The 143,412-nt window shown below is 42.6% G+C and overlaps 3 protein-coding genes, 1 long non-coding RNA gene, 2 other non-coding genes and 2 pseudogenes across 15 annotated transcripts; 2 read left to right on the top strand and 6 right to left on the bottom strand.

The window, feature by feature from the left end:
* Positions 1–245: 245 nt before the first annotated feature.
* TMEM230 (transmembrane protein 230) lies at positions 246–32,121 on the bottom strand. 9 transcript variants are annotated; one of them, XM_055544229.1, is made up of 6 exons: positions 31,875–32,121; positions 29,733–29,846; positions 29,289–29,367; positions 28,290–28,412; positions 28,089–28,156; positions 246–545 (listed from the first exon to the last, which is right to left on the bottom strand). In XM_055544229.1, the coding sequence occupies exons 2-6, from the start codon at positions 29,753–29,755 to the stop codon at positions 506–508; spliced, it is 333 nt and encodes a 110-aa protein (XP_055400204.1). In that variant the 5' UTR covers positions 29,756–29,846; positions 31,875–32,121; the 3' UTR covers positions 246–505. The 9 variants fall into 9 exon arrangements, with proteins under 9 accessions (XP_055400204.1, XP_055400198.1, XP_055400199.1 ...); XM_055544223.1 differs by lacking the exon at positions 246–545 and adding an exon at positions 23,865–24,951 and having other exon boundaries at positions 28,076–28,156; positions 31,875–32,079; XM_055544224.1 differs by lacking the exons at positions 246–545; positions 31,875–32,121 and adding exons at positions 23,865–24,951; positions 31,700–31,868 and having other exon boundaries at positions 28,076–28,156.
* On the bottom strand, positions 3,259–3,331 carry TRNAE-UUC (transfer RNA glutamic acid (anticodon UUC)). The gene has a single exon. It is a non-coding gene; the product is annotated as a tRNA-Glu (tRNA).
* Positions 32,122–33,556: 1,435 nt separating the features above from the next.
* On the bottom strand, positions 33,557–38,533 carry PCNA (proliferating cell nuclear antigen). Its single transcript, XM_055544222.1, has 6 exons — positions 38,113–38,533; positions 36,909–37,006; positions 36,703–36,770; positions 35,768–35,962; positions 34,052–34,175; positions 33,557–33,961 (listed from the first exon to the last, which is right to left on the bottom strand). The coding sequence occupies exons 1-6, from the start codon at positions 38,331–38,333 to the stop codon at positions 33,882–33,884; spliced, it is 786 nt and encodes a 261-aa protein (XP_055400197.1). The 5' UTR covers positions 38,334–38,533; the 3' UTR covers positions 33,557–33,881.
* Positions 38,534–43,823: 5,290 nt separating this feature from the next.
* CDS2 (CDP-diacylglycerol synthase 2) lies at positions 43,824–100,721 on the top strand. 2 transcript variants are annotated; one of them, XM_055544232.1, is made up of 13 exons: positions 43,824–44,053; positions 83,971–84,107; positions 85,376–85,472; positions 86,229–86,326; positions 88,299–88,438; positions 90,238–90,296; positions 90,920–91,002; positions 94,120–94,207; positions 94,711–94,779; positions 95,643–95,795; positions 97,296–97,415; positions 97,850–97,953; positions 98,194–100,721. In XM_055544232.1, the coding sequence occupies exons 1-13, from the start codon at positions 43,997–43,999 to the stop codon at positions 98,324–98,326; spliced, it is 1,338 nt and encodes a 445-aa protein (XP_055400207.1). In that variant the 5' UTR covers positions 43,824–43,996; the 3' UTR covers positions 98,327–100,721. The 2 variants fall into 2 exon arrangements, with proteins under 2 accessions (XP_055400207.1, XP_055400209.1); XM_055544234.1 differs by lacking the exons at positions 43,824–44,053; positions 83,971–84,107 and adding an exon at positions 84,912–85,243.
* LOC129625639 (uncharacterized) lies at positions 79,943–81,904 on the bottom strand. The gene is made up of 2 exons (XR_008701565.1): positions 81,767–81,904; positions 79,943–80,124 (listed from the first exon to the last, which is right to left on the bottom strand). It is a non-coding gene; the product is annotated as an uncharacterized LOC129625639 (long non-coding RNA).
* On the top strand, positions 89,823–89,924 carry LOC129626272 (small nucleolar RNA U6-53/MBII-28). Its single transcript, XR_008701886.1, has one exon. It is a non-coding gene; the product is annotated as a small nucleolar RNA U6-53/MBII-28 (small nucleolar RNA).
* Positions 100,722–108,885: 8,164 nt separating the features above from the next.
* LOC129625180 (ferritin light chain-like) lies at positions 108,886–115,772 on the bottom strand (annotated as a pseudogene).
* Positions 115,773–133,265: 17,493 nt separating this feature from the next.
* On the bottom strand, positions 133,266–134,028 carry LOC129625181 (homeobox protein OTX2-like; annotated as a pseudogene).
* Between the last annotated feature and the right edge of the window lie 9,384 nt (positions 134,029–143,412).

The following is a 143,412-nucleotide window of genomic DNA, read 5'->3' on the forward strand; positions in this document are numbered from 1 at the left end:
AGCTACTAAGCCAGTGCTCTAGAGCCCGTGCTCCGCAGCGAGAGAAGCCGGAGCACCACAATGAAGAGCTCTACTTGCGGCAACTAGAGAAAAGCCCCCATGCAGCAACGAAGCCCCACCACAGCCGAAAAATAAATAAAGTAAAAAATAAATCTAAAAGAAAAAGTTATTCTAATTATATGGGAGAACTAAGACAGTGAAGCATTGTGTTAGTTGCCTGTTTCTATGTAAAAATCACCATAAACTTACCAGCTTGAAACACACCTCTTTATTATCTTACACTTCTCTATAGTTCAGGTTATCTGGGCAGGTTTGGCTTGTTTTTCTGCTCAGGGTCTCACAAGGTTGAAATCGAGGTGGGAGTAGGGCTACATTCTTCTCCGGAGTTTCTACTGTGGTTCTTCCAAACTCCTTCTGATGTGGGCAGAATTCAGTTCCTTGAAGTTTAGAGAACTGAGGGCTCTTTCTTCACTGGCTGATGACCAGGGACTTCTCTCTCAGTTCCTTAATGCCAATCACATTCCTTTTCATGTGATCCCTGCAGTCTTCAAACCAGAAATGATATGTAAAGTCATTCTTATTCTGTGAATCATTTTTTACTTCTGCCTTCTACTGCTTTTTAAAAGGCTCGCATAAGTTGATCATGACTACCCAGATAACCTCTGTATTTTAAAGTTCCTCTGGATTGGGAACCTTAATTAGTAATTGCAACATCACCTTCCAGCAGTACCTAGGTTAGTGTTTTTTTTGTTTTGTTTTTTTTTTTTTTTTTAGGTTAGTGTTTGTTGGCTATCCAGGGGATGAGAATCTGGGGTGAAGGGAATCCATCTTTAGAATTCTGCCAGGCATGAAACATTCAACTTGAGATGAACCAAATGCCCTACTTGAAAAAATAACTCAAAGTGCTATTTTCAGCACATACAGAAATTATTAAAATAGTGTTAAGTAATATTAAAGTTCTGAATAATTAATATAATTTTAAGTAATGTGTTTGTTTGCTATTAGTTCAGCAGATGAATTTCTTTTTTAAAAAAAGAACTTAAGAAAGAGCTGAATATGGATAAATGAGTGAGTGAAAGTCACTCAGTCATGTCCAGCTCTTTGCTCATGGACTATAGAGTCCGTAGAATTCTCCAGGCCAGAATACTGGAGTGGGTAGCCTTTCCCTTCTCCAGGGAATCTTTCCAACCCAGGGATCGAGCCCAGGTTTCCCACATTGCAGACGGATTCTTCACTAGCTGGGCTACAGGGAAGCCCATGGATAAAAAAAATGTGTTACACACGTACAGTGGATATTACTCAGCCTTAAAAAGAAAGGAAATTCTGACACATGCTACAACTGATAAACCTTGAAGACATTATACTAAGTGAAATAAACAATTCACAAAAGGACAAATATTGTATGATTCCACTTACATGAGGTACCTAGGGTAGTCAGATTAAAAGAAACAGAAATTAGAATGGTGGTTGCCAGTGCTGGGGAGAGGGAAAATGAGGAGTTAGTGCACCCAGTAAAGGCACAGAATTTGTTTTGCAAAAAGAAAATAATTCTTGAGATGGATGGTACTGAAGGTTGCACAAGAATGTGAAGGTACTTAACGCTACTAAGTGAAGTCACTCAGTCATGTCGGACTCTGCGACCCTATGGACTGCAGCCTGCCAGGCTCTTCCATCCATGGTATCTCCAGGCAAGAGTACCACAGTAGGTTGCCATGCCCTCCTCCAGGGGATCTTCTTGACCCAGGGATTGAATCTGTGTCTGTTGCGTCTACCTGCATTGGTAGGCATGTTCTTTACCACTAGTGCCACCTGGGAAGCCCAAAAATGGTTAAGATGGCAAATTTTATGTTATGTGTACTTTACCACAATTTTTTAAAAGAAGAGTTGTATAAAATAAATAACGATGAACAATGAAACTTAATAAAACTTTGAACTAAGTCTAAGTTATTCTTGTTTATGTTGCTATTAAAAACATTACTGATATAAAAATAGTTATTAAAAGAATTAAAAATTTTTTCACTATGAATAATAAAAGTTTAAATAGAAACTAGGAGGCAAGAGAAGAGGAAAGAAGAAAAATTGTGCTTAAATTACCTTACCAAATGAAAGCAATAGATTCCGTTTCATTGATGACATCTGACTAAAAAATACAAATTCAGATGTCTTTAAATTTCAAAGGTAATCACATAAAATAAAGATGAGATATATGGTTTCCAAATCATTTGATGGAAAAAAAAAATCAAGAGTAGGACAGCAGGATTTGAAGTGCTTAGCTTCAGATCCGAACTCCACCACTTCTAAATAGTAATTCTGAAAACTGCAGTAACAGAAATTAGTTACAATACAATTTCAATGGGAAACTAACAAGTATTTCATAACTGCAACTCTACAGAAATATGTGTGTATAGTAAAATCAAAGAAAAGGAACTCAGATATCTTGAAAGCTTACCATGACCAAAAATGTGCCAGATAGTTCATGTACATTCTCTTATTTACTCCTCACTATAGCCATAGTGAAAGTGAAAGTCATATAGTCATGTCCGACTCTTTGCAACACCATGGACTATATAGTCCATGGAATTCTCCAGGCCAGAATACTGGAGTGGGTAGGCTTTCCCTTCTCCAGGGGATCTTTCCAACTCAGGGATCAAACCCAGGTCTCCTGCATTTTAGGTGGATTCTTTACCAGCTGAGCCACAAGGGAAGCCCAAGAATATGGGAGTGGGTAGCCTATCCCTTCTCCAGCGTATCTTCCTGACCCAGGAATCAAACCGGAATCTCCTGCATTGCAGGCGATTCTTTACCAACTGAGCTCTCATAACTTTATGTCAACTTTACATCTGATGTCAAGTAATTTCTGTAACCTTACACAAAGTATTAAGTGGTAGCCCCAGAATTTGAGCCCCAAATTAACTGACTCCAGAAAATAAATTCTTGACACAAGACTGGGATAGAAAGTTAAGAGGGCTGGTAATACTAAGAGTATTTCTAATTTTGATTTGTTTACTACTATTAGGTTATCTTATCTTTAAAAACTATGGTTATATTTTCAAACAACCTAGGAATTAATCAATGGCAAGTTTAAAAATTGTTACACAATAGCGTGTGTGCTATGAATACAATTACATACAAAAATATCTTCAAATGACAAAAACTGAAATCAAACATTAAATATGTGGGATTGTGTTAAGGGAGAGGGCTGAGGGTAAATTTTTTTTTTTTTTTTTTGGCCACACCACAAGGCTTGTGGAATCTTATTTCCCTAGCCAGGGATCGAACCCAGGTCATCATCAGTGAAAGTTCTGAGTCCTAACCACTGGACTACCAGGGAATTTCCTGAGGGTAATTATTTTTATGTACAATTTTTAAATGTTGCATTATTTTCAATAACAACAATTAAAAAGTAAAGGAGAAAAAGGAGAGAGGAAGTTAAACACTGAAATTTAAAATTCTGGCTCACCCAAGCAGGAGGAGTGGTCTGCTTTGCTGTGTCTCAAGACCCAGAATTCACTTAGTTTGGCCTCTAAGGTCACTGGAGCAACTTCAGCATGGTGATGGGCAGATGTTGGCCACATTGAGTTTTTCTGAGTCCTTCTATAGTCAACCAGGTCAAAAAATAAACACAAGAATGCATTGACTCATTTCTGCTCTTGTTCCCTCATTTTAGGGGGCTTGACAAGTAAATATTTGGGCTGCACAAAGTCAGCAGGCTTTGGCCCTCTGTGGTCTGTATTGGGACCATCTATATGCTCAGAATAGCCTTTGGACAACCTAAACTCGTGGACCTTTGTGATACTCTTGAGGGCAACGTAACCTCTCCCAAGGTCCAGGAATCAGGGCGAGGGATATTAATAATCTAGGGATATCCACAGAGACAAAGCTCTGAATGGAGCTGAGGCTAAGAAACAGTGGAAGAACAAATTCCAAGATGGGTCAAACTGCAGCCCTGGGGTCCACCTTAATTCCAGAAAAATAGAAGCTTATTGTCTGAGGACATTCCTAGAGGGCTGTGGCTCTGCCTGCTGAGTTGCACTGCCCTGTCTTCAAGGTCCCTCCTAATCTGCCCAAACTGGTAGATGGAACAGAGAAATGTTTCGGCCTGGTACCACATGAACTTGGATGGTTCCAAAAGTGACTTTCATTGACTTTGTAGGTCCTCTTCTCATCCCCAGCTTGTCACAGTTACTTGTTGTTCAGTCATGAAGTCGTGTCCAGATCTTTGCAAACCCATGCGCTGCAGTACGCCAGGCCTCCCCATCCCTCACTGTATCCTGGAGTTTGCCCAAGTTCATGTTCATTGAATTGGTAATGCCATCCAAGAAATAACCCTGCTGCTGCTGCTAAGTGACTTCACTCGTGTCTGACTCTGTGCAACCCCATAGACAGCAGCCCACCAGGCTTCCCTGTCCCTGGGATTCTCCCAGCAAGAACACTGGAGTGGGTTGCCATTTCCTTCTCCAATGCATGAAAGTGAAAAGTGAAAGTGAAGTCGCTCAGTCGTGTCTGACTCTGTGTGACCCCATGGACTGCTGCCTACCAGCTCCTCTGTCCATGGGATTTTCCAGGCAAGAGTACTGGAGTGGGGTGCCATTGCTTTCTTCTGCTAAAATACAAATTTAAGTGTATTGCTTCCCTCATAAAAAAAAAAAAAAAAAAAAAAGCCCTTCAAGGACTCCTCAGTGCCTGCTGGATAGTCACATTATTTTCCTAGTCTGTCATCATCTGACATTAATCAACTTTGCAGATACTTGAAAGACAGTGAAAGTGTTAGTCACTCAGTCATGTCCGACTCTTTAAGATCCCATGGACTGTAGCCCTCCAGGCTCCTCTGTCCATGGGATTCTCCAGGCAAGAATGCTGGAGTGAGTTTCCATTCCCTTCTCCAGGGGATCTTCCTGACCCAGGGATTGAACCCAGGTCTTTTGCATTGCAGGTAGATTCTTCACTGGCTGAGCCCCTACAGGTACTTGACTTCAGTCAAATCAACCTAGTCAGCACTCCATTGAGATACTTGCTTGTTCCTCCCTACCTTTGGGACTGTGTGTGCACAGGTCTCTCCACCTCTCCAAACTGAACCAGCTTGGGGCATAAAACAAAAGTTTCAGTAGAAATGAACTGAAAAATGACCAGGAGTATGGTAGTTATCTTTGTGAATGTAGGAGTTACAGTGGAAAAATGACAATGAGAGAGTTGGAGGAGAAGATGACCCTTTTTGAAGAAAATATTCTCCAAACAGTTTCCTAAAAACACTCCTCCTGGAGATATCAGTACATGTCATTGCAATCTGTGTCCTCCTGGGAGTGTCATAGTGTCCATGAGGGCATGACAGAAGTCATGTGATTAAAGAAAAAAAACCCTAGCATTTAGCCCAGAATTTCCCAAATGTATTTGATTATGGAACTCTGATTTATTGTTACACCTATTAGAATCCCTTAGAAGAAGCATTTTATAGGATATGACTGAGAAATATTACTTTAAGTCGGTCCTTTTTCACTGGGATTCAAAAATCCCAGTAGTCTTTTCCCTAAATGCCCATAAATATAAATATCTGGAAAGAGTCTTGGGACACCAGGTGTCTCCCAATATTTCTTCTCCCCTTTTTCCAGAACAACAAATTTTAGCTGGGCACATGGCCGCCAAGAATAAAGTCAGCTCTGCCTGGCTTCTCTTGAAGCTAGATGTGGCCATAGGTCTCAGTGCTGGATTGCATTCATAAAAAAAAAGGAGTATGCTCTCCCTTGTTTTTCCCCCTTTCTCTACTACAGTGATGGAAGGCAGAGGGTTGGGGAGCTATATTGAATCATGTGGTCAAAAGCAAGACAGAGCAGGAAAGATAGAACAAGAAGAAAGAAGATGCCAGAGCTTCTGGCAACATGATAGAGCTGAGATGCTATACCACCTTGGACTTTTTTGTGAGAGAAAAAACTATTTCTATCTGTTTGTGCTCAGTCATGTCCAACTTTTTGCAGCCCCATGAAATTTAGCCTTCCAGGCTTCTTTGTCCATGGAATTTTTCAGTCAAGAATACTGGTGTGGAATACCATTTCATACTCTAGGAGATCTTCCTGACCCAGGGATCGAAACCATGTCTCTTGCATCTTCTGCATTGACAGGCGGATTCCTTACCACTTCAGTTCAGTTCAGTCGCTCAGTCGTGTCCTACTCTTTGCGACCCCAAGAATCGCAGCGCGCCAGGCCTCCCTGTCCATCACCAACTCCCAGAGTTCACTCAGACTCACGTCCATCGAGTCAGTGATGCCATCCAGCCATCTCATCCTCTGTCGTCCCCTTCTCCTCCTGCCCCCAATCCCTCCCAGCATCACCTTACCACTAGTGCACTTGAAAAGCCCATTTCTATCTTCTTCAGGTGGTATTATTTTTTATCTCTGTCACTTGCAGCCAAGCCTGTATTCTCACAAATGCAGTTACCATTTATTCCTCTGTCTAACCAGAACAGTGTCCCTATCACTTAGGGAATGCTTTCCTACTTTCTAACAATGTAATTCTTAGGGAGTCTGCAGAGTCCCATTTTCCTGTCCATTGTAATGGTTGCAGGAATGGATACTGGATCCACTCTGGCCAAACAGAATTCTTTCTGGGATTTTTCTACCTGAAGCTGGTAGGGAAGAGACTTTTCCTTACCAGTTATGAGACTATCAGAGCATGAACTGAAGCTTCCTAAGGATCTAGTTCTGAAATAGGAGGGAAGGGGACAGGGCACAAACTTTAAAAGACTGCCATAGCCATAGGTCATGACATAAATGGTTAGAAACAACTAGGCCCAAGATGGAAGATAAGATTTCCACTAGACTTTGAGCCTCAGCATACACTAATTGTAACACATCAGTATGCTAAATGACACGCCCCTAGGCACCATGACAGTTCCAAGGCCAACCATAAAAGGTCAAAAGTGGGTCATAGCCTGATTCTTCGAACTCCCCACCCCTTCCCCTAAATAGCTGAAATACTCCTCCCACTTATTAGCCTGTGAAATTAGCCACCCCTATAAAAACTGACAGCCCTGTACTCTAGTGCCACTCTCACCTTCTGAGGTAGCCCACACTCTGTGGACTGTGTTCCTCTAAATAAATCCACTTCTTACCCAATACTTTGTCTCTCACTGAATTCTTTCTGAAATGAGATATCAAGAACCTGAGTTTCAAGGAGTCCTGAGACCACATGTGTGATCTCAATTAAAAGACCATGGGTTCAAGTCCCAATCCAAGTTGCACAGTTTCAGTTCCAGCCTTCTTATGGAGACTGATGGCCCAAGTAACTGGAGCCAACCAGCATAGTGACTTAGGTCTTATTCCCTGGAAACAGACTTTGAGAAGAGTTATGTGCAACAGATTCCTGAGGAAGGGCTTCTTAGGGGAAATGAGATGGAAGAAGATGGGGAAGAAACCTGATTTAGGGCAGCCTTTCAGGTGCAGTCCAGCCTCACCTGAGCTCTTGAGTTACCTTGCCCTCAGGCAAGAGAACTGGACTTTTCCTTCTCCTATACTATCACTCATTGATTAAGGGCTGTCCCAGGAAATGTATGGAGAAGGCGATGGCATTCCACTCCAGTACTCTTGCCTGGAAAATCCCATGGGCGGAGGAGCCTGGAAGGCTGCAGTCCATGGGGTCACTAAGAGTCGGACACAACTGAGTGACTTCACTTTTCACTTTCATGCATTGGAGAAGGAAATAGCAACCCACTCCAGTATTCTTGCCTGGAGAATCTCATGGACAAAGGAGCCTGGTTGGCTATAGTCCATAGAGTCACAAAGATTCAGACACAACTGAGATGCTTAGCACACAGGGAATGTAGAATCCTAGAACTTACAGAAGAGCTCCAAGAACTCCAGAACAGTCCTCCCATGAAAGTCACAGACTTGAAAAAGAACAGAAACCCCAGGACTGGGCACACATAACCAGTGAAAGGACCGCCAGAAGATCTGGATGCCACACTGATGGTAACTGCTGCACAGCCAAAGTTACTATCTGGAAAGTTAACTGCTGGAGCCGGCTTGGAGGGCTTGGGTGTTGTCAGGGCACTGCGGGAGGGATAGAGCTGAGGATTGAGACTGAGGCCTTGCACCAGTGACAGCACTGGGAGAGCATCTCTGGAGCCCAGGTGAAGAGCAGTTTGCCAAGCCCAGACATGCTCTGGGATGGGTGAGCCCAAGGCCAATCTGAGGCTTGGGTTGGTGAGTGTTGATGGTGCAAGGTGAGAAAATAGGAAAAGAGCTATCTTGTCCTTTTCACTTTTTTGTTATGTTGTTAGGAAGTAGGAAAAATTTTTTGAAAGATTTATTTGCTTAATTTATTTATTTATAGTTATCTATTTGGCTCAGCTGGATCTTCGTTGCTGAATGTGGGCTTTCTCTAGCTGCAGTGAGTGGAGGCTACTCTTCATTGTGGTGTATGGTCTTCTCATTGAGGGGGTTTCTCTTCTTGCCTGGAAAATCCCATGGACAGAGGAGCCTGGCAGGCTACAGTCCACAGGGTTGCAAAGAGTCAGACACAACAGAGCGACTAACACTTTCACTTTTCACTTTTTTCTTCTCTTACTGTGGCTCCCAGGCTCTAGAGCACAGGCTCAGTAGTTGTGGCACACAGGCTTAGTTGCTTCAAGGTATGTGGAAGCTTGTGCAAGCTTCCTGATGGGAGGGACTGGCCATGAGGAAAACTGGATCTTGTTCTGGTAGGCAAGGCCATGCTCAGTAAATCTTTAATCCAATTTTCTGCTAATGGGTGGGGCTGTGTTCCCGCCCTGTAATTTGACCTGAGGCAATGGTAGGGGCAATGGTGACCTCCTTCCTGACCCTGTGGTAGGCCAAGTTGACCCACACCTCCACCAGACTCCCAAGCACAAACAGCCAAGTCTGGCTCAGTCTTTTGTGAGGTTACTGCTACTTTCTTCTGGGTCCTGGTGTGCACAAGGTTTTGCTTGTACCTTCCAAGAGTCTCTGTTTCCCCAGTCTTGTAGAAGTTCTGTAATTAAATCCTGCTGACCTTCAAAGTTGGACTCTCAGATGTAAGAGCTGGAAAATAAAAAATGGCTGAGCATTGAAGAACTGATGCTTTTGAACTGTGGTGCTGGAAAAGATGCTTGAGAGTCCCTTGGACAGCAAGGAGATCAAACCAGTCAATCCTAAAGGAAGTCAACCCTGAATATTCATTGGAAGGGCTGATGCTGAAGATAAAGGTCCAATACTTTGGCCATCTGATGCAAAGAGGTGACTCACTGGAAAAGACCCTGATGCTGGGAAAGATTGAAGGTGGGAGGAGAAGGGGGTGACAGAGGATGAGATGGTTGGATGATATTACTGACTCAATGTACATGAATTTGAGCAAACTCTGGGAGATGGTAAAGGACAGGGAAGCCTGGCATGCTGCAGTTCATGGGGCTGCAAAGAATCACACGCAACTGAGTGACTGAACAACAACAAATGTGGAATCTTCCCAGATCTGGGATCAAAACTGTGCCCCTTGAATTGGCAGGTGGATTCTTAACCTTTAGACCCCTAGGGAAGCTCCCCACCCACTCTTGACTGTCCCTCTTGACACCTGCATTTCACTCTTCTCTGTTCCACAACTACATTCTTCTAGGCCCATGGTGGCTGTTCCCAGTGCCATCCTTGCACCTTACTCCTTTGTGTGGCACTTTTGGTAACAACTCCTCTCAAGGTAGGATGCTTGACCTCTGCCCTGATGTTGTGCCCCTGAGCCTGCTCATCTGGCACCAGCTTTCACAGAAAATCATGGTCACATCTGTTCTGCAGTGGTTTCTGTTGAAAGCCCACCTTTGACCAGTTCTGTGCACCTATCTCCAGTCAGTTTCATTGTGAATGGCTACCACTAGAAACCTTCAGAAGAGTGCCCTTGGGTATAGGTGCCTCCGTGATTACCTGGAGGGCTGGAAGTACCTGGGAATTTCCCCCCTTCTCCATGGCCAGTAGACAAACATTGGTGTGGGAGTACAATAGCCCAGTTCCTTTGCCTGGGTGTGTAATTTACTCTTGGCTCTGGAATGATCAGGCCAGGGCTGACATTCTTGCTGGGCTTCCTCTCCTTCCCTCCCTGTCCTGCTTCCCCCACCTCACCACCTTACAGGTTTGTCCTGGAAACACTTCTTTCAGAAACCCTAAATGAAAATTCAGGTACAACCTGATCCACAACTCCAAAGTTCATCAAGGTGGTCATTTTGTAACTGGAACTCACTGAATACTAAGTGATTGACTGATATAATTGTATAAAGTACATAGCAATGATGACATTCTGATGTTGCCCCAGCAGCCATTCCCCCTTATCACCTGCACTCAATTTTCTTAATTAAAATCATCACTCTCACATTCTCAGCCAGTCAGTGCATGGAAGGTAGACTCCTACCCAAGCTCCCACATGGATCCTAATTGGTTTAAGACTATCAATAGACTCCATTCCTCTGCCCACAGAGATTAGTTCCATCTTGGGCAGGAAACCAGACTGATCTAATGGGAAGTCATCTTACCATTGGACTGAGGAGTCATCTGTTTGGATTGCCGGGAAGGAAGAGCCTCCTCACAAGGCCCAGGAAGAAAAGGTTGGCTGCTCCCACCACCATGGGAAGGGATATAACACCTAGAGACAGAACTGAAATGCAAAGAGAAGCTAGTCCTGGTCCCATCATTTGAGCCCCAGATAGAAGACTATTATTTACAGGAGCCTCTAAATTCTTTTTATTAATTTAGTAGTTGATTTGAGTTGGATAGTTTTTCTTTTATTTGTACACTTAAGAGTAGTAAATGATTCCTTGACTCTTTCTGGAAGTAGTCCGATTTTGAGATTACTTTAAGGAGTTCTTTATGCATTCTGAATGCTTCATTATAAGGATGAATTAAAAGGAAACTTTTCCCCTGGGGAGGAGGATTTCATGTTCAGTGGGTATACAGTTTCAATTTTTTAAGATAAAAATATTCTAGAGAATCTTTGTTGTACAATGCGAATATACTTAACATTACTGAACTGTACACTTAAATAGTTATTATGGTAAACTTAATTTTGTGTATTTTTACCAAATAAAACAACATAGAATGTAAGTATATACATATATCTAAGTGCATCAAGCCATACCATTCAAATGAGTGCATTTTATGGTAAATTACAACCTAGTAAAATTATTTTTTAAAAAAAGACTCTTTCCCTGTAGCAGCAGTCCCTAACTTTTTTGGCACCAGGAACCAATTTCATGGAAGATGATTTTTTTCCATGGACTGGGGATAAGGGCAGGGGTGGGGTTGGTTTCAGGATGATTCTCGTGAGGAGCACACAATGTATATCCCTGGAATGTGCAGTTCACAGTAGGGTTTGTCCTTTTAAAAGAATCTAATGTTGCTGACTTGATGGACGTGAGTCTGAGTAAACTCCGGGAGTTGGTGATGGACAGGGAGGCCTGGAATGCTGCGATTCATGGGGTCGCAAAGAGTCGGACACGACTGAGCGACTGATCTGATCTGATCTCTGAATGCTGCTGCTGATCTGACAGGAGGCAGAGCTCAGAAGGTGATAGAAAGCAGCTGTAAATACAGATGAAGCTTTGCTCGCTTGCCACTGCTCACCTCCTTCTGTGCAGCCCAATTCCTAACAGGTGTGGATGGCGGGGACCCTCTGGATGTCATGAGTCCCAACCTCATGACATCCTGTGTCATGAGCAATTTCACAATTACCGTCAGGATTTCCAGCAATGGGCCAAGGACCCAATTTTGTTATTGGACAGGGAATGCTGTGGTGCAGTTGTTACCTTATTCAGAGGGGATAACATGATACTGTGACTTGAAACAAAATCATTAACTATTGTTGAGCAGGTGAACCAATAATGTGTGGATGCCTGTTAGATATTCATATTGATATTCTTTAAATTCATTTATTCACTCTTTTGATAGATATTTACTGAGTAATCACTATATGATAGGCACTGTCCTAGGTGTTGAGGATATAATAATGACCAAAACAGACAAAAATATGTGCCCTCATGGATTACATTCTAGTAGGGGAGATACACATAAATAAGATAAATGTGTAAATGTATACCATGATGGATAGTGAAAAGTATTACAGGAGAAAAATAAATAAGGAGTATGGAGGACAGAGGTTAGCCTAAATGAGAAGGCAACATTGGAGTAAAGACTTCATGAATGAAACACAAACATCAACCTCACTGCCTTGTGGAAGTATAATCTGAGGCAGCATAGTCAGGAAATTGTGTCAACTCTTCGCGTGAGGTGGCCAAAGTACTAGCGTTTCAGCTTTAGCATCATTCCTTCCAAAGAAATCCCAGGGCTGATCTCCCACAGTTTATGCATAAACTATGCCCCAATGCATAGTTTATGCTCTGTGGTCACCATCTTGAAATTATATAAATTTTAAAACAAGGGACCCTGCATTTTCATTCTGTGCTTTATTATGTAGCTGGCCCTGCATATAGCACTTTATCTTGGGGGTTCCGCAATGCCTTTGAAGCTGAAACTCCAATAATTTGGCCACCTGATGTGAAGAACCGACTCATTAGAAAAGACCCTGATGTTGGGAAAGATGGAGGGCAGGAGGAGAAGGGGACAACAGAGGATGAGATGGCTAGATGGCATCACTGGCTCAATGGGCATGAGTTTGAGTAAACTCCAGGAGTTGGTGATGGACAGGGAGGCCTGGTGTGCTGCAGTCCATGGGGTCGCAAAGTCTCAGACACGACTGAGCGACAGAACTGAACTGAACTGAACTGAATTGAATGCCATCTCCCTAACACTCCCCTCAAAACCACAAATACTCCAAAACATTAATACTCTGAATATTAATGATTTGCATCTCTAAAATATTGGTGTGAATTGTTTTTCTTCTAACTGATCTTGGGTGGCCTGCAATGGTTTGGAGCAGGGCTTGGATTCCCAACCAGTGATTAAGGCTAGGTTGCAGTGGTGAAAACACCAAATCCTAGCCACTAGACCAGTGGTCAGTGACAAGGGCCCTGGCTCTTTGACTTTGCAGAAAAGAATTTCCACAAAGTCGGAAAGTAGTGAAGAAGGTAAAGTATTTAGTAGGAGGGAAAAGAGTATAGTATGTGTGGAGAGACACACAGGCAGAAGGAGAGTGCTTAAGTTGCACCCACATGGCATTTAAAATCACTTATATGAGGCATTTCTTCTGGGTTTCCTTTGGCCAATCATTATGATTCCTTTGGCCAATCATGATTCACTGATTTTGGTATACCAAATCATATACCAAATCATATCATTATGGTTCACTTTCCATATTTGGTATATCTCAGGATCCCTCCTTGTGTGTGCACACATCTCTTAGCTAAGATGGAGCCTACTGAAAAGTCAGCTGGGTAGAATATCCCTTGACATGACTCCCCTTTGGCCTCCTAGGAGCCTTTTCTGTGTTTGTGTGGTCAGGGAGATCTCCAGACTTTGGGAATGAGAAATATGTGGTCTGTGCAGGATCTAGCCTCCTCCCTAATTGTCCTGCTATTCTTGTCTTGGAATTTCTGTCAATAGAGATGAATCTCCATCAATATAGAATGAATTTCCAATTGCTTTACCCTGGGGGCGGGGGGGGGGCTCATTTGCCTCCTGCCTCAGGACAAGTTTAAAGTGTGAGATAGAAATTATATCAGTCAGGGTAGGCTGGGTTATGATGCATAATAGAAACTCTAAATTCCAGTGGCTTTAAACAAAGGTTTATTTCTCTCTCACACTACACATTTATTATGCATCACTTAGGAGCTCTTCTGTGCATCATCCTTACTCAGGACTCACTAGAGGAAGTAGAAACAAGGGAAACTGTGCACTGGCTCTTACAGCTTATCAGAAGTGACACGCATCACTCGAACTCACATTTCATTGGCCAATACAAGTCACATGAGGACACCCAGCCCAAAGGAACAAGGAAATACAAAGAGGAGCCCAAGAATGGGCACATTTGTTGACCAGTTGTTCTAACACCATTTTTTAAACAACTCATCCTTCCTCTCATGATTTTAATTGTGCATTTGTCATATACTAAATTTTTTATTGACATTTAGGCCTCTTTTTGAATAATGTTTCTGTTCCACTTACTTCTCTTTTCATGTGTGTGCAGAACTATTCTATTTTAATTTCTGTAGCTTTACAATGTCATACAATATCAAAAAGGATAATAAGTACTCCCTCAAGTTTCTCTGTTGAAATCTTTTTCTGGTTAGGATCATCCCTTTAATTTTTAGATAGATTTGAGAATCACTTTGTCAAGTCCTCCTTACCCCTTCTACATGATTTTGACTAGGATGGAATTATATTTGTAGACAAATGTATAACTCTTTACAATATAAACTTACTAATTTGGACATGAGCTTGGGCAAACTCTGAGAGATGGTGAAAGACAGGGAAGCCTGGCGTGCTGCAGTCCATGGGGTTGCAAAGAGTTGGACACAACTTGGTGAGTAAACTAATCTCTCAAGTATCTCAGTAAGCTTTCATTATTTTCTTCAAATACATTCAGTGACTTCCTATTAATTTGATTTCTAGGTGTTTTGTTTCACAGTTAGTGTGAGTGGAACCCTTATTATGGTTTCTAATCATTAGTCTAGTATAGTAGAAGGGTTCTTGATTTTGCTACTGTTTGTAATAATCCATCCTGCTGTTGCTGCTGCTAAGTCACTTCAGTCGTGTCCGACTCTGTGCGACCCCATAGACGGCAGCCCACCAGGCTCCCCCATCCCTGGAATTCTCCAGGCAAGAACACTGGAGTGGGTTGCCATTTCCTTCTTCAATGCATGAAAGTGAAGTTGCTCAGTCGTGTCTGACTCTTAGTGATCCCATGGACTGCAGCCCACCAGGCTCCTCCATCCATGGGATTTTCCAGGCAAGAGTACTGGAGTGGGGTGCCATTGCCTTCTCCGAATAACTCATCCTACTATTAAAAAAAACTATTAAAAAAAAAAACCTTTTTTTTCTGTAGGTTGTCATTAATTTACAAATTATGATTAGTCTCTTGTTTTCTTTTTTAAAAACCAATTTTATACTTCTCATTTCTGCATCAAGAGTGAAACTTGGAGAGTTAACCAATGCAGTTTTATTTCCACTGTTTTCTGTGACCTAATTGCTACTTCTTCCAATATTTCTCTCCAGCAGTTAATATGTTCTACACTTATGGGCCTAGGGAATGGATGACACAGCAGAATACATAGAAAAAGGAAGTCAAATTCTTGGAGCTTGCAATTTGAAATGTCTACCAGATTTAGAAGAGCAGAAGTGGAAGTGATGAAGCCTTTGTACTGAGTAATCAAGATGGCCTCTGGACCACAGCTGATCCATGAGTTGTTTGTCACTGGTCCATGGTGGTAGAAAACTACAGGCCAAAAAAAAAAAAAAAAAGAAAGAAAACTACAGGCCAATATCACTGATGAACATAGATGCAAAAATCCTCAACAAAATTTTAGCAAACAGAATTCAGCAACACATCAAAAAGCTCATACACCATGATCAAGTTGGGTTTATTTGAGGGATAGAAGGATTCTTCAATATACAGAAATCAGTCAATGTGATACACTATATTAACAAATTGAAAGATTAAAACCATATGATCATCTCAATAGATGCAAAAAAAGCCTTTGACAAAATTCAGCACCTATTTATGATTAAAACTTTTCAAAATATGGGCATAGAAGCAACCTACCTCAACATAGTAAAGGGCATATATGATAAGCCTACAGCAAATATTATTCTCAATGGTGGAAAACTGAAAGCATCCCCCCTAAGATCAGGAACAAGACAAGGGTGTCCACTTTCACCATTATTATTCACTATAGTTCTGGAAGTCCTAGCGACAGCAATCAGAGAAGAAAAAGAAATAAAAGGAAAGGAAGAAGTAAAGCTCTCACTGTTTGCAGATGACGTGATACTGTACATAGAAAACCCTAAAGATAGTATCAGAAAATAACTAGAGCTAATCAGTGAATTTAGCAAAGTTGTAGGATACAAAATTAAAACACAGAAATCACTTGCATTTCAATATACTAATAATAAAAAATCAGAAAGCAATTAAGGAATCAATCCTATTCACCACTGCAACAAAAAGAATTAAATATCTAGGAATAAACTTACCTAAGGAGACAAAAGAATTGTACACAAAAAATCATAAGACACTAATGAAAGAAATCAAGGATGACATAAACAGATGGAAAGATATTCCATGTTCCTGGGTAGGAAGAATCAATATTGTGAAAATGACTATACTACCAAAGGCAATCTACAGATTCAATGCTGCTGCTGCTGCTAAGTCACTTCAGTCGTGTCAGACTCTGTGTGACCCCATAGATGGCAGCCCACCAGGCTCCCCTGTCCCTGGGATTCTCCAGGCAAGAACACTGGAGTGGGTTGCCATTTCCTTCTCCAATGCATAAAAGTGAAAAGTGACAGTGAAATTGCTCTTAGCGACCCCATGGACTACAGCCTACCAGGCTCCTCTGTCCATGGGATTTTCCAGGCAAGAGTACTGGAGTGGGGTGCCATTAGATTTAATGCAATCCCTATCAAATTACCAATGGTATTTTTCACAGAACTAGAACAAAAAATTTCACAATTCATATGGAAACAAAAAAGACCCTGAATAGCCAAAGCAGTTTTGAGAAAGAAGAATGGAACTGGAGGAATCAAGCTTCGTGACTTCAGATTACATTACAAAGCTACAGTCATCAAGACAGTATGGTACTGGCACAAAAACAGAACTATAGACCAATGGAACAAGATAGAAAGCCCAGAAATAAACCCATGCACCTATGGGTACCTTATTTTTGATAAAGGAGGAAAGAATATACAATGGGGCAAGGACAGCCTCTTCAATAAATGGTGCTGGGAAACTGGACATCTACATGTAAAAGAGTGAAATTAGAACACTTCCTAACACCATACAAAGATAAACTCAAAATGGATTAAAGACCTAAATGTAACACCAGAGACTATAAAACTCTTAGAGGAAAACATAGGCAGAACACTTGATACAAATCAAAGCAAGATCCTGAATGACCAACCTCCTAGAGTAATGGAAATAAAAACAAAAATAAACAAGTGGGACCTGATTGAACTTAAAAGCTTTTGCACAGCAAAGGGAAGTATAAGCAAGGTGAAAAGACAACCCTCAGAATGAGAGAAAATAATATCAAATGAAAAAACTGACAAAGGATTAATTTTCAAAATATAAAAGCAGCACATACAACTCAATGCCAGAAAAACAAACAACCCAATCAAAAAGTGGGAAAAAGACCTAAACAGACATTTCTCCAAAGAAGACATACAGAAGGCTAACAAACACATGAAAAGATGCTCAACATCACTCATTAATAGAGCAATGCAAATCAAAACTACAATGAGATATCACCTCACACCAGTCAGAATGGCCCTCATGAAAAAGTCTACAAACAATAAATGCTGGAAAGGGTATGGAGAAAAAGGAACACTCTTGCACTGTTGGTGGGAATGTAAATTGATATAGCCACTATGGAAGATGGTATGGGGATTCATTAAAACACTAGGAATAAAACCACCATATGACCCAGCAATCCCACTCCTAGGCATATATCCAGAGGACACCAAAATTGAAAGAGACACATGCATCCCATTGTTCATTGCAGCACTATTTACAATAGCTAGAACATGGAAGCAACCTAGATGTCCATCGACAGATGAATGGATAAAGAAGTGTGGTATATATACATGATGGAATATTACCCAGCCATTAAAAGGAACGCATTTGAGTCAGTTTTGATGAGGTGGATGAACCTAGAACCTATTATACAGAGTGAAGTGAGTCAGAAAGAGAAAGATAAATACCGTATTCTAACACATATATATGGAATCTAGAAAAATGGTACTGAAGAATTTATTTAGAGGGCAGCATGGAGAAGCAGACATAGAGAATAGACTTATGGACATGGGGAGAGGGGAGGACAGGATGAAATATATGAAAGAATAACATGGAAATTTATACTACCATATGTAAAATAGATAGGCAATGGGAATTTGCCATATGGCTCAAGAAACTCAAACGGGGGCTCTGTATCAACCTAGAGGGCTGGGATGGGGAGGGAGATGGGAGGGAGTTTCAAAAGGGAGGGGATATATGTATACCTATGGCTGATTCATGTGGAGGTTTGACAGAAAACAGCAAAATTCTATAAAGCAATTATCCTCCAATAAAAAATTAATTAATTAAAAAAAAAAAGAAGCAACAGTTAGAACTGGACATGGAACAACAGACTGGTTCCAAATCGGGAAAGGAGTACGTCAAGGCTGTACATTGTCACCCTGCTTGTTTAATTTATATGCAGAATACATCATGAGAAAAGCTGGGTTGGATGAAGCAGAAGCTGGAATCAAGATTGCAGTGAGAAATATCAATAACCTCAGATATGCAGATGACACCACTGTTATGGCAGAAAGCGAAGAAAAACTAAAGAGCCTCTTGATGAAGGTAAAAGAGGAGAGTGAAAAAGTTGGCTTAAAGCTCAACATTCAGAAGACTAAGATTATGGCATCTGGTTCTATCACTTCACGGCAAATAGATGGAGAAACAATGGAAACCGTGAGAGACTTTATTTTTCAGGGCTCCAAAATCACTGCAGATGGTGACTGCAGCCATGAAATTAAAAGATGCTTGCTCCTTGGAAGAAAAGTTATGACTAACCTAGAGTACATATTTAAAAGCAGAGACATTACTCTGCCAACAAAGGTCCATCTAGTCAGTTATGGTTTTTCCAGTAGTCATGTATAGATGTGAGAGTTGGACTATAAAGAAAGCTGAGCACCCAAGAATTGATGTTTTTGAACCATGGTATTGGAGAAGACTCTTGAGAGTCCCTTGGACTGCAAGGAACTCCAACCAGTCAATCCTAAAGGAAATCAGTCCTGAATATTCATTGGAAGAATGGATTCTCAAGCTGAAACTCCGATACTTTGGCCACTTGATGCAAAGAGCTGACTCACTGGAAAAGACTCTGATGCTGGGAAAGATTGAAGGCAGGAAGAGAAGGGGACGACAGAGGATGAGATGGTTGGATGATATCACCATGGATATCACAATGGACATGAGTTTGAGTAAGCTCCGGGAGTTGGTGATGGACAGGGAAGCCTGGAGTACTGCAGTCCATGGGGTTGTAAAGAGTTGGACACGATTGAGCAGCTGAACTGAACCTAACTGATATGGAAAATTATGCAAACAAACAAAACAAGATTGTTAATTCCAGGAAAAACTCAAGTTGTTTCTTTTTAAAGGCAAAGTCATAAATATCTGTCCTGGCTTATCTGTAAAATAGGGCTTATATATTCTTGGTAAGAATTGCAGAAGGAAATGGCAACCCGCTCCAGTATTCTTGCCTAGAGAATCCCAGGGATCGGGGAGCCTGGTGGGCTGCTGTCTATGGGGTCACACAGGGTCGGACACGACTGAAGCGACTTAGCAGCAGCATTCTTGGTAATGTCAACATTTAATATTGATCCAATCACAGTGACACAATTTTATGGAGAAAATGGAGGGCCTGGAAGTATGTATCACAGGGGATGATAAGGGAACAGAGCAAAATCTCCATCTTCCACTGGAGAAAATCAATTGACTCGGCCTGATACTGAAACACTGTTAAATGGTAATATAAATATTTCATGTGGTGATATAGAAGTCAGTACAAAAGGTTTCAGCTGGAAGAATTGAAGGTGAGTGTTTCTGGGGCAGCAAGGGAAAAGGGCTCCTCTTCCTTTGCAGAAGACTACTGATTTTCATGACCAGCCTGATGGGACCACATGACTTTGTCAGATATATGCACTGATAATTTTGAGAAAAAGAAAACAAAATTTAAAAAGAAAATTATCAAAGTTCCTCATTCCTTAGCTGGTCACAACCTAGTTCTGTGTCACTCTGGCAACCTTAATCCCCAGCTCTCCCAGTGCCCATCCTGGGCACCCAGACCATAGTACTCATCATCAGTTTGGGACCAGCCCAAATTTCCCTTCCACCTGCCCTTGAGCCTTGTCTCAGCCAGATGTTCTTCAGAGACGGTTGAGCCTCCTTTCTTCTCTGATCTACTTAGAAGAGCAAAATTTTCTAAATTACTCATAAATAGTACTTATTGCATTTAGCCAGTTCAGGTATGGATCTCTTTCTCTCTCAGTAAGCCGAAAACTTCTGGAGGAAGTGGACATTCCTATTTGATGTCTGCTGCTGCTGCTAAGTCGCGTCAGTCGTGTCCGACTCGGTGCGACCCCATAGAAGGCAGCCCAACAGGCTCCTCTGTCCCTGGGATTCTCCAGGCAAGAACACTGGAGTGGGTTGCCATTTCCTTCTCTAATGCAGTACCGGAGTGGGGTGCCATTGCCTTCTCCGATTTGATGTCTAGGCAAATGTTAATAGTAGATGTCCCCAAATATTTCATGGATGAACTTAAAATTAGAATCCATGGTCCTTCCCTTCCTCTTGTGTTCAACCAGAGCAGGACTAGAGCAACTATATGCTGGAGAAGGGTGGGGGCTGGAGACCTCCTCACCCCCTCCCACAGGCAGCTGTCAGGGAAGAGGGCAGGACTGCCATGCTGGCTCTGCCCCCTGGCTCTGGGTTCACTCCACCATGGAACAGTTTTCCCAGGTTGGCCTCAGGGATAACAGATAGGCTCTCTCCTCTCCCTGTTTTATTCCCAGCACTACTCCCTGTAGCCAAAGGAGTGAACGTCTTCACTCTCAAACAGCAGCTTCCACTTACTGGGTGCCAGGCTCTGTGTGAAACACCGTCCCACATTGTTTTATTTAACCCCCACAATTACCCTGGGCTTCCCTGGTGGTTTAGTGACAAAGAATCCACCTGCCAATGCAGGAGACACGGGTTTGATCCCCGGGTTGGGAACATCCCATGGAGTAGGAAATGGCAACCCACTCCAGTATTGTCTGGGAAATCCCATGGACAGAGGAGCCTGGCAGGTACACGGGGTCACAAGAGGTGGACAGGACCTAGCAACTAAATGGCAACACAATTACCCTATGGGGTAGGAACCCTATAGAACAGGTTTATCCCCACGTTATAAGGAAACTGAGGGTCCAGAAGAAATTTGTGCAATACCTTGTGGCAAATGAGACACAGTCTGTACACACCCCATGCTGGCATTAAACCATAATTGAACTACACACTGTGAGGCTAGGAGCCTGTGGGACTGAATCCAGGAAAGAAGCCTTAGGATAGGAATTTAGATGACAGAGCAAACCAAATAAGGTGGCCCTCTGAAGGTCAGCAGAGTCAAGCTGTTCTTGTCCCTTTACCTGCCTCCCTCACTGGACACAGTAACGAGGCTCCTCTGTGCACAGCCTGGAGGAGGGGACTTGGAGGTGGTTGTGAACTGGGCTCACTGGCCTGAGCAGAGGGTGTCACGCAGACTTACTCACCAGGTAGTATCAACTCTGTCTACAGAGTAGCCAGCCTCCCCAGCAGCTGAAGAGGGTCATTTAGGAAATTGAATGACACAATACCAGCCCATCTGTTTGTACCTTAAAACACTGCATCCTGGCGCAGAAACGTGTTGGCTCTTCATTCAATAACCTAAATGCCCATAAAGCACTGTATTAGACTTTGTGGAACTGTAAGATACACTCTTTGCCCTTAATGAAGAAAACTAACAGGTCTGATACAAAAGAAACCAAGCAATGGTGGGGACTGCAGTGAATTGGACAATTCTGCTCAAAGCTGCTTCACTTACTATTTTGCTCCAATTGGTTGCCTCTGAGCAAGAAAAATCTATTGATTTTTTTTTTCAAGAAAAACCCCAATATCAAGTTCAGCTGAACTTTTCCATTTTTAAAACAATTTTGGCCAACCTCTGCTCCTCATTGACCAAGCCTTATCTTTCCCTATAATACTCAGCACCTAAAAATTCTTGGCAGGAAGGAAGCAACCCATATGCTTCTGGCACACTGACCAGGTAAGGCTTATCCAGAGAGAATGGGCCTAAGACTGCCATCATGTGTGTTAACGGAACAGCTGATCCAATGGGGAGGATTTGTAGCCTTGGAAATGACTAATGAGAGGCATAACTGCTGTTGCAAATAAGAAAATCCTTATAAATCTAGGGCACACTTTGCTTAAATGTGAGTCTTAAATATTAACTTTTTATCTAAGAATCTTTCTCAATTCAGGGTTTTCCTAAATATTAAAATAAAGTAGAAACATGTAATGAAATTGCCTGGCACAACATCTGGCAAAGTGTTCAAGAAACACTGACCATTATTATGGAGGTTTATACATTTTCTATAAAGCACAAGACTATACCATTACTGTCATTGCATAGTTACATAAAGTCTGATTTTGGCTTAATAGAAAATACTTCTGTAACAATTCCAACTACAGTATGAGATTATGAACCTGAATGTTCAAATACAATAGCAAAGATCACTCCTCAGGGGATTGAAGATATGACTACCACTCCAGGAATCTGACTTTTATGGTCTCTGTTCTTAGGACCCTAGGACTACATGCACAACTTGGAAAAATATACATACGATGTGCATTAAAAAGAAATGTGGCTCATCTCTGGGATATAGAAAGAGACACAAAACTGAGTATGTAGGGAAAAAAATTATAGAACTATAGAATGGGAGTAAGTTTTTTTTGAAAAACAGATACAGATAGTGCTTAGAACATTTCTAGAAAGGGATACAAGAAACTTACCTAGACAACCTTGGGAACTGGCTGTTTACTCCCCCTACCATTCCATTTTTATTTCCTCCCCTTATTAGCACTATCATTACCCTTAAAAAATAGCCAAATAATTTACTTTGGCCAAAACCTTCTGGTTCTTAGCTTTGCAAACACTGCCAAGGATAGTAAGCTTTATATATCTCCTCACATTTTCACTGTCAGCCCAAGAATTTTAGACGACTATACTCCCCAGCCTACTCTCCCATTACCAAACGCACCTAACCTTGGTGGCTGCTTCAGGTCACCCTCTCACTGTCCCTCATTTCCTGAGTCTCATACTAGATTTTTTTCCCCATTTGTGCCCACTGTGAGGGTGTAACACCTCTTAGATACCACCCCAACACTGACTCCCAAATTTCTAACTATAGTTTTGACTCCCTTCCCAAACTCCAAATTTCAATTGCCTACTCAGTATTTCCACTTGGATGTCAAATAGACATCTAAATTTAATACATCCAAAGCTGAACTCATCTTCCCCATTAACACCACTCCACCTACAGCCCTTCAAATCTCAGCCAATGGCACTTCCAGCCTTATAATCATCCAAATCCATTCATTCAGTTCAGTTGCTCAGTCATGTCCAACTCTTTGCGACCCCATGGACTGCAGCATGCCAGGCCACCTTGTCCATCACCAACTCCTGGAGCCTAATCAAACTCATGTCCATCGCATCAGTGATGCCATCCAACCAACTCATCCTCTGTCAGCCCCTTCTCCTCCCACCTTCAATCTTTCCCAGCATCAGGTTCTTTTCCAATGAGTTGGTTCTTCGCATCAGGTGGCCAAAGTATTGGAGTTTCAGCTTCAGCATCAGTTCTTCCAATGAATATTCAGGACTGATTTCCTTTAAGATTGACTGGTTGGATCTCCTTGCAGTCCAAGGGACTCTCAAGAGTCTTCTCCAACACCACAGTTCAAAAGCATCAATTCTTCGGCACTCAGCTTTCTTTACAGTTCAACTCTCACATGCATACATGACTACTGGAAAAACCACAGCTCAAAACAATGACTAGAAAGCAGTCTAAGCACAATGCTAGTTAACTAAAACTGAAGGCTATCCTGGGGATTGGGATCAAAGACATATAATCATTAAACTGTTTTCTAAAATAGGTTAAAATTAATTTTTAAGTCTAGGATTTAGATTTTGACATTTTAATTTCTTTTGAATACAAGTCACTTTTTGCAAGCTAGGAGGCAGATCAAGCTAAGGCAGTCCAGTTCTCTAGAGATCCAGGCCAATTCTTAAAATCTTCAGCAGAATGACATTAATACAAGGTGTCAACAATGGGATTATAAACTCTAAATAATAACCATTCGTCTACATTTTTTCCTTAGGAAGCAGCCAAAAGTCTAGTCCATAAAGGTATGATATAAGAACATTTTGATCTACACAGGACAGAATGATCCAAATTTTATGCTGGCCAACCTATCAGTAGGCCAGATCAGAGCTGGCCAAGGATTGGTGTACAGAGAAGAGTGTTTACATTTTGAAAATTTGCTTTGAGGTTTAAAAAATTCCTAGTTGTTGTTAATAAGAAAGGAAGTAAAAAATATTATAGATGCACCACACTGATATTTGATTGTGCCAAGGTCTTCCACTGGAACACAAAGTTAAAGAGTATGGGGAGAAGACACTTATTTTCAAAATAAATTACTTAGTAATAAGAAATCTGACATATCGCATTCTTCCATTTGCCATAAGAACATTCTGACCATGAGGACTATTTAAAAGAATGCTCAACTCTAAAAAGGGTGGTGGCAGAACACTTTCCACTACAGAATAACCTCCCACTTTCCCATACAATTAACTGCTCCTCTCCCATGATGCATATTCATTCAGAAAAACTTTGTCAGGAGCTTTTTGCCAGGGCCAGAAAATGAAAAATAAGAGAATGCCCGAATGACAGTTACTTGTGAGCTTAGTTAACATCTTTCAGGATGGACCCATAAAATCTGGCCACTGTTTTGTTAAACATCTGCAAACTGCAGAACTCCTTAGCCCTTAGTCATAGTTTCTGCTCAATGTCTTAAAGCTGGGCTCATTTCCATCTGTGACTTTTTTCTTCAGTGCTGGGGTGGGTGCTAGTCATCAAAGTCTGGAATGTCATCATAGGAGTATCCCCGGTAGCCTTTGGATGCATAGTAGGCGATGCGCAGGTGGTAAAATCCTGGCAGGAACACCAGGATGCCAATGATCAGGACAGGAACAGCCCGGTCTGCCCCCTGGTGGCAGAAGGAAGCAAACATTACTACCACGCAAGTTATTACATTTTAAAATAAAGTCATGGGTCCAATTCATAAATCAGTTATCATATACTTTTCAGAGCTTTGGGAACTATACTACCAAGAGAAAATGTTTATATCTTTTTGTCTCTTTAACAATTGCTGAAAAATTGCAAAGTACTAAAATTATAAAGAAATTATTCATGTTCATCCACAGATACTTTGGCTAACTTTTACTCCTTTAAAGTTTTTAGTTGTGAATATACCAAACTCTGTGCCTTGTTTTTCGTGCCTTATTATAACACAGTCTGGGTTTCCCTCATAGCTCAGTTGGTAAAGAATCTGCCTGCAATGCAGGAGACCTGGGTTTGATTCCTGGGTTGGGAACATCCCCTGGAGAAGGAAATGGCAACCCACTCCAGTATTCTTGCCTGGAGAATCCCATGGATTCTGGCAGGCTACTGTCCATGGGGTCACAATAGTCGGACACGACTGAGCAACTAAACCACCACAACACAATCTACAAAGATCTGCTATTAACAGATACTGACAGGCTGCTTCATTCAAAACTGAAAGAGGATTATTTACCTCATATGGTTACAGTGGAAATTAAATGAAGTGATTGATACATGTAAAGGAAGTAGCCCCAGCTGGCACACAATGACAATAAATGCAAGCTTAAAACCAAAGGAAGAGAACTTTTAAAGGGGATTATTTGAACATTAAAAATGATGGTCTACAACTTTCAGTTGACATAGTTGGTGCTATTTCTATTATCTTATTTTACATTTTCTCTGGAGAAGGAAATGGCGACCCACTCCAGTACTCTTGCCTGGAAAATCCCATGGACGGAGGAGCATGGTAGGCTACGGTCCATGGGGTTGCAAAGAGTCGGACACGACTGAGCGACTTCACTTTCACTCTTACATTTTCTACTTTTCTGTTTCTTTTTTTCAGGATTTCGACTGTACATCCCTAAGGAGATATATCCTAAGGATTAAAAGAGTTGCTAAGAAAACTTACAGTGAGTTCAGCCTTCTTTTACTTAGCATTAATATTGCTGTTACTCTTAAACTGCTGTTGCTGCTACTAAGTTGCATCAGTCATGTCTGACTCTGTGAGACCCCACAGACGGCAGCCCACCAGGCTCCTCTGTCCCTGGGATTCTCTAGGCAAGAATACTGGAGTGGGTTGCCATTTCCTTCTCCTATTACTTTTAAACTATTTAATGTCAAATAAGGCATGAAGAAATTATTTCAATATCATTGGGATAGACATACATACCTAAAAGCAAAGAAATTAACTTCAAACTGTAACCTTAAACTTGCATGGGAAATATCTAATACTATAGCTATTATGACATATTAGATTGGCCAAAAAGTTCATTTAGGTTTTTTTGTAAGATGTTTTGGAAAAACCCAGAACTTTTTGGTCTGGTCAATGTCTATACAATATTTCCCTGTTTTCTAAAGGACACCTATTTCCTAATTCTGTCTCTGAAAAAGCCTAGAAAAAATGAAAACCAATAGTAATGGCATCATTAATGCCCAGTTTGTGAGCTCTAAATCTACTTCCCATAAAGAAACCAGAGCTCCTTAGTGAAATGGCTGTTTAAAAGTTGGGGGACAGGAAATACACAGATGGGCCTGGGCCTGGGATAACATGCTGAGCCAGAAAGCAAGAAAACTATTAAAGGCTTTGAGAACCCATGTGTAATAGCAAACACACAGCATCCCTATGAAATATTCTTTCTAAAAGAAAACCAAAGTAGATCTAAATCTAAGCAAGTTCCTAGATCTATCAGTGCGCAAAAAAAGGGGAATAGAAAAACAAGGTAAATTGTATTAAGACAATACCCCTAGATCTATGTAAAAACTGTTAGAGAGGCATACTGAAGACGTACACTTAATAATTTACCAGCAAAATGTAAATCTGGTATTTGCTTTAGTATATATAGAAAAAAAAGTTGGGGGTATAGATGAAACAAAAGGTCACTAACTGTTGATGTTCAACTGCGGATATATACTGGGGGTTCATTATGTTATTTCATCTACTTCTGTTTTGTTTGAAATGTCTGCAATAAGAAGTGAAAAAACCCCAAACCAAACCAAAAACCAAAACAATCTAATAAGTGATTTTCTTAGTTAACACCTTTACCCTTACTTATAGTCTTTTATAAATCACACAAGGTGAAGTGCTATTTGTGATCTCACCTCCACTCTCAATTTTTACATCATTAATAAAGTTAACTGAAGGCACAGTCCTGAAGTTCAATGTTCAAATTCAGACAGCACTAAGGAAGCCTCTGGTAGTCACATGATACTTTTAAAATAGCTAAAGACAAATTGCGACACAGCTAAAGCAAATTTATATACATCTCAAAAGCCATGTGCAGCCATTTTATTGGGACAGTCTACTATTCCTAATTCCAAGGATAATGCCCAGAGTTTTAGCTCTTTGCTGTGTTCCCTATACAAAGCAATGTGACCATCATCCCCTGGTCTGGTGTGTGTTGAAGATCAGATGTGAACTATGGTTAATATTAGTTTAGATGCTGTGTATAAGCATCTGTATTGGGCTTCCCTAGTGGTTCAGATGGTAGAGAATCTGCCTACAATGAAGAAGACCCCAGTTCAATCTCTGGGTTGGGAAAATCACCTGGAGAAGAATATCCTCCAGTATTCTTGCCTGGAGAAATCCACAGACAGAACAGCCTGGTGGGCTACAGTCCATGGGGTCACAAAGAGTTGGACATGACTGAGAGACTAACACTGCCAGTACTATACAATCCAAGAGAAAGAACCACCAAAAACCACTTTAGGTTTCTAAGGTATTATACTGAAGCTCAACAGGAACTTCAACCAAATCCAATTTAAGAAAGATCTGGTCCATGAGCCAAAAGTCTTGGCTTGGTCAGTGGCCCCAGACCTATACAATCCTCACTGCTTCTGCCCAAACACTAACTACGGTTGTATGTCTGCGGCACTGCAAAGTTACAATAATAGCATCCCACTCCAGTTATAAACTTTATCACTCAGGAATCCTCAGTACTAGACTCAGCTGTGCTGTTCCAAACTATGATGGTAGGAAAATTGCCCACATCTCAGAGGGAAAATTTGCCCACCTGCCATACCCACCTCATAGGATCTGAGAGAAGTTTGTTGAGGCTCAAAGGAAGAAGCATCTTGTTATCTGAGAACAAAATCTTAAAAAAAAAAAAACAAAAACAAAAACCACCTTTTCTTCTTTCTGCTGAAATATGCTGTACTAGATAGAAGACAACAGAGTGGCTGACATTTTAAACATCTTCTGGAAATCCCACAAGCCCCTCAGCTTACCCCTTTGCTGATATAGCCTGCCAGCAGGAGGGAGCCTATGATAATGAGAAAGGCGCCAATCAAAAACAGCACTGTAGCGAGCGCAATGGCCTTATATGGGATCTTAGGAGGGCTTTTCTTAAACTGGAAGAGAAACAAACAAAAAAAGACAAAGAAGAACATTATGAATATACAGGACTCAGATACTTGAAAGCAGGGAGGATAAGAAAATCAATCTTGGTGTGTCTTGAAGTAAGTCCTACCACCCACTGCAGCTCTGGGAGAGAAAGGAAAATGACTGCAGGAGAGGAAGCTCCAGTTATTGCTCTAACAATAACTCGAGTAAGGAAATCTCAGCAGAATGTTATTTTTTCTAGTTCTAGTCTCATTCCACAGACCACTCACTGTACTGTTAAAAAAATCATTTTCTTACAAAAACAAGACACTTCATGTTACACATGTTTTTAATAAACATGCCTTTGCACATGGAAGAATGTACTAATCTATAGGGATTAAAAGTGAACATCAAGCTCTGGAAAAGTAAGAAGAAAAAAATGATTTCTGGAATTCAAAGTTAAGCTGGGATCTGGTCAAAGGTTTTAAAAACAACCTTTTCTGAAGCATTAGTTGCCTGACCCACCGAGCAAGTAACCTGCCTTACTAACAAGTTCAATTCAAGGTTAAAACATTCAAAGACAAATTTCTAAGGTTTGGCTCATGTTTGTGCGTGACCAAATTGACTGGAAGCTTTTCCAACCTGCTTTAAAAAAAAACAACTCTCTCCTTCAAATGTGGGTCCCAAAAGTACAAAGAATAATTGATTTCTTTATACTGATACTTATTTAAAGGATGGGGTTCCTGCTACTTCTTTGATCTTAGTTCCACCTAAAATAGTCTAGTGTAAAGGGAAGCGGCCAAAAGGAGATGCTACACCCTTAAGTACTTTATAAACCATGATCAGGAAGGACACACATTTAAAAAATATTCTCTGTTTTACTTACTGTTTGCCACAAAGAATACCTTTAATAAATTGGATCTCATGACATCAGGAAAGAAGGAAGATTCCCACAATCTGCTGGCTTTAGCAGTGAGTTTCTCCCTTAAAAGATGAACTGGTTTTGACTGAAGTGTAAACAAACTGGTAACACAGTCTTTAAAAAATTCTACTTAACAAAATAATCTGATTACTTCCAGATAAACTAAATAAAATTTGCAACTATTAGACTCTGGCATTACAACTAAAATTTCTCAGAAATGGACAAATATTTATATTGGTTTGAAACTGCTCTGCCAAGGTCCCTCTTTCTGCACACTATGGGTGACAGTCTCAGCAGTTTCTTTTCTGCTCCCTCTAAACCCTAGGCACAATCAGCAAAACCTGGATCTGATCAAAAACAATCAGTCTCCCTGCTAACTCAGCATCAATAGAGCCAGCTAATCTCATCAGGTCCTTTCTGCATTTACCTGAAGGTCAATGTAGCCATCATCCGTATTAGCGAGTCTTGAGTATTTCACTTTGCTACTGGGAATTCCAGTAGCCAGGTTGGTACGAGACGGCATCATAACACGCTGACACAGCTACAGTATGAAAACAAAGAAAAGTATTATTGTCTGCAGGCTACAATAATGTGTTTGTTATACATACTGGAGTTCCGGGCTGCTTGTTCTTAGAGCCTGATATTCCTTTGACATGAAAACATTCTCATTATGCCTCTACTCTAGTTTCTCCTGGTAGAATAAGAATCAAGACATTTGCCAAGAACCAGACTTCATATTTATTTTGCCATTAATGTTTCTCTGCCTCCTAATTTTTTCAAAGTCACAAGAGAGTAGGTGAAACAGTGGTCACTTAAATCCATCTGACATTTCAACCATTCTGCTACAGTACTGCCTGTCCCCCCATCACTGCTTCCACAAAAAGCAAGAGGAGCATATACTCAAGTGATTCTTATTTGACTAGGACAGAGGAGAGAGGGTGAGAAATGAAATATATTCACATCAGCATTTTGCCTATTTTCCTCTGATGGATATCATCCATTTAACACAAAAGATCTGTAAAAGTTCTTGTAAATTTGGATAAGCTATTGGCTACCAGTATTATACCAGTGTCCTCTGATTTGCCTGTCTCTCTGCTCCACCCCAGAGGGCTTCCTCATTGGCTCAGCCGTAGAGTCCAATGGAGGAGACCCAAGTTCAGTCCCGGGGTTGGTTAAGATTCCCCTGGAAGAGGGCATGGCAACCCACTCCAGTATTCTTGCCTAGAGAATCTCATGGACAGAGGAGCCTGGCAGGCTACAGTCCATGGGGTCGCCAAGAGTCCAACACAACTGAAGTGACTGAACATGAATGCACTGCTTCAGCCCAAGCACTGCAAGTAGCAATTTCATTTTCCAAGTTACTTCTTCAGCTACATCAAAAACAAAACAAACAAACTCTGAATAAATACTTGGTTTTTGTTCAAACTAGTCAAAGTTGACTCCTATAATGGAATCGTGCCTATTACGTCACCAGCTTAAAAGTATATAAGATTAAATTGAAAAACATTTGTAATTGGTGTACTTTTCCTCCATAAAATCACCAAGTTATGTGAATGAAACAAGTAAACCTTTTTTGATCAAGTTACTTGATTTCTAAAAGTGAAACATATCTAAGCGGTTTATATATACTTAATTCTGAATATTAATAAGCTGTTTTAAGTGGTCTGCAGACAACCTAATTAGCATTATAAAGGAACTGGTGCTAAACGCTCCTGTTCCTTTTTAGTAATTTTGTAATGATGTAGAAATCAAGTACTGAAAAAATAAAAGTGTGCTTTCTTATACGCCTTTCAAAAATGGTTAGATCAAATTATGTCAAAAACTATGTTTTTAAGTGTTGTGATCCTGATTACACGATAATCTATATTTAATTCTATAAAACTTTAAGTCCAAACTACCAATAAGTGGGGGGTTTTGAGAGCATTTAATCACCTGTGATTTGTATCAGTCTTTAAAAGTTTACATACTGTCATTAACTATTCATGCTACTGCTACTGCTAAGTCACTTCGGTCGTGTCCGACTCTGTGGGACCCCAGAGATGGCAGCCCACCAGGCTCCCCCGTCCCTGGGATTCTCCAGGCAAGAACACTGGAGTGGGTTGCCATTTCCTTCTCCAATGCATGAAAGTGAGAAGTGAAAGGGAAGTCGCTCAGTCCTGTCCGACTCTTTGCGACCCCATGGACTGCAGCCCACCAGGCTCCTCCGTCCATGGGATTTTCCAGGCAAGAGTACTGGAGTGGGGTGCCATTGACTTCTCTGTAACTATTCATACACTGCATCAAAACATAAAAATAGGCATGGCGTGAGGAACACCAGACGACTGCTTATTAGTAGCAGAGTAAGAATTCTAAAAGAGGGAAAAGGAAAAATGTAAAGCAATGTTTTCTGAGTACCTGCCCAACAGGCTTTTTTATCAGCCTCACCGGAATCCCAAAATTTCTTCAGCACTTGAATGCTGCAAGAATTTTGAAAGCATAGCACTTAGCATACAGCTTCGCACTACGCGCCTCTCCACACTATTTCCCTGTCCGCTTCCAGACCCAGCCAGCAAGAGAAATAAGAACTGACGTGAATTTAGATGGAAATATCTGCTTTCAGGAAAGCGGCCAGCCGTGCCCCGGGAGGGTGAATGCTCCACACAGAGGACTCCAGCCTTGACCGGCGGAGAACGCAGTCTTGGCCGCGTCGCAAGCCTGAGGCGAGCGCTTCCGCTTCCGCTCCCGCCCAGCGAGCACGCACGCCGTATCCGGGGCCCGAGCGCGGACAGCTCGCTCACGGTTGGCAGCTGGAGCGCCCGAGACCTCCCCCAACTGCCACCCGGCCTCGACCGGCTAGACGCCGGAAGTGGCGTATGTTTTGGAGGCTGCGGGCCGGACGTGGCGTCAACGGGAGCGATGCCTTCTCATTCTACTTTCTTCGGTTTCAAGCCCGCTTTCTTTCTAGCGGCCCGCACAAGTCGTCGGGTCTTAGCGCTGCGCAAGCGGAGCGCGCCCCGTGGGGTTTTCTAAGGCTCTGCAGTCCGGGCTGGCTGTCCACCATTTCCGCCGGGGCCGGTGGGTTCCTAGGCAGCGGCGCCGCCTGGGTCACAGTCAGGCCCAGGACTACCCGGCCACGTGTTTCTTTCCGGCCTCCCTGGCAGTGTAGGGAGCTCAGTGGCGCTGCGAAACGCAGAAGCCGAGCTGACGAAGCTCCAGAAAGCTGGAGCTGCCAGGTCTCCGTGTGCCCAGGCAAGGCCGCCTTCCCCCGGGTCTGCGCAGCGTTGCCTGCCGCCGTCTACCTCACCCACTACTCTGGAGTAGCACCCTACATTCTCGTGCTTTAGTTTCCTGCACATTTTCAGGCCATGCCCCATTAAGAGGGCTGCCCACAAGGGACATTTTGCAATACATAAAGCTCTTTAAAATGTCAAGCTTTATTAAAGTATAATTTACATATAAAGTACAATTGGGTTAGGTTTTTTTTTGACAAATGCAGTGGAGACATCACCACAGTGTAGATAAAACATTTTTTTCATTCCAAAACCTTCAGGCCCCTCTGTTGTTAGTCTCCTTCCCCAACACACCCGGAAGGTAATTTATCTACTGGATATAGTGAGTTCTGCTGCTGCTGCTAAGTCGCTTCAGTCGTGTCCGACTCTGTGTGACCCCATGGATTGTAGCCCACCAGGCTCCTCCGTCCATGGGATTTTCCAGGCAAGAGTACTGGAGTGGGGTGCCATTGCCTTCTACCACCGGATAACCAGAATTTAATATATGACTTTGTAGCACAATTATTGCTGGGCCTTTTTCACTTTCTTGGTTGACTCCTGACACCCATGGAAACCATTTTCATCCTTCAAGGGAATAAGTCCCCCCTGCCCCTCCCAAAAGTCTACTTACACTAGAAAAACTTTTTGCACTAACACTTCCAAGACTCCTGTACAAGGCTCCCTAGGCTAAAAAAACACTGCCCTACAACAATGCTGTAAGTGACCTTATAAAGGCCATTGAACTTTGCAAACATTAAGCTTCTGTAAAGTGTTAGTTTCTGATAATACAAAGTATTATATGTGTTCTACTCTCTTTTCATTTCTTGAGCTCAAGTCAGAATACCAAAGTAAGTTTGGCAAATGAATCACCCCAAAATACTCGCTGTATTTGGAATACTTTAGACTGAAAAAATAGAGCAGTTACATGAAAGAGCTGCTTGAACTGTAACTTGTTTAGGATACTTGCAATCATTGTAGTCCAAATGAAGGCACTGTCCTATGATGATGCTTAAATTCAAATGACTTTTATTTAAATTGAAAATGATACTTAAAACACATTTATTAGAGTCAAAACTCTTTTGTTTATAAAAACTATAAGGATTATTCCTAGGTAAGGCAGAAGTATTACTCAGTTAACAAGACCAGATTGACTTTGCACTTTTCTTTAAACAAGTTGTAGAGAATGGAGAAAAAAAAAGTTATTTACAGAAAACATTATCTACATATGTACTCAGAGGTACAAAGACAAAAAAGACTTAAGTGTGTGCTGGCATCTCAGAAGCAGTTCTCAAAGAGCTTAGTTTTATTTCTTTGAATTTTAAGAATGTCTAAGATCCTTCTTCATCCTCGATCTTGGGAGCCAAATAGTACTTTAAATGTCCCATATCAGCAATTTTATACTCTACAACTGAAAGAAAACAGGAGAACATAGTTAATTATTGAGAAGTACCACATACACTACCTACAAAACCAACATTCAACAAGTTTATTATCTTACCAAGGGGTACATCTGCAGACATACTGAGTGTTACTGTAGGAGACAGTGGAGTGGCTTTTGTAAAGAAGTTCAGGTACCTCAGTGCAAAAGTTAGCTGAACTGGTTCATTCATCTCTATGGTAACCTTAGGGAGAAAACAAGAGTCATTATACTGAACATTAAGAAAACGGCAATCCATTCATTTATAGTATACATTAAAAAATAATCAGCTAATAAATAAAGGAATAAAATATATTAATATATTACAATTCTGCAAACCCTAAGGACTTAATGATTATAGACAAAATTTATTATGGCTGATAAAAATCACAAAGATATCCAAATACCTCACGTCTCCTATAGAGGGACACACCATTATCTATAAAATGTTCTCCTTCTCCCACCTCCAAACAAAACACCTTGAAAATCATCAAGGCCCTAGAGCTGTATCTATCAGAAAATGGATTTGAAGAACATATTAACTGACACAAGGAACTCAGTGGGCAAAATCCAGACTTTGGGAAATTTGATAACAAATGACTTAGTTTCTTCAACAAATGAAATTGTAATGGAGAGAAGGAAACTGAAACTGGAGAAACAATGGATTAAAAGAAACCTAAGAAGCACATCCCAATGAACTGTAATGTATGGACCTTATTAAAAATCTTGATTCAAATAAACTGAAATAACAAGGGAAGCAGAACACTGAAAAATTCCTTAACATAAATTTTCTTAGATGTCATAAAATGTTTATACTATAATAATAGTAAGATATTCATTGTGTGAACTTTTTAAATTTCTGGCTGTGCCTCACAGCTTGCAAGATCTTAGTTCCCAGACCAGGGATTGAACACATAGCCTCATCAGTGAAAGCATGGAGTCCTAACCACTGAACTACTGAGAGAAAAGCAAAACTCAAGATTGGCAAGGAAATGAGACGTAATTTAGAATAAAAGAGTTAGCTCCAGGAGTTTTGTTACTAATATATATTTATTACATATATATATATTTAGACTCTTTATTTTAAAGTTAATATATAAGGATTACATAAGAGCTAGATTTTCGCCCCAACCAGATCCTTTTATTGAGTTGCTTAATTATTTGGTAAAAACACAGTAAATACCCACAGAAAGCCAAGGGTAGCCTCCCAATCATATTCTTAAGAGTATGTGTGAGACTGATACACAAACTCATTGTTCTGTAGTTTTATAAAGGTAGCACTGAATTTGCGTTCCCTTCTCACAAATTTAAGTTATATGGCATTTATAGATCAGTTGCAGATTTCAAGTGTCTTTCAATTCTCACATATCAGTTACTTGAAAATGCAAACTGTTTTTCTTTAGAGCTTTCTTTAATCTTAGTAATTACCTTGCTATGGACCGAATGTTTGTGTCCACCCCCCATCAAATTCACATTAAAACCAAATTTTCAATATGATGTTATTGGAGGGGACTTTGGGAGGTGCTTAGGTTAGGAAGGCAGAGCCCTCATGAATGGGATTAGTGCCTTTTAGAGACCCCAGAGAACTCCCCTACCCCTTTCACCAGGTTAAGGAGGCTGCTGTCTTCTTAAATGAAGAAGCAGGCCCTCATCAGACACCAAATCTGCCAGCTTCAATACACTTTTGTTGTTTATAAGCCACTCAGTCTATGGTATTTTGTCCCAGTAGCCTTAGCAGACTAGGACATAACCTAGTGTAATTCTTCCAAGTATTTTGTTTACTTAAAAACTACTTACAGCTTCCTCCTCTTTATCAACATTACTTGTCTGTGACAACTTAATATTTCCATTTCCAAGTTCTCCACTTGCAGAAAATTTCACTCCATCTTTTGCACAGGAAATTACAACAGCATCTCCAATGTGACTGAGATCTCGGCATATACGTGCAAATTCACCAGAAGGCATCTTTACTACACAGCTATACTCTTGTTCCTATAAAGCAAAGAAATGTAAAGGTCATGGAAATATAAGATTTGGGACCCTCACTTCTGGAAGATTCAACATCTAAACAAGAACTCAGAATTAAGATTTTCTGATTACTCTGAAATATCACTCATTGTGCAATTTCTTAACATTCTACTAAAAAAAAAATGCAGATATAAAAAAGTATAAGAATAATCATACTAAGAAACCAATCAGAACTTAAACTTTAAAAAAAGTAAATGCACTATCCAGGGAACAAGAGCCTCCATCTAATCACTCTATAGGAGGTCTAAATCAAGAAGACATTAGGATATGGCATACAAATGGTAACAGCACAAATAGGTTTGCTTTCCAAAACAAGAGCATGTTAGGCATTGTAAACATCTGAACACATCTTCTTTCGATGTTGATAAAACCTAACCATAATGAATTTCTGCTAAAATAGCTTTAAAATCTCCTTTCAATACAAATCAAGCACTCTAGGAATAATAATTTTTTTTAAAAGATGCAGAGGTTAATGCAAATATGTCCTTGGCAGCAATGAATTCAAACCAATGAGCCACTGTAGAACACCATAATTTAATAAAATGACAAATATGCCAGTCTAAATACCCTACTCTGGAATATACATGAGCAGATATATAGAAAAGTTCTATTAGGAAGTAGGCTTTAAATTATTATATAAATATATGTTATGTAACTATCTTGACTGTGTACAGCATGCTCAATCAGAAACTTGTGATACTCACTGGAATTCCAAGCTGTTCAACATCTAAATCCATTAACTTCATTTCATAGTCCGAAACCTTTTCCTGATCTACCAAAAGAAAGCAAATATGAAGAAAAACATGTAAGTTTATATCTAAGAGGTATATTTTACAATCATCAGACTTGGGAAATACTGACACTGCATTTTAATTTCCTCTACCATAACTCAGTAGAAGGGTGGACTTACTTGGAGCTTCAAATACTAGTGCCAAGGTGTCCGCATTATCTTCAGCCCTTAAGGTAATGATGTCTTCATTGCCAGCACATTTTAGTATTTTGGACATGCTAGAACAGAGAAGACAAAGGGTTTTAAATCAACACCATCTTCTCAAGATCGTTAGTTTTCTAATGGAATTAAAATCAGGAGTTACCACTTTTAACCATTAGTTGCTGTTGTTTAGACCCTAAGTGGTGTCTCCTGGACTGCAGCCTATCAGGGTCCTCTGTCCATGAGATTTCCCAGGCAAGAATACTGGAGTGGGTTGCCATTTCTTTCTCCAGGGATCTTCTCCACCCAGGGATCGAACCCTCATCTCCTGCATTGGCAAAGTGATGCTTTACAAGTGAGCCACCAGGGAAACCCTTAACCAGTAGGCCATCTGTCAGATTGGAAAACGTACTGCACGAGGGATATGCAAACCGGTCCAGACACTTTGGAATGCGGTCTGGCAGTATTTATACCCAAAAGGCCCACAACATACCAAGAGCAGTTTCACTCCTGGATATAAATAAAAGGACAATATTTTATGAATTTCGGGTGGGTGAAGTAAATTATCGGGCCAATTATCTTTAAAAATGATCTAATAAACCTATTAAAGTACACTGCATGTACTATGGGTGTTTATCATAAGCTTTAAGATGTCCGCATGGTATTTATCATAAGCTTTAAACATGTGTAGTTCAAAAGTTGAACGCCACTGCCCTGGAGAAAATTTTCAAGGCCAGGATCTTAGGGTGCTCACCGCAACTTTGCAGTAATAAAAGAAATACTCTGGTCCCTAGATAGGGTGACTGAACTAGGATACACTATAAAGCACTTTAAGTCAACCAGGTCCAAGGTTTCTCATCCAAGTTGCCTGCACTTAATGACCAAAGCGTTCTGCAACAGTCTTTTCTTGGCACCGCAAAGTCCATCATTTTCCCGCCACCACCCGCTTTGTGACTTTGGCGCGGAAAACAACCGGTTCGCAGTTTGCGCTGCAGCCAGCGCGGGCTTTGCAAACCGCGCGCTCTGCTGGGTCCCGCCACCCGCCCCCCAACTCCGCAGCAGGCCAATGAGAAGACGCAGATGGCCCACGCCAGCCAATAAGGGCCCGGCTCGTAGGAGCTCGCGCCAAAAGCCAGAGGTAGGAGGGGACCATGGCCCGGATGTCCGAGGCTTTGGAGCTCACCTGGTGAGGTTCACGCCCATGGCCAAGTTGCGGTCGCAGCGGTAAGTGTCGAAGCCCTCGGAGCGAAGGGTTAGCTGCACCAAGGAGACATGAGACGAGTCCATGCTCTGGAGGTTCACGCCACTTGAGCTGATGTCCCAGCAGGCCTCGTTGATGAGATCCTTAAGCGCCTCCAGCACTTTCTTCAAGATGGAGCCCTGGACCAGGCGCGCCTCGAACATGGTGGCGGAGTCGCAATGACACGGCTACAGGTAGAAGGAGTGAGGAAGGTGTAGCCGGCTTAGGCTTCAGAGGTTGAGAGCGAGAGGCTGAACACGACTAAGAACGCCTGAGACGAAGGAAGCCTCTAACAGGTAGCCGCGCCTGCAGCCGTTTAATACTGCCGCGTCTGGTAGCGCGCGCTACGCCCCCTCGCCCCTTGTTGATACGTCATCACGCTGCCCTCCTGCTGCCTGGGCGGAGAGACTAAAGCCAATCCTGTCCGTGCAGGCACGAAACCCGCCCCACCCCGAGCATCCATTGGAGGATGCGGGTATGGGGGTGGGGCAGGAGCGCCGCGTTTCGTTGGCCCAGCAGATAGGCGTGCGCTGGAGTCCTGGCCATTTTGTTATGTTCCGGCACCCGTTAGGGGAGTCCTTGTGAGTGTGAAAATCAGTCCTAGACTGGGCGGGAATGGTCGATGAGCTGCGACTCTGTGGTGCCTCATCAGCCTCCCGCTTGAGGGGTAGAAAATTTACAGCCGTGAGTGAAACGTAAATCGAGGCTCTGTGCTCAGTCGCATCAGTTTGACTCTTTAGGAAGAAAAGCCACCTTTTCTTTAGCTGCTTTAAGGGAGGTAGTTATGATTAAAAACAACAACAAAACAGTTATCTCCCCACCACCAGCTCTTAAAGCTCCTCCGCCACCTACACACCAATTGATATCATTTATTGTATGTAACTTTCTAAGTTTTTTTCCTCTACAAGTATATATCTTAAAAAAAAAAATGAGTTCATGCCATAAAGAATAAAGCAAAGTGCTTACTAAAGTATGTTTAATTTTATGCCGGGTTCATGTTTTGTTTATCAGCACCTCTTAAAAAGATGGCATCATATCCTACAAATGTAACCTAACCTAATTGCCAATCTCTTGTAATTCGGGCAACTCCTTTAAGTAGTATTGCTGGATAGAGGAGCATACGCATTAAATTTTTGATAAATGTTTAACTAAGTTGACTTCTAAAAGATTCTAATTTACATTCCAGCCAAGACTATGAGCATGCTCCTTGCCCCTAATTTTTCTAACTATAGTTACTGGCAGTCTAATTTTTAAATCTGTGCTCATTTGTGTGGAAATTTCAATTTGCATATTAAAAGACTGGTGCAAATTGGATATCTTTCATACAGTTCTTGACCATTGCATGTTTATATTTTTTCTGTTAAACTTTTTTCTTATTGATTAAAAGCATTTCATATATTAATCATCTCCCTATTATAAATATTCTCCCTTTGTTTCTTTTTCCTTTGTTTACAGCATTTCTTTTTAGTTGCTTCTAATGTTTTACCTTGGTCTGTAGAATTCTTTAGTCTTTCTACCATGTATGGTGTGGATTTGGTTTTATTTATCCTGTTCATGGAATTTTTGTATTCCTTGGCCAAAAGATTCATGCATTTCATCAAATCTAGAATATTGTCAACCATTATGGTTTCAAAAATTGCCTTTCCCTACTCAATGCTCTCCCTCTAGTATTTCTATTAGATGTGTCTTTAATTGAATTTAAGATACCTTCAGTTGTAAGATGCTCCATTATTTTATGTAGCACAAGAAAATAAAATATGCAACTATCCTGATTTATCATTTAGATTTTCTGTTTTGTTATTATCATAGAACTTTGACTTATAAAACATTTGTATCATATATCACTCTTGTGCCTATGATGCACATATTATATATATAATATATGTGTAAAAGCACACCATATATAAAAGCACTCGTAATATATCTTAACATTCAGTTTCTCAGTTGCTGATAACTGCTGTTTTTCCATATATCACCGTTGTCAAGGCTGTGATTGATGCAGCATTCTTAAGAGTGATACTGGGCTTCTTTGGTGGCTCAGTGATGCAGTCATCTACTAGTGTAGGACCTCTGGGTTCGATCCTAATCCTGACATGCCTTGGAACAAGGGTCTATGCACTACAACTATTGAGCCTGTGCTCTAGAGCCAGGGAGCCACAACCACTGAAGCCTGAGTGCCCTATATCCCATACTCCAAAACAAGAGAAGCTATCACAATGAAAAGCCTATACCCTGCAATGGACAGTAGCCCCCGCTTGCTGCAACTAGAGAAAGCCCAAGAAAAGCAATGAAGACCCAGTGCAGCCAAAAATAAGTAAATAAACGTGAAAAAATTCAAAGCTTTTTAATAAATATTTTCTCCCCGTTTTATTGAGATGTAATTGACATATAGGCTTCCCTAGTGGCTCAGTCGGAGAAGGCAATGGCAACCCACTCCAGTACTCTTGCCTGGAAAATCCCATGGACGGAGGAGCCTGGTAGGCTGCAGTCCATGGGGTTGCTAAGAGTGGGGCACGACTTCCCTTTCACTTTTCACTTTCATGCATTGGAGAAGGAAATGGCAACCCACTCCAGTGTTCTTGCCTGGAGCATCCCAGGGATGGGGGAGCCTAGTGGGCTGCTGTCTATGGGGTCGCACAGAGTCGGACATGACTGAAGCGACTTAGAGGCGGCAGCAGCAGTGGCTGGCTCAGTGGTAAAGAATCAGCCTGCCAGTGCAGGAGATACGAGTTTGATCCCTGGTCTGGGAAGATCCCCTGGAGAAGGAAATGGCACCCACTCCAGTATTCTCACCAGGAAAAATCTCATAGAAAAATCTCTGTGTAAAAGCCCACAGAGGATCCTGCTGGACTGTGGTTCATGGGGTCGCAAAGGTTTGCACACAACTTAGGGACTGAACAACAACAACTGACATAATAGAACTCAAAGATTGATATGTCTGGAACACACTGAACAAAGGGGAGAGAAGTTGCAAAGACAGGCAGGGCTGAGATCTTATAGCACTTTAGAAGCCTTCTATAAGTGAAAAAGAAAGTTATCAAAGGAAGCTTTGACATGAGACTTCTATTTTAAGAGGATTACTTAAACATCTAGTAAAGGTGCTATTCCAAACAGTGAGAAAAATGAATTAAATTATAAAAAATTCATTAAACTTCTAGGATGCTGGGAGGGATTGGGGGTGGGAGGAGAAGGGGACGAGAGATGAGATGGCTGGATGGCATCACCGACTCGATGGACGTGAGTGAGTCTGAGTGAACTCCGGGAGTTGGTGATGGACAGGGAGGCCTAGCATGCTGCGATTCATGGGGTCGCAAAGAGCCAGACACAACTGAGCGACTGAACTGAACTCAGGAAAGAATAAAGCTATAGACTCTTCCTAATTGTTTACTGAAATAAATTCGATAGATTAATTAAAATTCAAATACGTGTAAACTCAAGAAATAGAAAAATATATTGGTAAATATTTAAGAGATCTTGCTGTGGACTTCAAAACATAAAAGGAAAAAACACCCCATAAAACATAAGGAATGACTACATAAGTTTTAAAACTTCCATAAAACTTGTGTTGGTTAATGTATTTGAAGTTTCCACAATAGAGAAACCCAATCCAATGTATCTAAACAAAAACCAAAGGTCTCTGGCTTTCAGTGTCTAAGGTCCGGTCTTAGTAAATGTATGAAAAAGTGGTTTGCATTCTGAAACTGTGTGCACTGGTTCTCAGTTAGGCTGGGTTTCAAAGCAAACAGCCGAGCTTCCAAGAGAACTGATGTAATGCTTGCTTGGATGTGACCTTTCACATGTTTCCCAAAAGTGAGAATCTCGTTACTAACACTTCCACTTGTCTTAAAGGATGAACTTGTGGCTCTCTCTGTTGACATCCTTTTACATCCTATAGTTAATAAACCTTATATAATTTATCCAAGAACTGTCTAGTCTTCAGTTCAAGAGGTGATCACTAACAGTCAAAATAGTGGTCACACAGTCTCCACAACAGGTTAAAAGAGTTTAAAAATTACAATCAGCATGTTATTTACTTTTATAAATAAGATTAAGACAAAACACAAAAGCAAGGCTTTCTCTAAATAAATAATGGCCTGAATGGAGTGGTCTATTTCTCTCAAAAAACAAAACCAAGTATTTGTGCAATGTTGTTAATAGAGAACAAAACATACCCTGAATTCATTGATCCTCCACACCTATTTTGGGCTTCCCTGGTGGCTCATCGGTAAAGAATCTGCCTGCAATGCAGGAGGGAGACATGGGTTCTATCCCTGGGTCAGGAAGATCCCCTGGAGGAGGGCATGGCAACCCACTCCAGTATTCTTGTTTGGAGAATCCCGTGGACAGAGGAGCCTGGCAGGCTACAGTCCATTGGGTCGCAAAGAGTTGGATAGGACTGAAGCGACTTAACATGGATCTCACGTCTACTTTACTGTAGGCTGTAAGCAGTGTTACAGGCATTTGGGGATCTAGTTTCATAGAAATCAAGAAAATAAAACATCCTGTTCAGAATTCTATTTTCCCCAAACCTCACAGTTCAGGTCAAAATTGCTAACACAAAATTGCATCTCCTATGTGCGCAAATTTCTCTCCTTGTTAAATTACAAGATGCTAAGGGAAGGGGCCCCATTTTATATTTGTTTTACATCACAAGGCAGCGAACAGTAACTGCTGAAAGCAATGCTGAGTAACACAGATATTAACAATGAATTTAAGAAGGCCGGGAGTATGTTAGACCGGGCGTTGGTGGCAAACAGATTTATGTTCTAATTCCTTGTGGGCACTTTTTGGCCGTGAGACCTTGGCTAAATCATTTTCTTTTAGGAGAAACCTCATTCATTAGGGACTTGGGATGTGTCAGGTACAGAGGGGATCCGGCTGTGAACAAAGTAGGCAGCATTCCTCCCCACCTAAAAGGTCTTTCAGTAGTTCAGAAGGCAGAAAAGAAATCTGAATAACCGTGGAAAACCCTAACTGTAAAATGGAAATCATATCCACTTCCAAGTGTTGTGCAGTTTAAATGAGATAGATAACATAGTTCAGTGCCCAGCACATAAAATAAACCAGACGATACAGACTGAAGTTTGACTTTCACTTCCTTATCGGTAATCTCCTCTAACACTGGTGGGCTCCCCAGGCCTTTCCGCTCAGGGCCTTATAAGCGGATACTTATCCGTGTGAGGCAAAGTACTGACTAGGCAAGCTGGAGACTGGGGAAAGTGAAAAAAAAGTGAAGTCGCTCAGTCGTGTCCGACTCTTTGCGACCCCATAGACTGTAGCCTACCAGGCTCCTAAATCCGTGGGATTTTCCAGACAAGAATACTGGAGTGGGTTGCCATTATCCCCGGCAAATTGTTAACCTCTAAGACCCTGGGCGCCAGTGCTCGAGTTCCCATTGGCTAGTCTCCTTCCGAAACGCACTCCTTTTCCCGCCCCCTCAGGCTACTATCTAATAATGCACGCCTCTCCACTACTTTTCACTTGCCCCGCCTCCGCCCCGCCTCCCTAACGGGTTCGCGCCATTGGTGGATCTCCCGAGCCGTGATGGCGATGGTGCGCCTGCGCCCTCCCTCCGGGCCTTTACCAGAAAAGGAGCTAGCAGGCAGAGGCTGGAGAGGGCTGGTCAAGCTCCGCCCGGGTGAAAGGGCGGCGGCTGAGCCGGGCGGGGCCGACTTCCAGGGCTGGCGGCTGGGCTGCGGTGGGGCAAGCGAGGCGCTGCGTAGCTGCGCTCTGCTTTGGCGACTCGGGGCTGGCCGAGCAGAGTCCGCGCGCCGGCCCCGGCGTCTGCGCTACGCGGCAGCGGCGACTAAGCGCTGGTGTCTCCAGCATGACGGAGCTGAGGCAGAGGGTGGCCCGCGAGCCGGAAGCTCCGCCCGAGGACAAGGTAGCGGCGGCACCGGGTGGGCGCGGCCGCGGAAGCGGCGTCCCCCATAAGCCCGTGGGGGGCGCGCAGAGAGGGGTCGTCTCGCCTTTTGACTCTGGCGCGGCCGCCTGCAGCATCGGGCCTCACTAGGACGGACGGTCCTTGGGTGCGGGGTCCCGCGGAGCTCGCGGCAGGGTTCAGCAGGTCGAGGTCCCGAGGACACGGCTCTGGGGTCCGGCTGGGGTTGGTATCACCGCGGCACAGGAAGGAAAGCGCGGGAGGTTGCGCACGTCCGCCTGCCTCGCAGGGCTGATTGGGGCGGGGGGGCGGGGGGGCGGGGGGGGGGTCCCATTCTAGTCCACCTTCCCAGGCGTTCCCGGGTGTGAAGACGTCGAGACCCCGCAAAGATTCCTCAGAGCATGACTTAACCTCTCCGATCTCCCGTTATTTGTTGAGGGGTGAAGGTGTATCAAGACAAGGCCATGAGATTTGCCTGTTAGGAGATTTAAACCCCTTCTCGAAAGTTAAATCTGTAGGCTTTAAGCAGAGAAGTCATGCAGTCATTAGGTGTTGAAAGGTATATTCCCCAAAGATGGACTTGTTTCCTGCTTCAGATGTGGGCTTTGTTGGGGTAGAGAGGAGGGTAGAACAGAGGCCATCTTGGGGGGGTGAGGGATGAGTTGAGTCGACTTATTTGGTTGAAGTGAAAGGTCTGTGTAGAGAAGGTGAGGAGTGGCCTTGTTACTGTGGACGCTAAGTGACAGCACAAACTTCGTGGTAGAATTTCAAGCCTGGAGTTTGTCTTGGTCAGGAGCAGGAGCAGTGTTATTTGGTGGATTGATGACAATGATGTGTAAACTGGACTCAGGGAGCCTGGACCAGAATGAAAGAGAGTGTCTGACTCGCGGGTTGCCAACTGGTGACCTGCAGTTGTTTTCTTTGGTCCCTGTGTTGCTTTAAAAAACCAGAATATTTCTCCCAGCCACTTGAATTTATTGCCTATTTTGGATCATTGGAAGATCTGCCATCATATTCCCAGCTGATTAATGTTTGGCTGGAACTGAGGTTGGTGATGGACAGAGAGGCCTGGCGTGCTGCGATTCATGGGGTTGCAAAGAGTCGGACACGACTGAGCGACTGAACTGAGCTGAACTGAACTGAGGAATAGCTGCTTCCATCAATCCCTATTGCCCCTACACCAGACCCTCAATACCCATTTATGTAGCTTTCCATTTTAGAAAACTGGAGGAAAGGAACGTTAGGGAGATATCAGGAAGGAAGAAAGCCAAGATTTGGTGTCAGGGTGTCAACAGCAGTTATACTAGAAGGGTGAAAGATAATGGAATTTGATTTCTAGAATATGTTTTGGAGAAAAATTTGGTTGCAAGTTGAGGAGTCGCTTACAGAGACAAGGTACTTTGAAGTTTCTAATCTTGCCATTAAATACACTAGTTTGGCCTGGAAGAACTCTGTTGCCACCATGCATTTGCCTGTTGGGAAGTTACCAGATGTTTTGAGGCTGTATAACCCTGTATAGGGTGAGAGATCAGTCTTGATGTTAATGGGACTTTGTGGTTTTAGGTGTGAAAAGAGCAGTCAAAAACGAGTGGTATCTAGTGGGCTGTATGTTAAAAAGCTACTTGTAAGAATTAGACTTAATGGTAAAAACAAGCAAACCCACATGCCCCCAAAACCGTGAGGTTATGAGGTAAAACAAAATTTCTACCCTCCCCATCCAACTGCTTGGATCCATTTGAGGTTCACTGAATGCTTGTTGCTCCACAAACAGTCCATTAGCTCAGAACAAGGCAGTTGCCCCATTGCCAATATTTCTGGATTACCTTGCATGGGATTTTTAATAATAAAGATTCCTTTTAAAAACTGTGAAATGCTTTATTTGTCTTTGATGAATGTATGCTGTGCTTAGTCACTCTTTGCAACCCCATGGACTGTAGCCTGCCAGACTCTACTATCCATGGGGATTCTGCAGGCAAGAATACTGGAGTGGGTTGCCATGCCCTCCTCCAGGGGATCTTCCAAACCCAGGGATCAAACCCAGGTCTCCCGCCTTGCAGGTGGATTCACTGCCATCTGAACCATCACATGAATGTATATAAAGTATTAAAATTAGGTTTATTTTATTTCATAGTTTGTAAAACTTACTTCCATGATTCTGACTTTGCTGATATTCTTGGGTTAAAATTTAAGAAAATCAAAAATAGTAAAACAAGGGTATCTTTTAAGGGAAATAAATGGAAAAATTCCATCTTTCTTATTTCATAGTACAATTCAGAAAACAGTGTCAGGTCAATTCACTAAAAGAACTGAAACAAATTTGAAAGATTTAGGAAAAAGTGCTACAGTTGCCTAACTGGTGTGACAAAATTTAAATAAACAGTCATTTCAAAATAATCTGGGGAATGTGTTTATTATTATAAAAGTCAGAATGTATTATATTTAGCATCCGAGGATGGAATTGTCAAGCCAGTTGCTAATAAAGGAAATTTTTCCTCTGGGAACCATGCTTATAATTTTAAAGTCCCAAAGCACAGTGTTGTTGCCAAACCAAGAAACTTGGTATTTAAGGTTTGGAAATGATCTTCCTCCCATCGTTCCATGTTTTTCCATTGGAGCTTAGGAAAGGAGAGAATGGAACTTGGGCCAAAACATGGGCATCTTAAAATTTATGATTGGGTTTGCATTTCAGGAGATTTTGTTTTGGAGGTTAGAAGGAAGGATGTGGAGTTTTCTACTACTGTCCTTAGGTGCTAGAGTGCTGTTTAAACTACAGCTTTACTCATGCAAGGCTTGCTTTCTAGATCAATGAAACCAGTATAAAGATGAAATAAAGGCATCATTTAGAAAGGGGAGTTTAGATTTTAACTGAAAATGGTGGTTTTAAGAGCAGGGGCATAACAGTCAGCTAGAGCTATCATCAGCCTGGACAGTGCCACTTACCAGCTGTGTATGTATGTGTGTGATGTCACTCAGTCCATGTCACTTGAACGTGTCCAACTCTTTGCCACCCCATGGACAGTAGCCTGCGAGGCTCCTCTGTCAATGGAATTTTCCAGGCAAGAATACTGGAGTGGGTTGCCATTTTCCTACTCCATACTAGCTGTGTAACTTTGAGCAAATCACTTAACTTGCATAAAAGCCTCAGCTTGTCCATCTCTAAAATGAGGGGTGATAAAAAGTAGCATGTGCTTCAGAAGATATTCATGTGGATTAAATGAGTATGCATGTTACATATGTTGAGCAGAAATTGTCACATTGTACTGTGTTAAGCTATTGTTTCTGGTTGAAATGTAGTTTTACAGGAAAAACTAATATTCACCTTCTACTCTTGGAAGATGATTAAATATTTCAAGTTATAAGTGTTCAGAGTAGTCTTTTCATATTTATCACCTTTTAAAGAAAATTTTATAGACAGAGCTTGGCTTTCTGTGACCCAGCTTTTCAGTTCATTTTCTTACTGAATTTTTCAGTGGTCAGAATCACAGTCAGACTTGAGCTGTAGAAGGAGTGTTGCTACATGCAATTGCCTTTCCCTAATAGCTTTTTCCGGAGAAGGCAATGGCACCCCACTCCAGTACTCTTGCCTGGAAAATCCCATGGATGGAGGAGCCTGGTAGGCTGCAGTCCGTGGGGTCGCTAAGAGTCAGACACAACTGAGCGACTTCATTTTCACTTTTCACTTTCATGCATTGGAGAAGGAAATGGCAACCCGCTCCAGTGTTCTTGCCTGGAGAATCCCAGGGACGGGCGAGCCTGGTGGGCTGCCGTCTATGGGGTCACACAGAGTCGAACATGACTGAAGAGACTTAGCAGCAGCAATAGCTTTTTCAGACCTCCCTCATGGCTCAGCTGGTAAAGAATCTGCCTGCAATTTGGGAGACCTGGGTTCAATCCCTGGGTTGGGAATATCTCCTGGAGAAGGGAAAGGCTACCCATTCCAGTATTCTGGCCTGGAGAATTTCATGGACTGTATAGTCCATGGGGTTGCAAAGAGTCGGACTTGACTGAAAGACTTTCACTTTCATAGCATATTTTAGAATAGTGGTAAATAATTAAACATAGTTTTCTGTTAGACTTTAAAAGTGAACTACTGAAATAAAATCTTATTTTCAGAGCTCTGACAACTTCAGATGCAGGGGAAATGCTTTATTCTTTCAATCTTTTTTTTTTTTTTACATTAAGAAATAATTTAGGTTTTGAATAATCAGTAAACCTTAACTATGGCTCCCAGACTTAAATAGAAAGAGAAGATGAAAGATTAGTTTGTCATTTGACCCAGTATTTTAAGTTGCTGATCAAACGGTATAATTTTATTTTAAAAACTCAGTTACTTTCCAATATTACGGCTACTTAAAATTAGTTTTTTTCAAAAAAACATTTTGTTTAAAATGTTTTGTGTAAATTTTTGTGGTATTTCATTAGCCTTTAACATTTTAAAAAATATTAAATTGCTCTTATTAGATGTTAGAACTAGAAGGGATTTTAGGGCTAGTTATTTTATAGCAGAGTAGCCCAGAGAGCTTGTTACTTGCTCAATGTCACACAGCTGGTTAGATGCAGAGTTGTTAATAGTATGAAGGTTTTCTGATTCCTTTTTACTCATTATGTTGCATAATGTTGCCTTTTAGGATACAGACTTAATTTACAAACTTTAAAAGTTTCTGCATTGGTTGACTTTGATTTAAAAAAAGCCCAACTATCTCCTATTTTTTTCATGAAAATAGCAAAATCTTTCAAAATGCCAAATATATATATATATGTATATAAACGTGTGTGTGTATTCCTGAGTGAACGTTGAAACTCTGAGAAAACTTTTTTTTTTTTATAGAAAACGTTGATTAGGTCCTGTTTTCCTGGTTATTGGAAAAGTGGTGATTTATATATTTTAAGTTCACCCCTGGGAGCAGCCACTCGGGTATCCTTGAAAGGAACTCCTAGAAGTTGTCATCTCCTCACTCTGAGCTTCATGGGAAGCTACTCAGAATAAATACTTTCTGGTTGATGGCTCTTAGTATTAAAACTATTTGTCCTAAAACAATGTCATTCAGTATTTACACATTTTCTTTTAGAATGTTCACTGAACCCAAGGTCTGCTATATACAGTCTCACTAGCTCTGAGAGAGGGCTGGTGTCTGTGCTCATGGGGAAAACGTCCAGGATTTTATATCACTTTTGGCTCCAAATAATCCATTCTTCCTCCACTGATTTCAAGAAATCATAATTTTGAATGTATCTGGGAAGCTTTTGAAATGACTCTCCTAATTTCACAGTGAACATAATCACCTTTTAAACTGTTTGAAAAAAATAGTGCCTCATTATTTCTGGTTTGTGCACTCTGCTATCTTTTCTAAGATCCACATAGATGGAGTGTGTTGAACTTCTTAGTGTTGCAGAGGGCTTGCCAAGTAACTCTCCTGCACACAGTTTTTTAACGCGCTCCCTGTGCTGTGCCAGTCTCCCCAGCCTTCCTGCCTGGTGCTAGAGGCTGTGGGGGTAATAAAACACAGCTTTTCACTTAACAGACTGTGTCTGGTTTGGAAAAGAGACTCTTGACTGTTAATTTTGCCAGCCTCTCCTTTGAAGAATACTGATTTGTTCCTAGGGTTGGGTTGAGTTCCTGCCTTCCAAGCCCTGCTGTGCAGTAGTTGCCTGGTTGGGGCAGTGGTGCGGCGCCAGCCAGGGCAGACCTGGCCCCCATTAGGCAGTTCACTGCCACTGCCTGGTCTTTGTTCTTCTGCTCAAGTTTGCCTCAGCAGTGGGGATGGCATAGGGCCCACTCAGTTGAGTGACCTTTTATTATTTATTTAGAGTGACCTTTTAAGGAAGGTAAAACTTTGTGTTATTTTGACTAGACAGTGTGTGCATGTCTCAGAATTGAAAGGTGATGGTGTAGCACTGTGAACACCTCCCTCCTACCTCCCTGATTCTCCTTCCCGGCAGCAGCCTACCCCTGCCCCGAAGTAGTGCTCATGAGCACCTGGAAGGTGGAAGGACCCGAACTGTCCTTTGAATTTGTTGCTCTTTGACAGCAGCTCTTTTGTATTAGACTCACCCCAGGACCAGCCCGGGACTTCTCTGTGAAGACTTGGCTGCGTTTTGGAAAGAGCCCTTGCGATTTGAGATTTACTGGCAGCATTCTCTGCTCGTGGGTCTCTGACATTGAGAGGATGTGTGTCGCTGACCTGAATCCCTCAGTGGGTGGCTCTCAAAGACTTTACCCACAGTCTGTGTCCTGCCAGTCTTGTGAGTTTAGTGATCTGCAGGAAATTCCTAGGCATATGTATACCTCAGGCAGCACAAACTTGCTTTGTCTCAAATCTGATTTTCTCCTTTTAGACATTGACCTTCCTTCTCCTGTCTGCTCTGCTCCAGCTGGGAATCCATTAGTCCCTGTGTCTCTCCTCCCTTATCTAGTCCAGGCCAGGTGTTCACATCAGATGACACCTGGACTCCTTATCTATTGCTTTTGCATATTTAGGATAGTTCAGGATGCCTGAACTAGTTGTAAATCCTTCTAACTGAGTTACCTTCCTTCAGGATTTACTCGGTCTCTTCTAGTCCTCCTGACCTTTGAACAGCTCTGAAACTACTCTGTGAGTTACAGAAGGGAAGGAAAAAATTCTGACCCTCTTTTCAGATCTCTTAAATTTGGTCCTTTATGACCCTGTCTCTTAACCAACCCCCTTCCTGCTTGGGGCCTCTGTGACATGCATCTTGCCTCTTGATATTTCCAACCCTAGGAAATACGCTTGTTTTCTGTCACCCCTCTTTCCACCTCTACCTATTGAAGTCCTGTTTTTTTCAAAATCCATTTAAGATCTTCCCTCATCTCAATATGCTCCTTGCTAGTCTCTGGAACTGCATCCATATGGGTTTGTCTTTCCTTTTCTCCTTTGCCTTTCACTTCTCTTCTTTCTCAAACTAGGCTTCAACAGTATGTGAACTAAGAACTTCTGGATGTACTAGCTGGCTTTAGAAGATGCAGAGGAAACAGATTAAATTGCCAGCATGGGTTGGATCATAGAAAAAGCTAGAGAATTCCAGAAAAACTTCTACTTTTGCTTCATTGACTATGCTAAAGCCTTTGACTATGTAGATCACAGCAAACTGTGGAGAATTCTTAAAGACATGGGAATACCAGACCACCTTGCCTCCATCCTGTGAAACCTGTATGCAGGTCAAGAAGCAACAGTTAGAACTGAACATGGAACAACTGACTGGTTCAAAATTGGGAAAGGAGTACGTCAAGGCTGTATATTATCACCCTGCTTATTTAACTTCTATGCAGAGTACATCATGCAAAATGTCAGGCTGGATGAACCACAAGTTGGAATCAAGATGGCTGGGAGAAATATCAATAACCTCATATGTATAGATGACACCACCCTTATGGCAGAAAGTGAAGAGAAATTAAAGAGCCTCTTGATGAAAGTGAAAGAGGAGAGTGAAAAAGCTGGCTTAAAACTCAACTTCCAAAAAACTAAGATCATGGCATCTGGTCCCATCACTTCATGACAAGTAGATGGGGAAACAATGGAAACAGTGACAGACTTTATTTTCTTGGGCTCCAAAATCACCATGGATGGTGACTGCAGCCATGAAATTAAAAGATGCTCCATGGAAGAAAATCAGTGACAAAGCTAGACAGCATATTAAAAAGCAGGGACATTACTTTGCCAACATGGAGAAGGAAATAGCAACCCACTCCAGTATTCTTGCCTGGAGAATCACATGGACAGAGGAGCCTGGAGGGCTACAGTCCATGGGATCGCAAAGAGTTGGATACAACTGAAGCGACTTAGCATGCACGCTGTTCATTTCTAATGTTGTGTCCATTTTAGGTGTACAGGAGTGATTCAGTTTTATATATATATAAATCTACTTTTTAAGATTCTTTTCGATTATAGGTTATTACAAGATAGGTCATATAGTTCCCTGTGCTGTATCAGTCCAGTTCAGTCCCTTAGTCGTGTCTGACTCTTTGCGACCCCATGAACTGCAGCATGCCAGGCCTCCCTGTCCATTACCAACTCCCGGAGTTTACCCAGACTCATGTCCATTGAGTCAGTGATGCCATCCAACCATCTCATCCTCTGTCATCCCCTTCTCTTCCTGCCCTCAGTCTTTGCCAGCATCAGGGTCTTTTCAAACAAGTCATTTCTTCACATCAGGTGGCCAAAGTATTGGAGTTTCAGCTTCAACATCAGTCCTTCCGATGAATATTCAGGACTGATTTCCTTTAGGATGGACTGGTTGGATCTCCTTGCAGTCCAAGGGACTCAATAGTCTTCTCCAACACTACGGTTCAAAAGCATCAATTCTTCTGTGCTCAGCTTGCTTTATAGTCCAACTCTCACATCCATACATGACTACTGGAAAAACCATAGCCTTGACTAGACAGACCTTTGTTGACAAAGTAATGTCTCTGCTTTTTAATATGCTGTCTAGGAAGTGATGGAACTGGATGCCATGATCTTAGTTTTCTGAATGTTGAGCTTTAAGCCAACTTTTTCACTCTCCTCTTTCACTTTCATCAAAATGTTCTTTAGTTCTTCTTCCCTTTTGGATGTTGGCAATTTGATCTCTGGTTCCTCTGCCTTTTCTAAATCCAGCTTGAACATCTGGAAGTTCAGGGTTCATGTACTGTTGAAGCCTGGCTTGGAGAATTTTGAGCATTACTTTGCTAGAGTGTGAGATGAGTGCAATTGTGTGGTAGTTTGAACATTCGTTGGCATTGCCTTTGGGATTGGAATGAAAACTGACCTTTTCCAGTCCTGTGGCCACTGCTGGGTTTGCCCAATTTGCTGGTATATTGAGTGCAGCACTTTCATAGCATTATCTTTTAGGATTTGAAATAGCTCAGCTAGAATTCCATCACTTCCACTAGCTCTGTTCGTAGTGATGCTTCCTAAGGCCCACTTGACTTCACGTTCCAGGATATCTGGCTCTAGGTGAGTGTGAGTGATCACACCATCGTGCTTATCTGGGTTGTGAATATCTTTTTTGTATAGTTCTTCTGTGTATTCTTGGCACCTCTTCTTAATACCTTCTGCTTCTATTATGTCCATACCATTTCTGTCCTTTATTGCGCCCATCTTTGCATGAAATGTTCCCTTGGTATCTCTAATTTTCTTGAAGAGATCTCTAGTCTTTCCCATTCTATTGTTCTCCTCTATTTCTTTGCATTGATCACTGAGGAAGGCTTTCTTATCTCTCCTTGCTGTTCTTTGGAACTCTGCATTCAAATGGGTATATCTTTCCTTTTCTCCTTTGCCTTTAACTTTTCTTCTTTTCTCAGCTATTTGTAAGGCCTCCTCAGACAGCCATTTTGCTTTTTTGCATTTCTTTTTCTTGGGGATGGTTATGATCACTGCCTCCTGTACAGTGTCACGAACCTCCATCCATAGTTCTTCAGGCACTCTATCAAATCTAATCCCTTGAATCTATCACTTCTTATTGTATAATCGTAAGGGATTTGATATCTATTATAATAGTGTATATCTGTTAATCCTCAGTTCCTAATTTATCCCTCTTCTCTCCTTCTCCTCTTTGGTAACCATAAGTTTATTTTCTGTATCTGTGAGTCTGTTCTGTTTTAAATAGAATAGTTTCTGCTTTAAATAGCCTGTTTCTGCTATAAATAAATTCATTGTATCTTTTTTTAGATATTAAAAAAACGAGCCACTGATTTATTTATTTATTTGACTGCGTCAGGTCTTAGTTGCAGCACTCAGGATCCCTGTGTCACGTGGGATCTTTCACTGGTGCAAGGACTCTCTAGTTGTGGCACATAGGCCTAGTTGCTCCAAGGCATGTGAGATTGTAGCTCCCTGACAAGGAAGTGAATTGCATGACAGATTTTCAACAATTGCACTGTTTTTAGACTTTTTGATGATGGCCATTCTGACTGGTGTGAGGTAATACCTTATTGTAGTTTGATTTCGTTTTCTTTAATAATTAGCAGTGTTGAGCATTTTTCCATGTGCCTGTTGGTCATCTCTTTGTGTTCTTTGGAGAAATGTCTATTTAGGTCTTCTGTCCATTTTTTGATTGAGCTGTTTGTGTTTTGATATCAAGCCGATATTTTTGATATTGCCATTTTTTGAGATTGAGCATTTTGGAAATTAAGCCCTTGTCAGTTGTATTGTTTGCAGATATTTTCTCTCATTCTGTAGGTTGTCTTTTTGTTTATGGTTTTCTTTGCTGTGCAAAAACTTGTAAGTTTTACTTGTTTATTTTTGCTTTTATTTATTTTACCTTGGGAGACTGATTTAAGAAAGTATTTCTGTGATTTATGTCAGAATTTTTGCCTATGTTCTCCATCAAATTACCCATGATATTTTTCACAGAACTAGGCCTAAATAATTGTAAAATTTGTGTGGAAACATTAAAGACCTGGAATCACTGAAGCAATCCTGGAGAAAAAGCACAAAGTTGGAGGCATAACCATCCCAGACTTGAGACAATACTACAAAGCCACTGTAATGCAACAGCATGGATTAGCACAAAAACAGACTAAAACAGATAAATCAGTGGAACAGAATCAAGAGCTCAGAAATAAACCCGCACACCTGTAGTCAGTTAACCTTCAACAAAAGAGGCAAGGATTTACAGTGGAGAAAAGACAGTCTTTTCAGCAAGTGGTATAAAATTAGAACACTCTCTCACACCATAGGGCTTCCCTCATGGCTCAGTCAGTAAAGAGTTTGCCTGCAATGCAAGAGACCTTGGTTTGATTCCTGGGTGGGGAAGATCCCCTGGAGAAGGGAATGGCAATCCACTCCAGTATTCTTGCCTGGAGAATTGCATAAACAGAGGAGCCTGGCAGTCTATGGTCTATGGGGTTGCAAGAGTCAGACACAACTGAGCGACTAAGCGCGCACGCACACACACACACACATACACACACACTCACACCATAAACAAAAATAAACTCAAAATGGCTTAAAGACTTAAATATAAGACATGACACCCTAAAATGATACTCCTAGATGATAACCTTACTTTTTTTATGCTGTCAGGAGCATTTTCCGACATTGTTATGGTTTATAAAAGTTTTTTGTAAACAGTATTTCAAACTTTTTTTTTAAATTATGAAATAGATGAAAATAAAATATATTCATTGTAAAAGCACAAAAAAGAAATCACCTTAATCCTTCTACATAGAGATAACCATTGTTAATATTTCTTTTTATACACATTGCACATTCCTGCATTATGTGTACTATTGTAATTTACAATGTAACTTACAATGTATTGTTGTAACTTATAAGAATATGCTCTAGGAACTTCCCTGGTGGTCCAGTGGTTAAGAATCCTCCTGCCATGCAGTGGACACAGATTCCATCCCTGGTCCGGGAAAACCTTATATGAGTCCATCCGTGGTCCTGGAAGATCTTACATGTGGTGGGGCAACTAAGCCTGTACAGCACAACTGCTGAGCCCATGCTCTAGAGTCCGTGAGTTGCAACAAGAGAAGCCATCGCAATGAGAAGCTGTGTACTGCAAGAAGAGTAGCTCCTGTGCACAGCAAAAATAAATAAGTAAATAATTGAAGAATATGCCCTAAACATTGTTCGGGTCTAAACTTTTTAACCCATTATCATTTTTAGTGGCTGTGTGTGATTTTGCTGAGGCCATGGTATTGCTCTGAGGCATTATCATGCCTTTCTTGCATGCACTGTACCTTAGAGTAAGCAAATAGTTAACTGGAAGTTTCTCTGTATAGAATAATTGAGAAGGGAGTGATAGAATATTAATATTTTCACAACCATTGGGTTGAATAGAATGAGGCAATAACCATCAGTGCTACTACCATCACACAACCAGATATTGTGTATTTCCTGATACAAGTATATTGTACAGTACTACTGACGGAGAAATCTTGTCCAAAAGAATCATACCTAAGACTATTCAAGACTCGAGCCTAACTTCTAGTTTAGAGGAAATCCAAGGGACAGTGAGAAACAGCACTGGACAAGTGCCCTGGTTACTTTAGAAAATAAATGCAAGGAGACCCACCTCCCCTACTTAAAAAAAAAATGAAGAGGGAAGCAATGGAGATAGATATATGGAGAATTAAACCTATGAATTAGAAGACTCAAGACGTATTAATGATTTCTGGATCTTATTTGGATCCTGATTTAATCAAATTATAAAGAGAAAAATGAAATTATTGGGTAAGTTTGAATATTGGATATTTAAAGGAATTGTTAATTTTTCAGATGTGATATAATATTAGTAATGTCTAAAAGTCCCTGTGAAAAAGCACTTACTATGAAGGAAACAGTTGACAAATTGAGCTACATTAAAATTAAGAAATTCTGATAACTGAGCTATTAAAAGAGAATGGAAAGGAAGGCCACAGACAATGAGAAGATACTTATCAAAAACACTTCTGACAGAGGACTCATTAAGAATCTATAAGTAATTCCTACAAAATGAATATAAAGACAACTCAGTAGAAAAATGGGTACCTCAGACGGTCAGCAAGGGTTGAAGCAGTCACTGTTGATAGGTGTGGATGAGTTTGGTGATGAAGAGGGTGAGACACTCTTTTTGCTCTCAAGCGTCTCAGTTTGGAGGATACATTAGGTCATCCTAACGATGGGGTTCACATCAAGTGAATTGTCAGAGTCAAGTATCTTGTTTTTGTACTGCTGTAAATCTTCCTGAAATGTTAGGCTTTCATCTTCCTATGGACTATGGTGGACCATACTTTAGGATGGAAAAACTGCAGAATGAAATTGTGTTATATTCTTGGTAGTTATATTAAATTTTTCTTTGTATGGTGCTATATGATATGTGTCAGGCCATTTTTTTTAAAAGAAGCTTCTTAGGAATTCCCTAGAAGTTCAATGGTCAGGACTCCACATTCTCACTGCTGAGGGCCTGGGTTTAATCCCTGCTTGGGGAACTAAGATCCTGCAAACTCTGTGGCATGGCCACAGAAAATAAAAGGAAGCTTCTCATTATAATATCTTCACAAGGCATGTGTTGACAATATGACTCTCAAAAGTACCTTTGGAGACCATACATCTTTAGAAATTTAATATACTATTTAAAAATTCTGGTGTTCTCCCAGTGTTGTTTGAAATGTAACTTAACAATTCCTCCCCTTGAATTTCCCTGGTGACCCTGTGCTTAAGAACCCACCTACTAGTGCAGGGGACATGGGGTTGATCCCTGGTGCTGGAAGATGCCACATGCCACGGGGCAACTAAGCTGTGCAGTGCAGCTGCTGAGTCCTTGCACCCTGGAGCCCATGCTCCACAAGAAGAGAAGCCACCACAGTGAGACGCCCATGTACTGCAACTAGAGAGTAGCCCCTGCTTGCTGCAACTAGAGGAAAGTCCATGCCCATCAATGCAGATTCAGCACGTCTCCCTTCTCCCCACCCCACCCTCTGCAAAAAAATGTTCTCCAATTCATTGTCCTGTTAAAAATTCTGAATGGATCTTTGGGACATAAGATACTTTGGGGACATTTTTTCCATCTGTAAACATTGGAAACATCATGTTGAGGATCATGTGCATTCTATGAAGTGTGCATTAATCCCCATGTGTCTTTACAAGAAAACATTAGCTGGGGAGGGATGGCAGTGTGTATTGCTTGATCCAGGCTTCTCTTCTGGGTTGAAGAACTCATTGCCTCCTCCCAAGGTAGACAACACAAAGCTCCGTGTAGTCACCAGTCGTGTGTGGCTGATAGTCCACATCACACTTGGATGTCCAGTGGTCTCCTCACTGGGTCTGACAGCTTATATATGAAGGAGTTATTATCTGTCATCTCTTGCCCCTTCAAGTACAGTTGTGAAAAAGGGACAGGATGAAGGTGGGCAGGACAAACCCCATTCTGACATGGAAAGAATGGGGTAGACACACAGCAGTGTCTTGGTTCATCTCTGTCCTGAGTGGGAATTGGCCTGACTTCTGTGTGGTTAGATGGAGTCTGTTGCCTGAAAGGCTTCATTTTAGGTTGAGTGGTTAGGGAGCACAGCCTCCTGAATCTCATCTACCATCTCATAGATCTCAGTCCAGAGCTCTTCCAGGGTTTCAGAGGCCTCCTATTTTTCCTGGTAACTTTCTTCTCTATATTCTTGGTTGTTCCCCCTGCCCCCACCGTTTAATTCCATCCATCTTAGCTCTTCAGTCTACTTTGTCATCCAAAAATTTATTGAAATCTCATCCACTGATGATCTCTGTCCCCTCGTTTTTCTGTCTAAGGTCATGGTTTTATTACTTATGGTACCCATTGACATTTCAGTGGGATGTTGAGGTTAAAGGGCGTGGGCCCTGTCTGCACTTTTCAGTAGTTTTGAGGGACCAAGCTTATCTTACAACATTAGAAGCAGGTAGTTGCAACACTGTTCTTGTTGCTGTTTTATGTGTGTAGTGAAAATAAAAATGGTTCCTCTTGACTGGTGAAAACTGAATTCTGGGCTTCTGCTTTTGACAAGCAAGGCCAGAGAGCTAATGATTGACCCTGGGAGGTTTGGTTAGAGTTTTCTGGTGGAGGAGACGAGACAGGGTAGGAGGCCAGTGAAGGAGAATGTGGTGTGCTACCAGCATCTGAGAGAACAAGTGTTTGAGAAGAAAGAAAAGGTCAGTGTCAGGTGCCTTGGAGATGTCAAGTAGAATAAGAAGTAAACAGGGTTTATCTTCTGCCCCTATATTTTCCCAGAATGACCCCCAAATCAACTTATGGAAGATACTGTCTCAGAAGGTAATGGGACCTAAGTTTTTTGAACAGTAAATCTTTATACTACATACATTTGCCATTTTATGGATTTTGCTAAGCTTTTTTGGTGATTTTTTTTAGCCCTTATATAGCTTTTCAAAACAACTAACAATGTATATTTATAACCTGTTTCTTTAAACATAGCAAAATCTCAGGCTTCTTTGCCAAAAAGTAGCCCTTGATCCGTTTAACTCCAGGTGACTGAAAACCAAAAATGATAGAGGATTGAACACAATAGAAATGTTATTTCCCTTACATAAAGGAAGGTTAGAGGTCAGTAGACTAGCAGCTTCATAATGTCAAGGATTCAGTTTCCTACTTTTGCTCTTCAACCATCTTGAGTGTGTGACTTCTGCCTCTAGTAAAGGATGGCTGCTGCAGTTCCAACCATTGCATCCATATTTCAGAAAGCAGAAAGAGGGGCAGAAGAGGGCTGCTTCTTTCCTGTAAGGCCATTTCCTTGAAAATGCTCACTCTTTCTTTGTTTCCTTGAAAAACTCACTGTTTCTTTGAAAATGGTCACTGTTTTCTTGAAAAACTTACTGTTTCTGCTTACAGCTTATTGGCCAGACTTTGTCACATGGTTGTGACAAAGTTTTCAAAACAAATCTGGTTGTAAGAGAAGCTGGGAAATGGCCATGTACTTGGCTAAGCATTGGGGTTCTATTACAATGGGGGAAAAATGAGAATAGATGTTGGGGCAACTAGTGATCTCTAAGCACTTCCAAAGGCCTGAAAATGCCTATTAAAAATGGGCAGGAGATCTGCTAAGCAAAGAAAAAGAAAAGGTGAGGGAAGATGAGGGCAGAGCGTAGAAGAGATCGGTGATGGCTGAGGGTCTTCTCCAGTGGTGGCAGGCAGCTGATTTCATGGACAGTGAGGCAGCAAGGAAAGGGGGACTGTTTTGCAAGTTTGGGGATGGGAAGGGAGAAGGCGGCTGAGAGCTGCTTGCTCTTCAGTGGGAGAACACTTGAGGCACAGGCCTTGAGCACCTTTTGGATGGTGCAGTACATAAATGTTTGGCAAACAAAGGAATAATATGTAGAAAAGTCCCTGCGTCCTTGAATCTCCCAAGATGGATGTCTAGTACCACTTTGTTAAGAATAGAGGAAAATCCAGGCCCTGAGTTCCTTTCCATCATCATCTGATTTGTATCTTTTGATCTCTCTATAGGATGGAGCAGTAATTGTTGTTTAAAATGATGCGCTTAAATTCTTAGAAATTTGTGTGGTGGAAATAGCCAGAAAATGGTGCAGCTTTAATAAGATGATTTTGGATAGAAGTTATTGTCCATGTACTCCCTTCCCACTATTGCAGCAGAAATGTGTATTTCCTAGATGTTGGAACAGTAACTTGTGGACAGGGCTACTGGCAGGGCTGGCATTGAAACCCACTGTCCTGTTGCCTGAAGAGCCTAACAAGGATGTGCATTGTGGCCATTATCTTTGAAGAAACAAATCAGTTTTTAATAATTACAGTCTTCAAAATAATATTAGACAGTGTTCAAAATGAGAAGTCCTTGGTGGAAAAATAACTAAAGGATGAGATTGAGAAATAGTCTTATATTGCATGTGGACACTGGCTGGCTCAAGTTCTCATTGCCTCTGGCCCTTTTTTTTTTTTTTTCTGTTTTTTTTGCCATGGGCTTAACACTTTCTTTTTTTCCCTTCAGTTGCAGGTTTATAGTGTCTCATCCTGCTTTGAGGTGAAGGTGTTTTTAGAAGCTCCTTCCTTCATTGCTGATCTTTGGCTACTTTGAATAGAATCTCCCACCATGGTCCTGTCTGTGCTGTGTTTCGGCCCAAGTCTGTGCCCTCCTGTAGTTTTGGGAGAGCAAATCGCACACGAATTTTATCTTCTCATAGGGTTGTCAGTCAAACACCCAGTTTCTCTCGAACAGTTGCTATTACTAACTCTTGTTTGTTCCACAGATTTCTTTGTACAGAGACTTCTCAGTTTGCACATGGTGGTCTAGGGAAAAGGAGCCCCTGGGGGGATAGCAGTTTTGAGAACTTGTGACTAAAGAACCATTTCTTCCGCAGGTATAGGCTTTTCTAGGAACTTTTCATCAGACAAGTGACACCTCATCTTTTTGTAGGGTCCTGCTTGAGCCCTAGGAGCTTTGGTTAGACATCTTGTTTCCTAGATCTCGGGAAAGAATTATCCTGATTATTTAGTTTAGTGTTCTAACATGGCTATTACATTTCTCATTGGTCTTAGGATATCCAAAACACTAGAATGAACCACCACTTGAAATTGAAAAAACAGATTTTTAGTGTCCCAGCAATCAAACAGGGGATAGAAAGCCAGGATGGTTTGAGATTTTTCAGGGAAATTGGCCTAGCATTTCCAGCGTTTGTTGTCCACTAATATCTCTTGACTTTGATAAGTTCAGCGCAGGTAATGTGGTTGTGGAAGCTGATCTTAGGACTGATTCTTCTGATTGCTTCAAAGATTGTCTTACTGCCTTGTATGTTCATCTGTGTGTGATCCCAGGGACCATTCATCATTCTGAGGTGTTTAGCACTGTCTGGTCAGGGGCAGAGGAAGGACCTTGGCACAGGGGTACATTTGAGCTGCAGGAGCAGGAATGAGTCAGGGGTCCCAAAGTACAATGGGGAGGCCTTGAGTGCCCTCCATAGAGCTTAGGAAAAGGCAGTAAAGGTGTCAGCACAGAGGAGTGAGAGGCTTAGATATATTCATTTTGTACTTTTAATTTTTATTTATTTATTTTGTTTTTTTTGTTTCTTTGTTGCTGTACATGGGCTTTTCTCTAGTTGTAAACAGGGCTACTCTTTGTTGCGACGTGTGTGGGCTTCTCTTTGCGGTGGCTTCTCGTGTCGCAGAGCTCAGGCTCTAAGGCACGTTGGCTTCAGTAGTTGCGGTGCACAGGCTTAGTTGCTCCGCAGCACGTGGGATCTTCATGGACCAGGGATTGAGCCAGTGTCTCTTGCATTGCAAGGCAGATTTTTAGCCAGTGGCCCACTAGGGAAGCCCTATAATTTTTAAATTATGGAAGCAATACTTGTGGAAAATGTGGAGGTGACAGGAAACTATAACTGTGTAAACTACCCAGAATATAACTGCTGTTAACATTATCATCATGTCCTGTTAATCTTTTTCCTATGGTTTTAAAATGGCTGTTTGGCATTCTTTCCTATCTTTGTTAAACAGATAATGGCAGAATCTTCTATTGTTGGACATATAGCTTATTTCTTTCTATAAATAATGCTATGATGAAAATCCTCATAAATTGGGTCTCTCTGGATATTCACTTAGGATAGTGTCTTAATATGGAATGACTAGATCAGAGATGTGAACCATTTAAAGGCTGCTTGTACATATTTCCAAATTGCCTTTCAGAAAAGTGGAACTGGTATACATTTCCAGGAGTACTGAATGAGTATACTGTTTTTTGCCAACCTTGGTCTATAGTGAATATTCTTTTTATCTATTTGTTCAGTCTGATATGAGAAAAATATCTTTTTGTGGCCATTTTATTTATGTCATTTACAAATACAGGTTATTTGTATTTAGCAAATTGTCTTTCTCTTTTGCTGATTTTTCTATTGGTATATTCACATTTTTCTTACTGATATAAAGTTGTTTTTGTTTTTTTTTTTAAGTAATGAAGTTGAAAGATCTAAACTGTGGAATTGTTCTTAAAGGATTTTTGGAAATGATTATCCATTTTTCACAGACATGCCACTAGGATAGTCTAGAGATTTGGGGCAGTGGGTGCTCAGTAGGGCTGTGATATTATTACACGGCCTGTCATGCCGTGACCAGCTGGTGATTTGTATACATTTCTAGAGGTGTGCTTACTGGATTATCAGAAGCTTTGGCTCCTATTTTATAGGGATGAGCAAAAAGGCCTAAAATTCAAGTTATAGCCTGAACCATGCAGGGCTAAATGTTAGTTTCTTTCTCTTTGCCTTAGCCTTCTGTCTTCTGGGGCTCTTGGTTTCCCCAGTCATTTTTCTTCCGTGGTGTAGCCTCTGTGAGGCATGGAGCCCTTGTACCCTGAGGTCAGCTCTGCCCCAGTCTCCTCTGTGGAACCCTCTTGACTACTACACCCTATTTCTTCATTCTCCTCCCTTCTCCAGTCTTCTGTGGAAACTGTCCAAATCCTGGTTGGGTGGTATCTCCTCAGCAGATGAAATCTTTGGAGTTGGGCTCCTTGTCTTGGATTTCTGCAGTTGTTATGAGCTCAGTCAAGGCAGGTTGATCCATCATGGGTGTTCGGGGTGAGCCTGAAGGCACAGCTTTCCTTTATGTCTTGGTCGTAAACTCCTAGTTGCTGTTGGACTTGGCTGTTCGTAGACCTAAAGTGATGGGAGGTTGAGTGGTGCTGAGTCAGCTGTGAAATTTAGCAACTGGCTGGGCAGTCTGAACCAGGCCTCCAGTTTCAGGAGGAATTTGTTGAGCTTAGTGATTAGGGTTGTGGAACAAAAAGAAAACATTGGCAGATGAGTGTTTATTTTTAGTATTGAAGTACCATGCTGCATTAACATACGATATGCTTAGTATCAATCCCAATGTTTGTTGAAAAGTGTTTGAAATTTTTAAAGTTAAAAAATGGTAAAACTGAATGGTTCGGATGCACAAAATCTGGACTTGCCACAGAAGATAAAGTACAATTTAAATGCATAAAAAGGCTAAACTAAGAATTATTGTTGGGAAGGAGGAAATTTCCCCCTCTACCCCTCTTAAATTCTGATGGCTGCACTAATAATAAAATTGATGGAGGACAGATTAACAAGAGAAAAAGAAGCATTTTAACTCAAGCACATGGATCCCCCATAGGAATGGAACCTAAAAAGTGGCCACAGCAGGTAGCTTTATGCTTTTCAGACTATTTGTGAAGAATTGACAGGATGAATAAACTTAGGTTTTAGATGCCCAATTAGTGAAGAATCTAAACGGAGCTTGGCTTGGCATAGTAAATTAATGACAAGGTTAGTTTATATAGGCTTCTTGGGTAAATTCCCTGTCTCTTGGATATAAGGGTGTTCTCTTAAAGCTCCAGATTCAGGGAGTACACCTTTCACATGAGAGATTTATTTCTTGCTTTCAGGGAGACAGAAAAAAGGGTTGAAGTGTCCCTTTTGCATTGGCCGTTTCTTAAATAACTACTTCAAAATAATTAGTATACCGTTGTGGCATATTTTAGGGTGGCCTGCCTGAGCCTCAGTAATGGCATGCATGTGTGACAAATGGCTTAGACTGAACACAGCTTCACTCGCACTATGCAGCAGAACACTTTGGTGACTTGGATTTTCCTCCCTGCATAAGGAAGCCTGTGGATGGATTTCTTCCCTTACCCATGTTTTTCTCAGGCTCCGGAATACCTACCTGTAAGGCCTGAATACTGAGCTGTCTTGTCATTGGCCAAGCCTTTCTGATTAAGAGATTGTTGCTCCCAGGGACCTCTCAGAATAAATGCTCTGGACTAGCTGGGACTGATGTCTACAGTCTATGTCCAGAAGTTCTTGATTGGGCACTGAGCCTGAGGGATCTCTCAGGCTGTGAAAATTTACTGGCTCTGTCCATTCTTAGCTCAGGCCCAGCTCTAAGAGCCTTGGATAGAGGCTCCACCCATGATTGAGTTCTCTGGAAGAGACACAGCTTGGAAATGTTCTCAAGGCAAGAACTGATTGATAGGGAGGATAAACTCTAGGATTCAAGTTCAGTTCAGTTCAGTTACTCAATTGTGTCCTACTCTTTGCGACCCAATGGACTGCAGCACGCCAGGCCTCCCTGTCCATCACCAACTCCCAGAGTTTACTCCAACTCATGTCCATTGAGTCGATGATGCCATCCAATCGTTTCATCCTCTGTCATCCCCTTCTCCTCCAGCCTTCAGTCTTTCCCAGCATCAGGGTCTTTTCAAATAAGTTAGTACTTCGTATCAGGTGGCCAAAGTATTGGAGTTTCAGCTTCAACATCAGTCTTTCCAGTGAATACTCAGGACTGATTTCCTTTAGGATGGACTGCTTGGATCTCCTTGCAGTCCAAGGGACTCTCAAGAGTCTTCTCCAACACCATAGTTCAAAAGCATCAATTCTTCTGTGCTCAGCTTTCTTTATAGTCCAACTCTCACATCCATACATGACTACTGGAAAAACCATAACCTTGACTAGATAGACCTTTGTTGGCAAAGTAATGTCTCTGCTTTTTAATATGATTTCTAGGGTGGTCATAACTTTTTTTCCAAGGAGTAAGCATCTTTTAATTTCATGGCTTCAGTCACCATCTGCAGTGATTTTGGAGCCCCCAAAAATAAAGTCTGACACTGTTTCCATTGTTTCCCCATCTATTTGCCACGAAGTGATGGGACCAGATGCTGTGATCTTAGTTTTCTGAATCTTGAGCTTTAAGCCAACTTTTTCACTCTCCTCTTTCACTTTCATCAAGAGGCTTTTTAGTTCTTCACTTTCTGCCATAAGGGTGGTGTCATCTGCGTATCTGAGGTTATTGATATTTCTCCCGGCAATCTTGATTCCAGCTTGTGTTTCTTCCAGTCCAGCATTTCTCATGATGTACTCTGCATATAAGTTAAATAAACAGGGTGACAATATACAGCCTTGACATACTCCTTTTCCTATTTGGAACCAGTCTGTTGTTCCATGTCCAGTTCTAACTGTTGCTTCCTGACCTTCATACAGATTTCTCAAGAGGCAGGTCAGGTGGTCTGGTATTCCCATCTCTTTAAGAATTTTCCACAGTTTGTGGTGATCCACACAGTTAAAGGCTTTGGCATAGTCAATAAAGCAGAAATAGATGTTTTTCTGGAACTTTCTTGCTTTTTCGATGATCCAGCAGATGTTGGCAATTTGATCTCTGGTTCCCCTGCCTTTTCTAAAAGCAGCTTGATCATCTGGAAGTTCACGGTTCACGAACTGTTGCAGCCTGGCTTGGAGAATTTTGAGCATTAATTTGCTAGTGTGTGAGATGAGTGTAATTGTGTGGTAGTTTGAGCATTCTTTGGCATTGCCTTTTGGGATTAGAATGAAAACTGACCTTTTCCAGTCCTGAGGAAGGCTTTCTTATCTCTTCTTGCTATTCTTTGGAACTCTGCATTCAAATGGGTATATCTTTCCTTTTCTCCTTTGCTTTTCACATCTCTTCTTTTCTCAGCTATTTGTAAGGCCTCCTCAGACAGCCATTTTGCTTTTTTGCATTTCTTTTTCTTGGGGATGGTCTTAATCCCTGTCTGCTCTACAGTGTCATGAACCTCTGTCCATAGTTCATCAGGCAGTCTGTCTATCAGATCTAGTCCCTTGAATCTATTTCTTACTTCCACTGTATAATTGTAAGGGATTTGATTTAGGTCATAGCTGAGTGGTCTAGTGGTTTTCCCCACTTTCTTCAATTTAAGTCTGAATTTGGCAATAAGGAGTTCATGATCTGAGCCACAGTCAGCTCCCGGTCTTGTTTTTGCTGATTGTATAGAGCTTCTCCATCTTTGGTTGCAAAGAATATAATCAATCTGATTTCAGTGTTGACCATCTGGTGATGTCCATGTGTAGAGTCATCTCTTGTGTTGTTGGAAGAGGGTATTTGCTATGACCAGTGCGTTCTTTTGGCAAAACTCTATTAGCCTTTGCCCTGCTTCACTCCGCATTCCAAGGCCAAATTTGCCTGTTACTCCAGGTGTTTCTTGACTTCCTACTTTTGCATTCCAGTCCCCTATAATGAAAGGACATCTTTTTTGGATGTTAGTTCTAAAAGGTCTTGTAGGTCTTCATAGAACCGTCCACCTTCAGCTTCTTCAGTGTTACTGATCAGGGCATAGACTTGGATTACTGTGATATTGAATGGTTTGCCTTGGAAACAAACAGAGATCATTCTGTCATTTTTGAGACTGCAACCAAATACTGCATTTCAGACTCTTTGCTACTCCATTTCTTCTAAGGGATTCTTGCCCAGAGTAGTAGATATGATGGTCATCTGAGTTAAATTCACCCATTCCAATCCATTATTGTTTGCTGTTTCCTAAAATGTCGACATTCACTCTTGCCATCTCCTGTTTGACCACTTCCAATTTTCCTTGATTCATGGACCTAACATTCCAGGTTCCTGTGCAATATTGCTCTTTATAGCATTGGACTTTACTTCTATCACCAGTCACATCCACAACTGGGTATTTTTTTTGCTTTGGCTCCCTCTCTTCATTCTATCTGGAGTTATTTCTTCACTGTTCTCCAGTAGCATATTGGGCACCTACGGACCTGGGGAGTTCATCTTTCAATGTCCTGTATTTTTGCCTTTTCATACTGTTCATGGGGTTCTCAAGGCAAGAATACTGAAGTGGTTTGCCATTGCCTTCTCCAGTGGACCACATTAACCTGAGCATAAAAGCACAGGGTCTGTATTATTGGGGAAGATAGCCTCTCTTCATTCATTAGCTCCTGAGGTCTGCACAGGTGGAAGAGCAGTGGAGATTCAAGGTGTTAAAAACAAGACAACAGATCCCAAATGGAGTCACTTATTCTAAGCTCCACATCACCAAATCAAGACTTAGTTACTCTTCCAGAAACTGAATCTTAGAGCACTCACTCAGGAGTTACCTAATCAGCACTATTTAGGGTAATCTGCCTGATTGACTCCTGCCATTCCCTGAAGGAAAGTAATATTTCAATAACCAATCTACCTTTTTTTTTTTTTTTTTTTGCTGTACCGCGTGTAGCATGCAGGGTCTTAGTTCTGGAACAGGGATTGAACCCGTTCCCCCTACGGTAGAAGTGCAGAGTTCTAACCGCTGGACTGCCAGGGCAATCTCCCAGTCTACTTTTTTGCTAGTATAATTTCCTTGTTCCCACTCCTTTCTGTGTATCAGAGTCTTTCATTTTGTGCAACTCCTGGGAACCTGGGAACTCATTTCTTTCTGCTAGGTTAGATGTTGCTTGATCATGATTGAAACCCCAAAAGATCTTTAAAGTATACTTTAGTTGAGGTTTTTTTTTTTTTATAAGAGACATGTAGAATAATTATCAGGTTAAGCATCTGTGTTGTGAGGTGCATAATCATTTTTGGGTAGATTTGCTTTTAAATGACTTTAAAAGAAAGCTATTTTTTAAATTGATGAAACAGGTATATTTTGTTACCTAGAAATTTTACTGAGGACTAGCAGATTTTTCCTTAATACCAGGTCACAGAAATGTTAGTTTATTCTGTTCATCAACCTCAAGCCTCAGCTGAGATGGAGTTGGGTAGAGGTGACAGCCAGACTGTTCAGTGTGAAGATTGAGTGGCCAACACTATTGCCTGTGTTGTTAAGGTGGTGAGTAATTTCTTTTTGGTTGATGCACCTGTCTGTCTGTGCTTAGAGCAGAAACTAGCTTGGAGAGTTCAACTTCTGGAAGCCCAAGCTGCAGGAGGCAGGTATTTTCTTTTTGCAAGAATATGTGGAGGGGAAAACAGTAAGCAGCTGCTTTTGTCTTCTTGGTTTTACTACACACCTCCGTTCTGTTGTTTGATAGCTCATCCTTATGTCATTCTCAAGAATTTCACATTCCTTCCACATAGAATCTGCAGATCTATGTAAATACGATGAGATGGGGATATTTCGTGCAAAGTGGTTGGCTATTGCAGTGTGATATTTATGCCTGCCATTTTAACCTATAGAAGTGGATGATTTCTTAGTCATTCCTTAAACTGTCTTCTTTCTTCCCTTCCTCCCTTTGTACAGAGACATTTATAGAGGACCTTCTACCAGGCAGTATTGTAGACCAAGGGGATGTATTAGTAAATAAACAAAGTCCCTTCCACATGGAGTTCATGTTTTAGTGGAGGAGACAGACAAATGTGTAATAATTTCAGGTGCTAATGATTTTACAAAGAAGAATAAAGTAGGTGTTTCTTAATATGAAGTAGCATTTCAGAGTTTGAGCATTCAAAGGGACCTTCCAGTATGCAGTCTAGTTGGCTTAAAGGATAGATGTGTTCTGATTCTGCCTGGAATATTTCCTGTTATTCAAGGGAAATGAGTGGACATGTACACAGACTTATACATTCTTTGGGGCAGCATTGAACCATTTTGAGTTTAAAAAGTTTCACTTTGCCAACTTATTCTTTATTCCTTGGCAACACATTAGTTGCTGCCCAGAATACAGCTCATTATCACTTGAGTTTTATCGGTGTCCCTCCCCAAATAATTTTAATCTTTGGGAAGGGCTGAAAATGTAGTCCTTTTTTGTCATTAGTTACAATTGTGTAACTATAGTTCTAGAGTTATCTTTCCTACCCCAATGGTGGTAGCCATTATTCTCGGTTTTGTAGATAAAGGTTTATGAATTTGATTAAAATTTAGTGATTTTAAAAACACTCACTGAGCTTTTACCAGATTCTAGGCAAGGAGCACTCAAGGTAAAGAAAGATGAATAGGGCAGTCCTTACTTTTGATGAGCTTGAAATCTAAATTAGATTATGGAAAGCGCCTCTTAACATAACTACAAAGTGCAGTGAAGAGTAGGAGGAAGGATGCATAATGTGCTGTGGGAACTTTATTGGAAGAGAAAACTGGTGAGAAGCATGGGGTGTTAGTTTCCTGCAACTGTTCTAACAAATTGCCATAAACCCAGAGGCTTAAAACAATAGGAAATTATTCTCTCGTAGTTTTTGGAGACTGGAAGGCTGAAATCAAGGTATTGGCAGGACCATACCATTCAGAGGACCATTCTTTTCAGAGGCTCTAGGGGAGAATCCATTCTAGGCCCCTTTCCAGCTTCTGGGTGACTCTTGGCATCTCTTGGCTTGTGGCCACATTTCTCTCTCTAGCCTGTCTTCATGTTGTCTTCTCTTTTGTTTCTGCATCATATCTCCCTCTGTTTCTCTCTTATTTTTTTTTTAAATATTTATTTTATTTATTTGGCTGTGCTGGGTCTTATTTGCAGCATATGGGATCTAAGGAGCTGAACCCGGGCCCCCTGAATTGGGAACTTGAGTCTTAGCCACTGGACCACCAGGCAAGTCCCTGCCTCTCTCTTATAGGTACATGTGATTCCACTTAGGGCCTAACTGGATAATCAGGATAAACACCTCCTTTCAAGATCCTTAACACATCTTTTGCCATATAAGGTAATATTTACTCTTTTGCCATGTAATATTCACAGATTTCTAGGAAGTCAATTTATTTTGAGGAGGCGTGTTTTTTTTTTTTTCCTGTTTATTGTAGATGGAAATCAGAGACGACATTCCTTAAGGAGTCTTAGTGCTCCTAAGATGGGACTTGATGAATGAGCAGGAAGGAAAAATGGCTGGGAGCAAAGTGGGAGAAGAGAGCAAGGGGGAGGTCATCAGGGTCAATGAGTAGCTATGCTTGGTTGGAGCATGAGGTTTATGCAGGGTGTAGAGGACAAATATTGGAGGACGTGAAGTGGGAGGCTATTTGTCATTAATAGACTAGGTGAAAATGAGTGGAAGAGGGGTGTAATCAGAGCTGTGCTTTATGAAGATTAATCTGGGAGTGCTTTATGAAGAGAAGATTAATCTGAGGAAAATGTTTGAAAAGGGAGAAATCAATTGGGAGGCCATTGTAGTAGAGAAGTGTTGACATGCAGACATTAGCAAGTATACCAGGGGTGAGAATGGAATGAATAAGGAGAGACCCTCGAATGTTAGTATCATACAGTTTGAGTACTGATGAGGGGGATTTGGAGATGGTAATGAGGTCAGTGTTGCCTATGGAGCACATCTCAGGTAGATTAGGTTCTTGTTGGAAAACAAAAGAGCTAGTGTGGGTGGTAAAGGAGTTGATTCATTTTGGACATACTGAGTTTTGAAATGCTGGTTGGACATGGAGGTATCTTGTTGGCAGTTTGAATTGTAGAGCTGTAGCTAGGGGGAGAGGGTATAGCTCGTGTTATGGAAGGTAGGTCCATAGAAGAGAGACTAGTGGTTAAACTCTTGTGTTAACTGCTAATTTTACATTTGTATACTTTGCTCATCTTTCTAGCACATTGATTTCTTAATTTTTAATAGTTATTTTAATTTATTTTTGTTTGTACTGAGTCTTCATTGCAGTTCGTGGGCACTTCGGTGCTACACGCAGTTTTTTTGTAGTTGCGGCAAGCAGGAGCTACTCTCTAGGTGTGGTGCATGGGCTTCTCGTTGCAGTGGTGTCTCTGGTTGCGAAGCATAGGCTCTAGAGCACTTGGGCTCAGTAGTTGTGGTGCGTGGGCTTTAGTTGCCCCATGGCACGTGGGATCTTTCTGGACCAGGGATCAGTTGATATTTGTGTCCCCTGCATTGGCAAGTGGATTCTTAAACACTGGGCTACCAGGGAAGTCCCACATTGATATTTTTAAGTGTTTATCTGTCTTTCTGAGCTTTGTGTCACTTGCGTGTTTTATCAGTCTACCATCAGTGGTTTTATTTAAGTCATTAATGACAGAGGTGACTAGGAAGCAAAACAGAAATTGGGTGTTCAGTGTGATTACAGCTATTATCCCCCCACAATACATGTATTTATAGAAAAAGACTAGTGTGAAATATATCACAGCATTTTGATAATCTGGGCATTCTAAAGGTGTGTATTCCAGTTATCTTTAAGGAATATATATTACTTCAGGAAAAATGTTTTATTAAGGGTTGAAGTGGTACATATCCCTAGTGCCTGCAAAGTTGATATTGGTAATAAATTTCAGGCATTAGTAAGTGTTATAAAGAAAAGAAAGCATTCTGGGTCTTCTTGGCAGTCCAGTGGTTAAAACTCTGTGCTTCCACTGCAGGGGGTACAGGTTTGATCCCTGGTCCAGAAGCTAGGATCCTGCATGCCATGTGACCAAAACAAAAATAAAAAAAATTTTTTTTAAAAGAAAGCATTCTAAGGAGATAGAGAATGATGGAGATGGAGGTGGGCCATTTTTTAAGTAGGGTGGTCAGGGAAGCCCTCTTTGGGGATATTAAATGAAGATTGAGTAGGGTGGGCTGATTGAGCAATGAGAACATTCCAGAGTTAATGTGACACCTCTGAGTCAGGAATTAGTTCAGTGTATAGAGGGATGCAGAAAGGCTGTGAGTTTGTCCTCCCTGGAAATCACTGGTATAGGAAAGAGATATGAGAGGTAGGCTGGGAAGTTAAGCTAAGGTAGTGAGAGGTCATTAAAGGGTTTTAATGGGGGAGTTGAATGCACTGGTATATGTTTTAGGAATACCATTGGTTATTTGTGAGGAGAATGGATGGTGAAAGGAGCAATTAGGAGACCATTGCAGGTGAGAGATGATGGGGGCTGGGATGAGCCTGCGTGTGTGCATGTGTGTTGCTCAGTTGTGTCCAGCTCTTTGCCACCCTATGGACTGTAGCTCGCCAGGCTCCTCTGTCTGTGGGATTTTCCAGGCAAGAATATTGGAGTTGGTTACCGTTTCATCCTCCAGGGGATCTTCCCAAGCCAGGAATCGAACCCACGTCTCCTGCTTTGGCAGGCACCTTCTTTACCACTGTGCCACCTGGGAAGCCTGGTGTGAGCCTAGTGACTGTGAAGATAAAAGGATAGATTTGAGATATATTTTTGGGCATAGAACCGACAAAACTTGAATTGTTTTTTGACTATGAATCATTTGCAGTTTGACTTACTGCAAATCAAAGTAAATGTACTGCAAATTCATTTTGTATGAATGAATGAATTCATGCAATTCATTGGCTTTAAAACCATCCTCTGTCCTCACACTGCTGTGCCTTTCAGGTGTTGACATCATCCGAAGACCCCCATGAAGATGCAGGCCAGTGCCTTAGCATCTGGGGCTCTGCCTCTCCACCTGTTCCTTTTTTCCTCAGGCTTGTGGGGGAAAGAGAGCTCAAGTGTCTTGTCCCACAGTCGTATAATTGGATTTTAGAGTTTCTAATTTGATTGTACCATCTTAGGCCAAGTGCTTACTCCAGAACAGTTATGCACTGCCGCCCCCCCCCCCCCCCCCCCACACACACACACACATTGAGTTATACTGGGGTTAAAATGCCTGTTCATGAACTTGTTATTGTGGCAAAGGGTATGGGATTAAAATAATTATTTTGCACAGGCTACTACACAACATGCAAGGGGAGGGGAGTGGATTTTAGAAGGCAGTCAGCTGCATGTCCAGTAATTGGGGAAAGATGAGAGAGGAATTAAGCAAATTAAGCGTGACTCCTGGGTTTTCTGGGTGGTGCTAGTGGTAAAGAACCTGCCTGCCAATGCAGGAGACCTAAGAGATGCAAGTTCGATCCCTGGGTCAGGAAGATCCCCTGGAGGAGGGATGACAACCCACTCCAGTATTCTTGCCTGGAGAATCTCATGGGCAGAGGAGCCTGGTGGGCTATGGTCCACAGGGTTGCAAAGAGTTGGACACAACTGAAGCGACTGAGCACACAAAGCACCCAGGTTTCTGGCTTATGCTGGATATAGATTGTGGTGCCATCAATTGGCTAGCTAGGCACTTGAGGATTAAGATTTTTGTGGGCAATGTCAGTAGTTCTGTTTAGATATGTTTGAGATGTCTGCAAGAACTTTCTGGTGGAGATGTCAGTAAGTAGTTGGAAATGTAGCAGTTGGGTCTGGAGCTGGAGGAGAAGTTGGGGTTGGTGATATAATCATCAGAGTCATTGCCATGGAATTGGTAATTAAAGCCAAGGTGCTGGATGGTAATACTTAAGGGAGTGAGTGTCATGGGTCCAGAATTGAGCCTAAAGCCAATCCAACATTTAGAGGACAGGCAACAGGGAAGATAACACAGGAACTAAGAGCAGTCGGTCAGGTAGACTGAGAACCTGGAAAGTGTATATTATGCAAGCCAAGAGAACAGTGTTTCAGGAAAGACGTGTTCAACTAGATCTAATGTTGCCAAGAGGTACCATAAGATGAAGACCGGAACGTTCATTTGGTTTTGTGTCTTTGAGGCTGTTTGTTTATTTCATATTAAGAAATTTTAAATTCATTTTTGTGCTCAGAGCCTGGGACATCACCCTGAGGCCACAGTGGTTTTTCTCTGCTGAGGTTCAGGATATCTGAAAGTCACTTGCAGTTCAGCTGACTCAGGCACTCTTTTTTTTTTTAAACCTTTGTATTAAAGGAACTTTTCAAACACAAAAAAGAATAGTCAGTTTCTTTGTACCCATTGTGCAGAAAGTGAAAGTGAAAGTCGCTCAGTTGTGTCCGACTCTTTGCGACCCCATGGACTATAGAGTCCATGGAATTCTCCAGGCCAGAATACTGCAGTGGGTAGCCTTTCCCTTCTCCAGGGGATCGTCCCTACCCAGGGACTGAACCCAGGTCTCCCACATTATAGGCACATTCTCTACCAGCTGAGCCACAAGGGGTGTGAAAAACACACTTTTCCTTTTTTTAAAAAAAATATTTATTTGTCTGTTGGGTCTTAATTGTGTCACGTAGGAGCTTTCATTGTGGTGCACAGACTTCCTGGTTGTGGCGCACGGGCTTAGTTGCCCCAGGACACGTGGGAACTTAGTTCCCTGACCAGGGATGGACTCCATGATCCCTGCATTGCAAAAGCAGGTTCTTAACCACTTACTTTGTCTAGTAATCTTTGTAGTAGGAACTGTTGGAGATGTGTGACACTGAGGCAAGTCCTGGATATTGATTTATGATTTAGGGGTTCATCATATGAGGAATCCAGTAGCTCGTCCTGGTTCCATTTTCTTCCTAAGGTCTAGGGAGTACATTTGAGCCCAGTTTTGAGATTGCAAATATATTTCTCATCTTATTAACTCTTTTTATTTCTTACTTAACTCTTATTATTTTTTATTAACTTATTTCCCATCTTATTAACTCTTGGTAATATTTGATAAACTTTCTTTTTTGCATGACCCTTATTCTAATAATGAGGAAACTTAAAATTACTTTCTCCCCCAGTAAGGATGGACTCATTTTTTCCTTAAATACTAAATACTTAAATACCTGACTAGGTAACTGATGATAAGAGGACCTATTGGATTCCAGCAGGGCTTCTGATTTTTGGTGTCTGACTCTGGAGGACAGGGGAAAACAAGTGGTATCATTAGAACAGACCTGTGGGCAGAGCCTCCCAAGAAACAGGTGATTTTTTGAGCTCTGGGAGTCTCTGTCCTGAATTAAACAATGTCTTCTGATGATGACTGGTACTAGATTAGAGTTGTATGCTTGTTCTTTTAGTAGACAGATGTGTTTACTTCAGAGGGAGGCTTTAGTGGGGAAGGTGAAGAAAGGATAATACCTGTTTGTTCTGTGTCATCCACACTCTTGGTTTAATGTATGGGAGTAGCAGTTTTGACGGAGAAGGCAATGGCAACCCAATCCAGTATTCTTGCCTGGAAAATCCCATGGCCAGAGGAGCCTGGTAGGCTGCAATCCATGAGAGTCGGACACGACTGAGCGACTTCACTTTCACTTTTCACTTTCATGCACTGGAGAAGGAAATGGCAACCCACTCCAGTGTTCTTGCCTGGAGAATCCCAGGGACGGGGGAGCCTGGTGGGCTGCTGTCTATGGGGTCGCACAGAGTCAGACACGACTGAAGCGACTTAGTAGTAGTAGTAGCAGTTTTGAGGAGGTTGGGACCTAAACCAACAGTGTCCGTCTGGATTAGAAAGCCTTGTATTCAGGCAGGCTGCTTCTTTCTTTTCTGACCTCTTTCTCAGACAAACCTGTGTTTTTTCTGAATCCCTTGTATCATTTATTTGGCCACAAATGACAGAAAACCCAGAATAACAGTAGTTTAGCAAGATAGAATTGCCCATATTTCTCATGTGATAAGCAGTCTAGGATCTGCACAACTTTGTTCTTGCTACATAGCTGTCCTCTGTAGGTAGTTTTTCCTGATGTTCTCCTCCTTTTATCTTGTTGCTTAGACATTGGTAATAGATGGTTTTCACCTCATAGGCCAAGATGGTTGCTGGAGCTCCAACTAGCCTTTCCACAATTCAATCGGCATGGAGGAAAAAGGGTATAATTGCTCACAACACTTCTGCTAATATCTCACTGACCAGAATTGGAAAATGTACTCTTGGTTCTAAGCCCAGCTAAAAATCAAGGCTTCTGTTCTAAGAAAGAAGAGGAGCTCGACAGTGGGACAATGGACTGTAACCCTATAATGCCTCATATGGTGCTTTTAAGAGTGTGGAAGATGTTGAATTGCTACATGTTGCCCAGCTCTGCAAATCTAGTAAACCCAGGATCCTCTCTGAATGATTGACTGTGGCTACTTAGGCACATGTGATGAGACTTAGTGTCTTCTCTGTACGCACCATGCCAGATGTTGGAAGGAAGTCAGCATATCCTCCTTTTCCCCGCCGAGATTGTGTCTGCAGGACGAGACCCTACGGTGTGGAGTGCATTCTTGAGGGACGACGGGGGCCACTGGGACACAGAGCGGCTGGGGAAGGTTTGGAGATCTGTTAGCTGAGATCTGAAGTAAATTATAATTGGCCAGAGGAGAGATGAGTTTATAAAGAGGGCAATCTGCATGGACTGTTGTAGGAAGGAACAGAAGGAGCAAAAAGCCTAAGGTAAGAAAGTACAGCCTGTTCTAGGAACTGACTGTAGGTCAGAAAGGCTGAGAGACAGTAGGCTGGAAGGGTAGACAAGACTCTGATCCCAAAGGGGCTTGTAGATCATTTAAAAAGTTGAGATCTAGCCTTTAGATGGCAAGAGGAGGAAGAATCACCTCTGTGTAGCCTAGGGAGCTCCAGGAGGAGTACTGGACAAGGAGTGATGCGGTCAGGTTTTCTTTCCAGAAAGACCTTCCTGGTGCAATGTGAAGTGTAGAGTGGAGGTAGGAATAGACTCAGGGCTGGAGATAAGGTGGCCAGTTGGGCTGTTGCAGTTACCTGGAGGGGACAGTGTTGGCTTAGGAGTTCCAGAGGCAGTGGGAATGGGTTCAATTCAGTTCAGTTGCTCAGTCATGTCCGACTCTTTGCGACCCCATGGACTGCAGCACACCAGGCCTCCCTGTCCATCATCAACTCCTGGAGCTTACTCAAATTCATGTCTATTGAGTCGGTGATGCCATCCAACCATCTCATCCTCTGTTGTCCCCTTCTCCTCCTGCCTTCAATCTTTCCCAGCATCAGGGTCTTTTCAAGTGAATCAGTTCTTTGCATCAAGTGGCCAGAGTATTGGAGTTTCAGCTTCAGTGTCAGTCCTTCCAGTGAATATTCAGGACTGATTTCCTTTAGGATGGACTGGTTGTATCTCCTTGTAGTCCGAGGGACTCTTAAGAGTCTGTTTCAGAGGCAGTGATCACAGACTAGGTGATAGGAGCCGAGGGAGGAAGCACGAAGGGTGATTGGCCACCTTTTCACTTGAGTATTCAGGGGAAAGGGAATGAATTTGGTTTTGAGCACCTAGAGAATTTTAGGTATCTGTGGGACATCCAAGGGGGGACATCAAGTATCATCGGCTATGTGGGTCTGAAGCTCAAGAAGAGGCTGTTGGAGGCATCAGAGTGAACGAGATTACTCAGGGAGAGTGTGTAGTAGAACAGGAGGAGCACCCAGCATGGAACCTCTCAGAGCCCCTCAATTAAAGGGTAAGCTGCAGAAGAGGAAGCTGCCAAGGAGAAACTGGCTAAAGAAGGCCTGGCTAGATAGGCAGGTGGGAAACCAGGAGGATGTGCTGCTTGGAAGCCAAGGGAAGAATATTTCTTGATAATAACCTCAAAAGTTGCTGCAAGGCTGTGCTGGCAGCAGAGGACTGGGAATGCCCAGGGATGAAGGTGGCTTGGTGTGGCTTGAGGAATGAAGGTCAGTCAAGGGTGAAGGTCAGTCAAGGGAAAGGGATGGAGTGTTCAAAACTCTTCCCAAAGGTTCACCTGTGAAGTGGAGAAAAAAGTGCCTTCTTTGGATGAGCCTGCTTAAGTGGTGTAATATGAGTACCTGGGGTGAGGGGAAGGCTGGAGGACAGAGGGGAGGGAGGGGAGATCAATGGAGCAAGGTGCTGAGGAGGGGGCAGGATGGGGATGGCAGTATGTGGGCTGCTCCCAGTGTGGCTCTCCTGCGAACAGTTGTCTTCCCACAGGAACCCTCTCTGGGCCCAAGACTGGCAGTGGTAGGTTCTCTGCAAAGAGCCCTGTGGCTCCTTGGAAATAGTATTGTCCAGAGGTAAAATGGTTCAGAGGCAGAGTTAGGTTTTAAAAGCCGAACCTTCTGCACGCGCATCTTTCCATGTCCTGTCTCTGGAGCTCTTTGCTGTGGATAGCAGTTACCCATGGAGGTACTTTAAGGAAGCAGTCCATCTGGAGTAATTGAATGCATTTTCTGTGGATCACATTATTGATATGAGGCTTTTGAAGGCAGGGTGTGGACATTTTGGGGATGATTCTAAACTTTCAGAGCCAGGCTCCTCCCCCTTGATCCTTTGTTCAGACCACTGAATTTGTCAGATGAAGTGAGCATTAGAAAAAGCTAGAAATATTTTCTTTGCTGTTCCAAACACCATACACACACACACATACACTTTTTTTCCTGCAATAGGAACTCAGATGAAAGCTTACTTGGCTTTTTTCAGTGACAGGGACACAGAGGTCTCCTACACTCATTAGGGATAAACCTGTCTCTGGTAATTTCTTTCCTGGAGGTGTGTGTGTAAGTGGGGGAGTTGATTGCCCTGGTATCTGGCCACACGGCTTGGTTAAGAAGATGGCAGGTGGGATTTCCCTGGTGGTCCAGTAGTTAAGAATCTGCCTTCCAGTGCAAGGGATGCAGGTTCAACCGCTGGTTGGGGAACTGAGATCCCACATGCTGTGGAGCAACTAAGCCGGCGTGCTGCAACCAGAGAAGCCCCTGTGCACTACAGTGGAGACCCAGCACATCCAAAAAACAAAAAAATGGCTGGCATGATACTTAATAGAAAGATTAGGCTCAGCCTGATGATTTTCCTCCAGCACAAGATTTATAATTTCCATCTAAAGCAGTGGGAAAAATAGCTTATGTAAGGTGTGAAGACACTCAGTAAATGAAACTCACCAATTTTATTGCAGCTTGCTGCTGCTGCTACTGCTGCTAAGTTGCTTCAGTCGTGTCCGACTCCGTGCGACTCCATAGACAGCAGCCCACCAGGCTCCTCTGTCCATGGGATTCTCCAGGCAAGAACTTAGTATGCTCTAAACTGCTAGGGTTCTCTCCTGGGTTTCCTACCTAGATTATAGCAGTGAAAATGAGTCATACAGATGCTATACTGGGCCAAGCCAGGTCCCTTCTCAGGCCAGGAAGCCTGACCTTGGGCACAGGGACCTCCCTCCTCCCCTTATTACTGCTCCCTGGCCCTCCCTCACTGCCATCTCTTGCTTGTTTTGAAGAAAGACTTCTGTTCTATCTGAGCCCTGGTTCGCTGGTGTCTGGGCAGTTGTGGGAGGTAGAGGGGACCTGGAAGGCTGGTAGGGGAAGCTTTTTATGCATGAGTTCCCCTAAAAATGTTGGCAGGTCTTATCTGAACCCTTGGTACCCAAGGCTCTCCATGTGTCTATCATATCACTAAGTGTTTCTACCTTAGAGTCTAAGTGAACCAGAAGGAAGGAGGCCTCAGAGGTAACTTTTTTTTCTTCTCCTTTTAAAGCAATGCTCTTGTTTCCTGTTTACACCAGCGCTACAGCCCACTTGGGAAATGGCTGCAGGACTGTGGGAGGATGGGCGGTGATTGAGATAGAATCTGAGAGACAGGGTCTGCTCTGTTCAACCTCTGATCTGGGTCCTTGGTTGAAAAGAAAGGGAGGGGGGAGGGGATGCCTGGGAGCTGAGGTGAGCTTGAAGCAGCAAGGCAGCCTTTCCCTGCTACCGTGTGCTGGTCCCAGAGCTCCTGAGCTGGATCCTTAGACCCTCAGCTAGCACAGAGAGGGGATGAGAGTGGGCACTAGTCTGGCTCTGTTACAAGGGTTGCTGCTGAGGCAGGGGCCTGTCAGACCTGGCACATGAGCTGGAAATCTGAGCTGATTTTGTCATATGCTGAATGAAGTCCAGACACCGTGGTCCATGGTAGGTTAAGAAGAATTAATTAGCTTATTAGTCCAATAAATCATTGAGTTCTTATTGTGTTCCAGGCACTGCTTAGTGTGGTGGAAATCAAGAAGCCCAGGGTCACTGACCCACCACTGTGTCTGATGTGTATGTGATGTTTTTACCATGTTCCCCAGCTGGCACAGCCTCAGTTATATACATGTTTTGATAGGTTCATCATAAAGCAGGCACAGGAAAGAAAAGATGAACGAGGTAAATAGAAGTAAGTTCTAATGTTTCCTTCCACGCCTCAGTGAACTGTGCTGTGCACATCCCATGTCGGGAAGTGTTGGCAGGTACTGCTGCCTGTGTTTCAGACTTCCATCTTTATGCAGCTTTGAGAGGTGGATCATTTTTGAGTTGGGGCCACCTGTTGGAATGGAAGACAGGAAAGAGGAAGCAAGGCAGGTAGATGCTGAGTTCACAGAATTGATTAGCACACAGGCCCCAGCAAGACCTGATAAGCACTGTTCTTTCTCCACTCCACCCTCCTTGGGAAGGGTGCCCAGGTTGCCTGGGATGGGTGTTTAAGGTTCTTGGGCTCCTGTCCTGTGTGCCATGGTCAGCCTACTGGAGAGTGGGGGTAGGATGGAATTCAGCAGGTCCCTGCTGCTCTTCAGTCCCTTTATAGTTTTAATAGACTTTCACTGGTGTTGCATTTGATCATTCTAGCAACCATGTGATGTAGGGGGCGCTTTCCCCAGGGGGAAGACCAGGGACGGGAGGCCTGTGTTGAGTGTAATGAACACCAGAGCTGGGAATTGACTGGCTGCCTCTGCCTCCTGCAGAACATCTTTCCATCCCCTGGAGGAGCAAACCAGTGAAACGCTTGACGTCTCTGATTCTTGGTCCTCACATATGCCACTTTCTCCTGGGCAAAAGCTTGGGCTCCAAGTTTTTGACTCCTCCTGGGTCCACGACAGAAGCTGCTGCCAGCATTCTCCTCCTCACTGAGGCCTAAGCGGCCCAAGTGGAAGGCCCTGCCCCACACAGGGAGCAGCCAGAACAGCACAGGGTTTTCAGGTTCTCTGAGGTTTCTGTTCCTTCGTCTGCGCTCTTGGCAGCCGCACCTGGAGCCCCGAGAGTTGGCTGACTTACCTCACCCTGATCCATGTCTTCCCCGGTTGTGCCCTTTCCTCCTGCACTGGGATCTGCCCTTCTGCCTTTTTCGACTCTGTTTCAGCTTACGGGAGAGAGGTTATCTGTGTAGGTGTTTGTCTCCTTCTCCAAGGGGACCTCCAGTTAAGGGCTCTGAGGATGCTTATTCAGTGGCCTGGGCTGAGGCCCAGGACCCTGGCGTTACTTACTCGCTTTTAAAAGTGAAGTCGCTCAGTCGTCTCCGACCCTTTGCGACCCCATGGACTGTAGCCTACCAGGCTCCTCTGTCCATGGGATTTTCCAGGCAAGGGTACTGGAGTGGGTTGCCATTTCCTTCTCTAGGGGATCTTCCCAATTCAGGGATCGAACCTGGGTCTCCCACATTGCAAACAGATGCTTTACCATCTGAGCCACCAGGGAAGCCCTAACTAGCTTAAAGGCAGGTGACAACTGGAAAGTTAATCCCCTTCAGGCTCATTTCTTTAGTTTACTTCATGTCTTAGTTGCTCATCCCAGGCCTCCTGCTGTCTTGACAATAATAACAATCACTGTGTCTTTGTGACACTTCTCTGTGTCCTTTTACAGCTTTCTGCTTCAGGATACCTCTCTTCACTGTGACTCTTCCTAGTAAGGAAGGAGAGGAGTCAGATACGGCGTTATTTGGGCTGACGTTTGTAAAAGGGTCTGCAAGGTCCAGAGACTTAGTACCAAGCCAGAGCTCCCTGCCCCTCCCCTGCAGGGGCTCTGCCGGGGTTTCTTCCTGCCCTTCCTAGCTTGGGAAACGAGCAGCCTTTGTGAGTTTCCTTGACAACAAGATGGATGAGTTAAAAATAGCTGGTGCTAGAGCTTCTGTGTGTGTGTGTTGCACACACGCCTGGGCATGCGCTCGCAAGCATATGCGCCTGCATACATACCCTCTCGCCGGCTGTTGTCATCTCAGTCCCTGTGGCTTCTGCATACTCCTGGAGAACACCTGTGGGGCCCTGGTACTTGGATTTTGCAATTCGTTCGAGGTCAGATCTAGATAATCCCACAGCATCGTTACCTCATATCCCTGATGGTCACTGATGGGAAAAGGATGATAATGTTAGCCTAGAGCATGGAAATCTGTTCTGAATGCCTCCGTCTTCACTAAGTGTGACTGGAGAGAGAGAATCCCAGTTACACTTAGGGGCATTGCTACATTTCAGAACCTTGTGGGGCAGTGGAATAGGACACAGCTCTGGGTGTGTGTCTGGTTTTATCTTTCTGGAGAACCCTTACACAGATGAGAAGGGTCCTTTCTCGTGCCCTTTTATTAGGTAAGGAAGTGGAGTACAGCACTTGGGTGACTTGTCCACTGGCTCAGCCTGGTGGAGGAAGGAGCATTGACCTCAGCAGCAGCAGCTGTGGCTCTTTCCCTCAGGTGCTACTGATGCCACCTCCATGAGGTTTTTTTTTTTGTTTGTTTTGTTTTTGTAAATTGAAGTATAGTTGATTTACAGTGTTATGTTAATTTCTGCTGTACAGCAGAGTGACTCCCTAAGTTCTTTACCAAAGCCCCCTGTTTCTGTATCAGCAATCCTGTAGTAGTTAAGCCTTCTGTTTTGTGGTGTTATCTCAGTTATAAGTTAATGTAGAAACAGCTGTCTCTATGAGAGTGGGGCTGCTTTACCATAGCTGGAAAGAATTCCTCTTTCTCCACCATCTTCCATGTATTTGTAAGCATCTGTGTGCCAGGCATGAGAATATCTTGTCTTTAGGGGCCTTAAGGTCAGCTGGGGCAGCAGACAATTACAAAATCTCCCACCAACTCCCCATTGTGGCCAGTGCTGAGCGAGAGGGAAAAGGTCTGATTGTAGGTGAGAGAAGGACTCAGGTGGGTTGTTAGGGTTTAGAGGAGACTGGGGGAACATGTTAGTGATACAAAGTACTTAAATTTGGAACATATTAAAAAACAACTACACATAAAAAAAACAAGGAAACCCAGTAGAAAACTGACCAATGACTTGACAAGCACTTCACAAAAGAAGACATCAGAATGGCCAAGAGATGTGTGAAGTGGGCTCAATTTCATATATTTATTAGTCACTGCTGCTGCTGCTGCTGCTGCTAAGTCACTAAGGAAATTTAAATTGTTCAGTTTGAAAAAAAGATACAGCTTTTTGTCTGTTCGTGTATGTAATGAAATCTTTGATGATTTGGTGAAACATCCTATTGCCATTACCAGTTTTGTTCTGAATCACTTAACTGAAGAATTAAATGGATTCTGAGATGCTTTGATAAAAGGAAATGTAGTGGAATGAACACATTAAAGTCAGAGACCTGTTATAGGAGATTTGGGGCCAGCTATTGAATTTCTCAGAGCCCCTGTTTCTTCATTTATAAATAGTGATCTTTCTGTCTGCCTTTCCTTCCTTCCATAACTGCTCAAATGTTCACGGGTACAGGAAATACTCTCAGAATTCTGAAGGGCTACTCAAATACAATGTAGTATCATGACTTTGATTCCAAGTGATTTGATTTCTCCTGCACCTCTTCTCACAGCATCTATTCTAAATTCCCCTAAGAAATAAAAGCTTGGTACTTTGGATGGAGGACCTTTTGCTGGCATGCTCTGGTCCCTTCATGCAGGCTGGGGAGCAGGGTGAGTTCCTCCAGGCATTTCCTTACGTGACTGTGATCTGGTGGCAACTCAGTGAGTGACATCAAAGTGTCTGCTGACACCCAGACCTGGTGGCAGGGAGGGGGCAGTGGCACACACCAGTCCTGGTGAAGTGTTGACTAGAGTTAGTGGTCCCTTAGGGCTTCCGCACCTGACTGGGGCTTGCCTCCTCACGTGGTGGTCTTGTGAAGCCTGGAAGTAACACCATAGGTTTTCAGGAACTCTGTTGCAGGGGGCAGTAGCCTGCACACTCAGCTTCCCCTGAGAGAGCCTGTCCAGAGCCACTAGTTGTCCCGTGGCTCCAAGAGTCCACAGCTTATTGTGGTATTGTGGCAGAGCGGGGGCTCCTCCCTGTGTAACTTAGGTGTTGGTGGAGAGGCCTTTTCAAAGGTAGATGGGTCCTTTTGGATGTCTACACCCAGTATCCTACTCAGCGCTTTTGATCTTTCCCTCTTCTGTTTTTCTGCTGTGCAGGAGTCAGAGTCAGAAGCAAAGGCAGATGGAGAGACTGCATCGGACAGTGAAAGCAGAGTGGAAGCTGTCACCCAACCACCCTCTGCAGATGATACGCCAGAGGTTCTCAACAGGGCCCTTTCCAACTTGTCTTCAAGGTAGCTTGGCTTAATCATGCAAGTGCTTGCTGAGGGCTCTGAGTCTCCAAGTGTCATGGAAGACCTGAAGCCCACAGTCCTGTAGCAGGAGCCCACATCTGTTAAAGTGTGAGGCCCAGACCTGCCCGCTTTCATTGGTTATAGTCTCCCCTGCCTTTGCTTAAGGCTCCATTGAGTGTCATCGGGTACTTACCAGTGACTACAAGCACAGCCTGAGTGGATCTGGCCCTTGAAGGGTACCCTAGGCTGGCTGGGAGGTACTATCCAAAGAGCAGGAATACATGGACACAGGAGTGGTCACTGATAGAGCACATGAAGATAAATGGTCCTTGGGGTTTGTGACTAATGGGCAGACTGCTTTCCACTGAGGAGCCTAAGTTTCTAGTTCAGAGTTCAGTTTTCCTTCTCCCCCACACGTCTGTTTTGGACAGTCCTTAAATACTCCTGTAGGAATTAAGAAACATCTCAACTTTGGTGAATTCAGGGTTAAAATTTTGGTCCCTTGAGATTCTGGTCCTTCTGATACCAGCTGTGTGGGCAGACAAACTATAAGACCCCAAAACATTATATAAAAATGTGCCTGGGCATGCCTCCCACACATTTGTCCTTTTGAAAGGCTGTATTGTGCAATGATTAAGATCATGGGTTCTGGAGCCACTTTGGCTCCCAGGATTCAGTTCCCAGCTGAAGCACTTAACAGGGTATCATCTGTACATCCACTTCCTCATCTGTAAAAGCTAGTAGTGTTGAGGGTTGAATCAGTTAATACACGTGAAAGTCCTTGTAGAAGTGCCAGGTGCATATGTGCCAGGTGTGATAGCTGTTACTACCACTGTTTGATATTGGTATTACCATAGTGATGCAAGAGCGGAGAAATGTAGGATTCTGCTGCAGGAAAAATGTTAATAGTTTTTTCTCAGAGATGCCCATAGAAGCCATCTAAATACATACATAAGGGAGGTGGGCAGACATTACATTTCCCTTGGGAGTTTTGCCTGATTGCTTCATTGAAAAACAAGTTGGGTGTATTTTTATGCAAGCCTGGAGCACTTGCCGAGTTTAGTGTAGATGAGGTGGTGGCTCTGATGGGTGAGGTGACCTGCTTCTTCCAGCATACAGCTACGGCCTCTGTCAAGGTGAAAGACATACTCCTGGAAAGCACTAACCTCAGAGCCCTCTTATCCCAAAAGAACCATCCGCCCTGAGTTTGTGCTTCAGTTCCCTTGGGCTCCTAAAATGTTTTCTCCTTCCCTTCCTCTCTGTCTTAGATGGAAGAACTGGTGGGTGAGAGGCATCTTGACTTTGGCGATGATTGCATTTTTCTTCATTATCATTTACTTGGGACCAATGGTTTTAATGATGATTGTAAGTGCCATTTACTTGCTATTTTAGTTTTACCTTCAGTTTTCCCTGCATGTCTAGTCATTTTAAGTGCCAGGTGTTGGGTTGCTTCTGGGAATCACTTGAGGTCCTGGCTGCTCAGACCACATCCGCCTTAGAATAACTATGATTTCTCACCTTCCAGCAGCCAACTGGAGGGCTATTGGCACGGGCCAGTTGTAGGTGATTAAAGATCACTTTAAATTTTGATTTTAATACTTCAGCTCTTTGGTCAAACTGGGAACCTGGCTATGATTCTGTGTGACTCTTGATTTTGTTTCTTGTTTTCCTGGGGCCTCCCTCATAAGCTTAGGACTTTTGATACAAAATTCCAGTCCACAGTACTTTGCTCTGAGTCTTCCCATTGTCACAGACAGCATCAAATGACTATACAACTGACGACTGAGCGGAGCAGTTTGGGACTTTTCAAGTATGTATTTTTATTCAGAGTCAAAAGTGGAAGAGATTGAGTCCTGGGGAGTCTACAATAAAAAGTTAATCAAAGTTTCAGAAGCATATATTTATTGTGAGAAATTAGATCTGCTCTGTGGGACATAAAGGGCCTCCCCCAACCCTGTTGAGTGATGTGAGAGAAAGGAGGGGAGCAGAATCACTGGAGGACTGACATTGTTCTTAAATATAGTGGTTTTTCTTGAAGGCCTATGACCTGTTGGTTTCTGTTTCCACAGATCACAAGAACTGAGGAGCTAGCAAGTGTTTTAATTCTTTTGTGTCCTGCAGGTGATGTGTGTTCAGATTAAGTGTTTCCATGAGATTATCACTATTGGCTACAATGTGTACCACTCCTATGACCTGCCTTGGTTCAGAACCCTCAGCTGGTAAGCTCTCTAGCCCCACAGAGACCTTTAACAGGTTTGGACAAACGTTTTGTGGTAGGTAGTTACAGTCGTGGTTGGAGGGAGGGGTTGATGGCCATGGACCTTCACAGCACCTTTGAGACCAAAGTATTGCCTAGGCCAGACTGAATGGCTGGCTTGGAAGGAGTGGTTCTTCCTTAGAAGAATCCAGACCAGCTGTATCTGTGACCATATTTGCATCAGTATTTGGATTCCTTAGACTGCACAGTGGCCCCCGTTTTCTAGATCAGTACATTTTTTGTGTTCTGGTTTCCCAGCATCCAACAACAGTCATCTGGGAGTTGTCAACACTGGTGTTGCTGTTTCTGGAACTTGGCTTCCTCATCCTTAAAATAGATAGTAGAGACCTAGTCAGTGCTTTTCAACCTGTGGTTTTGGAGTCCTAGTTCCTTGGAGGTTCCTTGGGTGCCAGTGGGCAGGAGTGAGACTGAGTGCAGGGGGTCTGGGCTCCTCAGAGGAGCTCTGCTTTCTCCTCCTGAGAAAGGGCTTGGATGTCCTTAGGTTTTTTTTTTTTTGGCTGTGTTATGTGGCATGTAGGATCTTAGTTCCCTGCCTAGGGATTGAACCTGGGCCTGGCCAGTGAGAGCAAGTCCTAACCATTGGACTGCCAAAGACAAGCCTTGAAGCCAGAACAAAACCTGTAGTGCAGATGATGTCCAAGACACCTTCCTGATCTGAAGCCCTTTGCTGTATAGACCACACTCTTCTGAGGTGGTGACATGTGAACAGAGCATTGTGTAGTCCTGAGAAGAGTTAGGGCAGATACAGACTCCTCTCACTCTGCTGTGCTGGGTCTTGGGCATTGATTTCATAACTTACCAGGCCAGAGAGTAGTGTTTTGGGCCCCAGCAACTTGGTTATGGCCAAGGGAGCTGACATGCTCATATTTGGGCTGGACACATCCTTCTCAGAGATGCTTCCTTGTCACCCAGCAGCATAAGCTGCCTTGCAGTCGCCACAGGGCCAGGGCCTGCCCACTGGGTTAAGATGTAGGTTTCTCTTGTGGGTCTCCTATAGCTGGAAAGCAATGTTACGAATTTTATTAACATATTCAGGATGTTTGACCCCTGACTGTGGTCACTGTTCAAAGGAAGTGTTTTTCATGTAACAGAAAACAAAGCTTGTTTGGGAGTTCTTGAACTTCCACAATTTAAAAAAAAAAAATGGAAGAGATAAGAGAAGCTCTCCCCTTTCTTTGATGTCTGGATATTTATTGAGTGTTTAGAATTGGGTTGCTCATTCTCATACTCAGAAACACTAGTGAAGCCGCACATGTATATGGACCATGGCTTCTCCCTCTTTGGAGCTTCTTCTAGTTGAGGAGAGAGGTTATAAACAAGTGAAGAATTAATGCTGGTGAAAGATTTGTATGTTAGAGCCGGGCATCAGAGAGGAAGACAGTCTGAGATGAAGCCTGATTAATTGCTTAGTGAAAAGAGCAAATATTTTGCATTATAGAAATAAAGGCAGGGGAGGCAGATACCACATCAATGGTATTTGAGCAATGAGTGATAAATTGGGTAAGTGAAGAGGATGTTCCAAGCAGGGAAAAGAAAGGAACCAAGCAGACAGACAGAAAGCCAGAGAAATTTTTGATAGGCATGCAGAGTTCCTATCAGGAAGAGTAGAAGTAAGGCCAAGGAGGCAGGATGAGGTACCTTTCTGGGGGTTGTCTTACAGATTGAGTGTTGTTAGACCTGGCAATGCTATAGAAGGGGCAGAAACTGGGTCCCAAGTTTGTGACAAATGGAGAGTGAATGAAAGCCACAAATTTCTAGATAAATATCTCACCTACAGGGTCACCAGAGGACAGGGATCTGTGGTCTGCTTGTCCTGCTGTGAGCTGCCTGGGGGGTTCTTAGGGGTTGGGTGGACTGCTGTAAGGGAGGGGCCACATGTGTTCCCTTTGGCAGTGATCTGTCTTCTTTAACAGGTACTTTCTGCTGTGTGTAAATTATTTCTTCTATGGTGAAACAGTGACAGATTACTTCTTCACTCTGGTCCAGAGAGAGGAGCCTCTGCGGATTCTCAGTAAATACCACCGATTCATTTCCTTTACTCTCTATTTAACAGGTATGTGTTAAGCAGCTCGCCAGTTGTTGCATATGTCTTGTTTTTGTATATCTGCTGAGTTGGAGTTGGGGCGTTTCTTGGTTCATGTAAAGTTTTGATGACTTAACTCTGACCACACAAGGAAGCAGAACTAAGGATTCTGCCTTACATGATCTGTAGTGGCTGTTTACTAAGAGAAATGAGGCTGAGGGGCTTGTGTGGTTGCGGGGGCTGTAGTTTGTGCTACGTGTCTGTGTGTTTCAGCCTCTGTTGAAAGACCCCACAACATTGTTGTGTCCTGACTCTCTTGTTGGCAGAGATCTGCAGTGTGACCAGAACAAAACAGTCCAGAAACTTGTATTTTAAGAAGGACTTTTCATTGGCATATACACACTATAGTATATAAAATAGATAACTAATAAGAACTTACTATATAGCACAGGGAACTCTGTAATGACCTCTATGGGAGAAGGATCTAAAAGGTGGACATATGTACATGTATAACTGATTCACTTTGCTGGGCACCTGAAACTAACACAACATTGTAAATCAACTATATTCCAATAAAAATTAATTTTAAAAAAGGGACACTATAGTGCATTAGAAATTTTATTGATTTGGGTTTAAAAAGACCTGTGACTTCAGAAGAGCCAGGAGCTTACTCTTTGAGTCTCAGTTAGCTTTCCTGTAACCTAGAGCTAAAATGGCAAAGTCACTATGAGGATTTGATAAACTATATTGAAATTTGACAAACGCTAAACTGCTCCGTCAGTCTAAACTCAGTTGAGACTATACAGGAGTTCAAATAATGCTAATGTTCTTCATGGTTACCCTGAAAACCAGTTTGAGGCATATGGGAAATTTGTTCTGACTCTGACCTAAATTTCAATCTGACCTATTTTTTCATCAACTTGATAGTGATACTTGGCTGTCTGAATGATAACCTGGCTACTGAATATGAAGTCTACTGCTGAGAGGTCTGATGTGTTGAGGATAGTCAGAAAGCATGCCTCAGAGCCTAGAAGCAGCCCCACAATGGGAGGCCAGAGGTCTAGAACAGTGATATGCTCTCTTCTGGGCAGGGCTACTTTTGAGGGACCCAGCACACTTGTGGGTAAAATCTGTTTTCTTCCTAGAGGTTTTAGTCATGTGGGTCAGTAGGAGAGAGATGCAAAGATGACCTTGGCCTTATACCATGTGGATCCCCATTCTGCCAGACCTGTTCTTTAGGATAGAGATTGGTTTCTTAAGGTCCAGAAAATAATATTACAGGTTTTGGGGGCTGTGGAGTCTCTATAGCTCCTTAGTTCTGCTATTGTAGCACAAAAGAAACCCTGGATAACATGTAAACAAATAGTTATGGCTGTGTTCTCATAAAAGTTTGTTTATAAAAACAGGCAGCTAACCTCAATGATGAGTTGCCATGCTAATAACTGAGCTACCAGCTAGGGCAGTGTTGCCCTGCTTTGGGTGCCCGTGAGTTTAGTAACAACAACAAAATACTGGCACCTGGCCTGACCATTATCAGCCCCTGTTCTAGAATCAAAACATTTCTAGCTGGTGAGCAGTATCCTAAGTTGAGTGTAATCTGTAAAATTTTTAAATATTGTCTTCCTTTGATTGTCTTGAAGTAGTCATTTTTCCCTTCTGACTGCCTGTCTGAATAACTGGTTTTATTCCCTTGGGCAATGGATTTGTGCCCTGGTTAGCTGTTGCCAGGAAATTAGCAAAGGACCATATGACACAGCTAAAGGAAATGACTAGGACAAAGATAAATTGTGATTCATTTTGCCCTTTCTCTTCCGTCCTTCTCAAACTAGGATTCTGCATGTTTGTGCTGAGTCTGGTCAAGAAGCATTATCGATTGCAGTTCTACATGGTAAGGGTAGTGTCAAAATGTGTCAGGTCAAAACTCTTGATAGAAGTGAAATTCTGCAGAAACTCCACAGGCCCCTCATCCTTTCTGTGATAAATCAGAACTTTGGAATATAGTCTGTTCTTGTGCATCTGAAACCTGGAGGGTGAAAGAGGCATCCCCTGTGAAATTTGGTGGCTTCTTATCCACCTAGACCTAATCACTGTTATATACCCTAAGCAGTGTCTCCCGTCTGGATCTCAGTGTGGCCTCTAGGTGAAGCTTTAGACATTGACCATAGATATCCTTCCTGCTGTATTGCTCCCTCAACTTAAAAACACCCCCTCTCTGAGTGTCCTAATCTCTCGGTAAATACTTCCTAAGAAAACAGGAAGTACCCAGGCTTTTTGGAGCATAAAGGGACTAACTAGTGGGCCACGTGCACCCTCCTCTTGTTGGGAACTGTAGCTGGGAAACATAGTTCTTGAGGCCTGTTCTGTGGCTTTTCATTTCCAGTAAGACAGATACAGAAGCAGATATCTTTCCTACCTGTTTCTCAACAGTTTTCTGTTTGGTATTAGCTATTATTTGAAGTTCCTTTCAAGGTGAACTGATAGGTAAAGTTTATCCTTTATCTTCTTTTGCAGTTTGGCTGGACCCATGTAACATTACTGATTGTTGTAACACAGTCACATCTTGTTATCCACAACCTATTTGAAGGAATGATCTGGTGAGTGATGTTAGTGAGGGGCATTTTTCCTATTACTTTGTGAGTGTTCTTATGTATAGGAGGACTGAGAAACCCCAGTTGCTAAGTTGGCAGTTCTCACCTGAGCACATCAGTGGCCCCTGCAGGCCTAGTTACAACACAGGTTCCTGGGCCCTACTTTTGATTTTCTGCCTCAGTAGCTATGGGGTGAAGCCTGAGAACTCCATTTCTAGTACATTCCCAGGTGATGCTGATGCTGCTGGTCAGGACCTACACTTGAAGAACCACTGTTCTAAACCAACAGGTATAGGGATATTTAAAGAGTCCAGGACAGTGCAACTGTACAGCAACGAATTTGAAAATCTAGAAGAAAAAAATCATTTCCTGGCAAGAGGACACTGAGTAAAAGTCACAAAGAAGAAAACTTGAACAGATCAGTAATTATAAAAGAGCTTTGAAAAGTCCATAAGAATCCACACCTGGAAAAAATGACCAGTGATAGCAGCTGAGTATTTATTTATTTACTTATGACTGCACACAGGCTTTCTCTAGTTTTGGCGAGTCTTATCTAACCCTAGTATTAAAGCTGATAAAAACACAGGGAGAAACAAGAATGATAAACTGATTTTTTTTTTTTTTCATGATTATAGCTATACCATTCTAAGTAAACTATAGCAAATAGAATCTGGCAATGTGTCAAAAGAATAATATATTAGTATATTTTATTCTGCAAATATGATGATTTCAGCAAGAAGTCTATCACCATTGATAGAAATCAGTAGGTTGACTGAAGAAGCCATGCTTTTAGTGAAAATGTGAAGACATATCCTAGTGTGTAGAGCCTCTTGATGAGGGTGAAAGAGGAGGGTGAAAAAGCTGGCTTAAAACTCAGTATTCAAAAAACTAAGATCATGGCATCCAGTCTCATCACTTCATGGCAAATAGATGGAGAAAAAATGGAAACAATGACAGACTTTATTTTTTGGGGCTCCAAAATCACTGCAGACCGTGACTGCAGCCATGAAATTAAAAGACACTTGTTTCTTGGAAGACAAGCTATGACAAACCTAGACAGCATATTAAAAAGCAGAGACATCACTTTACTAACAACGGTCTGTGTAGTCAAAGCTATAGTTTTTCCAGTAGTCATGTATGGATGTGAGAGTTGGACCATAAAGAAGGATGAGCACTGAAGAATTGATAACTTTTGAACTGTGGTTCTGGAGAGGACTCTTGAGAGTCTCTTGGACAGCAAGGAGATCAAACCAGATTTCCTAAAGAAAATTAACTCTGAGTATTCATTGGAAGGATGATGCTGAAGCTGAAGCTTGATGCTGAAGCCACTTGATGCGAAGAGCCAACTCATTAGAAAAGACCCTGATGCTGGAATAGATTGAGGACAGGAGGAGAAGGGGGTGACAGAGAATGAAATGGTTGGATGGCATCACCGACTCAATGGACATGAGTTTGAGCAAACTCCAGGAGATAGTGAAGGACCGGGAAGCCTAGCATGTTGCAGTCGCAAAGAGTTGGTCATGACTTAGCCCCTGAACAACAGCAACAGAGATACTAAAGTACTGTGGTTAAGATCCCAGACCGTGCCTTTGTTTCCTGTTCTCAGAGTGAAGATGCTGTAATACCTACTGCCTGAGGAATAAATTAGTAAAAATATATAAAGAGCTTAGAACATGTAAAGACTAGCTCATCTAAATGTTAATATTGAGTTTTAAGCCGGTTTTTTCACTCTCCTCCTTCACCCTCCTCAAGAGGTTCTTTAGAGCCTTAAGGTATTATCATGTTTAAAACAATGATAATGGCATACTGTGAGGGCATTATTATGTTTAAAACAATGGGAAGGCATACTCTTCCTCTCTTTCAGAGTGTTGTTAAGTAATTCCAAAGAGAGGCTCATGCTAAGTTCTCATCTTTAGGGCTAGACATACCACTTTGTTCTAGAGTGAATCATATTAAAAATCTCTAATTATTGGTTTTTAGATGGAACCTTCAAGACTTGATTACAGTTGTAGAGCAGAGAATATGTGCTGGAAGCCTCAACAGAGTAAATAATATGGGTGGTTGGGTGGATATAGGTGCTTTAAATCTCTCCCTTAACAAACAGGGAGTCAGAAAAATAAAGCCTGTAGTTGAGGGGCTGCTGTTAAGTCGCTTCAGTCGTGTCCGACTCTGTGCGACCCCATAGATGGCAGCCCACCAGGTTCCCCCGTCCCTGGGATTCTCCAGGCAAGAACACTGGAGTGGGTTGCCATTTCCTTCTCCAATGCATGAAAGTGAAAAGTGAAAGGGAAGTTGCTCAGTAGTGTCCGACCCTCAGCGACCCCATGGACTGCAGCCTACCAGGCTCCTCCGTCCATGGGATTTTCCAGGCAAGAGTACTGGAGTGGGGTGCCATTGCTTTCTCCGAGTTGAGGGGCTAGGATTTATGTATATTATGTTCAACTATAGAGGAAATTTAAAACATTTTAAAAAGTGATTGTCAGAGAATAGAGAGTGAGGAGAAGAAAGATGGTATGAGTGTGGAAACTGTCCCCCCTTTTTTTTTGTGGTAGGGATGATCAGACCACTAGCAGAAGGAGGCAGAGGAGAAATCTGGCCATATGCACTTACGTATCAAATCTTGGTCTTGCTGTCTGTGTAGTCCTGGGGGAAAGTTGGGCTCATTAGAGCTAGTAATAAACAGTAAAAAAAAAAGAAGTCAATTATGAAATAGATAATAAATGTAACAGAATAATGGAGGTAACTACTAGAAGAAGAAGAGTCAGAGATGATTAAAAGTAGTTATTTTGGAGAATGGAGATAGGAATAGGGGAAAGAAGGACAACTTTTAATTTTTTCTTTTCTGTATACTTAAAAAATTTATATTACTTTGTAATGAAAAAAGAACATGACATTTTATATAGAATACCACCTCCATTTATTCAGTAGTCATTCAGTAAACATTCGAATGCTGCTGTGTGCCAGGTACTTGATGGTGTTTTTTTTTATTTTAAACTTATTCCTTAATGGGTAATAGGTACTATGTGGCTATTTTGGCACTGAAATTTATGAATAGCATTGTTTTGTGGACTTTGGAGGTATCATCTTGGTAGAGTTGATTCTTACTTTGGTTTAATTTCCTAGGTTCATTGTCCCCATTTCTTGTGTGATCTGTAATGACATCATGGCCTATATGTTTGGCTTCTTCTTTGGTCGGACCCCACTCATCAAGGTAAACGGATCACCCTAACATGGACCATTGCCGTGAGGCGAGGGTAGTGCTTTCAAGTAGATCAGCTTGGGAGATAGAAGAGATCTGCATGGCATGTACATCTTCATGTCACCCTGGAGAAAGGCTAGTAATAAATTAGATTCAAGAGAAAAGCCAAAGGAAGACTTAACAATTACTCATGCGGAAAAAAATAAAGAGCTGATAGAGAAAATATTTTATAGACTGTGTAGGTACACTTTTGGGGCTTTGATCTGAATTTGAATGTTGTCATTTAATTAGTTTACTGTTTTACTGTTTTATAATTAAATTGTTTGACCAATTGAAACAGAATGGACACTGAGGGCTCTCAGGCTATACAAGGAAACCAAGTATGGGGTATTTTAGAAAGTGAAGTGGTTAATTGAATGAGGTTTTTTAATAGTAAAAAGACTTTAAACAATCATAATTCCCAAAGCCAGAGTTATCAAAATGCATTTTGTTAAGAACTTGCTCTCTGTCCACAGCTGTCCCCGAAGAAGACCTGGGAAGGCTTCATTGGGGGCTTCTTTGCTACTGTGGTCTTTGGCCTTCTGGTAGGTAGTGGCTCCCAGCTGGGTGAGGGTTGGGTAGAGGCCTCCCACCCACCTTCAGAGCCCATCTCCCAAGGCCAGGGACTCTGTCCTGCTGAATGGTAGCCTTGCCCTGTAGCAGGGCGTGAACATGCTTTGTCTGCCAGGCTTCAAGCAGGGTCTTGGCAGTAGAGGAGCCGAGGCCAGGTACAACTTGTACTCCTCTCATGCTGGCGAGGCCTGGTGACGCTCAGGAGATGGCGTTCATGGTCAGGCTTTTGGTACTTTGTCTGAGAGTAAGAGGTGAGGTGGGACATGCCATTCTAACCCAGATTTTCTCCTGCGTGTGCCTTGCCTGGAGGGGAGTGATTTTACCACCCTTTTCTAGAGCACCATTCCCTGCTTCTGACCTTCAAGTCAGTCTCTCCCCTTTTCAAAGTTGTCTAGCTGTCCTTCAAGACTCACTCGCCTATTTAGTGGTCTTGTGCTTCTTTCCTCTTGGTTGTTGCCCTCTCACTATACTGTTCCCCTTACCACTTGTAATTTCGAATTAAGAGATCCTGAGAAAAATGAACCATAGGTTCTCCAAATAGGACAAAACTTCTTATAGTTCTTGCCCAGATTCCTTTAGGTCTTTCCTGGATTTATTCAGGACCTGGTTGTTTGAGCAAGTACATGTGAGGCCTCAGTAGCCCAGAAGTCTCTTTTTCAGTTTTTTCCAGAATTCAGGTAAAATAACACATACGGTGAAACATGAACCTCTGATTTAGTGCATAGCTTGCAATTAGGGTGCTAGGTACTGTGAGGAGCATGGCCTAACCAGGTGGCTACTGCCCAGGCAAGATGGCTGGAACTTGTCTCCTTTGTCTGTCTGTTCTCATCCTCAGCTGTCCTATGTGATGTCTGGGTACAGATGTTTTGTCTGCCCTGTGGAGTACAACAATGATACCAACAGCTTCACTGTGGACTGTGAGCCCTCGGGCCTGTTTCGGCTGCAGGAGTACAACATTCCTGGGGTGATCCAATCAATCATTGGCTGGGTATGTACCACTCACATGGGGCGAATGATCCTCGGCTGGTTAGTGACTACAGAGAGAGAGCCCCCTCTCCACCATTGCCTTCCCTCAAAAAACCTAGCTTCTTCCCTCCCCAAAGCTGTAAACCCCAGGATGGAAGAGAATTGCTTAAGTCAGTTCAGGGTGGGGACAGCAGGAGATGTTTCCTCCTACCTCAAATTATTAAGACCAGAGTTCTGAAAGTGTGCTTTTGGTTCCTGGGGCACCCTGAGATGCCTTGAGGGTATCTGTGAGATCACAGTTGTTTTCTTCATAACATAATGACATCATTTGCTGTTTCATTTTGTCATCATTTGCCATGGTGGTGCAAAAGCAGTGGTGGGTAAGCCTGCTGACACCTTGTATGAGTGGAGGCAGTGGCACCAAACTGGACTGTCATCCGATTCATTATGCCACACACTCACAAGAAGACCTATCCAGCTTATCTTAACAGTGTCTTTGATGAAATAGGAAAATTATTAACTTTATTAAATCTTGATCCTTGACTATACATCTCCTAATACTCTGGTGCCAAAATGGAAAGTATACATAAAATACTTCTGTTGAATGCTGCAGGATTGTGCTTACCCAAAGGAAGAGTTTGTGTGCACCTGTTTGAATTCTGAGCTGTACTGGCAGCTGTTTTATGGGGACATAAATTTTAATTGAAAAGAAATGAGAAACGGTAGGTTTTCATATAGGTTTTTGGCAGACATTTTTCTTAAAAAAGAAATGAAGTGAGATTTGTCACTTCCAGAAAACAACTGACAGTAATTGTTACCAATGATAAAATTTGGTTTTCAAGTAAAAATTAGAATTTTGGAGAGTATATACCTGCCACGCAAGTTTGATAACTTCTTAATACTTAAAGACTTTACTGATGGGATCTGTGGTGATTTTAACATATGACATTTTGACATTGTATGGCAAAATATCTACATATGGCAGGTTTATGTAACTCATTAAACCAGTATTTTTGAAATGGCCAGTGCATGGTGTTACACAATCATGCATGGATAAAATGATCTATTCAAAGTGCAATATAGACCAATGGATTTTAATGTGAGAGTACAAAAAAATTATTGATAGAATTTCAATTCCACATTGCACCAACTTTTAGAAACCTATCACTTGTCAAGTTTTGCTGTAGTATCAGAAAAGAATCCCTGTAATTATCTGGAAAGACGGTGCTAAAATAATCCCTTTTTTCAATGATGTGTCCTTGTAGGACTGGATTTTCTTCATATACTTCAAACAAAACATATTGCTGTAGACTGAATGCATAATATGTTAATGTCCTCTGTTAAGCAGTGTATTAGAGATTTAGCAGAAAAAGAACTCCTAAACCAGTCTTTTTCTAATTTTGGGGAGGGGGGGATATAGTTTCATAAAGAGGTGGTTTTTTTGTCTTTTTTTTTTTTTATGGTAACAAGTAATAAGCCTGGGCTTGCAGGCATCTGAACTGATTTCATTTGTTCTTTTTAGAAAACAGTCCGGATGTACCCCTTCCAGATTCACAGCATTGCCCTCTCTACTTTTGCCTCGCTCATCGGCCCCTTTGGAGGGTTCTTCGCTAGTGGATTCAAACGAGCCTTTAAAATCAAAGTAGGAAAACCCTTTTTGTTCCTCTCGTTGTCTCCCAGCCAGAGCCCTTTTCAGCATCTCTGCCTTCCTCCTCCTGTCTCACCTCATCAACTACCACCCGCTTCAAAATACCAGGCTGTGAACCCTGACTGTTAGCCTGTGCTCTTCACCCATGCATGGGATTTAAGTAGGATAAAGGAAGATACATTGTTTCTAAGAAAATTCCGTGGTTGCATTTCAGTTTTTTGATAATCTTTTATGATAATCTTTCTTCAAAAGAGATATTTTATAATTTAATAAGATTGTATACTGTAGCTTCAGCACCTGAATCAATACTTTTCACTTTCTGTTGCCCTCAGCTATAGCGTGCAGTAGGTGGACACTGAGGTGTGACCATAGACAAGGCTTTGACTTGGATGAAGCCAGGCTTACCAATCCTTTCCTTCCTCTAACAGGACTTTGCCAATACCATTCCTGGCCATGGAGGCATCATGGATCGCTTTGACTGCCAGTATCTGATGGCCACCTTTGTCAACGTGTATATTGCTAGTTTTATCAGGTATAGTAGCTTCCATCTGAACCAAGTTGGTAGATTTTAGAATTTCATCTACTTCTCAGTTTGAGTGAAAAAATCCCAAATATGAATTCAGTTTTCAGTTGCTATTAGTTGTGGATTCTCTGAGGTCCCCTACCCTCCATTAGCAGAGAATCCAGGAAGGGAACCACCACTGAAATAATCAGGCCCTTGAAGTTGCTTGGCTCCTGCTTTGCTCAGTGTTGTTCCTTCATCCTCTTGCAGGGGCCCAAACCCAAGTAAGCTGGTTCAGCAGTTCCTGACCTTGAGGCCAGATCAGCAACTCCATATCTTCAACACGCTCAAGTCTCACCTGACCGACAAGGGGATGCTGACAGCTGCCACAGAGGACAAGTAGGGGCCACCCAGGGCCAGGAGCAGAAGCAGGGCTGAGTGAGGGGCAGGGCTCCCAGGCAAGCCCAGCTGGACAAAGACAGGCTTCAACTCACTTTTTTTTTTAAACCAGTGTTTCTATTTGTGGATTTAGAAAAAAAATCTGTGTATACAGTCCATATGCTTATGATTTGGGTTGTCAGTAACCTATAGCTTTGAGTTGGAAAGAAGTCAATTTTTGTTTTTAAAACCAAAGCTTTTAACATCCTGGAAGACAGTGTTGCCCGGCTCTGGAGTGCCTGCTTGGTGCTTCTAGCTCCTAAGCTGGGGCTTCCATTTCTGGGCCTGATCAGAGTGGACACTCATTTATCTACGTTTGTCTAGTTTAGGCACCCCCCACCGACTGTCTTTGTAGCTGACCCCCAGCAGGGAAGAGGTACACAGCTTGGATGTCTTTACTACTGGAGTGCTTTTCCTGGGCTTCTCAATAATCCCTGCCTTGGAGCTACAGGAGGGTTGCCTTCTGAGGGAAGAAGGATGAAGGCTTATTAATCAGATAAGCATTCTGTTCACGAAATCCTGTGGACTGTGAGCTCTGCTTTTTGATATGGATTTCACCTCACTTCATCACAGACTGAAGAAGGTTTCAGTTTTAATTTTTTTCAGAAGGCATGAAAAATTATGATAGTCTGGAAGAAAGCCACACTGTTCTATTTCAAGTGTGTGCAGTAGGATGCCGTAACTAGGTCTTTTCCCACAGGGTTTAGGCTCAAGTGGCTCCTATAGGGCAGTTGGCTGACTGGGTCTTTTCAGGGATGATGCTGTTCACATTTGTGCTATAGACTTGTTGCTGCTGAATCCTTTCTGGGGGCTTCCTCATTAGGCAGGGAGCAGAGGGCTTCTTGTTCACACACCCATGCCCTTGACCTGGCTGACCACCCATGTAGCTGCTGTGTTGTATATATTAATATATATATATGTATATATATTACTCTTAAGGCAAGTGTATATCTGTGTGTATGCTTTAAAAATCACTTATTTCTTACAGTGATTTCAGTTGTACCATGACTTCTTCACTGAAACCACAAAGTCCTGCTTACAAGTCTGCATAACCCAACCCAGAGGTTTGAAGCTTCTGAAGATTAAATGCGCACTTGTATAATGTGACCAGTTTAAATGTAGTTTGTATTTTACAGCGGGACCTTTTTCTTTTTAAATTGTGATTTATTTATTTTTTTTCCTTTTAATTAGAAGAGTGAGGTTGACTTTTGGAATATACATTCTTTGTCAGGATAATAAGCAAAGGGGTAGAGGAGAGAGAGATTGGTGCCCAAATGTGTTTCATTATTCTGTGCCATGGTGGTTCTCATTGCCAAACGGGGGTGTAACAGCTTGTTTCAGCACCTTGGGCTGGCGCTGCTTTTCTTTGTGTTTATCACAACCTTACTGTATCTGTGGACGCTCGTAGCTGGCCCAAATCACTGAGGTGTCCAGCACAGGCCGGACCCCTCCCGATGTCTCTGTTCACAGTCACTGTGTGACCTTCTACATGCAGCAGCTTCTTTCTTCTGAACTTTTATTTCCGTTTCAGTAAATGGCTTTTCTTTTTTAAGTCTAAGGCCCCCTGAATGTGTTTTCAGTGCTGGCCATGTGACACTGGGCAGGACACATCACTCTGCAGGTTCTCATTTTCTGAGCTGTCGTCTAGTTCCCATATTCCATGATTCTGGCTGAGCAGGTGTACGTATCAGAGTCTGCTTGCAGGTATTGACTCATGTCCTGGGCATGCAAAAATTAAGTGCTTGCAGGCCTTTTCTAAATACTTTTCCTTAAAATGCTTGTCCTCTGCAATAAATCTTAGAGTGGAGTAGAGTAATGAATCTCATTTTCTGAATGAAGAATGAACTTGGATCCCCCAACCAAAGATAGAATGGCACTTCATCTGTCTCATGGTGCCCCACTGTGAGCATCTTAGGTGGGTCCTTGGGGACAGGAAATCTCAGCTGGGACCTAGCAGCAGAGAGCCACCTTTGAATAGGGCCACCTTTGGGATCAGGGAGCCTGGCACATACCTGTGGACATGGCTGCTGATGAGGGTTCCAGGAAATGGCAGCTGGAAGCTCAACAGAGCTGCCATCCAGAGAGCCCGAGGGTCAGCTAGGATTTTGTTTTCTTCTGATTTCCCACATACTTTCTGGTGAAATAGGGGAATTTTGTAGGAAGTAGCCAGGAGACAGACACCATCTTGTGTCTGTATAGCACATTGGTTTTCTTTCTCCCATTTATTGAAAATCTTTCACTGAACAGACAAGTTTCCAGAGACTATTGTAACACACAGCTGTGCACATCTTAATGAGTGGCATAACTTGCTCTAGATCCATTTTTTTGTGTGTGTGAGAAATAAAATGTGACAAATTGTATGCCCTCTCTTGTCATGAATTCAGTTTCTTCCCTGTATGGTTTTATGTTTCCCACTTGATTTTGTGCAGCCCTTATTTAGAGATTTTTGTTTTGTTTTCCAATTTGAATTCAATGCATTCTCACAATAGCTTTCTGAGTTATCTCAGGTGAAAGGCATGAGCACTTTGCTGATGAGGAAGCTGAAGGCTTGGGGGGAACTTGAAATTAGTAGGTTTGAAATCTAATATCTCTTTCAGAAGGGGCAAAATGTAATTTTTAACCTTACACAGGTAGACTTTGAAAAAATTTATGGTATTTTATTTTTTCCCCACTGAGCTTTTTATCCTGTAACTTATATTGTATAAGGAGATTCCAAGAAAACGTGTATACCTCTGGTGGATTCATGTTGATATATGGCAAAACCAATACAATATTGTAAAGTTAAAAAAAAAAATTACATGTTCACTGTAGAAAGATTAAATTTATAGAAAATTTATATAAGCTAAAAGGAGGATAAAATGTATAATTTATATCAAAAAAAATACACTTGAATAGAGACTAAACAGACCCTTTGATTTGAGTGAACTAGTTGCTGAGTTAGCTGGAGACTGATTCGAATGGATCCTTAAGTTCAGATCCTCAGCCTGTCAGGGAGACCCTACCAGGCTCAGGAGCTTCCCTGACATTGCCGGGGGTCAGGGTGTGTGACTGACTCAGGGCGAAGAACGTCCTTGCTTAGAAAACTGGAAAGCAGTGGCCTTGCTCCATAAGAAGCCTGCCCAAGGTTGGTTTCCAAGGAAGTAGCTTTGCAGTATTCTAATAGATGTGGCACACCTGAAACTTCTTCTTGGGTCACTGATATCTTAGGCACCATTGCCTTTTGTTCTGGGAGTTACTCAAGTTGTGCCCACCTTGCTTGTGCATTGTGACTGTGTGCTGAGGAAAGGGGGCCGTGTGGAGGGGATAGTTTCCCTTAGGCCCAGGGTTCCTATTCTTCACAGTCAAGGTGGGAAGAAAAGGCTACGAGGAGGATGTCTAGGTGACTTGTGCATACATCACAAGACAACAGACCATGGGCCACCCTGCTGTGCTTCTCTGTAGCAGGGGCTCTGAAAGAGTCTGGAAAAACCATCAGCTCTGAAGAGAGAGTTTGACTCTTGGGCACTATTCTGCCCTTGTCTTCGTCAAAACAAACTTCCTTTTCCCTTGATCACTCTCCATGCGGTTACCCGGCTTTTGCTTATTAAAGAGATTACCCACCCCCACCTCCTCACTTGTTTCCCCTTGTTGGATGGGGGCCTTGTGGCACAGCCTACACAGGGTGCTGATCTTGGACCAAGTGGGGATAATGAGCCTAATTTAAGGCTCATCCAGGCCTACCTCCTCTTGGTCCTGGACCCTGCTTACCCACATTCCCTGCAGAAGATCAGCCCATTCTCAGCAAGGAGTGCAGTCCCAGCTACTGACTGCCTATTTCTGTTTGAAAGTGGTTCCATCTTTCTGTTCCTCCCAGCACTGTCCCTTAACCATTTCAGGTTGACCAGCAGTGACCTTACTCACCTGGCTCTCAGGCATGCATCCAGAAGAGTGGGAGGGCAGGCCCAGGATAAGTCCATCACAGCAGCTGCTTACCATCCCTCCACAACCATGTTCCTGCTTCCTGTCATAATCATTACTTCATCAATTAACTGAAAGGGAGAGACTATCACTTAAACACAATGGGCCCTTGGGACTGGTCTTCATTCCACACTAACGCTCAGGAAACAGTCCAGTCAAGCCAGTGGTTCTAGGTCATTATTATTCTATCCGCTCAAGAACTTCATGGATTCCTCCTGTCAATGCCATTTCTTCAATGAAGAATGGTCTACTTCACACATATCCTCCCCCACTCCTCTGTCTGCATTCAGAAAACTAAAAAGAAATAGTTTTCCTTCAATGTAGTGCATAGTTTCCATTCATGAGTCACCCCTGTGATCCTTTGCTAACCTAGAATCCAAGAGAAACAACACCCATCATCTATCCCCAAGTGGCCACCTGCCATCTACCCTGTTATCACTCTAAAGAAAGCAAGAAACACAAAGCCCCTGACTTGTTATATGTAAGGACATAAGTGAAAACTTTTAGGCCTTCCTTCTGTATTGTCATCTGCTACAGAGAAGGTCTCTCCCACTCCTCTTGGCCCCCACCACGTCCACTTGCCCAGAGGAGTGCTGCAGGTTCCTGAGCTGTGTGCAGAGCAGAGGGGAACACTGAGTCAAGTCACAGGGAGGGCGGCACCACTGGGCAAGAGGAAAGGGCCTCCTTCCCCATGGAAATCAGACCAGGGGCAGCAGGAGGTGAGCAAGAGCTCAGGCAAACCATTCCTACTAGGAAGGGAGAATTCAGGAACGTGTCTACATCCTCATTTCATCAGGCTGGCTTTCTAAATGAAGTCGGAAGCACTCAGCTGCTGTAGGCAGGTGTTAAGGTGGGGCTACTTCTCTCTGAAGGAGAATGTGGTCACTGTCTAGACTTGGAACAGTCAGGCTGTGTACAGGGTAGGGGCAGTGTAGTGCCTGAGAACCAGTCTCCAGAGTTACACAACTCTGGGTTCGGGTTACCAGCAGGATTCAATAAAAACTCTGTGCCAGGTACTGTGCTAAATGCTTACATGCATTATCTCAAAATCCTCACAACAGTCCTGAAAGGGAGGTGCTATGATCAGAGCCAAATGAGTTGGAATTGTACCTAGTAACCTGCCCAAACGCAGGGCTATTTGAGCCCAAAGTCTATCTTCATAACCACTGCACTTAACCTGTCATGATGCCTCATTTTCCTCGTGTATAAAATGGAGATAATACCCGATCAAAGGTGTTTTCCGGATTAAAAAAGAATGTATGTTGGCACTGAGCCTGGCACTTTTAAGCAATATTATTGCAATTATTAATAAACACACTGCCAGTAACTTAATGACTCAAGTAAAAAGGAGCCTCAACAGATAGGCATTTGGTACGAGGGGAAGCAGAGGCAGGGTTTTCAAGAGCCAATGGATGTGAAAGCCACTGGCCATGAAATTCTAGACTTCACCTATTCCAGCATTCTGTTCTCATAAATTATCTACATGTCCTAAAACACCAGCACTTCAGCACCCAAAGTATACCTCCCAAGCCACCCTCCCAGCTGAAATCTCTTTGCCTTTGAAAACGTGGTGACACATGTGGACAAATAAACCCAGGCAGCTTTTTATCTGTAGAGAAAAAAAATGGCTCCAAACTGGGGGCAGGGACCCTCTGGGGCTTGGGCTAAAGTTGCTTCTGCTGTGGTCTCCCAGGTATCGGGCAGGGCTGAGCTCTTTGAAACCTCCTGAGCACTTCCCTTATGTAGTGCTCAGAGGCTGTAGTTGGTTTAGCAGCTGGTGAAATTCTTTGCTGACGTCACCCATAGTGCAGTCCCTGTTCTTGGCCACTGGAGTACCCATTTCTCACCTCCATTAAGTTCATGTGCTGGTTTTGCTGGCTTTGTGCCAGGGAATGCCAGAATAGGAAGGGGATTGAGAATGTACGTACATCTTCTTATAAGGATGTCCTTTGTGTGCTATTGCATTTGAATCCACAGACACAGCTCTGTGTGGCTGCCTTATGTCACAATGGCTGGGTATCTGGGAGCTGATTACAAAGGGAAAGAGCTGAGCAGGCATCAGGGCCGGTATAATCAAAGAACTTGGAGTCAAGGGGAAAAAAGGCAGGGGCAGGGTACAGTGGTTTGTTGTTGTCCAGCCAGAGCACTGTTGAGAAGCCCCAAGGGTGGTGGCAAGAAAAGCATGGGTAGAGGAGAGGCCAGCCCTAAGTGTCTTGTGGGTGTGGGGACCAGGAACTGGGCTCAGAAGGCCATCCATGGAGACTCAGTGCTCATGCATTGTGGATTCTCTTCTGGAGTTGATGATGATACCAAGTTTTAATTTTTATTGATGTTTAATACTTTCTAAAAACAGGAGGGGAAGACAAAAGTGTTAGAGAGAAAATGCCCCTCTATTGAAGATTGTTGGGAAGCCTAGTGGTATTGGGTAAGTCAGGTACTTTCTCAGTTCTGTTCACCCTGAAGGTCTGTTTAATGAGGTTTCCCCAAACATAGCAATGATCTCCCTGGCCCCACTGGGAAGTGCTTTGTAATCAAATGAAGCCCACTGCAGTGTCTCAGACAGTAAAGAATCTGCCTGCAGTCCATGAGACCTGGGTTTGATCCCTGGGTCAAGAAGATCTCCTGGAGAAGGGAATGGTTACCCACTCCAGTATTCTTTCCTGGAGAATTCCATGGACAGAGAAGCCTGTGGGCTACAGTCCATGGGATCGCATAGAGTTGGATCCAACTGAGCGATGAACACTTTTACTTTTTTTTTGTCCTGGCCTTGCCTCTGGCATTTCACTAAATCTGTGTTTTTGCCACAGCTGACCTTTCTCTGTGCACTGTGTGATCAGTATTGAACTGATTCTCTTTCAGTGCAGTGTCAGATCATGATAAACTGTACCTTGGAAAGTATTCGTATTTACATATCTGGATCTTCCTACTACACAAATAAACACCTGTTAAATTCTAGATGGTTTGTGGTATCTGATGGGGGGATGCTGACTTGCTGTGAGATATGGGGGTTGTTTGTATGGAACCAGTGTCACTTTCCAGGATGCTGCCAACCAGTCTCTGCTTATAGAGACATCCTCTGCCCTTGACCTTCACCACTTGCTCTCCAGCTTTCCGGCTTTCCTCTTCCTGCCTTGGCTGCTCCTCCTCAGTTGCTTTTCTGGGCATCTCTCCTCCCACCAGTCCTGCCCTGAGGTGGTAGATTCTGCCAGAGACTCTTCCCCCCACCACTGAATGCTCTCCTGAGTGTTCTTGCCCACTCTCAGGGCCCTAGTCATCACAGTCCTGCGATTCCCAAGTCTACATCCCTAACCTCATGGGCCTGTGAGATCTCTTCATGTGGACTTTGCATGGCCAAACCTAGGACCTGCCCCAGTCCAGTATTACTTGACCACCATCAGCTCTGTTCTAGGAGTGATCTCGTCAGTGACCAAGGCCTGCCCATTCTGCCTTCTAAGTATTCTTCAGATTCATCCTGACTGCCAGCTGGCTCCCTGCTGCCTAGTCGCCTTTCCTCTTTAAACCTTGAGTGTTGGGAAGCAATTCATTGCAGAAATCCCACCATTTAGGGTCCCTATAGGTGAGAAAGACATTGCTCCATCCTTACACAATAGTGGGGTGAGATTGATCTGCTTGGTGCCTTCCTGTGACCTTAGCTGAGGCTTGCTGCTGAGTCCGCCCCCTCCGCATCTGAACCCATGCTCAGGTCTCACCTCTCACAGCCACACTCCTGCTGACCCTTTTTGTCCCAGTTGCTCTGTCTTCTAGCCTTGTGTACATGATATTTCCCCTGCCTGATTCCTCGTCTCTCCCTCCCTGGCTCCCCTTGGCTGCCTGACTCCTGCTCCTCTTACTGTCCCATCAGCAGCAGCATCTGACCTGGGAGGTCTATGTGCTTCCCACCCCAGGACTGCTTTCCTGGTCACACTGGCCCTGGTGGGAGGGTAAGCGCTGCCCTGGGTCTGAAGTCCTGGGACTAATGCCTTGGGCCAGTAGTACAGGGTTGCTTGCCTTTTGGACAGGGACCTCTGTCTTTCTCACCTATAGGGACCCTAAATGGTGGGATTTCTGCAATGAATTGCTTCCCAACACTCAAGGTTTAAAAGACACTGAGTTTACTTTCCTAAATCCAACTAAAGCTGACTCCAAGCCACCAGTTTCCATGATGAGATCCCCGGCGTTAGCAGTCTTCTTTACTACCTTGCTCTCATGGGCCCTTGTGGTGCCAGAGCCAAGGAGGTCCCTGGTCTACGGCTCGTCCAGGCCTGTGAGGTCCGTCTGCCCACTCCTGAGTCAGTGCTGGCAGCATCCACCTCCCGGGCACCTGTGTAACGGTCTGCATCTGGTATCCTGCCACCACCCTAGGGCCCCCACAGCCAGATCTTGATGCCCTCCATGCATTCAGCAAACATTTGTGGGGTGCCTTCCCTGTGCTAGACCCTGGCTGGATCTTGGGGAAGCAGCAAAAAATAAAGCTGACACAATCACTGTTCTCGTGGGGCTTTTTGAGAAGGTGGCAAGCATGTGAAAAAGGCGTGTAGATGGAGAAACTGTAGCTGGGAGAGGGGAACAGGAAAGCTGCTGAGAAGAGGCTGCAGTTGTAAACAGGGCCCTCAGGAAGGGCCTTGCTGCACCACGGTGATGTTTGGTCAAGTGGACACACGCCTGAGGGAGGTGGGGGAGGGTGTCCCAGGCAGGTGCAGAACAAATGCAGACGCTTTTGCCCTCAGGAGCAGCAGTGGTGGACGAAACAGGGTGCGTGGGGAGAGAGTGGTGGCGAGGAATGAGTGTGCGTAATTCCACAGGGCCAAGGCCACTGGCTTGTACTCTGAGCAACATGAAAAGCTGTTGGAAAGTTAGAGCCAAGGAATGACTTGATCTGATGTTTGTTTTCAAAGGGTCACTTGGCTACTGTGCTCAGGCTAGATTTCAGATGGGCAAGGGCGGGAGGAGGGAGCAGCAGCAATCTGGGCAAGAGAGGGTGGTATCGAGCTCCGGTGATGCTGTGAGAAGTTGTCAGATCCTCAGGATGTGCTGAAGGATTCTACGTGGCTGGGGAGAGTAGAGGGGGAGTCAAGGATGGCTGTGACATTGTTGACCTTGGCAACTTAAAGAATAGAATTACTGTTTTTCTGAGCTGAAGAAGGCTGTGGTGGGAAGACAGAATTGGGGTGTGAGGTGGACCAGAGGGAAGATCAATATTTTGGTTTTGGATGCAGTAGGTCTGACATGCCTGTGAAATAACCATTTGGGGATGTCCAGGCCAGGGGCGTGGTCACAGTGTGGATATTATTCTGTAAGAGCCAGGATACTGGATGAAATCATTGAAGAGTTGAGGTCCACAGCTGAGCCCCCAACCCCCTGCCACCTTTTCTTGACTTGAGGATCCAATTCTTTCCAGCTAGGGCCACTCCCTCCATCTCTTTAAAGAGATTTTCATTCCTCAGACATCCAGCTCTCAGGCCAGGATATGGACCTGGGGGAAGCTTGTCTTCAGGTAGCTCCAATCCCTTCTGACAGCAGACCTGCTACCTCCTGGAAGGAGGCTGCAGTTGTAGAGGAGGAAGTATATTATTATCTTTTTGATTTCTTGCAGGGGAAGTTGGGGGTGGGAAAGCAAGAGTGACTTCTGTATTTGGTTATTCAGGGGATAGGCAGTTGGGTGGAAAGCCCCAGAGAATGGACTGATGCGTGGGCTTCTGTCTCTAGTTGCCCCTACCTACCAAGGTCATGATTGTCATCCTGAAGAGGAACCAGGGAGGGAGCCCTGTGGATAATAAATTTGCAATCAGCAATGGCACCCCACTCCAGTACTCTTGTCTGGAAAATACCATGGACGGAGGAGCCTGGTAGGCTGCAGTCCATGGGGTCGCTAAGAGAAGGACACAACTGAGCGACTTCATTTTCACTTTTCACTTTTCACTTTCATGCCTTGGAGAAGGAAATGGCAACCCACTCCAGTGTTCTTGCCTGGAGAATCCCAGGGACGGGGGAGCCTGGTGAGCTGCCGTCTATGGGGTTGCACAGAGTCGGACACGACTGAAGCGACTTAGCAGCAGTAGCAGCAGCAGCAAGGACAACCAGGACGGAGAACAATACCTGCAATCTGGAAGCCATCAGGCTGCAGCCACTCCCTACGATGAACACTGAGGAACTCAGGATGTAAAAAAACACAGGATACGGGCCCCAGATAGTTGAGATGTATATAAAAGGGATGATTTCGGTGAGCCCAGACTCTTGCATCATCCTGTATATAAAAAAATACTAAATTCCTTCACTTGAGATATCTAGTTTCTTTGATTCATAAAAATACTTTTGATGTTCAGACTACCTCCCTTTTTGCAAATTTCTATATAACCTGACTTCTGGCCCTGCCTCCTCAGAGCAGTTCTCTCAGGGTCACTTGAAATGCTGTCTTCTGGTCTCGAACTCCTAAAATTTCCCAAATAAAATGGAACTCTCAACTTTCAGGTTGTGACATATATATATACATATATAAAGCTGCCAAGTTCAGGCAGAAGCCCTGACATTAAGGGGGGCTCCTCAAAGCCCACTGGGCTCCAGAGTCTCCTATTTGTGCTTGAGGGTGAGCCTTTTGAAGAGATGGTCTCCCAACACAGCCTGGGGACTTGCCACCTTGTAGAGGTTGGTCAGATGGTCACCAATCTTCTTGATGAGTTTCACTTCCTCATAAGGAAGTGCTTCTCCAGGAAGTCACAGATGTGGGGGTCTGCATGGGCAGAACCCAGGCCATGCAGATCCAAAAGGGCCTGGCTCAGGTTCTCCATGAGAAGGGTGGCTTCCATAGCTTCCTGGGTTTTACCCCACTCAAGATGGCTTTGGCACATCCAGGAAGAGGGTGTGGCCACCATGCCGGTTTTGCATTTTCAAGAGATGCTCCATGCCCTTGCACTTCTCCTTGGCCAGTTCTAGCAAAAAGTGGCCCACACCATCCAGAGCCACATCATCATAGTTGAAATAGAAGCCATGAGAGAGGTAAGTGTAGGAGGCCCACAGATGCATGTGGATCAGCTGGTTGATGGAGGCCTCCATCTTGATGGAATAACTGACAAATCTGGGAGCGCATCATTGGTTGGTAATGAGTTAAGCTAGAAATTTGTGGATGATCCTGGTGATCACAGACAGCAGAGTGGCTGATTCTGAAGGTTGAAACTAGAATAAGTGTTGGAGGGTGGTTGGAGGCTGGAGCAAGGGGCATCCCTGGGTCTGTTCCATCCAAGCACTGTTGAAACAATCTGAGGGACTGCTGTTGAACAGATTCGAGGGACCACTGAGCACACTGCTGGTTGTGACTATTTTTTAAGTCAATAATATATTTTTACCTAACAACAGAGCCCTGAAATACATGAAGCAAAACATTTAGAATTGAAAAGAGAAATAAATAATTGAACAATAATATTTAAAGATGTCAGTGCTCCACTTTCAGTAATGGGTATGTTACCAAGTTCAAGACCACAAGAAATAACTCTACATGTGGACATCACCAGATGGTCAATACTGAAATCAAGTTGATTATATTCTTTGCAGCCAAACATGGAGAAGCTCTATACAGTCAGGAAAAACAAGAGCAGGAGCTGACTGTGGCTCAGATCATGAACTCTATATTGTAAAATTCCGACTTAAATTCAAGAAAGTAGGGAAAACCACTAGACCATTCAGGTATGACCTAAATCGAATCCCTTATGATTATTCAATGGAAGTGATAAATAGATTCAAGAGATTAGACCTGATAGATAGAATGCCTGAAGAACTATGCATGGAGGTTCATAACACTGTACCAGAGGCGGTGATCAAAACCATCCCCAAGAAGAAGAAATACAAAAAGGCAAAATGGTTGTCTGAGGAGGCCTTGCAAATAACTGAGAAAAGAGGAGACGTGAAAGGCAAAGGAGAGAAGGGAAGATATATCCATCTGAATGCAGAGTTCCAAAAATTAGAAAAGAGTGATAAGATAGCTTTCCTAAGTGATCAATGCAAAAAAATAGAGGAAAACAATAGAATGGGAAAGGCTAGAGATCTCTTCAAGAAAATTAGAGATTCCAAATGAACATTTCATGCAAAGATGGGCACAATAAAGGACAGAAACAGTATGGATCTAACAGAAACAGAAGGTATTTAAAAAGGTGGCAAGAATACACAGTTCAGTTCAGTTCAGTCACTCAGTCGTGTCCGACTTTTTGCAACCCCATGAATCGCTGCACACCAGGCCTCCCTGTCCACCACCAACTCCCGGAGTTCACTCAAACTCACGTCCATAGAGTCAGTGATGCCATCCAACCATCTCATCCTCTGTTGTCCCCTTCTCCTCCTGCCCCCAATACCTCCCAGCATCAGAGTCTTTTCCAATGAGTCAACTCTTCACATGAGGTGGCCAAAGTACTGGAGTTTCAGCTTTAGCATCATTCTTTCCAAAGAACACCCAGGACCAATCTCCTTTAGAAAGGACTGGTTGGATCTCCTTGCAGTCCAAGGGACTCTCAAGAGTCTTCTCCAACACCACAGTTCAAAAGCATCAATTCTTCAGTGCTCAGCTTTCTTCACAGTCCAACTCTCACATCCATACATGACCACAGGAAAAACCATAGCCTTGACTAGACGGATCTTTGTTGGCAAAGTAATGTTTCTGCTTTTGAGTATGCTATCTAGGTTGGTCATAACTTTCCTTCCAAGGAGTAGCGTCTTTTAATTTCATGGCTGCAGTCACCATCTGCAGTGATTTTGGAGCCCCAAAAAATAAAGCCTGACACTATTTCCACTGTTTCTCCATCTATTTCCCATGAAGTGATGGGACCAGATGCCATGATCTTCGTTTTTTGAATGTTGAGCTTTAAGCCAACTTTTTCACTCTCCTCTTTTACTTTCATCAAGAGGCTTTTTAGTTCCTCTTCACTCTCTGCAATAAGGGTGGTGTCATCTGCATATCTGAGGTTATTGATATTTCTTCCAGCAATCTTGATTCCAGCTTGTGCTTCTTCCAGCCCAGCATTTCTCATGATGTACTCTGCATAGAAGTTAAATAAGCAGGGTGACAATATACAGCCTTGATGTACTCCTTTTCCTATTTGGAACCAGTCTGTTGTTCCATGTCCAGTTCTAACTGTTGCTTCCTGACCTGCATATAGGAATACACAAGAACTATACAAAAAAGATCTTCATGACCTAGATAACCACGATGGTGTGATCACTCACCTAGAGCCACCATCCTGGAATGTGAAGTCAAATGGGCCTTAGGAAGCATCACTATGAACAAAGTGGAGGTGATGGAATTCCAGTTGAGCTATTTCAAATCCTAAAAGATGATGCTGTGAAAGTGCTGCACTCAATATGCCAGCAAATTTGGAAAACTCAGCAGTGGCCACAGGACTGGAAAAGGTCAGTTTTCATTCCATTTCCCAAAGAAAGGCAATGCCAAAGAATGTTCAAACTACTGGACAACTGCACTCATCTCACACACTAGCAAAGTAATGCTGCAAATTCTCCAAGCTAGGCTTCAATAGTATGTGAACCTAGAACTTCCAGATGTTCAAGCTGGATTTAGAAAAGGCAGAGGAACCAGGGATCAAATTGCAGACATCCATTGGATCATAGAAAAAGCAAGAGAATTCCAGAAAAACATCTGCTTTATTGACTATGATAAAGCCTTTGACTATGTGGATCACCACAAATTGTGGAAAATTCTGAAAGAGATGGGAATACCAGACCACCTTACCTGCCTCCTGAGAAATCTATATACAGGTCAAGAAGCAACAGTTAGAACTGGACATGGAACAACAGACTGGTTCCAAATTGTGAAGGGAGTAGTATATCAAGGCTGTATATTGTCACCTTTCTTATTTAACTTCTCTGCAGAGTACATCATGAGAAATGCCAGGTTGGATGAAGCACAAGCTGGAATCAAGATTGCAGGGAGAACTATCAATAACCTCAGATATGCAGATGACACCACCCTAATGGCAGAAGTGAAGAGGACCTAATGAGCCTATTGATAAAAGTGAAAGAGCATGAAAAAGCTGGCTTAAAACTCAACATTCAAAGAGAAGATCATGGCCTCTGTCCCATCACTTCATGGCAAATAGATGGGGAAACAGTGGAAACAGTGAGAGACTTCATTTTCTTGGGCTCCAAAATCACTGCTGATGGTGACTGCAGCCATGAAATGACAAGTTGCTTGCTCCTTGGAAGAAAATCTATGACAAACCTAGATAGCATATTAAAAAGCAGAGACATTTCTTTGCCAATAAAGGTACATATGGTCAAAGCTATGGTTTTTCCAGTGGTCGTGTATGGATGTGAGGGTTGGAACATAAAGCTGAGTGCCGAAGAATTGATGCTTTTGAACTGTGATGTTGGAGAAGACTCTTGAGAGTCCCTTGGACAGCAAGGAGATCCAACCAGTCCACCCTAAAGGAAATCAGTCCTGAATATTCATTGGAAGGACTGATGTTGAAGCTGAAGCTCCAATACTTTGGCCACCTGATGCAAAGAGCTGACTCATTGGAAAAGACCGTGATGCTGGGAAAGATTGAAAGCGGGAGGAGAAGGGGATGACAGAGGATGAGATGGCTTGATGGCATCCACTGACTTGATGGACATGAGTTTGAGCAAGCCTAGGAGTTGGTGATGGACAGGGAAGCCTGGCTGCTGCAGTCCATGGGGTCTCAAAGAGTGAGATATGACTGAGTGCCTGAACTGACTGACCGACCAAGTCCAAGCCCACTCTCCTCATGCATGACAGGCCAATGAATCCAAGAGATGAGGTGTTGAAGCAAGGAATATGACTTCATTTGGAAAGCTGGCTGACCCAGAAGATGGCAGACTAGTGTTTCAGAGTAACCATCTTGTCAGGGTCTGGATGCCAGGTTCTTTGTATAGTCAGAGAAAAAGAAGCAATGAGAAACGAAAGTCAAAAGGCAAAACAGAGAGGTAGAGGCCGTGGGGAAGTAAAGTGAAAGTGTTCAGTCTCGCAAAACATCTCCAAGGGAATGGCCAGCCTTTGGAAGGGATATGTTAATCTCATCTATTCAAGGTAGGCAGGGTTAGATCATCTTTCTATGAGCTGAACAAAGTCACTTTAGTTTAGTCAGGCAGAGGGGCAGGGTCCTTTGAGGCAAGCCATTATGTATGATTATAATAACAAAAGCAACAAAAAGCAAGTCAAAGAAACAGTTTCTAATATGGAGTCAGAATTGGCTTCTTCCCTGCAGCAGGGTCGGAACTGGCTTCTTCTCTGCAACAGATATAACTAGACAGAAGATCAACAAAGAAATAGAAGACTCGAGCAACACTGTAAACCAACTAGACTGAACAGACATCTGTAATCCCCCCAGCAATAGCAGAATACACACTCCTTTCAAACCCATATGGAACATGCTCCAGGACAGACTATATACTATGGATGAAACAAGCCTCAGTAGAGGTAAAACAACTGAAGTCATACAAAGTATGTTCTCCAACTGTAGTTGAAATTCATCCTCTTACACACCAGTATTGAACTGATTCTTGGAGACAGTTTTGGGTAAAGTGGAAAAGAAAAGATTTATTGCTTTGCCAGGCAAAGGGGGCCACAATAAATTAATTCCCTCAAACTGTCTGTCCCAACCTGAAGAGGGTAGTGAGAAGTTTTATCAAAGAGGAGGGCATGATCAACTTGTGGACATTCTTCTGACTGGTTGGTGATAACTAGGAGACAGCACCATCAACCTTCTGGTTCCAACCAGTCTGGGGTCCATGTGCTTGTGGGCAGCATAGAGTTAAACTTCTTCCTCCTGGTAGGGATTTTAGTATCCGGAAAACAGCTCAAAGATATTGTTATGTATATCTCTTGCAGGAACGGGACCCTACCCCAAGGCTACACTGCTGTTTTTTGACTGCTCCTGTCTTCACATCCTCTCCCTTCCCTAATTAGGAAATGTTTGACTCAGCCTTTTGAAACTCAGGGAAGGTCATGGAGGCTGATGCCTATTTCCTGCAAACAATAAATGGAGGACACAGAAAGGCTTTTGTGCTCATGAGACCCACAAGGTCCTGCTCAGTTTCACAACTACAATATAGTGGCCATTAAGAAGTTCACAAATATGTGGAAATTAAACAACCACTCCTAAATAACCAATGCATTATTTAGAAATGAAATTACAAAGGAAACTAAAAAATAGTTTGAGATGAATGAAAATAAAAACATAGCATACCAAAATGTATCGAGGGAAGCTAAAGCAGTACTTAGAGCTAAAGAGCCTCTTGATGAGGATGAAAGAGGAGAGAGAAAAAGCCGGCTCAAAACTCAATATTAAAAAAACTAAGATCATACTATCTGGTCCCATCACTTCTTGACAAATAGAAGGGGAAAAGGTAGAAGCAGTGACAGATTTCCTCTTCTTGGGCTCTAAAATCACTGTGGATGGTGACTGTAGCCATGAAATTAGAAGACACTTGCTCCTTGGAAGAAAAGCTATGACAAACCTAGACAGTGTGTTAAAAAGCAAAGACATCACTTTGCCAACAAAGGTCCATATAATCAGGGCTATGGTCTTTTCGGAAGTCACATATGGTTGTGAGAGCTGGACCATGAAGAAGGCAGAGTGCCAAAGAATTGATGCTTTGGAACTGTGGTGCTGGAAAAGACTCTTGAAAATCCCCTGGACAGCAAGGAGATCAAACCAGTCAATCCTAAAGGAAATCAGCCCTGAATTCTCATGGAAGGACTGATGGTGAAGCTCCAATACTTTGGCCACCTGATGCAAACAATTGACTCTTTGGAAAAGACCCTGATGCTGGGAAAGATTGAAGGCAGAAGAAGAAGGGGATGGCAGAGGATGGGATGGTTGGATTGTAACTGGAAAGGGTTAATTTTAAATTTACACTGGGTCTGCTTCTGTGAGCTTAACACTTTTTGTTTTTATACATATTGGCCTGCTTCAGGGAGGTAACTTGACCCTGACCACCTATGAAGGATTGTAATTCTTTGTGTGGCAAATGGCACAGCACCCAGCACCCCTAGTCTGCTACTTACCAGGTGGCCCAGAAATTCACATTTGGGGAGGCTGGAATCACAGATAGATGTGACATCTTTGTTTGTTGATATGACAGGAGAGAGTGCATTTCATGGGCTTCCCTGGTGGCTTGGTGGTGGAGAATCCACCTGCAATGCAGGAGACCCAGGTTCAATCCCTGAGTCAGGAATATCCCCTGGAGGAGGGCATGGCAACCCACTCCAGTACTCTTGCCTGGAGAAACCCATGAACAGAGGAGCCTGGCAGGCTACAGTCCATATGGTTGAACACGACTGAAGCAACTAAGCAGCTGCAGCATTCCATTTCTCACCACCCATGAGATGACGATAAAGATGTGAAACTAACACTTTCCCCTACGAGGCTTGCCATTCTAGGAGATATTTGCAGGAATTAAATGGTCTTTTTTACTTTGTTTCCTCACCTCCCCATCTCTGATCTGTGAAAGAATCTGACATCTAGGCCCCAACAAGATGGTTATTTTGAGTCACTAGCCTGCCATCTTCTTGGTCAGCTGGCTCCCGAATCAAGTTCCTTCCTGATCCCAATACCTCATCTTGAATTCATTAACTTATCTTGTGGTAAGCAGAGTGAGCTTGGACAGGATGGCATCACCAGTTCAATGGACATGAACTCAGGCAGACTTCGGGAAATGGTGAGGGACAGGGAAGCCTGGCATGCTGCAGTCCATGGGGTTGCAAAGAACTGGATATGACTTGCCAACTAGAACAATGACAACAAAGAGGAAAATTTATAATTGTAAATGCCTACATTTAAAAAGGATTCCACCTTAAGATACTAGAAAAAGAGCAAACTAAAGCTAAAACAGATAAAAGGAAGGAAATAATAAAGATTAGAGAGGAAATGAGTGAAACAGAATAAAAGAACAATGGAGAAAATAAACAAACTCAAATCAACAAAATTGATAAAACTTAATCTTGACTGACCAAGAAAAAGAAGACCCAGATTACTAAAATCAGGAATGAAGAGAAAATATAACTACCAATTTTATAGAAATAAAAAGGACTGTAAGAGGAAATTATAAATAACTTTATGCTAGCAAATTAAATAAATAAAATAGACAAATTCCTAGAAAGACAAAAAATGCCAAAACTGACTCCTGAGGCAGACATGGCCAGGTAAGAGGCTAATGCAGTCATCCAAGTGGGAGTGCTGATGGCAACCTGGACTTGGGTGGTAGGGCTGGATAGTGAGAGGCATGGGACCCTTGCTATAGATTTTAGAGGTAGGACTAGTGGGGTTTGCTGACAAGTTGGATGCAAGATGGTGAGGGAAAGAGGAATAAGGAATGAGTCTTAGCTTTGAGACCCAATAATAGGTGGTCAGGGTGTCATCATTTCTCTGTAAGAATCGCACTATTTAGTTTAAGACAGAGGTTGTTATGGAGATGGAGAGAAATTTGAGGGAGTGGGACCATAACCGGGTGAAGGTGGTGGAGGATGTTTCAGAGTGCAGACATCTGAAACAGCTCTCGCTTTCCCTCTCCCCACTTTGGAAATCAGAACTCCTTTTACTCATCTGGAAGTTGCTTACACTAGCCAGGACTGATTGCTTTGCAGCATTTGTTTCTGTACCTCTGTTTTGACGGCATCTCTTTTTCTGGCATTAGGTGGGTGTCAACATAATTAGTTTTGCCGAAATATCTACTACTTATTCCACCCACTGAGTGGGATTGATATGAATGTCATCTGTGGATGTTAAGGTCTTCTGTGAAAATTACTTCCTGTCTGCCTTGGAGTCTGAAGAACTAGACTTGAAGACTTAAAGGAAGAATCAACTAAACGAATCCATTAAGCTGCTGCTTTAGGTTGGGTTTTCTCCAGAAGCAGACCCTGAGACGAGTTTTTTGGAAGTGAGCTCAGGACAAACCTCTAGTGGCATAGTGAAGTGAGACAGAAAAGTGTGTATTAATGAGCAGGTTGCTGCTGGGGGCTACTAGTGTTTAATCCCGCTGCAGAAATTTAGGAGATTATGGAAAGCATCTTCATCAGAGTTGTTACTACTAAGAGGTGAGGAGGTTCCTCCAACCTGCTTTGTCACTGGCTGAGGAGAGCTTCTGGGAGCACAAATCTTCCATCACATCCTACCAGCTGTGCTAGTGGGCTGTGAACATTCCTGAAGTCAGAGGTAGCTCTCAGGCAAGGAGTCACAATTGCTTACTCTGGGAAGCCACTGTATGCAGAGGAATGGTGAGGGCCAGGGAGAGATGGGTGGTGAGAAGACATCACCCGCTACAATAGCTTTTAGGGATATGGGTTGCTGGACCCAAGGTATGGGAGGGCACGCAGATGAGTTTTCCACGTTTGACATGAAGGATGCCACTATCACCTGTGGTGGTTTCATGGTTTGAGATCCTTATAAACAGTAACAAAATAATTTCCATGGTAATTCCATCTCAAAAATATTCCATTAATTCCTGATATTTCATCCAACTATTCTGTCCTTTTAAATGGTCACTTTGTACCTAGCCCATGCAAGATCTGCAGAAGATATGGGCTGGGGGTGGCAGGTCTTTTCCAGTTCATTGTATATGTTATCAGGATAATTGACTGGCTTAAATTTATTGATACGGTTGCTGAACCAGGTTGTTTTTCATGATGCACAGCAAGGCAAACCTTTAGATCCTGATATCTGCAGCAGAGCAAGGCAGCCAAGCCTGGAGAAGTCTCAGCTTCACCTCTTTGATAGTGAGAGAGTTGGAGCATTTATGGGATAAGCAGGATGGTCTTAGGGTGGGAAAACGTGGTTGAAGGCAGCGAAGAGGTGAGGTAATCTGTGCTCTACACAGGCTTATCTGGGCCACATGCTTCTTCATGGGATGCATATTCAATAATTGAGGCAGTTAGCATGATCTAAGGTTGGAGTTTTTGGCCCTCTGATACCAAAAGGTCATTCACTGGATACCTGGGCAGGCCCAGTTTTATGGTCAATGGTCCCAACCAGCCTTAGCTGGCTTGAGCTGATCAGGAACTGACTCCAAGTTCTGGGAAACAACTTACGCCCTTTGTTGCTAAAGTAACCCATACATCAAAGGTATTATCTTTATGGGTGGTTGAGGAGTTTTGTGATATATCACCTAGACTATGTGAAGCTTGGAGTGTATGCAGTTATTTAGTTAGAGGAAAAACAAAAACAAAAACAAAAAACACCCCCAAACCCATACCCCCCTAGAAAAACTAAAGTGAGCTTAATCAGTAGAGACAGGTTACAAGCAGAGGCTTTTGTTTTTTTTTTAAATATCAAGCTGTTCCCTTATCTGCTTTTCTGTGAGACAAACTCAAGGATTTCTGTTAGCCACCAGCTTCTGTTAATCCTGTGGGACACAGTTCCAATACCTGCCCATTTGGGCTCGGTTTGCTAGGTATGGAGCAGATTGCAAACTACTGTGAAATGAAAAATGTTGCCGCCCTATCAGTGAACAAAGGGTATTGTACCTCTCCAGTCACTACAGCCGTCCCAGACAGCGAGCTCTGGAGGAAACTCAGGATGGAGACAGGGGCTGCCCACTGCCACGCTCTCAGCCACTGCAGCCACCCCCAACTGTGCACCCCAAGGGAATTCAGGATGGAGAGAAGTAGTATCCTGGCCCCATATAGTCAAGATGCATATCAAAGGGATGATTTCAATGAGCCCAGACTCTTGCATCTTCCCATGCATAGAAAAGTGCTAAGTTCCTTAACTTGAGATATCTGATTTTCTTTAACAGTAATATTTTCAAATTCCGACTGCCTGGCTTTTGTTGCAAAAACTCCTGTATGTCCATTATAGGATATATAAAGGTACCTCCTTTACCTCTGTGAAGCAGTCTTTCAGAGCTAAGAGGCTGTGACCCAGGCTACATCCTCAGTTTTGTCTGCCAAATAAAACATAATTCTCAACTTTTAGGTTGTGTGTGTGTTTTCTTTCTCCAGTCAACATCACAGGGACTGCAGGTTGATGGGGCCCAACACGCAGAACAGCTTAAACCACCTAGTCCTACATTCAGCAAGGAGATGTATCCAATCTGGGTACATCTGGTTGCAAGGAGTCTACAGTCAGTCTGAAGGATGTATCTTTTTCTAATTTGCATCAAGTTGCCATATCAGTTAACGGAAGTGTTATAGCCATGCGTTCCAGGAAACGACTTCACTTTGACTTTTCACTTTCATGCATTGGAGAAGGAAATGGCAACCCACTCCAGTGTTCTTGCCTGGAGAATCCAAGGGACGGGGGAGCCTGGTGGGCTGCCGTCTATGGGGTCGCACAGAGTCGGACACGACTGAAGTGACTTAACAGCAGTAGCAGCCAGGAAACAAACTCACTCAGAAGGACAATGCAGATAGTGGAGTGTAGTTTATTACACCAGCGGGCCCAAGGCAGAGTCTCCTCTTAGCCAAGGACCCTGACCAGCATTTGTGAAAATCTTTTATACCCCATGTGTACGTGTCTGAACCCACCACCCCAATTTCCTTGAGACTTACATAAAACAAAGGAAGGGTAAATACAATCACAATAACCCCATCATTCATGTGTTATGTGTTCAAGCAGTTAATAATCAATAAGCCTCCAGTTACATTCCGATAGATACAGAAAGAATTTATGACCTGTCTGGAGGCAGGGGTGATTAGAGTATGTTTTCTCTTAGGCGCATAGTAACCTGGATGTGATCTTCAAGATTCCCCTGTCCAGAGGGGGTCTTATCCTTCTATTGTAATTTCCATAGGCACTAAGCACAGAGTTCAGAGTCCATTGGAGAGGTGGCCGAGCATTATCAGCATGAACAGGCCTAAGATGGACTCCAGCTCTGTCTGTTTCCTCCTTCAGAAGCACCAAATAGGAAAAGTGAGTTTAGAAAGCAATCATTTATAACCATGGTATGCCTTTAGGGCAACTGTTGCATATATTGAATAATAAAGACATAGCATTCGTGTTCAGTGTGGACATGAAGATGAGTCATAATTAGTTCTAGGAGCTGCCATATTTCTTCCCTTATCTGTCAAAATACACCCTGACCTTTTTGAGAATATTTAGCTGTTAACTTGGGAGGGACTAAGTGGAAAGTCATGTCAGTTGCCTTAAAGAATATCTTCTACTTCAACACATAATATCAGGTACTAAATAGCCAGTTACCCCATTCTACAAATAAAAGCAGAAGGAAACACAGTAGCCTTCTAGAAAGTCTGTCCAGCTTCTGAAGGTGTGTGAAAGCATTAAGATCATGCTAACACCAAGCCCCTTGTAATTCAATATCCTGTGACATGAATGATTTGGTCGCCTGAAATAGTGCAATAGGAAAGTTGCAATCTGAACTCAAACTTTGGCACCTTAAGGGAATGGACCCTTCATGGAGAAAACATGAAAATGCATTAGGGTCGTTACAGTGAGAAAAGGAACTAGTAAGAAAGAATTGACACTACTCCTTGTCTCTCCAAGCCCACACTTCACATGTTGTAGCCACGCGTTCTGGGAAACAAACTCACTCAGAAGGACAATGCAGATAGTGGAGTGCAGTTTATTACACCAGCGGGCCCAAGGCAGAGTTTCCTCTCAGCCAAGGACCCCAACCGACTTTTGTGAAAACCTTAGAAAATGTCACTAAGAAAAAAGCTAGTGGAGGTGATGGAATTCCAGTTGAGCTATTTCAAATCCTGAAAGATGATGCTGTGAAAGTGCTGCACTCAATATGCCAGCAAATTTGGAAAACTCAGCAGTGGCCACAGGACTGGAAAAGGTCAGTTTTCATTCCATTTCCCAAAGAAAGGCAATGCCAAAGAATGCTCAAACTACTGCACAATTGCACTCATCTCACATGCTAGTAAAGTAATGCTCAAAATTCTCCAAGCCAGGCTTCAGCAATATCTGAACTGTGAACTTCCCAATGTTCAAGCTGGTTTTAGAAAAGGCAGAGGAACCAGAGCTCAAATTGCCAACATCCGCTAGATCATGGAAAAAGCAAGAGAGTTCCAGAAAAACATCTACTTCTGCTTTATTGACTATGCCAAAGCCTTTGACTGTGTGGATCACAATAAACTGTGGAAAATTCTGAAAGAGAAGGGAATACCAGACCACCTGACCTGCCTCTTGAGAAACCTGTATGGAGATCAGAAAGCAACAGTTAGAACTGGACATGGAACAACAGACTGGTTCCAAATAGGAAAAGGAGTACGTCAAGGCTGTATATTGTCACCCTGCTTATTTAACTTATATGCAGAGTACATCATGAGAAACGCTAGGCTGGAAGAAGCACAAGCTGGAATCAAGATTGCTAGGAGAAATATCAATAACCTCAGATATGCAGATGACACCACCCTTATGGCAGAAAGTGAAGAGGAACTCAAAAACCTCTTGATGAAAGTGAAAGAGGAGAGCGAAAAAATTGGCTTAAAGCTCAACATTCAGAAAACTAAGATCATGGCATCTAGTCCCATCACTTCATGGCAAATAGATGGGGAAACAGTGGAAACAATGTCAGACTTTATTTTTCTGGGCTCCAAAATCACTGCGATGGTGACTGCAGCCATGAAATTAAAAGATGCTTACTCCTTGGAAGGAAAGTTATGACCAACCTAGATAGCATATCAAAAGCAGAGACATTACTTTGCCAACAAAAGTCAGTCTAGTCAAGGCTGTGGTTTTTCCAGTAGTCATGTATGGACATGAGAGTTGGACTGTGAAGGAAGCTGAGCACTGAAGAATTGATGCTTTTGAACTGTGGTGTTGGAGAAGACTCTTGAGAGTCCCTTGGACTGCAAGGAGATCCAACCAGTCCATTCTAAAGGAGATCAGCCCTGGGATTTCTTTGGAAGGAATGATGCTGAAGCTGAAACTTCAGTACTTTGGCGACCTCATGTGAAGAGTTGACTCATTGGAAAAGACTCTGATGCTGGGAGGAATTGGGGGCAGGAGGAGAAGGGGACGACAGAGGATGAGATGGCTGGATGGCATCACTGACTCGATGGATGTGAGTCTCAGTGAACTCCGGGAGTTGGTGATGGACAAGGAGGCCTGGCGTGCTGCAATTCATGGGGTTGCAAAGAGTAGGACACGGCTGAGCGACTGAACTGAACTAACTATATACCTTAAGTGTATTGCTCAAGCCCACATCCCTAAATTCCTTAAACCTAGCCTGGAAAGTGTTAAAGGGAGATACAGTCAGGTTACAGCCATGATTCATAATCAGAAGGGTCAGCTGTTTATACATTGTAGCCTACACCAGTGGGTGCCATAAAGATTACAAAGGTGATTGACTACATAGGGGATTATTACATTCTTTTTGGCGATGGGAAATTTTGGTATGGAATCTGGTATTTATCAGTCCAGCAGGCCAGTTCGGCTGTAGGTATGTTATGCCCATTGCTACCAGGCATAGTCAAAGGTCACTGAAAGTGGAAGGTGGAGTTTCCTTCTTTTTCCAGATGGAGTCAGCTCAGCCTGTTCCTTTCCTCCCTCACACACAAGCAGTGTCCATGGCTGGCTCTCTTTTTGTCAATTATGTTTTCATGGTATGAATATCTAGAATACCCAGCTTCCCTGGTGGCTCAGACAGTAAAGAATCTGCCTGCAATATGGGAGACATGGGTTTGATCCCTGGGTTGGGAAGATCCCCTGGAGAAGGGAACGGCTACCCACTCCAGTATTCTGGCCTGGAGAATTCTATGGACAAAGGAGCCTGGCGGGCTACAGCCCATGGGGTCGCAAAGAGTTGGACATGACTGAGAGACTTTCACACGTCTAGAATATCACTTCTGTTACAAATGCATACTTTACTTAAACTTTCTCTTAAAAATGATGCATTTTTCGTCTGATCTCTTCTTATCTCTTGGTATTACTTTGGAGCATGTTCCTCTCATCTCATATCTAGATTAGCCACCCTCCTAACTGGTCTCCCTTTTCTGTCCCTGTCTTTGCTCTTATTGACGTAGCTGGGAGTGAGCCAGTTCCTTCAGATCCTGTCTCTCTTCTTCTCCTCAGAGCTCTACAGGGACTCTTTTCACTCAGCAAATGCCAGAGTCCTTATAATGCTTGTGTGACCTGGCTCCATTTCCTTTTCACATTCCCTTCATTCACCATGTATCCACTACACTGGCCCCTAGAATAGCATGCTACTCTGGGCACATCCCACCTCAAGGTCTGCATTTGCTGTTCCCTCTGCTTGGATTGCCCTTACCCCTATATCCCCATGACTCACTCTCTCACCTCCTTTTGGTCTTTATTCAAATGTCTGCTTACAGTGTTTCATCAAGCTGCCCATCCAACAGTATGCGCACCTGATTAAATTCTTCCTTAGTTCTTGTCACTATCTGCTGCTGCTGCTAAGTCGATTCAGTCGTGTCCGACTCTGTGCGACTCCATATACGGCAGCCCACCAGGCTCCCCCGTCCCTGGGATTCTCCAGGCAAGAACACTGGAGTGGGTTGCCATTTCCTTCTCCAATGCATGAAAGTGAAAAGTGAAAGTGAAGTCACTCAGTCGTGTCCAACTCTTTGCGACCCCATGGACCGCAGCCTACCAGGCTCTGCTGTCCATGGGATTTTCCAGACGAGAGTACTGGAGTGGGGTGCCACTGCCTTCTCCATGTCACTATCTAACACACTACAAATTTTACTTAATTCTTTGTTTATTGTCCATCTCTCCCTGTGGAAGTTAAGATTGCTGAGAGCAAGGATTTTGCCTGCTTTGCTCACTGTTGTGTCCTCATCACCTAGAGCAGTGCCTGGGCCATAATAAGAGCCCTGAAACTACAGATTAAATATGAAGAATGGGAACCCAGTGGGGTTCCTTCTATGAATTTATCAGCAATCATCCCAAATGGTCACTGAAATCACTTCTCTCATGGATTTCCTGGTGCACGGAAGGTTAACTGTTTTGATTTTCCCTTCCAGTCTCTTGTTGTATGTATAATAATCTGGCTATATGGACAAAAGATGTCATGAAAGCCTCTGGGTTGTGATTTCCTTTAAAATAGTGGTTTTTGAACTGGATGATCTGGGGCTTTTAAATCCTAATCTCCTAAATCTTAATGTTTTTTTCTCTTTCCATTTTTGTTTTCATGTGACCAGTCTTCAATGAGCCTATATTATCAGGGTAATTAATAACTGAGTTCCTTTGGTGAGTCCCAGGCTCAGCTGCTTGTAGCAGACACCATCAGTGACCAGCCCAACTTGGCACTCACTATCCCAAGACATGCTGACTGCATTCTACTGCAAGTTCTTGTGCCTTTATGCCCAAAGATTTTCTTTTATAAAAAAAAATTGAATTTTAATTGACATATTAGTTTTAGGAGTACAACATAGAATAACTATTTGTATATATTACAGAATTATCACAGTGGTAAATCTAGTTTATTTGTTTGCACTCAGATTCTTGTCTCAGTATCAGCTTCTGAAGGACCCACCTAAGATGCTGCTCCCTGACTTCTGGTCAGTCACTCATTATGCCTGTGACCTCCAGGGAACTGAGTACCTTGTGAATTTCCTCCACAGGTCCCTCTTTCTCTGGGATTGATTGCAGTACTGACCCCACCCCCTCACAACCTCCATTCTTTTTTTCCCTCAGACCCCAGTATGCAACTCTTAAAATTATTATGTAGAGTGATTTAGCTGCTCCTTATCCTCACCACTCTCACTTAAGTTGTTGATCTTTACCCTCTCTACCAACCTCACCTGTCAAGACACCTAGTTAAACAAAATAGATCTCACCCTGTGCAGTTTGCTTAATTTTCTGAATTTGAGTTGTTGCTCAAACTGCAAGCAGTTTAAAAATGTATTTTCCTCTGACACAATGAGCAAAAGTGAGCTCCAGGTGTACTAAGAAGTCTTAAAGTCATAGCTAGAAAGTGCTATTCATTCTTCAGAGCATCTGGGGTAAAACACACTGTATATTGGCCATATGAATGATACCAAGCAGAGATACAGGCAAATTGTACCAGAAACTGATGTTCCTTCTTCCTGGAATTTTTCTAAAAGAGAAAGAATGAGGTCTCTCACTCTTATTGTTTTAAAAATTGTCATATATCCTCTAATTGCCAATCAGCCTCAAGCATAAACTTGGATTTATAATTTTCCTTGACTAGCATACAGATATTAGTCTCCATGTTCTAATTAATCCCACAGCATAGACACACTGTGGAAATGCTGAATTGTGTGTCTAGAGACAAGGCACAATCCCATGCAAGCTCATGTTCCATGGAGCCTTGAGAGATATAATCTTCCACAATCACAAGAGCATGGGCCCCTGTGAGCGCTTGAGGGAGAAGGTTTGAGGAGGAAGGCACAAGCCACAGAGATTTTTGCCTTCCTCTCAGTCCTCATCTTCATTCAGCCACCCCAGACCAACTCTTTGCCTCAAAGATAAGGGAGGGAAATCCCCAGACTCAACTAACTGCAAGTCTGTGCACTTAAACATCCAGCCCTGGGATCAAGCTACATGATCAAGATGTGACAATATGATTGATTAAGAGTATTGACTTACAGGGGAAATATTCACAATAGATTGCAGACTGCAAAGCAGAATGTTCAGGTGGTCCTGATTTTGTTAGATTTTATAGGCAGATATAAATGATAAATGCACTTATAAATTACTCCACACACATGACACATGCTTGCAATATACAATTTATACTGTGTAATGTATTTATAAATTATACATTTGTTTGGTTAAATATATACATATATTTTTTAAAAACTCATTTTATTTTATTTTTTTGCCATACCATGTGGGATGTAGAATCTTAGTTCCCTGACCAGAGATGGAACCCATGCCCTGTGCAGTGGAAGAGGGGAGTCTTGACCACTGAATGGCCAAAAAAATCCCTATTTTGGGGAAATATGCTATTTGTGTGTTCTTACAGTATTTTACATATACTTTTTGTAAGTAGAAAAATATATCAAGAAAAATAATATTGTCTTTCCTCCTATTCCCATGAATATTGACACTAATGTTGTTGTTGTTCAGTTGCCAATCGTGTCAGACTCTTCGGGACCACATAGACTGCAGCATGCCAGGCCTCCCTGTTCCTCACCATTTCCTGGAGTTTGCCCAAGTTCATGTCCATTGCATCCGTGATGCCATCCAACCATCTTCATCCTCTGTCACCCTCTTCTCCTTTTGCCTTCAATCTTTCCCATCATCAGGGTCTTTTCAAATGAGTCAGCTGTTCACATCAGGTGGCCAAAGTATTGGAGTTTCAGCTTCAGCATTGGTCCTTCTAATGAGTATTCAGGGTTGATTTCCTTTAACAGTGACTGGTTTGATCTTGCTGTCTAAGGGACTCTCAAGAGTTTTCTCCAACACCACAGTTTGAAAGTATCAATTCTTCAGTGCTCTGCCTTCTTTATGGTCCAGCTCTCACGATCATACGTGACTACTGAAAAGACCATAGCCAGTGATTTTGGACCCCAAGAAAATAAAGTCTCTCGCTGTTTCCATTGTTCCCCCATCTATTATTTGCTATAAAGTGCTGGGACTATGACTAAGATGTCATGATCATAACTATGACTAAGTTATAACTAACTATGACTAACTATGACATCATGACTATGATCTAAGATCCAAGACTATGACTAAGATGCCATGATCTTAGCTCTTTAAATGTTGAATTTTAAGCCAGCTTTTTCCACTCTCCTCTTTCATCAAGAGGCTCTTTAGTTTCTCTTCACCTTTTGCCATTAGGGTGGTGTCATCTGCATATATGAGGTCACTGATATTTCTCCCAGCAATCTTGATTCCATCTTGTGCTTCATCGAGCCCAGTATTTTGCATGATGTACTCTGCATAGAAATTAAATAAGCAGGGTGACAATATACAGCCTTGCTGTACTCTTTTCCCAGTTTGGAACCAGTTTATTGTTCCATGTCCACTTTGTTAGACCTGCATACAGGTTTCTCAGGATAGAGGTAAAGTGGTCTGACGTTCCCATCTCTTTAAGAATTTTCCACAGTTTATTGTGATCCCCACAATTAAAGGCTTTAGCATAGTCAATGAAGCAGAAGTAGATGTTTTTTTCTGGAATTCTCTTGCTTTTTCTATGATCCAATGGATATTGGAGTTTGATCTGTTTCCTCTGCCTTTTCTAAATCCAGCTTGTATATCTGGAACTCTTGGTTCACATACTGTTGAACATTGCATTGACTAATGCATTGAGCATTACCTTGTTAAGCTAATAGACAGCCTAATACCCTGAAATCACAATCTAAAATGGAGTCTAATTGAATATTGCCCAGCAAGATGGCAGAGTAAAAGAATGTGACCTTACCCCTTCTTACAAAAATGTCAAAATGACAACTAACTGTTGAACAAACGTTGACAAAAAAATGTTTGGTACCTATCAAAAAAGGTACCCTACATCCAAAGACAAAGAAGCCACAGTGATATAGTCGGAGGGGGTGCAATCATAATAAAATCCATACCTACTAGGTGGGTGACCCACAAACTGGAAAACAATTATACCACAGAAGTTCTCCCACAGGAGTCAAAGTCCTGAGCCCCACATCAGGTTCCCAGCTTGGGGGTCTGGCAATGAGAGAAGCCCCCAGAGAATCTGGCTTTGAAGGCCAGCAGGGTTTGATAGCAGGAATTCCACAGGCTAGGGGAAGTAGAAACTCCACTCCTGGAAGGCACACACAGGGTCCTGTGCATACCAGGATCTGGTGAAAAAAGTAGTGACCTTATAAGAGACTGAGCCAGATCTCCATGCCAGTATTGGAAGGCCTCCTGTGGAGGCAGGGGGTGACTGTCACATTGTGGTGACAGATTCACTGGCAGTGGAAGCTCCTGTGAGTACTCATTTTTGTGGGCTCCACCCTGAGAGGCTGCCATTTCTCCCCAAGACCTAGCCCCACTCAACAGCCTGTAGACTTCAATGCTGGGATGCCTCAGGTCAAATGACACCACAGAGTGAGAGCACAGGCCCACCATCAGCAGACAGGGTGCCTAAAGTCTTCCTGAGCAAGGCCGTGTTCACCAAAGGGCCAAAGCCCAGCTCTACCCACGAGGAAACAGGATTCAGACTTTCCCACCAGGAAGCCTGCAAATCTCTTAGATAGCCTCATCCACCAGAGGGCAGACAGCAGAAGCAAGAAAAGCTACAATCCTGTAGCCTGTGAAATGGAAACCGCAATTGTGGAAAGTCAGACAAAATGAGGTGGCAGATGAAGGAACAAGATAAAACCCCAGACCAACAAGTAAATAAAGTAGAGATAGGCAATCTACCAGAAAAAGAATTCAGAGAAATGATAGTGAATATGATCCAATATTTCAGAAAAAGAAAAGAATGGAGGCAGAGATTGAGAACATGCAAGAAATGTTTAACAAAGATCTAGAAGAACCAAAAAAAGAAGAGATGAATTACACAATAATTGAAACAAAAAATACACTAGAAGAAATCAATAGCAGAGTAATGGAGAGGGAAGAATGCATAAGTGAGCTGGAAGACAAAATGATGTAAATTGTTGCCATGGAAAAGAATAAAGAAAAAAACATGAAAAGAAGACAGTCTAAGAGACCTCTGGGACAACATTAAATACATGAAACTTGCATTATAAGGGTCCCAGAAAGAGAAGAGAAAGAGAATGGACCTGAGAAAATATTTGAAGACATAATAAATGAAAACTTTTCTAACATGGAAAAAGAAACAGTCACCCAAACCCAGGTAGTGCAGAGTCCCAGGCAGGATAAACCCAAGGAAGAACATTCTGAGATCCATAGTAAACAAAATGATAAAAATTAAAGGCAAAGAAAAAATATTAAAGGTAACAAGGAAAAAAGCAACAAATAACATACAAAGAAACTCCCCTAAGATTATCACCTGATTTTTCAGCAAAAACTGCAGGCCAGAAGGGAATGGCACAATGTATTAAAGTGATGGAAGAAAAGAACCTACAACCAAGAATCTTCTACCCAGTAAAGCTCTCATTCAGATTCAACAGAGAAATCAAAAGCTTTGCAAACAAGCAAGTTAAGATAACTCAGCGACACCAGACCAGCCTTGCAACATATGCTAACAGCTTCTTTAAGTGGAAAAGAAATGACCACTACTATAAACAAGAAAATTGCAAATGGAAAAGCTCACTGGTAAAGGCAAGCACAGCTTTCTCTAGTGGCACAGTGCTAAAGAATCCACCTGCCAATTCAGAAGACACAGGAGACACGGTTTGATCCCTGGTTGGGAAGATCGTGTGGAAGAGGAAATGGCAGCCCACTCAGTATTCTTGCCTGGGAAATCCCATGGACAGAAGAGTCTGGTGGACTATAGCTCATGGGGTTGCAAAGAGTTGAACACAACTGGGCCCACAGCAAGCACAGAAAGCAAACACAAAGTAAAGGTAGGAAATTACCTGCACACAAATAAGATATCAAAATCAACAACTGTGAGAAGAGGAGAGCACAAATGCATAAGTGGATTTGAAATGAAAAGACCAGCAACTTAAAACTATTTTTTTTGCTATATCAAAACTGCATGGTAATCACAAACTGAAAACCTACAATGGATACACACACAAAAGGAAAAAAGAATCCAAACACAACACTAAAGTTCGTCATCAAATCACAAAAGAAGAGAAACAAATAGGAAGGGAAGAAAAAAGACTTACAAAAACAAATCTAAAACAAATAAGAAAATGGCAACAGGAGCATGCATATTGATAATTACCATAAATGTTAATCTATTAAATGCTCCAGTCAAAAGACATCAACTGGTTGAATGGATACAAAAACAAAAAACATATATATGCTGTCTACAAGAGACCCATTTCAGATTAGGGACACATACAGACTGAAAGTGAGGGGATGGGAAAAAGTGTTCCATGAAAATAGAAATCAAAAGAAAGCTGGAGTAGCAAAACTCATATTAGACAAAATCAGTTTAGTTGCTCAGTTGTGTCCAACTCTTTGTGACCCCCTGGACTGCAGGACTCCAGGCTTCCCTGTCTGGCACCAACTCCTGGAGCTTGCTCAGACACATGTCCATTGAGTTGGTGATGCCATCCAACCATCTCATCCTGTCATCCCCTTCTCCTCCTGCCTTCAATCTTTCCCAGCATCACGGTCTTTTCCAGTGAGTCAATTCTTCACATCAGGTGGCCAAAGTATTGAAGCTTCAGCTTCAGCATCAGTCCTTCCAATGAATATTCAGGACTGATTTCCTTTAGGATGTACTGGTTGGATCTCCTTGCAGTCCCAGGAACTCTCAAGAGTCTTTTCCAACACCACAGTTCGAAAGCATTAATTCTTTGGCACTCAGCTTTCTTTATGGTCCAACTCTCACATCCATACATGACTATTGGAAAAATTGTAGCTTTGACTACATGGATCTTTGTCAGCAAAGTAATGTCTCTGCTTTTTAATATGCTGTCTAGGTTTTTCATAGCTTTTCTTCCAAGGAGCAAGTGTCTTTTAATTTCATGGCTACAGGCACCATCTGCAGTGATTTTGGAGCCCAAGAAAATAAAGTCTGTCACTGTTTCCATTGTTTCCCCATCTATTTGCCATGAAGTGACGGGACCAGATGGCGTGATCTTAATTTTTGAATGTTGAGCTTTAAGCCAGATTTTTCACTCTCCTCTTTCACTTTCTTCAAGAGGCTCTTTAGTTCCTCTTCACTTTCTGCCATAAGGGTGGTGTCATCCGTATATCCGAGGTTATTGATATTTCTCCTGGCAATCTTGATTCCAGCTTGTGCTTCATCCAGCCCAGCATTACACATGATGTACTCTGCGAATAAGTTAAATAAGCAGTTAAATAAATTAGACAAAATAGACTTTAAAATAAAAACTGCTACAAGAGACAAATAATGGACACTGCATAATGATCAAGTCATCAGTCTAAGAAGATATAACAATTGTAAATATACATGCATCCAATATAAGAGTATCTCAATATATAAGGGAAACACTAACAGCCACAAAAGGAGAAATCTATAGGAACCCAATAATACAGGGGTTCTTTAACACCCTACTTTCTTTTTGTGTGTGTGCTAGATCCATTTTAATATAATTATCAGTTCAGTTTAGTTCAGTTTCTCAGTCATGTCTGACTGTTTGCGACCCTATGAATCACAGCACGCCAGGCCTCCCTGTCCATCACCAACTCCCGGAGTTCACTCAAACTCACGTCCATCGAGTTGGTGATGCCATCCAACCATCTCATCCTCTGTCGTCCCCTTTCCCTCCTGCCCCCAATCCCTCCCAGCATCAGAGTCTTTTCCAATGAGTCAACTCTTCGCATGAGGTGGCCAAAGACTGGAGTTTCAGCTTTAGCATCATTCCTTCCAAAGAACACCCAGGGCTGATCTCCTTTAGAATGGACTGGTTAGATTTCCTTGCAGTCCAAGGGACTCTCAAGAGTCTTCTCCAACACCACAGTTCAAAAGCATCAATTCTTCGGCGCTCAGCTTTCTTCACAGTCCAACTCTCACATCCATACATGACCACTGGAAAAACCATCTGCCAATCAGGAAGAACAGTTTATGGATATATAACTTTTCCAGTTAACATCTGCAAGCATCAACAACAATGATCTCAGTTTATAAATTCATCAGGGGCAGAGCAATTGAAAAATGTCTCTTTACTGCTAGGCTTACCAATAATAAATTACAGGTGAAATAGGGTCCTTTTGTTTCTCTTCTCTCACTCTCCTTGTCCAGAGACATTTTATTGTAAAGTTTCAGTGCAACTCACCTCCAGCTGAAGGTAGTCTTTTTAGATAAGTACTCAGTTCCTCTGACTTTACTTATAACCTATTTAATCACAGAAAAACCTCTGCAGAGGTGGAGTTCAAGGTTGCATACAATAACAGAAGACCACAGTTTTGAAGTCTGCTGCTATTGCTGCTGCTAAGTCACTTCAGTCATGTCCGACTCGGTGCGACCCCATAGATGGCAGCCCACCAGGCTCCCCTGTCCCTGGAATTCTCCAGGCAAGAACACTGGAGTGGGTTGCCATTTCCTTCTCCAATGCATGAAAGTGAAAAGTGAAAGTGAAGTCTCTCAGTCGTGTCCTACTCTTAGCGACCCCATGGACTGCAGCCTACGAGGCTCCTCCGTATTAAAAACCATAGGTATACCATTTATATAAGATACATACTTATTGTCTCTTAAACTACATATTGACTCCTTATAGACATTATTTTTTAAATAAAGTAGTGTATCTAGGACAATTAGTTGCATAATTCACACAGCCCTGAGAAGTTTTTCAGTACCAACTATGAATCGGTCATGAAATGTGAATGAGTGTGAGACACTGCCCATTCATAATATTCAACCAAGGATTGGCTGAAACACTGGAATACCTCTGCTTAAGAAGACTCTATCCCTCTCCTCACAATTTATTTTTGTTTATTTTTGGTGGTATTTGTTTGCACACAGCTAGATTGCTTTTGATCACTTTGTGAATAAGGAAAGCTGATGATCTAAAATTATGACATGATCTTAAGTATTAAGTAGGTTGGTTTGCCCATTTCAGGTAACTGGTTGGTAGGCCACTTTAAGGCCTTTTATTTTCCTTCTATGCCTCCCAAGACATTAATCAGAAGATGAGTCTGAGTATCATACCTTATAACTCTTTTAACCAATGCCTGGCTAAGACTAGAATGTCCAGCCCAGTATATTTAAAATTCATCAACAGAAGAGGTTCTATGCTGCTGCTGCTGCTGCTAAGTCATTTCAGTCGTGTCCAACTCTGTGTGACCCCATAGATGGCAGCCCACCAGGCTCCCCCGTCCCTGGGATTCTCCAGGCAAGAACACTGGAGTGGCTTGCCATTTCTTTCTCCAGTGCAGGAAAGTGAAAAGTGAAAGTGAAGTTGCTCAGTTGTGTCCGACTCTTAGTGATCCCGCGGACTGCAGCCTACAAGGCTCCTCCGTCCATGGGATTTTCCAGGCAAGAGTACTGGAGTGGGGTGCCATTGCCTTCTCCAAAAGAGGTTCTATAGGTCATCCCAAAACCTGGAATTTCCATGAAGATGTTTGATCTTTATAATCTAAGCAGTCAGCACTGAAGTTAAGCTTCCAGGAGGCAGTACTTACAATCCAAGCAATCAGTGGTTGAGTTAAAACCCAAGCTTGAAGCTCCATATCCTTGGATGGAAAGAGAAGCTGGGAACTGATTGAGATGCCTGGTGGCTGTATTGTTATCCATGGGATTGAGTGTGGTTGCTGGTCCAGAAAGCTGGTGATGCATGAGAGTCAATAATATCCACAGTCCTTGCTCCCAGAGTAGGAAGTTGAGCCAGCATATCCTTGACTATACAACCTGAAGCCTGAGTATAGGTCATGGGATAGGATCTCTGCATGCAAGAAGAGGAGGTAGGCAAGGGATCTGACAGTGGGGATAAGCAAGCTGGGCTCCAGATAGACACAGGAGCACTGGAAATGGCTGGGACCAAGGTGCCAGAGGCGGGGAGTAAATAGGCCACTTGTTACACTGTCTGAACTCACTTCCAGGGCAGATGTCTTTGTCAGGTGTTACTTTGTTTAGACCTCCATTCTGTCATTGCTGCTGCTGTTGGTGGCACATAGTTCTTCAGTTCTTAATCCATACCTGTACCCTGGATTTAGGCAAGTTGATTTTCAGCACCACCTCCTCCCACATGAAGATATGTGGGTATTGAGTCTTAGCAAACAGTGCTTCCAGCAAATCTAGCTGCACCTGACTGAACGTTGTCCTCTCCCACTGCTGTTTCTGAGGAGTGGCCAGTCAGACTCAGTGCAACGACTACATAAGGTAATTGCTTAAGTAAGATAAGACATCTTGCTCAGGTTGTCTGGAGGTGCAAAGTTGGCCGAAATCCAGGGGACCTAGCTGGAAGGTCTTGCTTCACTCGGGGTGGACAGATTTAGGGTCCTTGATGGGTGTGTTTGGAGTGGTGGAACTAAGGCAAAACAAACAAGCAGAGGTGTTGGTTTACCGCTTTGGAGGGTGCAGCTCTTCCGTGTTCCACCACTAACATAAAAAGACACCCCACTTTCATCAATGTCTGATCATCCAGACAGAAGATCAATAAGGAAACACAGGCCTTAAATGAAACATTAGACCAGATGGACTTAGTTGATATTTATAGAATATTCCATCCAAAAGCAGCAGAATACACATTCTTCTCAAGTCACATCTAACATTCACCAGAATTGATCACATACTGGGCTATAAAGCAAGCTGCAGTAAATTTAAGAAAATTGAAATTATTTCAAACATCCTTCCTGACCACAATACTATGAATTAGAAATCAACTAAAAGAAAAAAAAAAACAAACCTGTAAAAATCAGAAACACATGGAGGCTAAACAATATGCTAATAAGAAACCAATAGATTACTGAAGAAATCAAAGAGGAAATCCAAAAGTACTTAGACAAATGAAAACAAAAGCACTACAATACAAAACCGATGGGATGCAGCAAAAACAGTTCTAAGAGGAAGGTATATAGTAATACAATCTTATCTCAGGAAAGAAGAAAAATCACAAATAAACAACCTAACTTTACACATAAAGTAATTAGAGAAGAAGAGAAAATAAAACCCAAAGTTAGTACAAGGAAAGAAATCATAAAGATCTGAGCAGAAATAAATGAAATAGAAAATAAGAAAAAAAATAGAAAAGATCAATGAAAGGAAAAACTGCTTCTTTGAAAAGATAAACCTCAGCCAGACTCATCAAGAAATAAGGGAGAGAACTCAAAATCAATAGAATTAGTTACAATGGCTCCACAGATACAAAGGATCATAAGAGTATGATCAACTATATACCAATAAAATGGACATCCTGAAAGAAATGGACAAATTCCTAGAAAGGAAAAATTTCCCAGGAGGGAACCAAGAAGAAATAGAAAATATGAAGACAACCACAAGTTCTGAAATTGAAACTGTGTTTAAAGTACATGTTGTTCAGTTGCCTAGTTGTATTCAACTCTTCCCAACCCCATGGACTTCGGCATGTCACAGCTCTCTGTCCCTCACCATCTCCTGGAGTTTGCCCAAGTTCAAGTCCGTTGCATTGGTGATGCCATCCAGCTCCCCCATCCTCTGTACACTAAAAAACATACAACAAACAAAAGTACAGGACAAGATGGCGTCACAGAATTCTATCAAAAATTTAGAGAAGAGTTAACACCTATCCTGAAGCTATTCCAATAAATCACAGTGGAAGGAATACTCCTAAACTCATTCTATGAGGCTACCTTCACACTGATACCAAAAACAGACAAAGGTACCACAGAATAGAAAATTACTGGCCAATATCACTGTTGAACATAGATGTAAAAATCCTCAACAAAATACTAGGAAATCGAATCCAACAATACATTAAAAGGGTCATGCACCACGATCAACTGGGATTTATCCCAGGGATGCAAGAGTTTTTTAGTATCCCCAAATCAATCAGTGTGATATACCACATCAACAAATAAGAGGATAAAAATCATATGATCATCTCAATAGATGTAGAAAGAGCTTTTGACAAAATTCAGCATCCACTTCTGATTAAAAACTCACTGGAAAGTGGGCATTGGAGAAGGCGATGGCACCCCACTCCAGTACTCTTGCCTGGAAAATCCCATGGATGGAGGAGCCTGGTAGGCTGCAGTCCATGGGGTCACGAAGAGTCAGACACGACTGAGTGACTTCACTTTCACTTTTCACTTTCATGCATTGGAGAAGGAAATGGCAACCCACTCCAGTGTTCTTGCCTGGAGAATCCCAGGGATGGGGGAGCCTGCTGGGCTGCTATCTATGGGGTCACACAGAGTCGGACATGACTGAAGCAACTTAGCAGCAGCAGCAGCAGCAGAAAGTGGGCATAGAGGGAACATATCTCAACATAATAAAGGCCATATATGACAAACTTACAGCTAACAGAGTACCCAATGGTGAAAAACTGAAAGCATTTCCTCTAAGATCAGGAACAAGACAGGGAAGTATACACTCATCACTTTTATTTAGCAATGTTTTAGAAGTTCTAGTCATGGCAATCAAGGAAGAAAAAGAAATAAAAGAAACCCAAATTTAAAAAGAAGTAAAACTGCCACTATTTGTAGGTGACAGTGATATAGTTAACTTCAAGAAAGTTGATAAGGAGTCCTTAGGGAGGAGTTATCACTGATCTAGAGCCAGACATCCTGGAATGTGAAGTCAAGTGGGCCTTAGAAAGCATCATTACAAACAAAGCTAGTGGAGGTGATGGAATTCCAGTTGAGCTATTTCAAATTCTGAAAGATGATGCTGCAAAAGTGCTGCACTCAATATGTCAGCAAATTTGGAAAACTCAGCAGTGGCCACAGGACTGGAAAAGGTCAGTTTTCATTCCAATCCCAAAGAAAGGCAATACCAAAGAATGCTCAAACTACCATACAATTGCACTCATCTCACACGCTAGTAAAGTAATGCTCAAAATTCTCCAAGCCAGGCTTCAGCAATATGTGAACCGTGAACTTCCAGATGTTCAAGCTGGTTTTAGAAAAGGCAGAGGAACCAGAGATCAAATTGCCAACATCTGCTGGATCATGGAAAAAGCAAGAGAGTTCCAGAAAAGCATCTATTTCTGCTTTATTGACTATGCCAAAGCCTTTGACTGTGTGGATCACAATAAACTGTGGAAAATTCTGAAAGAGATTGGAATACCAGACCACCTGATCTGCCTCTTGAGAAATTTGTATGCAGGTCAGGAAGCAACAGTTAGAACTGGACATGGAACAACAGACTGGTTCCAAATAGGAAAAGGAGTTCGTCAAGGCTGTATATTGTCACCCTCTTTATTTAACTTATATGCAGAGTATATCATGAGAAACGCTGGACTGGAAGAAACACAAGCTGGAATCAAGATTGCCAGGAGAAATATCAATAACCTCAGATATGTGGATGACACCACCCTTATGGCAGAAAGTGAAGAGGAACTCAAAAGCCTCTTGATGAAAGTGAAAGAGGAGAGTGAAAAAGTTGGCTTAAAGCTCAACATTCAGAAAACGAAGATCATAGCATCCGGTCCCATCACTTCATGGGAAATAGATGGGGAAACAGTGGAAACAGTGTCAGACTTTATTTTTCTGGGCTCCAAAATCACTGCGATGGTGACTGCAGCCATGAAATTAAAAGGCACTTACTCCTTGGAAGGAAAGTTATGACCAATCTAGATAGCATATTCAAAGGCAGAGACATTACTTTGCCAACAAAGATCCGTCTAGTCAAGGCTATGGTTTTTCCTGTGGTCATGTATGGATGTGAGAGTTGGACTGTGAAGAAGGCTGAGCGCCGAAGAATTGATGCTTTTGAACTGTGGTGTTGGAGAAGACTCTTGAGAGTCCCTTGGACTGCAAGGAAGTCCAACCAGTCCATTCTGAAGGAGATCAGCCCTGGGATTTCTTTGGAAGGAATGATGCTAAAGCTGAAACTCCAGTACTTTGGCCCCCTCATGCGAAGAGTTGACTCATTGGAAAAGACTCTGATGCTGGGAGGGATTGGGGGCAGGAGGAGAAGGGGACGACAGAGGATGAGATGGCTGGATGGCATCTCTGACTCGATGGACGTGAGTCTGAGTGAACTCCGGGAATTAGTGATGGACAGGGAGGCCTGGCGTGCTGGGATTCATGGGGTCGCAAAGAGTAGGACAGGACTGAGCAACTGATCTGATCTGATACATTCTTTTCCTTAGTCACATAAGCTCTGTGATAATTACTAAATAACAAAAATACATCTATTACTAAATAACAATAATACATATTTCTCACAGACATGTTTTTCCTTAGGCCTCATGTCATGTAAGCATTGTGATCAAATAGCAACAATATATTTTGCTCAAAGGCCTGTTTTGCTGCTCTTGCGCTGATGATTAAATGGCAACAATATATCTTGCCCAAAGGCATGTTCTTTCCTCCCTCACAGGAACTTGTACCCTTTGGTCAATCTTGTGCTGATGTTATCTCAGGATGTATACACTGGGAAAGAGCTTTGGTAAAACTTTTACAGCCTTGAAATGTTTATTTAACCTGTTGTTAGTAGCCCACCAGAAGGTATATAAAGCTCTGCTCAAGTTAAGGAAGCGGGTATTCTCCTTTACCCTCTTCTGATGTCTAGGTCAGAAGCCTTTTCTGTTTCCATTCAATAAACTCTATTTCCTCACTGCAAGACTCAGTGGTCTTTTTTTATCTGCCTGGCTCAGTGAATTTTTCTCCTCACAAGACCTGTGAGCTTGGATACAACCTACACTGCATGGCCACACCACATCGGAACCAGTTTCATATTGATACTACAAAAGAAAATCCTAAAGATGTACCAAAAAACTATTAGACTTCATCAATGAATTTGGTAAGTTTGTAGGATACAAAATTAATACACAGAAATCTGTTAGGTTTCTATACACGAACAATAAAAGATCAGAAAGAAAAAGAATCTCATTTACCATCATATCAAAATGAACAAAACACCTGGGAAAAAGCCTACCTAAGGAGGCAGAAGACTTGTACTGCAAAAACTATAAGACACTGCTGAGCAAAATCAACAATGACACCAACAGCTGAAAAGATATACCATGTTCTTGGATTGGAAGAATCAACATTGTCAAAATATCTCACTGCACAAGGCAATCTACAGATTCAACGCAATCCCTATCAAATTATCAATGGCATTTTTCACAGAAATAGAAAAAAATATTACAATTTATACTGAGAAACAAAAAGACCCTTAATGGTCAAAGCAATATTGAGGAAGAAAAATGCAGCTGAAGGAATCAAGCTTCCTGATTTCACACTATACTACAAAGCTACAGTTATGAAAACAGTATGGTACTGACACTAAAACAGATGTATAGATAAAAGGAACAGGAAAAAATTTATTTCTAGAAAGCCAGAAATAAGTCTATGCACCAACGGCCAATTGATCTGTAACAACAAAGTGATCTGACATCACTTTTCCAACAAAGGTCCATATAGTCAACACTATGATTTTTCCAGTAGTCATGTACGGATGTGAGAGTTGGACCATAAAGAAGGCTGAGCACAGAAGAACTGATGCTTTTGAACTGTGGTGCTGGAGAAGACTCTTGAGAGTCCCTTGGACAGCAAGGAGATCAAACCAATCAATCCCAAAGGAAATCAAAATACCCTGAATATTCACTGGGAGGACTGACTATTCATTGCTGAAGCTGAAGCTCTAATACTTTAGCCACTTGATGCAAAGAGACAACTCACTGGAAAAGATCTTAATGCTGGGAAAGATTGAGGGCAGGAGGAGACGGCAGTAACAGAGAATAAGATTGTAGGATGGCATTATGACTCAGTGGACATGAGTCTGAGCAAACTTTGAGAGGTAGTGAAGGTCAGGGAAGCCTAGCATGCTGCAGTCCATGGGGTCCTAAAGAGTTGGACATAACTTAGTGACTGAATAACAACAATCTGTAACAAAGAATGCGAGACAGTCTCTTCAATAAATGATGGTGAGAAACCTGGACAGCTATGTTTAAAAAGGGCTTCTCGGGTGGTGCTAGTGGTCTCTCACCTAGAGCCATACATCCTGGAATGTGAAGTGGGCTTTAGGAAGTATTATTTATTATGAACAAAGCTAGTGGAGGTGATGGAATTCTACATGAGCTATTTCAAACCTTAAAAGATGATGCTCTTAAAGTGCTGCACTCAATATACCAGCAAATTTGGAAAACTCAGCAATGGCCACATGGCTGGAAAAGGTCAATTTTCATTCCAATCCCAGAAAAGTGAAAGTGAAAGTTGCTCAGTCATGTCTGACTCTTTGCGACCCCATGGGCTATACAGTTCATGGAATTCTCCAGGCCGGAATACTGGAGTGGGTAGCCTTTCCCTCCTTCAGGAGATCTTCCCAACCCAGGGATCAAACCCAGGTCTCCCACATTGCAGGTGGATTCTTTATCAGCTGAGCCACATGGGAAGCCCAAGAATACTGGAGTGGGTATCCTATCCCTTCTCCAGGGGATCTTCCCAACCCAGAAATCGAACTGGGGTCTCCTGCATTGCAGGTGGATTCTTTGCCAACTGAGCTATCAGGGAAGCCCAATCCTAGAGAAGGGCAATGCCAAAAAGGGTCATCAAAATTGCACTCATTTCACATGGTAGCAAGGTAATGCTCAAAATCCTTCAAGCTAGACTTCAACAGTATGTGAACCGAGAAATTCCAGATGTACAAGCTGGACTTCAAAAAGGCAGAAGAACCAGAGATCAAATTGCCAACATCCACTGGATCATAGAAAAAGCAAGGGAATCCAGAAAAACATCTACTTCTGCTTCATTGACTACACTAAAGCCTTTGACTGTGTGGATCACAACAAACTGTGAAAAATTCTTAAAGAGATAGGAGAACCAGCCTATCTTACCTCCATTCTAGGAAACAGGTCAAGAAGTAACAGAACTGTACATGGAACAACAGATTGGTTAAAAATTGGGGAAGGAGTATGTCAAGGCTATATGTCACCCTTCTTATTTAACTTCTATGCAGAGTACATCATGCAAAATGCCAGGCTGGATGAATCATAAGTTGGAATCAAGATTGCTGGGAGAAATATCTTGACTGACACCACCCTTATGGCAGAAAGCAAAGAGAAACTGAAGAGCTTTTTGATGAAGGTGAAAGAGGAGAGTGAAAACGTTGACTTAAAATTTAGCATTCAAAAAAACTAAGATCATGGCTTCTGGTCCCATCACTTCATGGCAAATAAATGGGGAAACAATGAAAATAGTGGCAGATTTTATTTTCTTGGGCTCCAAAATCACTGTGGACTGTGACTGCAGCCATGAAATTAAAAGACTCTTGTTCCTTGGAAGAAAAGCTATGAAAAACCTGTTGCTGTTGCTGCTAAGTTGCTTCAGTCGTGTCCAACTTTGTGCAACCCCATAGACCTCATCAGGCTCCCCCGTCCCTGGGATTCTCCAGGCAAGAACACTGGAGTGGGTTGCCATTTCCTTCTCCAATGCATGAAAGTGAAAAGTGAAAGGGAAGTCGCTCAATCATGTCCAACTCTTCGTGACCCCATGGACTGCAGCCTACCAGGCTCCTTCGTCCATGGGATTTTCCAGGCAAGAATACTGGAGTGGGGTACCATTGCCCTCTCCGATGACAAACCTAGACAGCATATTAAAAAGCAGAAACATTACTTTGCTGACAGAGGTCCATATAGTCAAAACTATGGTTTTTTCAGTAGTCATGTATGGATGTAAGAGTTGGACCATAAAGAAGGCTGTTCAGTTCAGTTCAGTGGCTCAGTCGCATATGACTCTTTGCAACCCCATGGACTGCAGCATGCCAGGCTTCCCTGTCCATCACCTGAGTGCTGAGGAATTAATGCTTTTGAGCTGTGGTGCTGGAGTCCCTTGGACTGCAAGAAAATCGAACCTATCAATTCTAAAGGAAATCAACTCTGAATATTTATTGGAAGGACTGATGCTGAAGCTGAAACTCCAATATTTTGGCCATCTGATACGAAGAGCAGACTCATTCAAAAAGATCCCGCTGCTGGGAAAGACTGAAGGCAGGAAGAAAAGCGGGCAACAGAGAATGAGATGATTGGATGGCGTCACTGACTCATTGGAGTGAGTTTGCGCAAACTTTGGGAGATAATGAAGGACATGGAAGACTGGCATGCTGCAGTCCATGGGATTGCAAGGAGTCAGACACAACTGAACATCTGAAAAACAATATGCAAAAAAATGAACTTAGAACATTATTTAACACTATAAATAAAAATAAACTCTAAATGAATTAAAGACCTAGATGTAAGACCAGGTACTATAAAACTCTAAGAGGAAAACATGGGTGAGCACTCTTTGACACAAATCACAGCAATATCTTTTCCAAGCCATCTCCTAGAGGAACGGAAATAAAAACAAAAACAAATGGGACCTCGTTAAACTAAACTTTTTCAAGGCAAAGGAAACCATAAACAAACAAACAAAAAGGACAACTCACAGAATGGGAGAAAATACTTGAAAATGATGTGACCAACAGGGACTAGTCTCCAAAATTTACAAACAGCTCATGAGACTCCATAGAAAAGAAAAAATAAACCCAACCAGAAAATAGGCAGAAGACCTGAACACACAATTCTCCAAAGATATACAGATGACTAAGAGGCTCATTAAGAGATGCTTAAAATTTCTAGTTATTAGAGAAATGCAAATAAAAACTACGATGGTATATCACCTCACACCAGTCAGAACTTCCATCATCAAAAAAATCTGCAAACAATAAATGCTGGAGAGGGTGTGGAGAAAATAGAGCCCTCCAACACTGTTGGTAGAAATGTAAATTGGTACAGCCAATATGAAGAAAAGTATGGAGGTTTCTTAAGAAACTAAAATAGAGCTATCATATGATCCTACAATCCCACTGCTGGTCATATATCTAGAGAAAAACATAGTTTGAAAAGATACATGCATTCTAATGTTCATTACAGTGTGATTTACAATAGGTAAGACATGGAAGCAACCTAAATGTCCATCCACAGATGAATGGATAAAGAAGATGTTGTACATATACTCTACCATTAAGAAAATGAAATAATGGCATTTGCAGCAACATGGATGCACCTGGAGATTATCATACTAAGCGAAGTAAGTCAGACAGACAAATATCATGTGGTATTTCTTATATGTGGAATCTAAAAAAATGATACAAATTCACTTATTTACAAAACATAAATAGGTTTCGAGAATGAATTTATGGTTATCAGAGGGGACAGGTTATTGGGAGGTTCAGACGGGAGTTTGGGATTGACACGTGCACACTACTGCTCCTAAGTCGCTTCAGTCGTGTCCGACTCTGTGTGACCCCAGAGACGGCAGCCCACCAGGCTCCCCCGTCCCTGGGATTCTTCAGGCAAGAACACTGGAGTGGGTTGCCATTTCCTTCTCCAATGCATGAAAGTGAAAAGTGAAAGTGAAGTCGCTCAGATTGTCTACTTGAAAGTTATACAGTCCTATCCGACTCCTAGCGACCCCATGGACTGCAGTCTACCAGGCTTCTCCATCCATGGGATTTTCCAGGCAAGAGTACTGGAGTGGGGTGCCATTTCCTTCTCTGCATGTGCACACTACTATATTTAAAATAGATAACCAGCAAGGACCTACTGTATAG

The sequence above is a fragment of the Bubalus kerabau genome, chromosome 13 (genome assembly GCF_029407905.1).
Source record: "Bubalus kerabau isolate K-KA32 ecotype Philippines breed swamp buffalo chromosome 13, PCC_UOA_SB_1v2, whole genome shotgun sequence".
Lineage (NCBI taxonomy): Eukaryota > Metazoa > Chordata > Mammalia > Artiodactyla > Bovidae > Bubalus > Bubalus kerabau.

Excerpts from the sequence above, each read along its gene's own strand:
- TMEM230 (XM_055544223.1), bottom strand. The coding sequence starts at position 29,755 with ATGATGGCTACATTGACCTTCAG. Across the intron at positions 28,413-29,288 it reads TGAGATCCAATTTATTAAAG|TTTAAGAAAAGCCCTCCTAA; the intron begins GTATTCTTTGTG and ends TTTCTCTTCCAG. Across the intron at positions 28,157-28,289 it reads CAGGCTATATCAGCAAAGGG|ATTTTGTTCTCAGATAACAA; the intron begins GTAAGCTGAGGG and ends TTTTTTTTTAAG.
- PCNA (XM_055544222.1), bottom strand. The coding sequence starts at position 38,333 with ATGTTCGAGGCGCGCCTGGTCCAGGGCTCCATCTTGAAGAAAGTGCTG. Across the intron at positions 37,007-38,112 it reads ATGGGCGTGAACCTCACCAG|CATGTCCAAAATACTAAAAT; the intron begins GTGAGCTCCAAA and ends TCTCTGTTCTAG. Across the intron at positions 35,963-36,702 it reads TTGAACAGCTTGGAATTCCA|GAACAAGAGTATAGCTGTGT; the intron begins GTGAGTATCACA and ends TTTGCTTTATAG.
- CDS2 (XM_055544232.1), top strand. The coding sequence starts at position 43,997 with ATGACGGAGCTGAGGCAGAGGGTGGCCCGCGAGCCGGAAGCTCCGCCC. Across the intron at positions 88,439-90,237 it reads CTTTACTCTCTATTTAACAG|GATTCTGCATGTTTGTGCTG; the intron begins GTATGTGTTAAG and ends TTCTCAAACTAG. Across the intron at positions 95,796-97,295 it reads TCCAATCAATCATTGGCTGG|AAAACAGTCCGGATGTACCC; the intron begins GTATGTACCACT and ends TGTTCTTTTTAG.